We start from the raw sequence: 144,179 nt of genomic DNA on the forward strand, positions 1-144,179 counted from the left end.
TTTACTACTCTTAAAAATCGGTGGTGTGATATCATTGTTTTAAATGTGCATGCCCTAACAGAAGATAAGGTTGACGATATAAAAGACACTTTTTAAGAATAAGTATCACGGGGTATTCGACGAAGTCCCGCGATGCCATATGAAAATTCTATTTGAGGATTTCAATGCGAAGATATGGCGACATGATATTTTCAACAGGGAAAGAAAGTTTGCATAAGGAAATTAATGACAATGGCGTTAGTTTCGTGAACTTTGGAACATCAAAAAACCTTATCGTGAAGAGTACAAAATTCCCACATCGTGATGTTTATAAATACACATGGAGCTCACCAGATGGAAGAACATATAATCAAATTGCTCACCTTTTAAAGAAGAAGATAATCCAGCATAATAGGTGTTTGATCCTTCAGAGAGCAAGACTGTGACACTGATCACTATCTGGTAGCAACCATAGTAAGAGAGAGAGAGAGAGAGAGAGAGAGAGAGAGAGAGAGAGACAGGGAAATTATCGTTGAATAAAGAGAATATTCAACATCTGAAATAGAAGAGGGTTATTTTAAAGAAATTAGAGAAGAACCAGGCGAGAGGGGAATACGAGATTGAAGTGTAATAGATTCCCGTTCTTAGGTTTTGAGAGCAATAATGTTGAGGATAGCATGACAATTTCAGCGTGCACGCGGAAATATGTAGGAACAAATCATAGCTCGACCCGGAATGCACCAAACTAACAGAGAAGGGAAAATAGGCGAAACTGCGTTTTCTACAAAATCCGAACGATATAACTACACTAAATTTTGTTGATATCAAATGTGAAACTTCTAAAATGTTTAGAAGAGAGAAACGCGATTTTTTGAAAGCTGAAATTAATTAACTTGAAGATGAAGTATGAATTAATGAAGTAAAAAAAATCGAGACATGTTCAAGGGCATTAACGAATTTAAGGAAGGGTATCAACCTAGCGCGTATACTGGTATATTAAAGACAGACGACGGAACAATTCTTACTGATACAGGTAGCATCTTGAATAGATGGAAAGATGTGAGGAACGTTTTTTCAAAACTTGATAGAGCACAAAACAACTTTTTTACATGCATTGAATTTTTGTTATTATTGTACATAATCACTATCGAGTTCTGACAAAATGCTCATGATTTAGTATTCTATAAACATGTAACATTTCGAGATTTGCCAGTTCTGACTTCACAGCTCGATTGATAGCATAAATAGCATACCTATCCCATATATACATCCGTTTCTCAAAATTTGCTCTATCGAGTTTTGAAAAAACGGTTCTCATATATTTGACGATTTACTTAACACGCAAGCAAAACTAATCTTCGTGGGGAAAGGGAAATGCACAACAGAACAATAAATTTCTGAACCTACCGAACAGAAGTAGAAATTGCTATAAAGAAATTAAAGAAATACAAATTTCTGCGTGTAGACGAAATTCCGTCTGAGTTAATTTTAGCTAGAGGGGAATATTGTGGAACAAGATACTCACTCATTCTCCTTATCTGGAATAAGGATGCCACAAGAGTGGAAAGAATGAATCATTGTTCCATTTCACAAGAAAGTTAACAAAGTGGATTGTAATAATTATCGAGGCATTTGTCTTGTGTAAACATCCTATAAAACCCTCTCAAACATATTACACTAGTTAACAAAGGTTTTGTTACATCAAAGGAAATACCTGTTCTTAAAAAAACTTTTTGCGCTGAATTCGAATATGCACTCGGTTTTTCTCCATCACGTACGATTTTCCCGTAACAGAGGGATTTTCGGGAAAATCCCTCAAAAATTTCCCTTTTCGTTTATTTTACACCCCAAGATCTTGTCCCCTTGCATATACTAACATAGAAATTATACCTAAGTATACTTTGATTCATATTTAACAAACCCTCCAAGTTTCGTAATAATCGCTTTATTCTTTCTAGAGAAATAAATATGTTTGTATGTATACTGTGTGTACTGTTTATTGCACCTGATAGTAATGCTTTCAGATCTCTTAAGTTGAGGTAAAACGTTTTGCTTTATTACCACAAACACATATATAAAATATAATACAATATAATTTACAAGTGTGACAATTTACAATAAACAATAATACAAATGTACCAAAAGGTCATGAAAAGACAATCAAAACTATCACAATATATGAAACTTCCATTGGGTTACAAAAACGTACACTACTTCCTTCTTTTGTAAGAAATGTTGCATTCTCTAACAAGACCCCAACAATAGTCCCCCATCATTGAAGGATCCCATCGTCCCTGGTACCTTTTCTCCATTGCCATTATATCTTGGTGGAATCTTTCCCCCTGTTCGTCGCTGAGAGCACCTAGGTTAGCAGGAAAGAAGCTGAGGTGGGAGTGCAAAAAGTGGATTTTTAAAGACATCCTACAACCCAACTCTTTGTATTTCTGTATCATGCCCTGTACGATTTCTGTGTAACTCTCAGCTTTGTTATTGCCCAGAAAGTTGCGCACAACACACTTAAATGCTGTCCAGGCAGCTAGCTCAGCACTGTTTAACTTGCTGTCAAAGCTATCATCAAGCATTAATTTCCTAATTTGGGGACCAATAAACACTCCCGCTGAAATCTTAGCATCACTCAGGTTAGGGAACTTATCTCGCAAATACTTGAAACCTTCACCAGATTTGTCCACGGCTTTGACAAAGTTTTTCATAAGTCCTAACTTGATATGAAGTGGCGGTAGTAATACCTTATTAGGATCTACCAAAGGAGCGTATTTGACGTTGCATTCTCCAGGTACGTAATTCACTCTAGGTTCCCATTTCTTCACTTCATAATGTTTGTCATCAGCTCGGCTATCCCATAAACATAAAAAACATTGGTACTTCGTGTAACCGCACTGCAGTCCTAATAAAATACCAACTACCTTGAGATCACAACATATTTGCCAACAATGGTCCTTGTAATTTATAAGATTTAGCAAAGTTGACATGGTGTCATAGGATTCCTTAATCTTCACTGAGTGCGCAAGTGGTATAGAAGGTTTTTTATTTCCATTATGTAAAAGGACAGCTTTAAGGCTGACCTTTGACGCGTCGATAAATAACCTCCATTCTTCTGGAACGTAAGGAATTCTTAGCTCCGCCATCAACCCATTTATATCCGTACATACGCACACATTATCTTGCATTGAGAAATAGCTTGAAAATTGAACATGCCTTTTCCTGTACACTGATATGTTCGTTTCTGCATCCAATAAGTTCCACTGCTGGAGCCTTGATCCCAGAAGTTCCGCCTCTTGTTTTGTCAGGTGCAAATCACGGACTAGGTCATTAAGTTCACATTGCCGGATGAAATGTGGCTCGCGAACACAGTCAGGGATGAACGTTGGATCCTTGAATGTACATGTTGATGTCGATGGTTCATCAAGGTCATGATCATCATCAGAGTCTTTTGGCCATATCTCTTCCCAGTTGGTAGGGGGCTCGGGAAGTGGAAGTTCATCCCCGTGCGGAATAGGTCTAATTGCGGATTTAACGTTGGGATAACTTATTGTGTATTTGCTTTTTTTAGAATGTCCCTTAACTACTGTGAGACAAAAATAACAATCATCCAGATGGTTGGTGGGTTCTCTCCACACCATTGGTACAGCAAATTTCATGAACCTCCGTTTCCCTTTGGCCCATGCAAGTAAAGTGACGTAGCACGACGCACAAATTATGTTGGGTGCCCAAGTTTTGTCCTGATCTCCCACACGACATCCGAAATATATATAATATGCTAGTTTCACCGATGGCGTAATGGATCTACACTGTCCTTTAACTACAAACTGGCCACACACATAACAAAAACTATTTGGTGAGTTAACACACGAACGCCGTCCTCTTGACGCCATTGTACTGATCACAAACTAAACTTCTGGTCTTAGTTGGGTATAATGCCGTTAAGATCAAACATGAAAGCACTCTTAGCAGCAAAGACAACTTTGAAAGTGAAGTAGTGTTAAACCACACGTCAATATAAAAATGTACAAAACTCCCTCACCAGGTGTCAAGAACACAAGAAAGAAAGAAATGCGCGGGGGAGGGGGAAACGATACCGTAGTGGAAAATTCAGACTGCATTAGTTCATTGTTGTCAACAATGAGTCTGTATTCCATTCTTTCTTTCTTTTGCATTCTGTTACATTTGATAACAAATATTGATAACCATTTCATGAGCAAAACGAAAAGACTTGGAGAATTGTATATATATGTATTAAGATATACATATACTGTACGTTTAAAAAAAATATACGTTGGAAGTACATTCTATTTTTATACACGTTTCTAATTTACAGAGAGCAATACAAGTGTGTTGTTGACTATTGTAAATATTCATTTTTATGTCTGTGTTTGTAGTAATAAAGCAAATCGTTTTTACCCCAACTCAGGAGATCTGAAAGCATTACTATCAGGTGCAATAAACAGTGCACACAGTATACATACAAATATATTTATTTCTCTAGAAAGAACAAAGCGATTTTTACGAAACTTTTAGGGTTTATTAAATATAAATCAAGGTATACTTAAGTATAATTTCTATGTTACTGTATGTAAGGGGACAGGAGCTAGGGGAATAAAATATCTGAAAAAGGGAAATTTTTGAGGGAATTTCCCGAAAATCCCTCTGTTACGGGAAAACTGTACGTGATGGAGAGAAACCGAATGCATATTCGAATTCAGCGCAAAAAGTTCCTTTAAGATCAGGTGATTTTTCTCATGTAACAAACAAAAAGTTTAAATTTGTTAATTAGTGTTATTAGCAAGATTAATCCCATACGCGGATGAAATTACTGGAGATTATCAGTGTGGATTTAGACGAAATCAATCAACTATGGACCAGATATTTACCATTCGAAAAATACTCGGAAAGAAATGGGAATACAATACCCGGAAAGGCTTACGACTTGCTCAGGAGATAAATATACAACATCCTTGTAGAACTTGGAATACCGAAAAGCTAGTTAGATTAATTAAGATGTATTTAAACGAATCCCAAAGTAAAGTCCGAGTAGGAAAATTCTTGTCCACGACCTTCCTGGTCGAGAGTGCCCTGAAACAAGGATATGCGTTATCGACATTATTATTCAATTTTGTTCTCGAGTACGCTATAAGGAAAATCAAAGATAGCAAGCAGGGCCTAGAGCTGAATAGTATTCACCAGGTTATGGCGTATGCTGATAATGTAAATCTGATAGAAGAACAATAGACAGAAACTAAATACATGGAAGATCACTGAGATTGTAATATTGCAAATTACGGATGCGTTAAAGTATCAAATAACATTTGCGATAAAGTGGATACTTTCAAGTATCTAGGATCAGCATTAACAGACCAAATCATATACACGAAAAAATTAAATGTCGACTGAAAGCAAGATTAATTATTATTCAGTTCAATATTTTTTGTTGCCGCGAATTCTATCGAGGAATTTGAAGCTCAAAATATATAGAACGATAATCATGCCTGTTGTTCTGTATTGTTGCAAAACAGTCGCTTACTTTAAGGGAAGAACGCAAACTGAAAGCATTTGAGAATAAATTTGTGAGATGAATATTCGGACCCGAGAGGAACGGCAATCAGGAATGGTGGAGGCTTCATAACAAAGAACTGCATAGTTTACACCCTTTACCAAACATTTTTAGAGTCATTAAGTCTAGGAGGCTCAGGTGGGCAGATCAAGTAGCGAGAATGAAATAAAGTAGGAACGCTTTCAAAATTTTGACTGGAAATCCAATCGGAAAACGTCCATTAGGAAGACCTAGACGCAGATGGGAGGACAATATTAAGGTGAATATCGCAGAAATAGGGATACAAAGGAGAAACTGGATTCAGTTATCTGCACTGACGTAATTTGTCTCTGACGCATCCATAGCACATAGGAGAGCAACATTACTAGGTACAGTTTTCTTTTGTGGACATTCGGCTGCCCGGTGCCCTAGTTCCTTGCACTTTTTACAGGGGAACTACTTCTTTGCACGACTGAGGTCACTTTTACCGGTTTTCTTCGAGTTGTCCTTCTTAGGTCGCGCATCCATTGCATCCGTATGCGACTGCGAAAGCGAATGCGAACTGCGAATTCATGTGCCTCTACTACATCCGAAGTTTTGTGAATGCGAATCAAGTTGCAATATCTCTTTGAAACCTTCAATGTGAAATATGTTTGCTTTAAAATTCATATCTTAAAGTTTTCACAGCAATAAAAATAATAATAATAATAATAATAATAATAATAATAATAATAATAATAATAATAATAATAATAATAATAATAATAAATATCTATTAATTTCCTTTGTGTGCAAAATAGAGTGAATATTGCTTCTGTGGTAACCGCTTTTTTCACTTTAAAATAAATTAATTAAATACAATTAGAGATTGCAAAATCAACCAACTTTCTAAGAAAATTTTCTCCAGGAGTAAAAACCCTATTTTTGCTATTTCACACATATTAGTCAATAATTACATGTATTCGTAAAATCATTATTTGAGGAACAAAGAGGAAATATAAATTGAATAAAAAGTTGCGGTTTCATGTATTAATTAAATCTTCATATTTTAAAGAGAAAACAAAGAAAATTATATATACCTTCCAAACGAAGTTCTTTACTTACATCTGCCCATAATTTGTTCACGGTTTGTCGTTTGTGGTAATCTAGATGAGCTTGGATTCACAATGGAACTTTATCAAATACACAATTTATTAAAGCATCAATATCTATTTCCGTTTTTATTCTTATTTTTATCTGCGCACCTCGCTACGTCGTCTGCTTTCACGCAAAACAAACTTTCTTCCCTCACGTAGCGCTCAATTTCCCTGCAGACGACTCTCTATTCGCACGAATTCGGACGAACAATCCCAGCATGTTGGGATCGTTCGCATTCGCATCTTTTCGTCGGTTTTCGCAATTCGCAGGTCGGAACTAGTCGAGGCACTCCTATTTATTTACACGTGCTGGGAAATTCGCATTCGCATTCGGAAGCAATGGAGGTGCGACCATGGGCGGCGATTAGGGGGGGCAAGAGGGGGCAGTTGCCCCCCCACTTTTTTGAAGTGACCACATAACTCTTTTAAATTATATAATCTATTTTTCGGTGATAGACTAGAATCTTCATTATTCGATTTAAAAAAAAAGTACCAAAAAAGTTTTTAACTTCTGTTTTTTACTCAAGCCTGGAGGCATTGTAGAACACGTTACATATGTTTTCACGCCTTTCTACGTGGAGACGTAGTGCGATGACGTCATACTAAAATATTTTTTGTTATGACTTTTTATTATTTTTGCAGGGCTTACTTTTGCACCTAGAAGATTGAAATTTTGCACACATATTTAGTACACCCCTCAGTATTTTTCAGATCTCTGCGTTAAAAGAGGGGAGTACAGAGGGGCAAGAAAGTACAAAGAAGGAATATTTTTTAAACAAATGATCCATTTTTTCATGATTTTCCCAACTCAAGTACATGATAGAGACATGTGAGTGGAACCGTTTGAAAGTATGTTCTATTCTGAAGGGAATTATGTACGAACAATGATCATAGGATAAATAGGGATGTCTCGGGAAAATTTTATATTACATCCAGGTCATCTGGTGCATTGTGGGAATGTTCTTAGCTCATTGGTGGACATTTTCCCACACTTAGTTTTCAAGATAGAAGTTTGAATTTTTTTTATACACATTGAGTACACCCCTTCGTATTTTTCAGTTGATTTTGAGATCTGTGCGTTAACAAAGAGGGTCCAGAGGGGATCAAAGTTTGAAAAAATCAGAAAAAAATCCAAATTTCCCTCAAAATTTCCCGCCTTAGGGACATGATAGGAAAATGTAAATGCAACCGTATGAAAGGTTGTTCTATTCTGAAGAGAATGAGGTACTAACCATGATCATAGGATAAATAGGGGTGATGCTGTAGTTGACTGACTGAAATTCAATAATTTACCTATAAAAGACATAATTTAAAAAGGTTAATGTAGATAGTTCCATTTGGAAATGTAAAGTTTTTGCATATATTACTGGTTCATAGAAAAAAATGGTACCATATAATATTTGTCGTTGCGTAAGTGTATATTGCTTATATGTCTTCTCGTGGGGTTAAGACAGCTACAGGAATTGCGTTTTAATTGCAGTTCAAAGGAATTAGGCCTATATTTAAAAACATTCCTTAAGGCTACCTTAACTCAAGGATTCCTTGAGAAGCCTCCCTTGACTGAAATCGGTATTTATAATCCTTCCTTGATGTCAAGGAACCCTTGAGTTCAAGGAAGCCTTAATGAAAATCTCTCCTTGACTCAAGGTAGCTATCGACTAACCTTAAGCCTTCCTTGAGTTCTTTAACAGTATAGAGATTCGTTTTCTGGCATGGAAGTAAATGATTTTGTTGAATGTGTCATGTATGCGGAAGAACAAATATTAAAAAAATATTACTTTGCGATGACTAATGATGCGTCAAGACATACGAAGCACATGGAAAATCCACTTGAGCTGTATGACGATAATCAATTCCTTGGGAGATACAGGTAAGTCAACTATGCATCTTGATTTTAACTTTTATGCTAATTTTAATAACAGTAACATAGTGGCAAAAATAACAAATATTCATTCTACACACAAAGTATGAGTAGTTCCACTCATTTTCCTTTACTTTTCTGGCAGTTTTTACAGTTGTATTCTCTATGGATCGTAGATCCTATTCTCGTTGGGGACTTCTCTCTTCGGCCCTTTCGTTTTAACTATTTCGTCACATTTTTTGAACCAAGAGACATTCACTTCATGGCGTTGTATTCCATATTTAAATTGCTCTAATCATAATTTTCATTTAGCCATGTATAAAAAAATTCCAAATATAATTTATAGTTTCAAGTTTACAGCAAACTTCTTAACACAATACGTACATATTATTTTAAAAATTAACTGCAATAACAAAATAGGTTAAGATGGTTTAGGTTGGGATGATTTAATTTATTAATTTTCACAGTAGATCCTTGTAATACATCTAGTGCAAGATACAATAACATAAGAACCATACGCATGGGTGCTGCTCAAGGTTAAGACAGAAAATCATGCAACTCAGGAACCAAGGAACATGAAGAGAAAGGGAAGTAGGACCTTATATATTGCCTATTCCTACCAAAATTCATTACTTGTGTAAACAAATCTTATACTTGATACTGGTTTGTGTTTGTGTAAAATTAAATTGGCAGAAGTAAATTATTTACGTGCTCAACTTGTATCTCACCCTATCGGCACGTTCGTATCATTAGATTAAGAATGTAGTGTTTTGTTGTCTTTAGCCAAAAAGTATCATGCAATTGTGTTACAGAAGGGAAGCAGACACTAATTACATAAAATGTTTACGATTTGCTACCGAAGTAGACACAAGATTAGGTTAGGTAGGCATTAATTGTACACAATATAAAATTTTCACAATTTGGTATTATTCCAGATTAAGTATACATGTTTGAATTCATTAATTATGACTTCTTTTGGACAGGAAATGGATCTTGTAAATTGTTTCTTATGGAGGGAATTGCATTCATATGTGTAGATTAACTTTAGGGGGACTTAAACATTATATGACATACCTTGTGCAGACATGCCGTAAGGACGACAGTTCAAAAATCAAAAATCAATTTGTGCTAGATAGCCTTTAAAAAGCACGAATGCTATCTAAACGAGTCAGGGCAGGGCGTAACTAATGGCCCCGCTCTGTAGCACGGCGCTACGTCCGAAGGGAGCAGGCGCGTCAGTGACGGTTGGTAGTTTTTGAAGCTTTGGTTTTCTCCATACTCTTGTACGTCACATATACGCTGCTCGTCTTGAGTGTCATTTACCATTGTAATATTCCTCGGTTTTCATGAAATTTTCAGCAGAGATACAGGGACCTTCACAGAATACACCTGTGTAGGAGTAATGTTACGGAAATTATGAGGGGCGGACATAAAGGCCTATTCGGTTGTCCATATTTCCGCGGCTGGTTATTTCTGTAACATCTCTCCTGCCTATGTGTATTGTACAAAGGTTCATGTACTCAAAAACCGGTCTCGCTTCCATTGTTCATATATTCGCCCTGGTCATTTCTGTAGCATGACTTCTACGCAGAAGTAGAATTTCAGTTTGAAGTATGAAATAGAACTACAGTAACCTAACCTAACTACTAACACCACACTTACTTTCCTGTTGCAAACTGGTCATGGCCTGTCTTCCACCTTTAAAGTCCGCTAACACGCTCATTTGATTTTCAGGTATTAACTAGAAATGTTTAGGTTAGGTTTTATTTCTGTTGATCATAGGTTTATTATCACAAAGTGTGTCGATTTTGGTTTTAGTTTCAAAGTGTATTCATTTCCCGTTTCAGGTTTCCGTTTTAAACTGTATTCTTTTCTCGTTCCAGGTTTTCGAAAGTAATATTTCTGAGAAAAATTTTTTCATTACTGGGTGACGATTTAGAAAATATTACTTTGCGGGAACGTTCACTACCAGCAATTCTGAAAGTACTCACGGTTTTAAGATTCTAGGTAAATGGGAACTATCAGGTAGGTGGTATTTTCTCTGAAGCACATAACATATGAATTTAAAAAATGTAGTTTGCCATTTCCACTGTTTTCTTCAAAAACTAGTTTAATAGTTTATTGCTCAATATTACCAGTAGTAAAATCAGTTTGTCTTTTATTATTTTCAGACCATACTATTATATACTGGGTTACATTTCCTATAATAGAAAATATAAAACTTTGTAATCCCCAATAAAATGTTACATCACCAAACACACGATGCAATTTCGATTATTTAATGATGTTGAACATTTCACAGCAAAATTTTATTTGTCACATAAACAGTAGGTACCAGCGATTATGTGGTTATATTTTAGTGGCGAATTATACAAAAAAAAAGTTTATGTTGTTATCTTTGTCTTATCTTTCCTAATAATCCACATTTTAATCTTTGGCCTATGTTTAGCAGAAGGGGTCCAGCTCTTTTCTCTAAAAAAATGTTTTCCCGTTTCCTCCCACTTTCTTCATTCCACCACTTCACTCATTTCTCATCATCACCGTCTCCTTTAGCCTAACCGGCATAAGCGTGGGACGTAAAACTCAAAGATTCCATTTCATTTTCATTTTTCTAAAAAATGTGACAATTTAGGTAATTTCTGTTCACATTCGGTTAGTTTAGGGTAGGGTTGGTTAGTTTAAGTTCGGTTAGGCTAGTTTAGGTTATGTTAGGTTAGTTTAGTTTATGTTATATTAGTGTAGGAGTCTCGCATAATTTTCTAAAAACATGATAGATTTCGCTTATTTCCACTAATATTACATTAGTTTAGGTTAGTTCAGGTTAGCTTACTTTAGTTTATGTTAGGTTAGGTTAGATTTGGTTACGTTATGTTACGTCTAAGTACTTGCATCACTCATTTCTCCTGTAAATTTTGTGTTTTTTACTTGCTTCTGGACCCCTTGTACTAAACATACCCCTAATCTTTTCCATAATTGCTCTTTTATTTTCTTGAAAGTTTTGCAGCTGGAAATCACGATTCAGTGCTAGATATCAAAGATTATCTCTGATGAATCAACCGCATAATTCGCAATACTCTTTGTTAATATGAACATTACTTTCGTAATTAATTTATATCATACTTTTAGACAATAGCTCAGAATAAAAATAACAACAGAATCAATCAATTTATTCATGGTTCCATGATTTTCAACAAGATAAAGAACTACACAAGTTGTTAAAGAAAAGAATATACACGTAGGTATTTCTTCCTACTCTCCCATTGCATCTTCATAATTGATAATTGATAAAATTATGTAGGTGAGTCTTAGCTACAGCATTTGATGCAAAATAACATAATCTAAGAAACTTAGTTATAATTTTCATTTTCTGATTAATTTTATTTATTTTACAGATAATAAACAAAGCAAACTGTAAATTAGAGTTGTTAAACTTAACAGCAGTGAGACTGCTCCAAAAGGGATTTTATTAAAAAAATAGCTAAACTTTTACCATTTTTCATCTACTCATTCCTACAATCAAAAGTAAACACAAATGTGACTTGTCATAATTGTAGGTAAAGTAGCGTTGTTTCATACGGGAAAGGTGCATCTGAATAATTATCAGTTTAAACATCTGAATAAATTTTAAAGTTACTAAATTCGCAAAGAAAAAAAAATCCAAAAAGAATATTCCTAATTTTTTTATGTAACGTATTTCTGTGCTTGTTTTACAGATACACATTGAAGATAACCATTTCATGAGCCAGTCAAAAATTTGTCAACTTGTGAGGAAATTATCATCAGTCTTTGTTCGTCGCCTGATATACCTGATTAATTCCCCATTCCTGATTGTTTGAGGACAGTTCAAGTTCAATTTCATCAAATGGTTAGTTTTCCTAGAGTTGTAGGATATATTGACTGTAGCTATATTCCTAAAAGAAATCCTCACAGGAAAAGCACTGAAACATTTAGAATCAAGAAATGCACCTTTAGCACCTGTACAAGTGAAGAAATATTGGAAATGGTTCGCTGTTCTTGCACAGAGACCAAAACGTTTGGAACAGAGGAGCGTCCACGTGTGTGTGTCATACAAAGGCTTTTATGTTGATGCTTGTGCGTGCGTATTATGTGAAAACCAGGAACGTTCTCTGTCACCGGATCCACCTCGTGACAATGATTCTTCTAATGACTGATAATTCTGTATTGCTAATTTGATTGTAGTCCTTATTCCATCTTTATCACTGTGTATTCATACTATGATAACTATTTTGAAAGTAAGCAAAGCGCAAATATCTGTGATATTGCAGCGCCAAATATTCTAACAAACAATGTGAAGTTTTAATATCGGTTGTTGATTAGTATATTCTTAAGAAATTTACCACAATAAATAAACTTCTCTCAGTATATTTGTAACTTTGTTGTTCGAAATTTTATTTTTTATAACTTCATGCAGAGCAAACATTGTCGTACAAACGATTGCTACTCACAATGTCCAGGCTTGGTTACTCGGCGCCCATATCTTTTTTTATTTATGATTGTCAGACGTTTTCATAGGACGGTAATATTTATGTTCAATACCTTCCCAATATTGTTTTCACTGCAATCACTTGTAAAATCTATTCTTAAAAAAAATGCAAAGTATGCTTCATTGTAACCAAACATCATAAGCTTTAACATCTTGTTCTACTGTATGCGGCAAAACAAACAGTACTGAAATCACATCGTTGACATTTATTTATTTTTTGTACAACATAATGAAACATAAGAAAGGTTGGCAAATGGATGTCAACTAAATGTTATTCAACACATATTGTAAATTTACAAGGAAGCATTCTTGTAGATCATGTGTTCAAAATGTTGAACATTATGTCGCACATATTCTTCATAGCGGTCCTGTAGATCGATGAACATGTTAGTGAACACGGTTTGGTGGAATGGCAAAGCAAATAACCGACTCTTTTCTCTTAACTCCTGTATAGTGGTAGGAAGTTATCTGTTCGAAAAAAATTGCTTCCTTCAGCATACCCGTCTGTAGGCATTTGGTGTCATGAAAACAGGGGAGTGGGAAGGATATGGAAAATCCGTTCCACAGGAATTCAAGCGATGTCCAAACTCTTGTGAGCAGAAGGGTAAGTGACTCACTTGCAGTGTGGACAATAGCTTCATCTTGCTGCATCCATTGTTGTTATAACGACAGATTTTTCGTGCGGTAAAAGCCGCACAAATCATGCAAGACAGGGTCAATAATCAATTGTCGATTGATGTGGCGATCAAAGTACACATGGCTCTTCATCACTGAACCATATGTTACTGATGAAATCTTCATTTTCATATGCCATAGCTAACACTTCAGAGCAATATAGTAGACGTCCCCGCTAATCTCGTGGCAGGGAAGGAGGTCCTGTTTTGGCCCAGTTCCTGTGGCCATCCCTTCTTTAGGTACTCACTGACGTTTGCGTGTAATGTTAAGGTAGAGGCCTAACTTTTTATTCTCTCTCACAATTCTGTCCAGAAATGGCTCATGTCTTTGACAGGTAAAACGGGAACTGTAGATGTCAGTAACTGCTGCTTCTGTTGAGGCGTTAGTGCATGGGATACTCATTTATCGAGTTTTCACACGTACTTAAGGTCCTGCAGATAGCGATGAACGGTCGAAATAGGTGACATGGAGTTCCCTGCCCAGTTCTACAACAGTTTACATTGAATTTGTCTTCACTGCTGTTGGCAGGGGTTCTTGGTCAGCTGCACAGATGTCCCTTCTCGTTGCTCATCGATGAGGCTAGTATCCTCAGACTAATGTGGTACTTCCGCACATCCAAACTATCCTAACTATATACGAAATTGATGTTTCGTGTCGCTACGCTGCCTGATATCCCTAGTGTAATTCATTCAACATAATATGCCGTATGTGATCCGGTCCTCCGACGCTGCCATAATCAAACACAAGCAACAAATCGTTCTTCTTCTGGGTGCTTGCCGTCATTTCACGTGCCGTCTACTTCACTAGTCTGTCGTCAGATGGCGTTATTATAGCAGTAATCGAAAAGACGACATTATTTATGGAATAAGCCGTTGAAATAATTGTAATTCTCGTCCTTTTTACTTCTTAACCATTTACTTCCCTTCTAGGTCAAGTATCGAAAAAAAAAAAAAACGCTTAAACATGTGAGTAATTATTTTCAATGAAAAGTTCGTATGACAAATTTCATGTCACTAAACTTCAGAGATTTCTTGATATGGGGATCTTATTACAACAATTGTAATTCCTAAATCTTTTTCGTTCTCAGCACTTTATTTTCCCTTCTAGATAAAATATCAAACAAATCTGAAACACGTGTCTAATTATTTTAGATGAGAAATTCACATAGCAAATTTTATGTCTCTAACCTTCAAGTATTGCAAGATGTTTTAGTATCATTTCTTTACTCTATTTCTCCCTCTTTTCATCGAATTTTCAAAATTTTTTCCTTATCGGTACCTTATGTCACATGTCTATACACGGGCACGGTGGCTCAGATATAGAATACTCGCTTACCTCTGGTGCGTGTGGTTTCTGGTTCGACTCCCTACCAATTAAGATTGTGGCGAAAAACATCGTTTTAGTGGGTTTTCTCACGGTACTCCCGTTTCCTCCTATATTTTCATTCCACCAACTCTTCCATCATCATTCATTTGCCTTAATTATCCCTCTCCCTTAGCCTAAAGGGTATAATAGTGAAACGTTAAACTGAAAGATTTCATTTCACTGTCATTTCTATGCATTCTCAAAACTGGAAGTTTCTAGGTTAAGCGGTTTGGCCTAGGCGTTGATCAGTCAGTCTGTCGCTCAGGACTACTTGTTATACAAGGTGATACTTTATAGAGTTTAAAACTTCAATCAGTTATAATTCTGTATTGGAACCACATACAGACTTAGTTTATGTCATTATACTGCAAAACATTTCAAGTTTTTTTTTTTTTTTTTTTTTTTTTTTTAATGACAAATCCAATATGGCTCAATGTGTGCACCTGCGGTCATCCTGGACACATTGCAACAAAAGTCGATTTCCTGCTAAACAGTAACCAGCATTTCGGGGGTAACGTCCGCGATGGCTGTTGTGATGCGATTTTTCAGTTCATTAACATTATCAGGCAGGGGAGGGGTGTATATTTTATCTTTCACAAACCCCCACAAAAAGAAGTCAAGTGGCGTGTAATCTGTAGACCGTGGCGGCCAGGCAATTGATCCACTACGACCTATCCACTGATTTGGGAAACGCTGATCACGAAATTCTCTCACGTCTATCAGGTAGTGCGGCAGGGCGCCATCTTGTTGCCACCATAAGCGGCTATCGTGGTCATCATCTAACTGTGGAACAACGAAGTTCTAGAGCATATGAAGATAGGCGATGCCGGTGATGGTGCTCTCAGCAAAGAAGAATGGTCCATACACCTTTGCTCTGGAAACAGCGCAAAACACGTTCACTTTGGCCCTCAAACACGAACCAGCTCCACGTGCGCATGTGGATTTTTCGTGCCCCAAATACGACAATTGTGAGTGTTGACTCGGCCGGAAAGGTGAAAAGTTGATTCATCACTGAGTATCACATTTTTCAAGAATGACTCATCACCACTAATGCGATCCAACATGGTAACACAGAATTCATGTCGGGTATGTTTATCCGCTTCACTCAGTGCTTGAACCAAGTACAGTCTTCTTGTATGACTTCATGGACAAACGTCTACGCAATACGAGCCAAACAGTGGTCTGAGGGATACCAGTTTCTTTTAATGCACATCGTGTAGAGTTTCAAGGACTGTGGACAAAACTGTCCCTAACTGTTTCCACCACATCGTCAGTCACGGGTGAGCGCCCTGGAGCCTTTGTGTGTCGCACTGAACAACGTGTTTCAACAAATGCCTGGTGCCATTTGTACACTGTTGGTCTGCTTGGTGTTTCTTTGCTGTATTGTATGTGAAACTTACGCTGTACACTCGTTGCTGACTTCGTTCCTTCAAACCAAAACACGCACTTAGCTCACCAGCGAAAGTCTCCATTTTCAACGAGTGACCGGTGGCGCCGCGTGTGGTCACCTCCGCAACTACTCACTACGTGAGTTAAACTTGAAGTGTTTTGCAGTCTGTATAATGACATATAAACCAACTCTATATGTGGTTAAAATCAAGAATTATAACTGATTGAGTTTGTAAACCCTATAAAGAATCAGCCTTTTATATATTCAAGTAATAATGGCTATTACTTTGGCATTTGATCTGCCAAGATCTCTGGCTGCTTGAACTTAGGAAACTGGAAGGCACCATGTGTAAGATGTTTGCTATCACTTCGTCAGGGTAATTTTGATATTTTTGTTAACCTTTTATTATTGTTATTATTATTATTTCGGTAGAGAGGATTGCACTGGAAGTTCCGCCTCAAGGGATGCTGAAATAGATACTGTAGCTTTTAGGTAGAACGTCAATTTGAACTCGGCCGAAAGATCCTGCACACGTGAAACAAGCAACGGCGATTATGGTGCTCAAGTTTGTGTTTTCTTCAGAAGTTCGTTCCTCATGGTTTTTCCCGACCAAGATTAAAAAAAAAAGAAAAAAACATACCTAGGTATTGAGAGATTAGGAAGATGTACTAATAGCGTTAGTAGGTACAGCCGCAATTCAATATGAAAATTTATACCAAAAGAAAAAAGAACTGTGTTTAATGTGCATTATTATGTTCAGGAGAGGTAAAGGCACAAGAGATGCAGTTTGATTATTAAGGGTGATCGGTGAAAGATTTATACAAAAAGGGAAAGAGTTGTATGTGATATTTATTGATCTAGAAAAGGTTTCTTATCGTGTGAATTGGAAATACTGTTGTTGGAAATTCTAAAGAAAGTTGGTTGGAAAAGAAAGATTGAAGACTCATAATAAACTTATATATGAACCAACAAGTTTTAGAATACGGGAGAAAATGACAGCGGAGAGTCCAATTGGAAGGGGAGTTCGATAGGGATGCTGTTTCCCGCCTACATTATTGAATATCTATCTAGGAGAATAGTAGAAAAGAAACTACAAAATGGAGACGGCATTTCAGTAGAAGGTAGAATGATTAGGTGTATACGGTTTGCAGATGATATGACGTTTGTAAAAGAATCTTAAGAGGAAAACAATAAGATGTTAGAAAACTTGAGGAAGGGCTGTGTAGAATATGGAATGAAAATAAATGTTAGAAAGACAAATGCCATGGTGACTGGAACGAAGGGATTGGTGTCAAATATAGAAGTAGGAGGTAAGAAAATAGAACAAGTGATTAGTTTTCGATACCTAGGTAGTATTATTAATAATGATATGAAATGTGAACATAGAAAAAAAGTAAGGATAGGAATGACGAAAGAAGCATTTAGGAGGAAGGAAATACTATTTTGTGGAACCATGAATAAAGAGTTGAGAAAAAAAATCATACGCTGCTTCGTATGGAGTATTATACTGTATGGGCAGAAACATAGACTTAGGCAAAAATGATGAAAAACGACTAGAAGTTTTCGAGATATGGTTGTGGAGAAGAATGAAGAGAATTAGTTGAATCGAACGAAAAACGAATGAAAGAGTGTTAGAAATGGTAGAAGAGAAAAGAACAATTTTAGATATTATTAAGAAGAGGAAGAGAAACTGGCTGGGACATTAGGTAAGAAGGAACTGTATCATGAGGGATGTGCTAGAGGGTATGGTGGCAGGTAAGAGAGGGAGAGGGCGAATAAGATTAAAATTAATGGATGATAACAAAACAGAGAAATCGTACGTGAAGGTGAAGAGATTAGCGAAAGACCGTGGAGCATGGAAGCTTTCAGTTGCAGGAAGTGACCTGCCAATAATGGCAGAATACCTGTGATGATGATGATGATCATGTTCATTTTTATGACATTTGCAGGATTATAATAAGTATTTGTTTATATTGCCTAAATTCTTTGTGTGTGTTTATATTGACGTCATTTTCTATGGAAATCGTATTTGGTATTAAAGTATATGTCTAGTAGTACAGAGTGGCCAGAAAGTCCCGTTACCCCTTGACAAACGCTAATCTAAGTTTTCCATTACTACTTTATAAATACAAATGTAAGGTTTTCCATTGTTTCAAATTGTGTGAACGATGACTGATACTTCCAGTTAGAGTATTGAAGTATGTGTTATCGCAATTTGTTGAGTGCATGAGAGGCACTCAGGCCTCACTCCCTATGATAATGTGCTATGGGGGTTCATAAAGGGCATCGTTGCACAAAGCCGTTACGATACTACTACCGGGCTGACAGAAACTGTGAAAGAAGCTTTTGCTCAAGTTACACCTGCAATGCTCCTCAAATTGTGTCACAGAACCTGGCGGCGTATTATCCTTTGTTATGAGAATGGCGGTCGAGAGACTGATCCTTTAACTTAATGTTTCCTATCTCAGTAAAACTTCTAGAAAGCATTGTTGTTCACGTCATTCAGTTGTATCCGTGTAGCTATTTACGTAGGTTTAGTGGTTTGTTATTTTTTTTCAAGGGTAAAGGAACTTGTAGTCGCCATGTATATTTTGATAATGATTTGTTTGCAGCACGGATATATAACTTATTTATACGTGACGATTTTTATGTGTAGCTTGTCCTATCTAGTAAGCCTAACAGAACATGGGAAGTTCCTGTTTAACTATGTACTCCAGCACACAAAAATTTGATAGTTGTAATACCATATTACATACAACTGAAAACACGAAAAAACATTGAATATGGTCTTTAAAAACCTTAGAATGGAAAAGCACGGAGAACGAACCTCTGAACAACTAAACCAGATTTCAACATCAAAAAATGACGGGGTCCGCGGTGGCTCAGTGGTAAAGCTTTCACCTCTGGTGCTTGGGGTCCCGGGTTCGATCACAGCCCCCCCCCTCAATGAACTTTGTGGTGGACAAGCACCGCGTGCGTGGGTTTCCTCGGGGTTCTCCCGTTTCCTCCCACTTTCTTTATTCCACCATTTCATTCATTACTCATCATCACTGTCTCCTTTAGCCTAACCGACATAACGTGGGACGTAAAACTCAAAGATTTCATTTCAAAAAGTGACATGTTACTTCTCTTCGAGGTATTTACAAAAACTGCAAAATTTGTGGTAGTTTATTTTTGCCGGGAAAAATCTTATTAAATATGTAGCAGTCTTTGCTTTACTAGGCTTCTGCTTAAGTTATTTAAATATTAGATTGGACTGCCAAAGACTCCAATTGTAGATGCACATATTGTTAATAAGTTTTAGCTTGTTCATTCGAGCGTATCATATTGATTACTAGTGCAAGCACTGACATAATACAACAGAATATTAAACAAGAATGGAAGGTTGGAAGCAACAAATCATTGAACAATCATAGTAGTTTGAAAGGAATAATTTATAAAATGCGAATTTCGTACTTCTTTTATTTTATGAGTGCTTATTGGCTGTTGGCTATGACCTCATCACTTCTATGACGTTTACCCTTGAGTCTACCTTGAACTCAACCTTCGATAAGGAACGGCCGAGGAAGGTTCATAAATATGACTTCTTTTCAAGTAGTCCTTAAACTTCAAGGAGCACTTATCCGAGGAAGCCTTGAAGTCAAGTCAAGGAACAGTTCAAGGAGTGTTTATAAATATGGGCCTTAATATTACAATTGTGTCTTAGCATATCTTGTAGTATTTACTGTCTTTCATTTTCTAAGAGTAATAACATACATTTAATGGCAAGAGTGGAATTAAAAATGCAAATTGTTTATTAATCCCCAGTTTCAATATAACTTCTACAAAACAAACCTCATTATTCATTAGTATGATTAATAATATCCTTTCTATTTATTTGTTTTACAAATATGTTATTAAATAATCTGATCACACAATTTTCCAGACAGAATTTTAAGATGTTCATGAGCAAGGAATCAAGGGTTAGTACCTATGTGCATTGCTCTTGTCAATTTATTTAATTAAATGTGAAAGACGGTATACGGTATTTTAACTGAAAAAGATAGTATCCTATTAGTTATACAACCTTTCGTCAAACAAAGTATTAGAAACAACCAGGAACACTAACATTGATATACACATATTCAGATCTTATCTTTGCCCCCCCCCCACTTTTAACGTCCAAACGCCGCCACTGGGTGCGACCTTAGAGTTTGAGAACTTAGTTTTACCGCGTTCACTGCTCACAAAAAAAACTTTGAAATCGGTTACAGTTTGATCACTCTGCATCTCTCGTAACTCGATTGCACACAACTTTTGAATTAGCAAATTAAGTTTTTGTTCATCAGCTGAAATAGTGTCCCACAAATCTTTAAAATTGTCATATTCCTTACCCAACGTGGATAAGATCCGAGCGTTTAACATGCGTTCTGATAACGTATTCTCTCCCTGTTTTGTCAGTTCATCATTCACATCGACAAAAAGTTTTTGCAGTTTTGCCACATGCATGTTGATATCTTTGTCATCCCGCCGAACCCGAAAAAATGACTCAATCAGCATATTTAACCTTTGTGTACTAACTAACTAACTAACTAACTCTATGGCCTATGGAACCCGGAGGTTCAATGCCGCGTTCACAAAAGCTCTCCACTGACTTCTATCCTTAGCTAACTGCATCCAGTTTCTACTTTGTATTCCTATCTCTGCGAGATCCATCTTAATATTATCCTCCCATCTGCGTCTAGGTCTTCCTAATGGTCGTTTTCCTATGGGTCTTCCAGTCAAGACTTTGAAAGCGTTTCTACTTTCTTCCATTCTAGCTACATGGCCTGCCCACCTAAGCCTCCTAGACCTTTGTGTACTACTGCGCTCGAAACTGGCATACAATTTGTCCCATAGTTCTTTTGAATGATTGCACGTTAACATGAGCTCCGCGACAGGTTTACTTAACGCACTCGCGATAATGCTTGCCGCCCTTGCATCGTCCTTCTGCCACTCAGTGAACGCCAGCTTTTGTGCTTGAGTTACATCATTTGTTAATTCTGTACATTTCCTTGTGCCATGAACAATGGATTCTAGTCCGTGTGCACGTAACACCATATTCATCTGCCATTTCCACTTAGCCCAATCATCAGGTCCTTCAAATTTGTCCAAAGTTATTTTAAATTCACTCGAAGAGGCCATTTTTTCACGTTAAGAAAAGCATAAAGATGTTAACAGTTAACTATGCGCAATGTACTTTGTGGCCTGGGCCCATAACCTCTAAAAATTTATGGCAGAATACAGTCTTTGTTACATGAGTCTTTATTAACACAGGAAACCTCAGCGTGAGGTATTTTACACTAGAAATAACCACAAAAGAAATTATATGAGCAGTACTGATGCAACAAGCACACACACTTCTGTATTATTCTAACATAGCAGTTTTTTTTACTAATAGAGAGCAGCACTAACAAAAAACAATTGAGATGCGAAACGCACTTATTCAGTGTTTTACTTCCAACAGCTACTAACTACTACTACTACTACCGCTACTACTAATACTACTACTACTACTACTACTTATACTAAAGCTTCCTTACCACAAGACTTTACATCTTAAATCTTTATATCATGCGATTCAGTTTCATTATGATCTGATATGAAACGTTAGAATCACTATGATTCGTTAAAAATCACTAGGGGGAGCGGGCTAGACTCAATCCGACTTCGGAATTGGAATGATGAGAACTTTTTTCCATTCCATTGGTATGTTTGAAGTATTCCATATATGATTGTAATAATTTAATAATAGTTGAAGACCTGCCAAAAGTATTTTTTTATATTTATACCCAATTCCATGAATATTATTTATAACTATTTGTAGTTCTTTCATGTTGAAGTCTGAATCTAATTCTGTGCAAGAATTGCTATATAACTAATCTTTCACTAATAAGCGATTATTGTTTGCTGAACAAGGGGATAATATTTGGTGAAATTGTTCTATCTAGGATATATCCTGTAAGTGTAGTTGGGTATCTTGATTTAAATGATAATTTTTGAATTTCTTCCAAAAGGACCAGATTTTAGACCAAATTTTATGTATTGATGTATATTCTAATAATGAATCCCAAATGTTTGCCAGCTTTGTCGTTTAGTTTGGTTGATAATTTTTAAAATTGAGCTTTTCTCTTTTGATATTCCAAAAATAAGTTAGGTTTTCGGTTGTTAAGGAAGTTCTTGAATGCTGCGTGGCAAGCGTTAGCGCTTTGTTGACTTAAGTTATTCCACCATATGGGTTTCCTAATAGTTTGTGATTTAGGTTTAGGCTTATTGTTGTTTTCATTTTTTCTTTAGTTATTTATTAACGATTATGTGGATTTTATAATTTTAAATATATCTGATGATGATGTTTCAGTTGTAATGTATTTTCAGTTATTTTCTGATATTCCTTCTGGTTGAAATTTGAATGAGTATGCTGAAGTTTGGAAACAAGACCTTTGCCTGCCCCTTCCAATGTTCCGAACACATCCCATTATTCACGGTGCCAACTATTATTGGGAAAATGTCGCTAAATCCAACTGAAGTCACTAAAACAGATATTTGTAGAATTTAAGTCGGTAATAGTATACAACAGTTCCTCATCGTGTTCCGTACTCGAGGATAGTTCTTACTCTTGCACCATATACAGAAATGGTGGTTTTAAGTCATTACTGTTTCTCGAACCATCATAAAGTAAACATGTATAGCCTACGTAAACATATCAACAAAAGCAGAAACTACATAAAATGATTTACCTATTCGAGAGGAAGTACTATCTTCTCATTTTTGCGGCGGATTTTGAAGGCTGGAATATTAAGGTACATATTTGCTGTGAATTCACTGAATATACTTCTTCCAATTGTTTTAATGACAACCTTTAATATCATATGAATGGCTATTCTTTCCCGAGATTCTAAGCAAATATCGTACTTGCAGTATAGCCGACACAGTTTCACCCTTCAATTGTTCTCAATTTTGTATTAACAATATTCAATTGGTTGCCATCAACGTTGCCAGAATCATAAATCGCGAAAACTGTATGCAAGATAAAAATCGATCGTTTTATCCTTCATATGACAGTATACTACAACATTTCCTATGGAATCCTTTTACTTTTTAAATATACATCATCTTATTTTATTTATTTATTATTTGCGTGAATCCCGATACAGTTCCCTTAGCAATTTCCATTGTAGAACTAATCTGACGCAAACAAGAAATACGCTTTCATTCCGTGAACATTATGGAAAGGGATTTGTATGGTGTTAGTAGTGTGTTGATTTGGGCACGGATTATAGTAGTTGAAGGCCTAAACATCTTTGGTGCAGAATCTACCACTGCCAAGGGGTACAAGAACAAGGTTTTGCATGCCTGTAGGCACAGTGAACTAAAGTTTCTGCTTTTGGTTGAAAATCTCCGTTCTCATTATACTATTTAATGGACGACTACCTAGCGATGGAAGATTATCGAACACATGATGTGGCCAGCATGATCTTTCGATCCAAACATGCTTGGGATGCACTAGAAAGGTATGTAGGGGCCCAACAGCTGCTCCAAAACAGACGAAGACCTATGCACTTCTTCTCATGAGTGAAATCAGCTGCCCCAAGAGCTTCTTAACAATTTAATCTTCAAAATGGAGCGTCGGTGTGAGACATGTGGTTATTTGGGATGACCACACTCCGCATTACCCAGTTTCCGATGCCAGGAGTGTGTCTACGTGTTTTTATGGCATGTGAGTTCTGGTCCATTTTTTCCGTTTGCATTGTTTGACCTCTGCTACTATGGCTCTTACAATGTTTCCTCTTCCATGTGGGATGTGTTGGTATGTGGCTCCCTTTAGTCTAATACTACAGCACTTGCTTCGTATGTTATGATGACCTGCAACAGTCATTATGCTTAAGTTTTGGACACTAGTGTAAGTTCCGGGTTTTCAACAATACCGTTGCTGATAATTAGTCCGATTAACTATGCATATTATTGGATCATTATTCGGAGAAAGCAGTGCAAAAAATAAAGAAAAAATAGGTTTAGTGACCGGCACGTAGCGTTGCAATTCAAGGTCACTGCAAAAGCTGACGAATTCTGAACAGCGATCCTACCGTCAATCAGATTTCAATAACCGGCAATGCTGCCAGTCAAGCATCCAATAACAAGTACAATCAATCACAGAGGGATTAATAAGATTAAAAAATCCTTATAGTAGAAATACGTAATAAAAATAAATTAATAATGATGTGTGCGTGTATTTCTGTCTTAAAATTTATTTTGAGATCGAAGTGCATCATTTCATTCAAAATGATGACATTTATATTTTACAACCCATTTTTATTTTAATCTGGGAAGATGCGTAATTTTATTTAAAGTTTATTGCAACTATCCGAAAAAATAACACGATTTGAAATAAATATCACTGTATATCTTTAGTTTAACACGAACAATAGCACCAATTTGTCGTAATGAACATGTCCTTTGGGCAGAAAGTGACGAAAATTTCACGTTTCTACAATAATCAATACTGTGTAACATGAACATAATTCCAGTATGTGAGCGACAATATTTTCGCGTATTTACTAGAATATTATGTTTGTGTTTTATACACAGTCGCATACCTCATAACTCAGACATTGCAACGTACATTCTGCAGTGCAAAGTAGTTAACTATCCTGTCAACCCTGCAACAGAGCAAGGTAGAAGCTCGCCTCGGCCAGCACATCGTGACCTTCAGCAGCCATGCTACGTGCCTCTGATTGTATTTCTTGCTGAGTTGCAAACCTGCTTAGCATATCGCTAACATCTTGCCCAGGGATGTCGCAGTGACACGGGTTTTGAATTGGTGACACTCACGTATGCTCAAACTTCTCAGCCGTGGTTAACTCACTAACGGAATCTGGAGATTCTCAATTTGGAGTTTCTAGACAGAGGAATATTGATATGAATCCAAGTGGTAATGACCATGGGTTTACAACCGGGAGTACCTATATACAGTGGTGTACGCAAGGGGTTTTAATCTATTTTGGGCAAGATATGGAAAAATAAACATTTATTATATTATGATATACAAGGTGGATAATTTATCTTGATTTTTGTAATTTTAAACTAATCCACACAAGACGCTGAAATTTTGTACCATGTAAATATCAGCAGGGGGACATTTTTTGGAGTACCTGTGATACTAGAAGGTTAACAGTGTTGTCAAAAAGTAGCGGCGCTAGACTCATGTAATAGTAGGACGGCAAGAAAATTTTTGGGGAGGCGAGGCAGCCACGTTTGTTTTGCTTTGAATATTATTGTTATCGGTTGTACATATTATTATTCACCGGTTGTACATAGAAAAATGAGGGGCGTATATTAGCGTGTCGGTCGCCCTCCTCGCTTCCCTGTAGCGCCGCCACTGTCGTCAACTTACATAAAGTTACATTATTTTTAAATGGTACTACGTAAAGTTATATTTTCAAATTTGCATATAAAACGAGCACTTACAATACTACACTTGTCATACAGTGTTACACAATAAGTACCCTAAAGTATCACAAACATAGAAAAACAACCAAATTTTGGACGGTTCTACAACAGTAATGATGCAAGTGGGACGGATAGTGTAATGCACATCCTAACTACCTTAATGTTGAATAGTACACTCATCATATGACGTCTTTGGCGCGAATAGAAATAAAGTTACAATGAATTGAAAAAATGATTTTCTTCAAAGTACTTTATTTTGTAAAACCTTTTAAGGTACGTATCACATCCAATGGTTTTCAATGGACCTGAAGGTAATAATGCCGTTTATAGCAGTTTGATATCTCAAACCATTTGGGAGATATATATTTAAAAAAAATGGCAAATTTTTACTTTGGTAAAATGATACTTTGGTTGTGTAACATTATAATAATACTTTTTGATAGATATAATGACATGGAGTTTTCCAATTCAATCTCTTGTAATATTTTTCGCAGAAATTAGCTGAAGACCGTGGGTAATAGACATTTTTTAGTTGTGACAAGTGACCTATGACGATGATTGAACAAATTCTATATATAGGCAGCTAGTTCACTTACCTCTTCGTCAAAAACAAAGTTAAATTCAAGTCCTACGGTTGTGCTCTTTAGGCTAAATGGGATGGATGATTACTGAAAGCTAATTATGATTAAATTAAATTATTGTGCTCTCCCATCAGGAATCGAACCTAGGACCAAAGGCACACATGCTACCAATAGAGCAGAAGGGTGGGCTTATCTCTTCGTCTTTGACTTCAGTTTATTCCCTCCCATTATGAGAGGTTCTTGGTGTGAGTAAAAAGTCCAATACTGGTAACACTTGCTTCAGTCCTCTACATCAGCGTTTCTTCCAGACGTCCCCCCCCCCGGGAGACCAAAATAATACATTTATAATATAATAATAGAATAGTATCAGCAGTGTCCCCCGGAGCATTGTTTTTGAAAGAAACACTGCTCTACATATTTTCTCCTTTTATTTAAATTCCGTAGTAATCGGTATTGTGATGGATCAGTTTTCAGAAATCCTTCTTCCCTAACTACACAGGTACCCGTTGTCCTCAGTATCGTATAAAGATATAAATATGCAGTTTCGGACACTATCAATGTTGGGGAAAGACAGACGCCAACTGCAAGAACACCTATGAGGATGATCAATAAAATCTTTTTTTTTTTTTTTTTTTTTTCGAGAGAGAATTTGGATGGTATTTCTTTCCTTTAAGTTAATATTTTAAGGGATATTTTTTTAAATCAATGTTTTATATTTATCATAGAATTTAAATATTATATCCGTTTACTGGAAGTCTCCATTCTAACCTTCAGGTATGGGCGAGGGGGGGATTCCCTCAATGTAATAATTTCGGGGGCAATATTTCATAAAATACACACCCAAATTCGATATAAGAACCCACTCTTACTTCAAACAGTATAAACAGTGCATTCAATAGTGTAAGCAACATATTCAATATTAGTTGTAATTGACCATGTTTTTCTATACCTCCATAATGTGAAACGGTCAATTTTTTAAAATATATGTGAATTACTTTATTTATCTTCAAAACTAATAAAAATAAGCTTTATATCGTTACATTTGATAAACACTGGCGTCATTCGCTTTTAAATATTAGGGGGAGGAGGAACAAGTCACGCTACACTTCTTACGCGCAGGCTATTTAAAAATTGTACACATGGTTTGATTTGGTTTAGTTTGATAGAAAAAATAGAGATTTATCGGAAATTATGTAGTAACAACAACAAAAATCATAAGCATACAAGTACATAACGGTGAACCCAGAGGAAAGGGTTGGGAGATATTCCCTCTACCCACCGAAAGTCATTCAAAAATATATAATAATATGAAAAAAAAAAAAAAAAAAAAAAACAAACGAAAATGATATGTTCTGAAAAAGTATCCTCCCCCCAATCCAAAATCAAATCCTAGGTCCTCCCAACTCCCAAGGTCTACCACAAGAAAAATATATTATTCATTTTAAAATAATATACATCAAATACAAAAGGATCAAGTTGTCAATTCCATTTCCCAGTGCCGTAACAAAACTGTGTCCTCCTCCTCGTTTTTCGAAACAAAAACTCCAGCAACTTTTTTGTTGCCAACAGTGTCTAAAAAGTCTTAATGAATATAACAAACTGACACATGGTTTAGTCTTTTCTACATCAAAGTAGAATGTAAATATGTTTTCAAGCAGTGAAGAGCACTGAAACTTCTTTCTACTTCACAGCGTGAACTCGGTAAAACCAACAGCAGTAGAAGAAGCGTACCCACATTTGGAACTAAACTTCTTTCTTTAAGGCTTATTTCGTGGAAAACAACCATTGCGTCCTTAACATTGGTAATGTTTTCATTTTTCAGGAATAATCTCAACTCCAAATTTCACGTATCAATTTCGGGATGTAAGTTCTGATCACCGAAGTTCTTCCCCATTAGTAACACATTTTTCATCATTAGAGCTGGAGTCAATTATTTCGTAATATTCTCCTCTATAGTAGTCTTATGTAGATTTACATGAATGGACAGGTTGAAGTTTTGAAAGTCTTTTCGACGGTTTCTTCAGTTTTGGAAGGGTTACTGGAAGAAAATGAAATTAAATATTTTCTTTTCTCGTAATTCGCAAATATCGCAGAGAACTTTTCTTCGGAACGCAAGTCACTAATACCGCTTCGGATCAATTCCACAGATTTTTAAAAATCTTGAAATGTTTTATCCAGTAATTCAAGATAGGATAGAACTTCGAGAGCCATAAATCACCGAAAGTAATTGATTCCATTTTCGAAATTCTGAAGTAAACGACTGACTTTCTTGCACTTATCATCAAGCAACTCCTCAAAATTTTGCAGTATTATTTCATCTTTGTTTATAGCTTCTTCATTCTGATATTTTCTACACAGTCAATAAGTTGCACACGGAGGACGTATCTTCGAAATGTCTGTCAAAGGACTACATTGAATTTGCTCCTGAATATGATATTTAGCTTTTCCTTACGGAGACAGACTGAACATACTGCCAAGTTCATTAATCCACTACACTGAGTTTTTGAATGTGTCATGTATTAATACTATCCTTCACTAATTAAATTCACACACTGGGCATCACAGTGCACGTGACCGTTTTTCTACAATATTTTGCCCTATCGGCAAAATACTTGGCAACTGGTAACCTCAAACATGACACAGGAAATTATTGCATCGGATATGTCCCATCGCATCCCTCTAACGACATCCGTGCTAGTAAATACTAATAGCTAGGTGGGTTTGAGTCCTGTAAAGCATGGGTGGATTTTTAATTGTCCTCTAAGTTTTTGCATTTGTGTCCCTGTCGTAGTGGATTCAGTAGTAGAAACTGGAGACAAAGGTTCCTCCTGGAACAAATTCAAAAGTGATTATCGCGTGTGCCTTTAAATACCTGGTCTCGGGCTCGTTTCTCGGTCGATCTTAAAGAGTTTTTCTGGTGTTGATTCCGCACCACAGTACGACTGGGGAACTACTAAATGAATTAAATGATAGCAATCTCTGGTTAAACAAGGCAGAAATAATGGTTGTGATATACAGAATATTAATACATATATTTATTGGGAAAACCTGAAAAAAGTAAAATTTGTCAGACTGATATGGCACTGGACAATTTTTTGCTCTTAGAGCAACTGTGATGCAACGTGGAATACAGTCATAGATATCATAAACGGTAACGAGTGAAGTACCGCATTGTACCCACTGAAAACCAGAATATTGTGGTCCCAGTATTACAGAGCCGCCGCAGTGTTTCACGGTTAGGTGGAGACACTGCGGATCATACTTCTTTGGGCGTCCTTCACATATAAGGCGACCTATGATTTGAATTAAGGTGATCGATAACTCATTTGACTACATCACACGTTTGCAGTAATCAGCGGTCCATGTTTCATGTTCGTGGGATCACTGAAGTAGTACTAAAGCGTTATGGTTCTTCAGCGGTTTTGCTCATGCAACCTGACCCTATGACATTTCACGTAACTCAAGGTCGACACAGATTGTGGGAAGTGCTGTTTGAATTCATCCGCCACTTGCATCACAGTCTTACGATGGTTCTAAGTGACAATCTGCTTTAATGTTCGGCGCGACCTGTTATTGAGGGTTTCTTCCGGCCACTGTTCCTCCTCGCCAACGTGATTTTGCCGTGAGTTTTGTTAGGTCATCACCTTGGACTCTGTCCCTCGCGATACATCCAATACATTTATCACTTTCGTCACGTTCGCATCACATAACTTAGCGCCAATAATTTGCCCTCTTGAAAATAAGAGAGGTTGCCCATTTTATATTATCATCGTCTACTCAGTTCAGTGCACACTGCCGTTCTGCTGCTCCTCACGCGGTACAGAGTTTGCCACAACTCACAACTACCAATAACCCAACGCTGCACTCATCGCTTGATCGTTGCCAAGCCAGACATCTGACATGTTTTCAACTTCAGATATTTAGATTAAATTGATAAGTATTCGTATACTGTGGTTTACAATACTGATCAATCAGTGTTGTTGCAAGATGTGTGTTTTGCTTTGCCTTTACCATGTTTGTGTAGTACTCAGTTTTTACGCTTTCCCTATAAAATTCTTACTAATAAGGGGTGAACAAGAAAAATGAAAACACCATACAATGTCCAAAAAAAGAAAAGTGCTTGTACTCTAATTACCACTATTCATTAATTGCATTCTGGAAGTTCTTGATTAATGATGTCTTCCATCTTCATTATGCAATCAGTGTAGTTTAAAATCTTTTAACATTTGAAGGATAAGGGGAAAAACAAGGAATGTCCATGTGTGTGTTTTAACGGGTGCTTTGTGCTATCTGTTGGTGACTCTTGCTACTATTTGACTATATATGTCATGCATACGTAATGTAGAAATGCCCATGTAAAATGGGCAACAATTTGACTAATGCTATTCATTTTGCACGCGGTTTTCAATATTAAGTCGCCGTTTTCTCGACAATGCAGTTTTGTGACATTCCTTCTTTTTTCTCCTTCCCCTTCATTTGTATTTAATATACCGAAACAAAAGTTAATTAAACATAAATACAGCAAGAAACTGAACTGATGAAAGTAATGCTAAGCATAATATTAATACAAATTACCTCACTCTGCTACACCATAACGAACAGATAATTCGACTGTTCAAGTACAACGTAACTTGTGTTAAGTATAAAGCTCCCACAAGAAAATACAGTAGGGCAGCGCAGATTTTGTTATGCACACATTCTATTTGCAGGAAATTAAAAAGGATCACCGTCATATGCAAACAAGCTTCACACAAGAATTCAACAAACTCTTATAAAGTTGCTTTGAACAGAATTTTCTTTGAAAGAAACTCTGCATTATTTGAACGCTCACGTAATAACTTGTGAATTATTTAAGAAATTTGTTAAATAAAGAGTGCAAACTGGAAATTCTTTGATAATATTCTAATTTCGCTAAAATATAATGAAAAGAAGCAGTTGGCAATACGAAAAATATAAAATTCAGCACAAACACAAGAACTGTCAGTCAGTTGGATGGACTTGGATGATAATATGTTTCAATGATGATCACCAGCCCTGAGTGTTAGGATTTATTCAGAAAAATGTAATGTAATTTTAATTCTCTTCTTTCCTTTTTCCTTTTTGTTTGAAAATTTCAACAAAGTTCCAAAGTTTCTGAGTTGAATAGACGTATAAAACTGACGGGTAGGCACAAAACATTTTCTGTTGACTATCTAGTCAACTAAACAGTTGACTAAAGTGTTTGTAGATTAAACATTTGTTGTTTAATTTGAGAATTAATTATTACCGATTTCCTATAACTAGTATAAGCTAGACAATATTATAGTTAAATGTTTTATTTTAATTAAGAGTGATGTAAGGTGTAATAGTTTTGTACAGACTGCTTCGAAAACGCACAATTCTTGATAAAATTTATTTTTATTAAATACTAACTATGAAATAATTATTATACACTTCTATCGTTAGTGTGGAAAAATATTTCAGGAGAGAGATGGGAGAAAAGTGTCCAATTTCTGTAATTCTTACTTCCCATTATTCTTCAGCCCGATTGACCAATTCACTTTATATGAATAATAATACATAAAATTATTTATTGCCAATAAATGTTACAATTTACATCCGGAAGTGGAATGTCTCTCACAAAGCACGTTGTTCACTTCCCGCCATTTGACCTTGAGCTTTGTTTACTTCACTAATGCATGTCCACTGGCCTTCTATATTCTCCTTCCAAAGACTCACCTGTAAATGCAGATGGTAACGCTTTAGATTATATTTAATACAACTTAAGTATTTTAACTAAATGAAAAATTAAACCGTTTAGACAAAAATTAATTTTCAAATTATGAGAAGGTGTGTATGTATATCATAGTTTTTTTTTTGGTGAATACTGCAATGATGTCACCTAACGAGCGAATAGTAAATTAGACGGCACGTCTTATAGGTGTGTCATATAGAACAATTCATTATACAGCAATGCATAGGAAGGGAACGGTCTATTCCACATCTTGGAATTGTGACTTGGGTTAATCATGGCAGTGTCGAAGGACTACATACGGCATGTCATGCCGTATGAATTTCATCAGGGACATTCAGTCAACGCTGCGCATGAAATATCAATGCATTATCAGGGTACTGTAGATGTGCGGAAGTGTCACGAGATGGTTCCACAGGTTTCGGTCTCGGGATATCAGGCTTACCAATAAGCTACGAGAAAGGAGAACTGTAGAGTTGGACTACGATGTCCTGCAAGCTACAGTGGAGGCAAATCCAATCCAAATTGAAGAATTGCCAGCGAACTTCATGTCACCCATTCCACCGTTCACTATCATCTGCAGGATCTCGGGTACGTGTTGAAATTCTGTAAATACGTACCACTTGCGTTAACTTCTCTACAGCAGTAGCTGTGAGTGAACATTTGGAGTTCTCTGCTCACTCGTCAGAGTTGTTACAGAATGGTGACGGGGTGAAAACTGGGTCTTCTAGAATTAAAATTACACGCAAACGTCAGTGCGTACCTACAGGGGAAGGTGCAAGAACTGTACCTAAACAAAACTTCCAACCCTGCAAAGTGTGCTTGGTGGAATATCTGTTAGATAATTCATTTTCGGCTCTTGTTACTTACCAGATAATCAATGCAGATATCTACTGTCAGTAGCTTGAGCGCCTACAGATTACATTGTTGTAGAAACGCTCTGCTCTGGTTCATTGCAGTCTTTCAATATGAAAAATGCAAGCACAACTAATGCTTTAGCATGTTTTTACATTTACAGACAAGTGCTAATTCATTTATATTATTTCATACACATTAAGATTTCAGTCTCTAGCCAACTGTCGGGCTAGAACGAAATCAGAATTGGAATCCTCGCCATTTCAGTGGACAGATTTTTCTGTATTATTTCCTCTCAAATTTTCTTTGTTCTTTGTGTATTTGTTTTTCGAAACTTACAACTGCAATGTTTAAAAGCAAACCAACCACAGATTCAGAAAAGCTCACCTTATTGTCACCACCAGATACTGCCAAAATATTTCCAGTCAAAGCCCAGCTAACGTTCCATACGACATCATCGAAGGTATGAATTATTGTAGGGATCCATGATACAAAATTGTCACTTGTCCATACAATTACACGACGATCCTAAAACAATATCATTCAATGAATAAACACACACTATTTTAAATCATTTATAAGCACATCATTGTATTTAAAATAGTTATCAACCACAATTACATAATAAATGAATATACTGTAAATAACGTGAATTCTATTCTGTGCACTACATTATATAATGAATGAAAAATAAATCGGATTTTCGCTAATGCTGCTTTCAGCAATATCAAGTCTAACAAGTAATAAATAAGGGTAAATGAGGACAGGATAAGTGAGTGAAGATAAGTAAATGATTACTACTTGGCATGTCAAAAACAGTTTCAGTATTTTGAATTCATTTAATTTTAAGCAACAGACACATTCCGTGTGGAAAGTATTTTGGTTACAATGGTTTGGGCTACTGATGGGTCGAATGGAGACTTAGAATTGCTTTTACGTATTTAAATAGAATTCTATTGTAGCTATAGTGTACCATCGGTAACTACTATAAAAAAATTTCAATCCTAAAGGTAACAAAAAGTTTTCTCAATGTGGCGAATAATCTAAGAAACTAACACAATGTTCAGCGTTTGGAACAGACGTGGATCGATCTATAAGGAACATTTTAAAATAATTTTTTACACTGAGTTTTCTCTCTTTCTTTTCTTTTTTTGACATGCATATTATAATTTTAACGGAAATCTATTTCGAGAAGGAATCACTATGTGTGTTAACATATTTTTTCTACTGCAATATACTATAAACACACACACACAGTGTTCTTGTCAATATTTTGTTGCTTATAGTTTCAGTGATTTTCTGAACTCTCACATCAGAGCACTTAAAAGGATCGAGAAGGTATCTTCACGCTCTACAAAAGGTAAATTTATATGAACGAAAAAAAAAAAAAAAAAAAAAAGAAAGAAAAAAAATCTATTTTAATTACAAAAAAATTCTTCGTTATATTTTATGCTGGATTATTATTTGCATTATTACTCCATCTTACTTTTCTGCTTTCAACTTTTATCAGTGTTGTCAGAACTTAAATTATTGTAATTAAAGAACACAAACTGTAAGCAACGAACTATTGTGATAATTGGCACCGCATACTGTTATTGTTATGTTAATAAATTACTGTTTATTATTAAGTCCTAGTCTTAATTTATATTTTCTATCCGATTCAAAAGTTTTTCTTTTAGTATATAACGATGCTTCATGTAAGATTTGTATATCATTTATACGTGTTTTTTTGACGGAAGGTGTAAATGTTTAGATATTTAGATACGTCTAAACTTCCAGAATCTTCTTTTGATATTTAATGATCTCCTTAATTACTGCTTTGATATTGCATTTTGTCATGCAAGTATAAATTTACTTCTTAAAAGTCATATCACATTCACAGATTTTCAGTTTTTTTTTCTTTTTTAAACATTCTTTCTCTTAAATGTTAAGCAAATTTCACTTACGTCAGTCCGTCCTCCCCAAAGAAACTGGAATTTAGTTAAACAGGATATGTAGAATTTTTCTTAAATCAGTAGAAGCAGTATTAGGAAAATTATTATTCAAATGAAGAGACATTTGCAATCTACTGTACTCCTTACTAAACGATTTTTAGAACTACATCATTTTACAATTTTAAAGTACGTGACAATACAGGGAATATAACAATGTAACCTACGGCGTATCAATGAAAGACATTTTAATCACAAGCCTTAGGAATTATACTTGTACTTAATAATGTAAACAGTTTAGGTACATGCATGGACACTTGACTTGAATATAGTTACCCTACGAGATGGAAATCTAATTATTATTTCTATTTAGTCGTTTTAAGTACAATAGGGAAATATTTTATTTCTATAGAATTTTAGGAAATAGGCGAAAGATGTTTACGTCTTTACTGGATTATGTTATCATTATTTATTGTATACAACTAGAATTGCTCAAATGTGTATTTCAATCATCTACACTTTCTCGGTCTGTGCCACTTCGCTCAGCAGGATGTATAATCCTGCGAATTCTAAAAATTATGACTCTTCAGGTTACCATACGTTCTGCAATCCTGCATAATCTATCTTCAACATACCAAATATATATAACACTCTTTAAACTTTGATGTTCAGTCATACGGAAGCCAGAGTTAAAGATTTTAAGTAGTGAGGGCGGCTATCGAGAAACCATTTGATAGTCAATGTAGAAGGGTGCAGATTTAAGTATCAAAATTCTTTATTTACCACTTCCAAATAGTACTGGTCAATTTGATATTCAGACGAGGAAGCTATGCTGGAGTAATCCTAACCAATAAATAATAATAAAAAGCTGAATTAAGATTGAAATCTGGAAACTTATTGTAAGACGCTCTCTTGTTCTGAACGGGTTTCGATTATCGGATTCTTACTATAGGGTGAATTTCCTCGGAGAGAGCACAATGAGTTGACCCAAGTTTGGTAACGACACTCAACACCATAGTGAACAGAACTACGTTTATAATGATTCCAGCAACCCTCATATGAGTAATATTGGTTTAGTAATGATAATTGTACTTTCGCATTATGAAGTGAATGATGGAGTCAAAATAATTTCAGGTTTCAATCAAAAGAATGAAACTAAGTAAAAGTGAACAGTGACTGGGATTAGCCTAGATTTGATTTTCTTGGTTATCATGTTAAACCCAGTATAGGAAATAATGCTACCCATGGTTTTCTCCTTAAAATCCAATTTTACCTATGCTCGTGGATCTAACTAGCACCACGCACTACGAAGTTTGCTTATTCCATAAGTAGCAAAAAGTGCTTTCCCAAAATGGTTTACCACAGAGCTACCAGCCTGAACAAATTCACTACAAGAACTGACTCTTTTCAAAGAACCCGTAGTTCTATAGCAGAAATGCCAGAAACCCAAATATAAAACTTGTCTATATTCGATACCTGTTCAACCTTCCAACACAGCATAACGAAGATACACTCTCTATCACTCTGATAATTTCAAGTATTCCAATCTTATCACACCCTTAAAAATACCAATTGTCTAATCTACTCATGCTAAAACTCTTTAACTTTCGATTCGCATCAATAATTTCTGATACTTCTGCAGTGCTTTCCATTTGCCTGTCCCAGAGCATATAGTCCATCACATCATCATATTCTATTACAATTTCCGCCAAAGTATTCTTAAAATTCCAGTTTTCATCCTTAATTACCATTTTATTAGCGAACCCATATCCTGGTGTAAACCGTCTACAATACTTTATTTCACTATACTATTCGTCTTCTATACAGTTATTTTTAACTTTTCCATTTTTTAAAAAAAATCTTTCCTTCGGGGTAAGATATTTGTGCATATACTTAGAAGATGGAACGATAATATAAAACAAAATTTTCCGTAAATATCGAGTACCAACTCCAACTGCACTGGTTTGGTACAGATAGGATCTAGTGGTGTTTTGTTTCTGCAGCTATGAACATCCAGATTTCTTAAGGCATAGAGTTTAGTTAGTTAATTATTTTTCCTACGTACTTTTCGTTCTGTAAGTATTATCTCTCACCGTAAGTATTATCTTTTTAATTATTTATGAATTTTTCTTTGCCATTAATTTTATTTTTTCAATTCCTGTATACATATAAATTTTTACATATAAATGTTTTCTCTTTGATCAATACTTCTCTCTTTCTCCAGTGTCCTTGCTGGCAAATTTATCCTATTAGCTTTACTTTCCTCCACTAACCTCTCCCTATTTTCAACCTGGCAATACTATAACGTGACTGCATTTCAATATGGTAGCCACCTGGACACATCAGTTATTTTTCTTCTTTATTTTATCTTTTCTTCCCACTTCTTTTTCTCCCTATTTCATGAAGCATTTAGCGAAAGCGCTTATTAGGTGTACTTTTTCAGTATTGTGTAATGGGGATTTTATTATTCCAGAAAATTAGGAATATATATTAGGCAAATTTACATTAGAAGTTTTCCATTTAAAATATTCGAGTACCTGCCTAAAGAGTCCAGAATTGGTTGCTTATGAATCTTCAAAAGAGCACATTTAAATCTGCTATATATATATATATATCTTATAATGGTTATACGATGCTGTATTAGTTGTGGTGTAAGATTGCGAAACTGGGTCGCTTATTTTGAGGGTCGAACGCAGATTGAAAGTATTTGGACCAAGAGGGATGGGAATGGCGAATGGTGGAAACTTAATAATGAGGAACTGCATAACTGATAAGGTTTACCTAACATTGTTAGAATCGTTAAGTCTAGAAGACTCAGGTGGGAAGGTCATGTAGCCAGAATGAAAGTAGAAATTCTTTTAAAATTTTAACTGGAAACCCAGTCAAAAAAAATATATTAGGAAGATCTAGGCGCAAGAGAGAGCAATATTAAGACGATCTCAAAGAAACAGGAATTCAAAATAGAAACTGGATCCAGCTGACTACGGACAGAAGTCAATGGAGAGCTTTTGTGAGTGCAGCATTGAACCTTCAGGTTCCATAGGTCACAGAAATGGTTACTTATATATATATATATATATATATATATATATATATATATATATATATATATATATATAATATTTTAGTTGAGTTGAGTTGATTTTGAGTTTAACGTCCATTTCGGTAGCGAGGCTATATGAGACGGGACCTACTGATTAACGTGGAATTCGAACATGAGCTCCCGCCGGGAATCGAGCCCGGGTCTCCCACGCCAAAGGCGAATACGCTAACCGCTTAGTCACGAAGGAACTCACATCATATTTTAAGTTTCAAGTTGTTAAAGTTTAAAGTTTCAAACCTTCTTTGCTATTTGGTTTTCTACATCGTTACTATGTAGATGTTTTTACTACCTGAGAACAGCTCGCTATGTTACTTCGTGGCAATCCTATCGATGGAGACCACGCTACATCTCGGATCCAATCAGAATGGCATTCAAGTTTCGTCTCCTCTTGCCACCGATCTTCCTCTTCCCTAGAATATATAAAACGTGCAATCATTAGCGTTAAATACCAAATTTTATGAGCTAACTTTACAATTCGAACGTACTTTAGGCTAAAACTATTAACAAACTGAAGTTTGTACTAGCATCTACAAATATGTTTCATTTCCAAGGAAAAAAAATCTGAATGCGCACACCGAAATTAGAAATGGGATAGTTCCATGATACTTCTGGGTCTATGTGAATATATCGCACAGCCGGTGGAAGTGTGTTACAACTCAAGAAATGGAAATTTTAAGTTATCAGCGTTCAAAGGAGCAAAGAGAGAGAGAAAAGCAAGCTCTACCTGGTGGTATTTTCGCACAAACGTAACTAAAGAAATTAACCCCTAGATAGCAGAAATATCAGAATTCCAGGGAGCGATTTTGACAGAATAACGAACTTTAAAAGTCCTGTTCCTTCAAATGTGTATTTTCGTTTTGTAAGTCTTCCCCCGGGTGTGTGACATGTAAAGGCATTTAATCTGTCTCTGGGTAGGAAAAGTAATACGATTCAGGCTTAAAGGATCAGTAACATCAGACAAGACACTCATAATTTAGTCTGTGATGGATTTTGTTGATTTTTAAATAGCGTTCTTGGTCTCTTTCACAGCACTATTGAAAAACTAAATAAAATCTAGAAGGTAGTTACTATGAAACTGAATTAAGTATACACAAATGCTAGATACATGCATTACAATATGGAGTGAGGCTCCTATGTCAAAATGAAAGATCACTACTAATGTTACTGTAGGAATTAATTGTAGCACAGAGATACAGACGCAAATTCTAGGCCATTTTCAAGACTATGTTCATTTCGTATAGCTGTAATGTCCACAAGATGTCTGCAAAATGTAGACTTTTCCAGGTGGATCATGGATTCGTCGCCGATCGACTGGAAGGTCAGCAATGGCCATCTCAAAATATTCATTACTTAAAGATTCAGCTAATCCAGGTGTGAACAGGTCTGATCTCAGTTCCGGCATAACTGGCGCATGAGCTCAATTCAGAGCGGGTGTCACACCATAGTTAAGGTTACTATGAAATCTTGCTGTCACTCTACGTTTGCAAACATACAGCGATGTAATCAATTTTGAAGCTATACAGTGAAACTCCAATTATCAAGAAAAATTACGAGATAAAAAAAAATCTTTTAAATCCTTTCTGTTTAATAAAAACAGGCATATTGTACGTTGAAAATAAGATACCTACTACGATACCACCTTTACCTACCACCAAAATTTAAAAATAATAAAAATATATATAAATACAGAAAATTTAAATTTTAACGTTAGTTTAAATAAGAACTGCACGGAAATTATACTTGAATATGTACAATACGCATTTTTTTAAATGTAGTTTTTATTTCATGACACCGATCCGAATGACTGGAGTTCGGATAATTGGAGTCATAGTGTATATGTATACGGAGACACTGTAGTCGAGTGGTTAAAGCTTTAGATTTACGTCCGCGTGGTCCCGGGTTCGATTCCCGGTTGATGCTTCCTAATTTTCGGCGTCCACCCAGCATCGTGAGGTACTCCCATGCGCAAAAAAAAAAAAAAAAAAAAAAAAAAAAATGCGCGTATACTGTAACTCAAGATTTTTCGCATTTATTCCATTTTCCTTACGTTTATGGGTAAAATTCAGTTATTAGAATGTGGAGATAATAGAAAGCAATCCATCTAAGGAGATATTTCCAAAAAATATAATAAAATAATAAAAATATAAGGAAAAAACAAAATTATGCTCGGTTTTGTGTATACTGGCAACGATGATTTCTAGGGATTTTTTCAGTAGCAGATCACAATTGCGGAGGGAATTCAGTAGGGGAATCGAGGAGTTGGATCAAGGAACTGGATAGTGGACTAAAATGTTGCATTTATTGGTTAAAACCTAGTGTGTAGATTGCCTGCCAAATATAAATTAGCTTCTGTAACTAAGATGTCGTACGAAAATATAGAATTAAACAGAAAAACTCTTATCTTAAGGTTCGAAGCGATACGCACCATGGTTATGAAGATTATTTCTTTAAAAAAAAAGAGTCAACACAACGTAGCCTCCGTGGTTAGGTGGATAGAGTGGCGGAGTCGTAGTTACTTTATTATTTTGACACCACATCGAATCCCATCCCATCCCATTTTTTTTTTTCACAAAACATTATAGGAAGTGTATAATTTTGATGTTAATAAGAACCGAAACAATATAATAAGGAAATAATTTATTGGTAGTATCCTTTAATCGACTATTTATTCAGTATTAGAATACGTGTACTATTGGAAGCAGTTATTGTTTTCAGTTTATAGTCTTGTATGTTACTTCCCGTTCTTGAACAGCAGACAACTCACTTCGGGTTTGTGTGTCAGGAAGAACATACGCGACCTTGAAAGTCTGTCCAGTCTTACCCCTTGTTACATCGACCAGATGTCAAATGATCGTTTATGTGTGTGTGTGCTTGTTTTTTGCTTTTTAGAGTATTGACTTTCTCTTTTTTTTCATATCCACAAGTGCAAGAATGCTTTCGTTGAACGTAACTAAATTATACAGATCTATGTATACGGAACACGAATATTTCCAAATATACAATAAATATGAACGATAATCATACCATATTTCTACATTATATAGTAGCGTGAAAAACTGATATTAAAATGATATAACAAACAGGCATAAGCTTTTTTTCTAGCATGGCAACACATTAAACGTAACTCATTAAATTTTGGGAATTACAAATTATCACCTTACGTGTCGTTGTATTCCTATTCTTTTTCACGTTCAAGCGACGAAAGAAGAAATTGTAGTAATAGTGATAAAAATCGAATTCGAGATTTCAATGAATTCAAGTTTCACGCCCCCACACATCGAAAAAGTGATTTTGATGTTTGTCCATCTGTTCGTTTGTTGGTTCGTCACGCTTTTACATGCATTCAAATAGAGGCCATACTGTTCGACGTATCTGGACCTAAGTCTAGACATGAAGTTTTTATAACACTTTATCGTTTCGAATTCTATATTCTCCGACACCTAAAAATAAGGGTAGTTTACTGAAGGATGAAAATTTAAAATAAATTAATTGTTTCAAAAATAGCTGTAAAGATTTTGCTTACTTTTTTTACAAATATAGTTAGAATCATTGCTCTGAAAAAAATACATAAGGTGTAATTTACTGTATGGGATGCGTTTTTTCGAGCAATTTTCTCAATCACATTTCATAAATAATTGTATCATTAATAACCTAACAATATGACACAACTCGTTCGTCCTGTAAACATTCAGAAGAGGTAGTTTACTCTTCTCCGACGATTTTCCCATTAACGCCTGACGCAATTTTGTTCATATTTCATAAATGAATGTCACATAAATAACCTAACGATATGGTATAATTCCATCATCCTAAAAAGCTAGAAGTGGTATATTACTTTTCGGGGCAATTTTTACCCTACGATTTTGTCGAGAATGACTCTGGCAATTTTGTTCGTATTTCATAAATAGCCTAACTCGTTTGTCCTGAAAAGATACACAAGGGATATTTTATTCTTGGGGATGACTTTTTTGACGATTTCTCAGAAAATACTCAGACGCTTTTGCTCATAGTTCACATACAATTATTTCTTTAATAATTCTAATATATGGCATAAGTTATTTCTAACAGAAATATGACCAATGGGTACTTTACTTTTGGACATAAGTTGCTTCGAACAAAGTTTTCCAAAAACACATTATTTTATTCGCATTTCCCAAATAAATGTTTCAGTAATAGCTGCAGCCTACCACGAGTCAGTTTAAGAAATTCGAGCGAAAAAATTCAGTGCGTTTCATCCGTACCCATTCTTAAATATATTTTTAAATGTTACACCTAATCACAATTTTCCTAACAAAATCGAAACTTCTATTTAAATGTGCCTTGTTGTTGCCAAATGGTTCAAGTCCATTGGTTCTGGATTTGATTCCCGGTGAGAGCTAGTGTATTTTTATCCAACGTTAAGGTATAGGTAATAAGTAGGTGCAAAGAGAAAAGTGTTGAAACAAGCCTAACCAACCTAATAAATAATACAAAGAAATAATACAATATTACGAAATTATAGAAGAAACGTTGTTAATATTAGATATTTGCGTGTGAGATTGTCCAACCGATGACTGTCAACTCCAAAGGTAAGAAAGTGAAACATCCAATACCAGGTTAATCAGTGGTCTCTAGGTAAAGCTATCCTACTAGGAAGTGATTGAGATACCAAAAAATGTTGTAATCGCTGGGAGACATGTTAGGAGAATACATTGGGTGAAAGACTTTAATTCATGAATAGTCTGCACCTTCGTTGGTGTATTGAAGTGCGTAGGTGGTGTGTGTTTAGCACATCGGGTTCCTTTGTTGTTAGTCCCAGCTTTCTAGACCGGATGCAGTTATTCCCGGTAGAAAATACAAAAATACATTTCTATTACTATTAAAGTAAATAATTACACTCATTCCCTCAATGTGATACTTGTTTGTTTAATTGTATACAGAGAGCTGATTTGTGGAAGAATCGTTCATAATAATAAATAAAATAAACTCGACAAATATTATTGTAAATAATAGGTAAAAGTTGCGTCACACTGTTCATTTTGCTGGGCACGCCAGTGTGCCACGTTATCCGGTTGTGGCACACTGAAATATAGGGCATGGCTTTCTAATTTTTCCCAACTATTTTAACTGCTTCAATTGAAATGAATTTATAATAATAAGAGAGTGAATTTAGTCTTCTTACCCTTCGATTTAGAAATAAGGTCCGCTAGAATTGTATATTTAAAAAATAATAATACTCAGAATTTTATAGAGTAGTTTGTTTTATTCGAAATGACACACTTCCTGCAACTGTTTGGGTTGGAATTATTTGAAATCAAATCTAAGTTTTACGACCCACGGTTATACCGGCTAGGCTAAAGGACACGGTGATGATGAGAAATGAATGCAATGGTGGAATGAAAAAAGTGGGAGAAAACGGGAGAACCCCGAGAAAACCCATGCACATGGTGTTTCTCCACCACAAAATTCACTTGGTGCGAGCTGGGGTCGAACCAAGGATCCCATGCACCAAAGGTGAACGCTTTATCACTGAGCCACCGCGGCCCCTCTGAAATTATTTATAGGAGAGAGTGACTACTTTTATGAAAACTTGATATCGAACACATTTGTTTAAAAATACCAGCTTTTTGTGAAATATTGCTTAATATTCAAGAAAACCTAAGTCAGTAATAAAATAATAATAATAATAATAATAACTATTATTATTATCATTATTATTATCTTAAATTAAAAACTCTCTGGACCTAGTGCATTGGCACAATTCCACGAATTAAAAAGAATGTGTTTACTTATCATATAAGTGTAGAAGGACTTAATCCCTGTTGCTTTCAATATAAAAAGAAAGTGTCCAACTGTCAAATGATATGCTACATAAAATGCTCTATGCAACATAATGTAGTATAGAGTCATCATTCCAGGTTGTCTAAAAAACACTTTCGTTTTAGCAAGAAAGGAAGAAAATAGAAAATACTGAGTTTTAACCTAGTAGAAAGTTTGCAGATTTAAGAGAAATGCACAGAGTTGTTGGATATAAAATGTAGTTCGGATTAATGGAGTATGACACTGTAAATATTTTATTGTTTGAAATATATTGGGAGTGACCAAGCCATTACACATGGAAATATCGAAAGAGATACGTTAATGGTGTTATTTGCAAACTTTTTTAGAAATGAAAAAATTAAGGAAATCTCTAAAACTCTGATATCACAGATCCAAATTGACTGACTTAAGTAAAACTGCTAAATCTGAGTAAAGCAAAAAAAAAAAAAAAAAAAAAAAAAAAAAAAAAAAAAAAATTAATGACCTGTGTGTTAGTTTCAGACATATCATTCTCATATCAAAACTACGATAGAAGTAAATTATGAATAAAGGTGAATTCACAGTTCTGGAATACCAACAAATGATTTTGCTAGATGTAACTTTTCAGAAAACTTTTTTATAAGGCTTTAGATTTATTATTTTTTTTTTGTTTATTAGCTTCCCCATGCCGTAAACGTCGCCAACTCCTAGTGGCTCACTTGCCGGTAAATGGCGATGGTCGATATAGCGACGCGTCGAAGGATTGCCGCTAGCGTGCCACTAGTGGCAGGGATTCGTCGAGTCGAAGCAGATATCTAGAATCGGGGGTATTGAAGTTACCACAACGTAAAAACGAGGACTTCATTTTGGTCCGCGCTCGTTTGATTTGTCACGGAGAATCGTAAAGGGACCAACATGAACTATCGCCAGTCATGTGCATGCGGTTATTATTATATATTATTTTTCCCTGACGAATTGTTATTATAAGGACAATATTTGAGCTGCGGGGGTCAAGAGTAACTCCTGCCTTTACATCATGAAGTGAAAAATCTTGAGGTGGGTGCGTATAATTGTATGAATTTAGTTGGCAACTGTCGCCGATCACTAGCAAGTGAATATGGGAGAACTATGAAAAAAGTAAATAGACGCTTGCCATTTTGTTATAAAATTACATGACGAGTGCATTTGATTTGATTCCGAATAGTTGTCTTCAAATATACACGGTTAAAGAAGCACTCTGATTAGAAATATTAAAAAGACTTCAACGATTTATCACTCTACAAGCTGTGTCTTCATAATCGCCTCCGTGACGAATTCGGAAGAACACGCAATTAGTAACCCTAAGGTTGATGGTTCACGCCCAGCTCAGGGCACTTTCGTTTTATTTTTTTAAAAATGTTTTTAGACTCATCTTGATGCAAAGAAATTACGCATATAGGCGATTTAATGTATTTTAGGGGAATAATTTTGTGGTTCGTTGGCGTTCCGTCGCTTCTCTGCCGGTGGTGGTATAATTTTCAAAACGGAAGTGGGACCAATTTTTGGCTGCGGGACCGCCAATTCTTGGGGACATGTCACTAGTTGCCTATCGGTGGTCCACCGACGCTTACAGCATGGGATTGTCCCCTCACGAGTGAGGCAGATTGTAATCGACCAAGAGTGTTTTGGAAAAATGGGAAACATCATTCGACTTCGACTTCTGAATAATCCGTTTAGGATCAAGTCGAATCAAGGCTGCGCCACGGGAAGGTAGAACAAGTGAGGCAATCGTTCCAAGCACTACGCTCGACAGCTTCCGTCTCATTCACGACTTAGACTCTTCAGGAAAAGTAACAAGTTTATTACTTGTAATTTATTCTTTGAGTCAAAGTATTTTGCAATAAACCATAGTTTTGTAAGATATTTTTACGATTGTATACTATTCATTTCGAAAATTGTACTCATAATATAATTTCCCATCATGGATTTGAAAAAAAGTTGGAACAAAGAAAGATCTCCGATCCACATGTCTCTTCATGTTTGATATGGAAGTCTCTCTTCATTATTGACCCTTAATTTATTTTAGTCCTAGGCAACGCGAATCGACGGGATGGCTCTAAGTGAAAACATTCATTTAGATGGTTAAGTAATCAGGAAATTCCTGCTGTTATTTCACGAAACACAACAGATCTTGAGAAAAAAAAAAAAAAAATTTGCTTACCAGGGGGAGCGAGTAAATCATCTGCTTACGTTTGCTTAACTAGGAAGAAGGCAAGGGCGCCGATCCTGGGGGGCCGGGCCCGCTCAAAGCTCATGTAGGCCTCCTTTGTATTTATGAATATACAATATTTGGCATTATTTGAGTGTAATTTGTCTTAAAATCCTCATATATATATCTTCTGCATTCGAATGCACCCCCCCCCCCCTCAAATTTACAGAGAAATTGGCGTCCTTGGAAGATCTAGTGAAATGAATAAAAATATGATAACGTAATACTTGAACAACTCTATCTAATGGAGGAAAGTAAATTAGTATTCAGCACTTCTTTCAGTTTTAAGCATTTCAAAGATTATCGTAATTTAGTAGCGTCCCGGATTTGCATTTTTGAAGTACGGGAACTTTATCTCTACCTTAACGTGGGAATCGGTTTCGGACTATGTATGCACTTATGCCGCTTTGCCATAAGAGGCACAAGGAGTTTTTCTTTCGATTTCCTTAGGAATATTGCGAATGGTATAACTTTTAAAACTATGTTTAAAAAAGAATACACATTGACATAATAAGATGATAATCTGATACCTAGGAAATATATTGAATTGTTTTTAATTTGTTCTCACGCTTCCAAAACAGTACTTATGCTTTTTTTTTTTTATTCCAGCCTTTTAATATAAGCATTTCAGACTATTGTCTGTTCTAGGACGATACAATTCTAGTTCATGTATATGCTAGCTTTGGAAATACAGTAGAGTTTCGCTTATCCGACATAAACAGGCAGGCAGAACGCTGGATAATATGGATGTGTTAAGAAAAGACCTATTAAAAGTAAAACTTATGATATAATTTTACATATTACGCATCTAATAATAATGTTTTATAACAAATAACTGCACTGCACTGAATCAGGGACGTATCCAGCGCGAGGGCCTGAGAGCTGTCTCTCTCCGAAACTCAAGCACTTTTTAATAAACTTGCCTTTACCCTTTTGAGGTTCTTTTATATCAGTTTACTAGTAGTCAGTGTCCAAACTTTGGGCAATGTGCTGTTGTCTTGTTATAATTCTAAGAACATACCATAATGCCATTATACCAGGTGCAGTAGCGTATTTAGGGGGGTGGCTTCCGGGCTTAAGCCCCCCATGAAATCTTACTTAGTATAGTAAAGTAAATGAAATATCTTGCAGAATTTTCACATTTCCAGGCAAAGCCCCCCCCCGAAAGTTAGCAAAGCCCCTCCCGAAACAAAATCGTAAATACGCCACTGACCAGGTGGAATTAAAGAACAATTTTAAATAGGATTAACATTTCGTTTCCGTTCTGTTTTTAACTTTAATATATTAGAACGATACACTCCATGTCTTCTTGCTATTTTTGTTATGTGATATACGTAGCAGACAGTTTTCTTTAGTTACATTTCTCTCGAAAATATGTTTCATTTTGTTTGTGCTATAATGCAGTTTCCAAAATAAACCGCTTTATAAATGAAAAGTAGGAAAAAGTTTAAGAGAGGTACAGAACTGTTGCATTATTATTATTATTATTATTATTATTATTATTATTGATATTTAAAAACATTAGAATTACGTGCTTACGAGGATTCGTGTTGGGCCCCCTCCGAATAGAAAACCTGGATACGTGTCTGCACTGAATGATAGACGTATGAGTCAAGGTGTAGACGGGCGCGCTAGGCGATAGACTCCACAGCATGAAAAATAGATTAAGACCACAACTTGCAGATCTTCTTGCTGATTGGTGCTATTTGCAATGATATATCGGATCATATGGTAGGTGGAACAAAGGATGGTCGGATAAGCGAGACCATGGTGTATTGGTGTTTCACGCACCTAAACCTGTAAAATGTTTGTATAAACAATTATCTTTCACTCCCTAGCTAAATTTGTGGGTATGATCACACACCTTGCGTCATAAAGTATAGTCTTATAAAGAAAACATATTTTTTTTTTTAGCTAAAACCTAAAAAAAAGCCAACTTCAATTTTTTTTTTTTTTTTTTTTTTTTTTAATAATGGCAAACTAGTTCACTTCATCACGATAAATCACGTTTGGTACTAAGATGTCTTTTTCTGTCCGTATATATCCTTCACACTTCGTTGGAGACAAAATTGTTTTTCCCCCAAGAAAACAGGATGAGAGAAACTATACAACAGCATGAACAGAAAACAATAGCTATTAACAATAGTTTTCTAATCCTGGATAAATACGTCATTACAGCAAAATATCAGTAAGTTGTCCTTATTATATTGCTTCGGTTCTTATTAACATGAAAATTATAATGTTTTGTAAAAAAAAAAAAAAAAAAAAAAAAAAAAAAAAAAAAAAAAAAAAAAAAAGGATGGGATGGGATGGGATGGGACGCGATTCGATGTGGTGTCAAAATAATAAAAAAACTACGACTCCGCCACTCTACCCACCGAACCACGGAGGCTACATGGTGTTAGCTCCTTTTTTTAAAGAAATAATCTTCTTAACCATGGTGCGTATCGCTTCGAACCTTAAGATAAGAGTTTTTCTGTTTAATTCTATATTTTCGTACGACATCTTAGTTACAGAAGCTAATTTATATTTGGCAGGCAATCTACACACTAGGTTTTAACCAATAAATGCAACATTTTAGTCCACTATCCAGTTCCTTGATCCAACTCCTCGATTCCCCTACTGAATTCCCTCCGCAATTGTGATCTGCTACTGAAAAAATGCCTGGAAATCATCGTTGCCAGTATACACAAAACCGAGCATAATTTTGTTTTTTGCTTATATTTTTATTATTTTATTATATTTTTTGGAAATATTTCCTTAGATGGATTGCTTTCTATTATCTCCACATACTAATAACTGAATTTTATCCATAAACGTAAGGAAAATGGAATAAATGTGAAAAATCTTGAGTTACAGTATACGCGCAATTTTTTTTGCGCATGGGAGTACATTGGGGAATCACGTGAATAAAAGACATGACGGCCACTAGTCTAGAAAGCTTCTGATACGTCTGTTAGAGACAGGCTGACCACATGTTCGTCGGTAGGCTGGACGTAGTGCAGTCGGTCGCTAATAGATGGCGTTGGAGCGGCTGAGGCTCACAAAAAAGGGCTGTTACGCCAAACAGTTTGGTTTTGGTGTATATGTATACAGTGAGTGCTCTTTTTCAAGGAAAAAGTGCCGGTATGCAACAGGAATATATTATTCTACGTGTTTTGATTAGCTGCGATGACAAAAGTCAAAATTAATAAGTTGAAGAAATTACCTCCTGTTATTTATGACCGTATTGTTTATTTAATTTATATAATATACTATTGTCCCAGTTTTATTTCGTAAGTACGAATTTTTAAAAATGACTAGAGAAATCGCTTCTTCAGAACGAAACTGTCGGTACTCAATATCACCAGAAAACTCCTATATTACATATATACTGTATACATATACCTCATCTTTCAATGTGTACTTAAATTACTCAATTTACTTAAAGTACGTTCGGAACACTTATTTACGTTTTAACACTCAACTCCAGTTCCTTGACTACATATATTTCTGAATAATCTAAGTGGGAGCATCGAACCTGTAAGTTTGTTCTAAATTTCTTTACATTCATTTTCTTTTAAGTTTGACAGAAAGATCTGAAATGCACTAAGTAGTAGTAACATGTAAAATTATCAATGTGTTACTGCCAGAAGAACACTGATTACTTCTGAAATATAAAACAACTGATTATCCACAAATTTAATTTCTCATTGAACGCGGAGATGTATATTAAAAATATAAAATTTATTTTAATGTTCCGGTATTCTCTGTGTTTAAATTTCTTTAACTATTAATGTATGCAACAAAAATGTAAAAGAAACATATTATATATACGTATACATACACAAACTTCCATATCTTCACTAAGTTATCACATCCGCCACTAACAATCCTCTTGACAAGAGGTGGCCGCTGCGTTGATGTGGCATCAAATGAGGTATCGGAGGGAACTGCAGGGCACCAACTAACGGCATTACACCCAATCTAAAAACGGACAAGATATTAAAATTAGTATTCCAATCATCAACTACTAACAATATAGTTTCTGATTTAACGAAGTGAATTTACATATGTTCCTAAATAACTAGAAAATTTACCTGTAAATCCGAAACCAGTTTTAAGCGTGTAATTATATTAACAATATGATTTTGTCATATATATCTTAAATATTAGAGTGCTTCCAAAAGCTTACAGCAATATTAAGATTTGCGTTTCTTACTTTCACCTAAGAATTTGCTGAACTAATTTTAGTTTCAGTTTACATAAAATCCAAGGTCCTTTCTTAAATCTAACAAAAGGGTAGAAAATCATAACAATGGAATTAATGCTACAATACTATAATACACAACATACATATGAAACAATCTCTCAAATCAAATGACACAGCATTGCAGCCTATTATAAGAAATACCAACAGCCAAGTTTTGAATGTACTTACTTCCAGGATTATTCCGTTTTATTTCAGATTTTGCATTAACTAAACTAAAAAGGCTGTAGTACGAAGACACGAATTATCGTGCACACGAACTTCCGCCATCAATTTGGATATGGACCGTTAGGACAACTGCTAATATAAATGACCTTCTGCAAAGTGTCACATGAACTGCGTGTCAACGATCTGAAAGTTACAACTCAACGTAGACATCTAAACTGAATTCTTCGTACTTGCTGGAAATATAGGTACCAAAACAACACTTCAAAGAATTTTGAATGAGCAGCTATATTTTGACATTCATGAAGAGCAAACTTTCCAAGGGTTGAAGTACAGCGTGTTCAGGAAGTTACCCAACCTTATGAGGAATCTCGTAAATTGTTTTGTTTCGTTATACGTGCTGAATAACTGAGCATTCACGGACTATACATTGCAACAGCAGAACTCCATTGTGGGTGTGTGTCCTAACATCTGACAATCTCTATCTCAGTTGTGTACCCATTTGACTCCTACATGAATATGTGGTGTTGACTAATATACAATAAGATGTTTGGTCTATTTTTCTTCACGAGGACAAAATTACAAGGAAGACTCACCATGAAATGTTAGAACTGTATCTACTGTCACAGACAGAAGAGCTACAGGTACTCAACAGGGTAAGGTTGAAGAGCCTTTCATTAGTTTCATTATATTTGAAATATTCTGGATAGACATTTCTTTGGGAGATGAATAAGTCGCAGAGGACAGGTCTCCTATCTCCCCCGATTTCTTGATATCAGCTCCATTGAGGTTATGTTAAGTATGATGTCTATCAGCCGTTTGTTGAGGACGTTTTTACATCTCACTGGCTGATCATTTACGCCCATTGATATTTACATATTGCAGCATAAATGGGTGAAAGGATTATTTCCTTAGTGTGGACTTTATCCCTGATTACCATCACTCTCTTCTACTTTGCGATTGCAGACTCTCTCGACATCGCCGAGGACATTTTCAGCGATAAGCGGTTGCCAGAGGCAGTCGTACGAGAGTAGCGTAAGAACCACATCCTTCAGTCAACTGTTTAATGCTCATAAGCTCAAAGGGGGTCATTAAGCTCTGAGTACACTGGCGGTTGAGTTTTCTTACAGTGGCCTGAACGATTCTTGTGTGCATTGCGTCCTATCTCTAAAATAGCGTATCCCATCGATGAATCATTGAAATGTCACGACACACAAGAGCACCAATTCCGCGTAGAGACCACCCAGCATATCGCAGCTCTACAATATGATCACCCTTGAAGTCACTTAATTGAACAACAAGCGTTTGCTGGTGTCGTCCTGGCACTATTACTACACTCATCATGTTTTTCGATGACCATCCAACTACTAATTGAAGCACGCTTTTTAAAAAACTACTCTCTTAAAAGGTTTTTTTTTTTTTTTTTTTTTTTTTTTTTTTTTTTTTTTTTTTTACAGAAACTACTATAGGGTAAGCTCTTAAATGGGTTTCTACCAGTGCACAGACAAAGTTCATCTCAATGACATTATCACACAAGCCTATAGACAGGTTGATTCATTTATATTGAACTGAAGTCAATGTGCAACTCTATCGCGCATGCACAACCCATCGCCTTGAGATTGCCAAGAGGCAAGCAACAATACCTCGTTAGTCACGCAGTAGAACAATCTGGTCGAGCGTAGTCTGATGCCGTCGAAACTGAACACAATGAGGGAGGGGTTCACTGTGGCCCTTTCCGACGGTAAGTTCACGGCGTCGGGCATCGTAGAAATGTGTCAAGTGTTAAGTTGTGCCACTGGAATCGCACGGCACAACTTAACATTTAACGGAAAGATGCAGCACAGAGTCCTGGCCCCACCACACCGACATAAGCAGCAAGAGCGGTTTCCCAAAAGGGTTCACGATTGTGGCCAGTTTCTGGTACAGGAGCAAACTGCGTCTCCAAAAAATGGAGCGGACTCACGTCAAAATTAATGTTGCGTACTACTAGATTTATGTCCTGACTGAAATGTATTATTATTAAGTATTCTGCGTTTTTAATGTTCCTAGAATTAAAGATTTAAAAAAAAAAAAAAAAAAAAAAAAGATTTTGGTTTTTTGATGTTGACTGAAATGTACCAGTATGAAATCCCAGCATTATACGGACAAGACATGAACCAGGTTGAACTTCACCAAGACAAAACATCCAGCTACACGGCGAAAATATCGCTGGATTTCTATTGCCGTATGGAGGAAACTAGAATTTCGGCAATTTCCTTCTCTGAAATCTCTGTCAAGATTTCACATGGTAGCCCAATGGACTATTGTGCTTTCGGATTTCTCAAGTGGCGCCTATTCTATCGTCGTCGAGTGAGTACCGTCACTGGTCTCTGGAAAGCCTGTAAAGAGGAGTACTCATGGTCTACCTGCAACGCAGTCCCCTGGAATGGAAATTCCGATGCTGGGCAATAGCCAGTAGAAGTGGTCTGCAGATCGGACATAAGCAGTGGTAGAAACACGGCATTTTCTATGCCACATCTAAACTCGGCTCAATATAAATAAATCCTCTGAATTCCAACATGCCGCCCACCTAGACACTTAGCAGATATATTATCATTATTCTGTTTTCCCTTCTAGTTTAATGAACCATTCCAGGTATCCTATTCACTACCCAACGCTGCATCATTTCTGTATTTTTGACTAAATACTGAAACGAAATTTACTTCATTTTGTAAGGAATGTTATGGCATCACGACATGTGCTGGAAGTACTTATCCATTTCTGTCCTGATAACAATGAACCTGATGCATCATACATATTTTGGAACGCCCTTTTTGTTGATGTTTGCTTACAAAAGGCTTCTATGATTCGTGATTTGTTTGCATAAAATGATATCTCCTTAAACAAGAATCAGGCATTGTCACATCAGGCCAACGAAATCCTTTCGAAATGACGTGTTCACCGAAAAAAGGGCTACATTTTGGCCATGCTGGCGTGTGATATATGTAATTCTTTTGAAAATATCCAATGGAGAGTTTTCCGTCATCCAACTGATTTAAGAAGAAGTTAAAGATTTCCATTTATGCAGCTCTTGTAATGATTTATAGAGAGAAAATTGTACCAATTATGCGCCACCCGCATATTCAACACCAAACCCGATCTCGGAAATGTGTTTTAGGTTGAGATTTTCACTTACTTATATACGGAAATTTTGAGAATTAATGTATCTCAACAGACAAAGCCACACCTGTCCAAGAACCAAGTATAATCCAGAATACCAGGATTTTCCACAAAAAGAGTCTAAGAGGTACAACATTATGAGATTTAATGATAACAAAAATATCGGGTATTGAGCCTTTCGAGTTAGTGTCCAAAATCTCAGGTATATGAGTCGTAGCGGATCAGGCCCATCGTCAGTTGACAGCTGACGGTTGAAGCTAAGTATACGTACAAAAAATGTACGTAAAACATACATACAAATCAGACTAAAACATTGCGCCGTGAAGGTGAGAGTGAACTGTCCGCAAAACCGTGATTTGTTTTACATTTTGATAAAGGAGCAAATGCTACGCAGAACCATGAAGAAATGTGTGCTTTTTATAAGCAAGATACGTTATCAAAAGCAACAGCGAAAAGATGGTTCAATTAATTTCGTTCTTGAAATTCCGATATCTAAGATGCTCCCCTCACAGTAGGCTGTCACTCACAGCAAAAGTGAGTGATACTCTGGCACAAGTTGAGCAAGGCTGCCATGTAAGAAGTCATGGCATCGCCAATGACCTGAACATTAATTACCAAACTGTTAAACCACTTGAGGAAAGCTGACTACAAAAAGGAACTCCATGTTTGGGTGCCACATAATTTAACTCAAACATTTGCTCAATCAAATCTTAATCTATACAACTGTACTGAATCGTAAGAGCTTGAGCCATTTTTGATCACGAGTAATGAAAAGTGGATAGCCATTAACAACGTGCGAAAAAAAATTGTAGTCGAAGCGAGAGTACGCTCCACAATCTAATGCAAATTCAAACTAAGAAGGTTAAGCTGTGGGTAGAGATGCAAAAATGCGGTTTTTTTTTTTTTGTTTTTTTTTAAGAATGGAAGTTTTCTCCCATAAAACAAAGCTTTTTTTCTTTCAAAAAAATATTCACTTTTTTACTTTTATATTCAAGTACCACTTTTGTTTCCGTGTAGTGGATTCTACAATTAAGGAAGTGAATCTGAAACATCCAGTACTTGCTAGTCCTATGTCAGTCCTGGTATTGCTGTTTTGATTCTTTTCCCGATGGGCATTTCAGTTGTTGCCAGCATGTGTATGTTATGCAACCACCATATTCCAAATGTCGTTTTGGTTGCTTCACCATCTTATCAAGTTCCTGGAAGTTATACATTTTGATATATGTTTCATACTGGTTGGCTAAATTCAATCTGGCAAGAAAGAAAAAAGTACCATAAACGAATAAACAGGTACAAAACTTTTTATTTTTTTCCTTCTGTATAAAATCTTGTTTACATCTCGTTCTCTGTCCAGGAAATATTTTATCCTGAGATTCAAAGAGTTAAGTTTACCAAATTAAAATCACAATCGGGTATTTCGGATATGACGTTTAACATCATTTTCCACAAAATTCCTTGTCTATTTACTATATATATTGCTACAAATATTCAAGGATAGCGTTTTAAATATTCTCTCCCTCGAATTTTAGCGGCCTCATTAAACATTACATCCGGTTAAATAATAGTTTAATATATACATAAATTTTACATGAAATTGGTATTCCACGAGATCTAATAAATTTTAAGCACAATTACTGCTAACACTATTAAACTTTTTAGTAAAACATTTTTGTCGCTGAACGTTCTATAAACGATTCGTTGAAACTAGTGTCTTTCGATTTGCATTTTTTTTTTGTCCAATCGAATGACAAGAGTTTCTTGAATTTTTAAGTTATTCCACACTTTCTCCTTGGAATGCAGTAAGTAAACGTTTTTTTTTTTGTGTTCTAATAGGAAAACTAACATGTAACTATTGTTATCTTCCACTAAACTTGAAGTATTTAAAAAAGATCAAAATTTCCAAGGAAAAGCTATTTTTTTAAAATAAAAACTTTTCCCCCAAGCGTTTGCATCTCTAATTAAACGTTTGATGAGATTGGGAGGGTAACATGCATCATGAGCTGCTGTCGCCGGGTAGAACAATAGACTTGGACCTGTATTATTGAGAATTAGCGCGAGTATTTCTAACAATTCAAAGGATACGGGGAACTCCTCAATAGAAAGGTTGTCGCATACTACGCTGATAACGCCATACCACATATATCTTTAATAATCTATCGGAAATTGAGAACTTTTTTAATGCATCCACCATATAGCCAGGACTTGGCACCATCAGACTATAATTTGTTTCAGTACTAACTTGTCATTATCGCAGACAATTCCTCAATTTAAGTAATTTATTGTGTTTAATGCACAAAATTTGAAACATTGTTCAGCGAATAAATTTGGTAGTTAAATGTAAGTAGCTCACGTAACTGTTCTAACTTACATTCGAAAAATTGCTACTGGAGCGTAAGAAACACATTTGAAATTATAATAATGATAATAATAAATTACTAACCTTTCAATGGCGACCAAATTTCCTTAAAAGATCAGCATTTCAGGCACATTCCTCACGAGTATCGTTTATTGCAACACATCTACTGGATTTATAGCACTAAGCATGTGGTCAACGTATTGTTAGGACGATATAAAACTTTATTTTTTGATTTGATTTTTAGTTTAGTAACCCTTTCAACAGCAAAGCTATATAAGACGGGGACCTACAACTTAACGTGGGATCCAAACTACATGAGCTCCCGTCGGGGAAACTTGTTTTTTGAATGTTTATGCAAGATACTTGAGGAATGTTGCCCAAATATCGATTTTTTAAGGAAATCTGGTCGCTATAGGAATACGTACAAGGCTAGTATTTTTTAATTTTTTTTTTTACTATAATACATTTATAACCTTATTATGAGGGAAACGTTAATCAGACAAAAAAATCACTACAGGCTTTCATCCTATAAATATCCCACTCATTTATAAATATCACTACACATTTATTAAATAGTGTGATGGTAGTTGTGTTCCAACACCAGAATACAATTTGAAATAGAAATCGATTCTAATATCACAAGTGACTGAGCTACGTGGCAACGTAATTCTTCATAAAAGACACAACTAACACATGTTCTGATATTCGATCGTCAAGTGAAGAAGCGGTTCATTAAACCTGAAGAAACTTCCATAACAATTCAAACTTGAACTGAACTATAACGCTTGAATCATCGGGCTTAATACCGCAGGTATAGTCATACTACTGTATAAGTATTATATACATTAATATACATTAATCCATACTTACTGCATGCGCATTTGGAATCTTCTTGTGTTCCCAACTTCCTGTTTCACTATTTGTAAGAATCGATATTGAACCATCTGAACTTCCACATGCCAAAATAAGACCGAATTCATACGGTGCCCAACTAACAGAATTCACTACCAAAATAAAAAAAAAAAAAAAATGTTATATTAAGAACTGAAGAAATATGTAACTAAACTTACTTGTCTGTAGTGTTTAATCAACAACATTCATGAAGTGCTGAATAAAGAATTCTTAGCATAAATTATTCATAATAAAAATTACAATATCTAATTAAAAAATATTTCATATAAAGTTATTCTTATTACCCAATTGATTTTATTACAAAAATATATTTCTTACTATAAAATCAGTTACAAGAACCATCACTGCACTTGGTACATCTTTACATTTGTTACAGTATTACGCGAATAAACTTCTAATACACATATATCATGTCCATTTCCTATATTTCTTTCACAAATAATGAATGCAAACAGTAAAAAATACGAAATTCATTAACTATGACATTTATAGAAAGTACGTCTGTAATATCTATGTACATTATTCATGGAATTTTCCACAGTATGAGCATTATGGAACCTGTACATAATCTCATATTTATATTCAATGCATAAAGAAAAATTATAATTAACAAAAGAGAGTAAAGAACAAACAAACAAATCTTTTCTAGACTAAAGCTGAAATAAGTTACAATTCTAAAAATAGTTACCATATAGATTATTACTGTAGAATTTACACTATCATCTCCGGTAAAACTGAACTTAATTTAGCTGTATATTCTTCAAGTATTTGCTTGTAATTTTTTCTTCTTTTCTTAATTTCAATTATTTCGTATGCATTCTAAAGTAAATACTGTATAATACGATATGAGGTCATTCTCAAGTTTCAAAATACTCACACTGTGAAAATTTCCATAAAAGGGGTTCATTACAATTACATACTTGTATACTCCATTATAACCATATTTCTAGAAAATTACTTTAGGACCCTAACCTCAGCACAAATCAAATGAGGATATCCCAAAACAGAGACCCATGAAAAATAAATAAATAAATAAAATAAGGGGGTGGCTAATAAAGATAACACTTTTACATCTCAAATATAATCGGTTCAGAACCTTGATCACCATCCTATGTTCTATCTTTAGCAGAAATTCATGAACCTTACTTTTCCTACATTTACCTTATCCCTTGAAACTGAAGTTTTCACTACGCGTCCCAAAATCGTCTACCACAGACTACCCGAGTTATAAGAGATGAAACACGGAATGCTCTTATTCTCGTTTTGCACCAATGCTGAAACACTCGTACAGGCCCTTTTCCCTACTGATCATCCAAGATATAAACAAACAACTGTATTTTCTTAACTACTGTATATCTGAGGGCACCATATAGCTTAATATATTACATTCTAATTTGGAAACGAAGTTCAAAGTACGATAACTAATGTATGATTACGTAAGAACTTGATGAAATGATAACATTAAATCGTACGAAAGAAAGGAATGAACTACAACAAACATAACTTCCGCCTATTAAGTAAAAAGACTTAAGTAAAAACTTTAACAATAAAATAAGAAAAACGCGATATATCATTAAATTCTGCTTTTCATGTGACGTCGAAGAAGAAAGGAAAACGGAAGAAGAAAAAAATAACTGAAAACATCTAAATAGGTTATACATAATATTTTTCGCTAGAAGTTGCAAATAAAAAAAATAGAGTTTATTGTGTTTTGCTTTAACTTCTGACCTTTTGTCATAAAATTCTGACAATTTTAATGATGACTGATTATCATATAATAAAATAAATTACTTATCAGAAAATAAGAAACATATTTATGTAACGCTAAAGAAGCTACACATTTAAGCGTTGTCGCTTAAAAAAAAAAAAAAAAAAAAAAAAAAAAAAAAAAAAAAAAAAAAAAAAAAAAAAAAAAACTTTACCAGATTGGGAGGGGAGAAAAAAATAAAAGAACAGATAACAGCTGCGAAGAGTTCTGTTGCGCGCCCTACTGGAACGCAAAAATACATAATAAGTTTTGTCACGCTGAAAGCAGAAATAATTTCTTGCAAGGTGACAAAATAATAGGACGGGTTGGTTAGTAAGAATACAGAAGGAAGAAGGGATAGTAAATGAATAAATTTATGTGAATAATTTTGTACAATAGCAGACAAGGAATAAAAAGTTAAAAGCTGAAATATAAAATATTAGAAAATAAATTATGAATGAAAAGAAAGTAGCGATAACAATGAGACATTACAGAATGAGTATAAAATAGTTTCTCACGAAAGATAGTGAAAACTGAGGTGACAGTTATAGATGGATAAGTTTAGGGGAGCGATTTGCGCATGGAGTCTTATGTCTGTACATATCTTTTTGAGGAGGTGTGGAAAGGACCTTCAGAACACTTACGTGAAAAGGGTGGTCAAAATATGCTGTGAGTGTGTATTTGGAACAGATAGATGGTCTTTATTATCTGTAATTACGACAGCTCACTGCACTCACTTCCTTTCCCTTACACTTTTTTTTTTTTTTTTTAAATTTTCGTTTTTACAATTAGCCTTTTTTTTTTATAATTTTCTTCCTTTTCATTCAGTATTATCTCTATCATTCTTCGTTATGATTTTACTATTTATACTTCTCAAATCTTCTTTGATTGTTATTATTTTATTTATTATACATATTTGTTTCTCTTTTCATTAATTATTCCTTCTCCGTCTAGCACGCTCGCAGCAACCCATTCCAGCTCTTTTCCTCGTTTCATTTTTCTTGTCTTCCTCTCTGATGAAGGGTTATGGGGAACCACTTACAGTATAATTCTTTGGTGTGTGTTTTATGGTTTCACTATTTTGTGGTAAGTAATTCACTTCCCACTCCCCCTTTAACCATACTCTATTATAAATATTACTAAAACATGTCAGTCTGTGAGTAACGATAATTCCTAATAGTACACAAACTAACAGGTGTCGCTACCTGTAATATATGCCTACCTGATGCCCAACAGATGTCGCTAGCGTGCAGGCAATTTGCAGTTTTAAAACTGTTGCGACAATTTAATTCCAAGTTAAATGCTGGTTAGCAATTAGAATATCTCCTTATAGTAGAAGAACCGTAACCACTCTCAGATTTAACACTTTGTGTATATTTCTACAGTAATATATCGTGACAAAGGGGGATACGGTAGCTCTGTGGTAGAGTATTTTCCTGTGGTGCGGTGGGGTTCCTCGGGGTTCTCCCACTTTCTCATTCCACCAATTTTTCCATCATCATTCACTTGCCTTAATCATCGTCTCCCCTAGGCTAAAGGGTATAATCGTGGGACGTTAAACTGAAATATTTAACTTCATTTCATACTGTGACGATTTAATTGCAACTTAAACTCCATTGATTCAATTTGGTTATTTGAAAAATGAAAAATGATGGTACTGAACATGAACGTGCTTTCCTATTTAATATTAGGACAGGTAAAGAATTAGAAATTTCACTTAAGCACGATTTTAATCTATAGTGTAGAGAAAGCTCAAGGCTTGGAAGCAACAACTATATAGTAAATATAATTTGCAAGACTTACCAGAAGAATCGTGATTAGCGTACTCATAAAGTTTAATCCACTGACCAGTTTCCTTCCAGATAATAACTTTGCGATCGTACGAACAGGAAGCAAGTATGTTCCCGTACTTTGGATGTGCCCATGCAATTTGCCATACCTGCAACGTTAAAAAGTTACCTAATTACATAATGAAATTTAATTCTCAAGAACTGCATTGTCTACAAAATATGAATCTTTAATCACAGTATACTTCCTCTTATAATCACTTCTATAACATGTTCCTACGTTCTAAAATTCATCTGAACACTGTAAATTATCAATTCAAAGTAACAGTCAAAATTATACTATAACCAACATCCATACGGCCTTTTCTACCAAATTTTATATTCAGAAAATCAGTAACAGATTCAACAAAGAAATTATTTACAGAGAATGAAAAATGCACAATGTTGGTGTAGATCAAGTTTACTCACACATAAGCTTTTAATATAATTTTCATATGATCTGCAATATTATAGGCGATGACTGTCTGCACTATAACTGCAACTGTGTTTTAAGGACACCCTAATAAGTATTTACAACGCATTATGAGAACAATCAATCTAACAACAGGAGCGTAATACGTAATATGGGGTTTACACAAGAAAATAAACAAAGCTAAAAAATATTAATAACAAATAAATGAAATAAGTTAAATATGAACAGGAATGAAGTATACACATACGTATGATTATGATAGTTATTTTACGAGAATTATAAATAAATATTCTAAGATATAAAAAAAAAAATAAAATAAAATAGCATTAAAAGATAGTATAAAGCATTATTTTGAAACTATTTGCGTTATCACTAGAGCCCGGATTATATGTAATTACATATTTTTTTTTCCCCTTGCATGTAGTCTCGAAAAAGTTCAAATCTTCACGAATCACGTGAACAAGATTACTATACCTAGATTTTATTTTACATATTTTACTCAATATTATGTATTTTCAGGCACCTTACATAAAATCAAATATTTCAGCAGTTTTTTTTTAATTCCTGATTATTCCCTACTTGTGCATGTTATAAGGAATACAAAAGAACTTGCAGAAATGTTACTGAAATTTCCCAGAAATCTTCCCTGTCCTGCACTGCATTCCAAGCTTCAGGAGGGGGGGGGGGATGGAGCAGAAGGTCAAACCTAATTTTAGATGTCTGGCATTGGAGATTTCCCTCCTTGAGGCAGTTCATTCCTTCACTCTTTCAAGGAAAGTCCCCCTGCCAGTTTCATACCTTCGTGCTGTCTGACACAAAAGTAGCCGTACTGTGGAAAATTTCATACGAACAGACGTTGTCTTGTGGACGTGTTTATCGTGCATTGAGGTTTTGTGTATTGATATTTCGTCATGATACCGGTTGCATCATCATTAGCATCTAAGTTAAAATCGTGGGTTACTGTAGATGATGCTTTTACAACCTATGGTAAGGTGGTGATTTGTACAGTATGTGACAAAACGATATGCTGCTCCATGAAATCGCAATTGGAACAACATATACGAACCGTGCTCTACACGAGAAAGAAACGGGAATTTTCTCACAAACAAGTTCTTTTGACGCAGATACGACAGGGATCGTCTTCATCGGAGAATGAGTTTTTCGCGGACATGTGTGGTGCAATGGTAGCTGCAAACATTCCTTGGAACAAGCTTCAAGTGCCAGAACACAGGGATTTCTTGAAGAAGTATTTGCAAGCGAAATACCCCGGACGAATCTACACTGCGAAAAAACTACCTCAATGCTTGCTACAACAAAAGTGTCGAAGCAATTCGCGCTTAGATCGGTGATACCTATATATGGGTGGCTGCGGACGAAACCACCGACAGTTTGGAACGCTTTGTAGCGAATTTAATAGTTGGCAAGCTACACCCCAACTCGCCCTCCAAATCCTACTTAATATATTGTAAGGAGCTCGAATGTGTCAATTATTCTTCCGTGGCAAGGTTCGTAAATGATGGCCTGAAAATGCTGTGGTGTTGAAGACGAGAAAGTTCTTGTTTTCTACACCGACTCTGCAGCATACATGTTAAAGGGAGGTAACGCACTCAAAGTTTTCTACTCACACTTAGTTCACTTCACTTGTGCTGCACATGCACTTCAACGTGGCGCAAAAGAAGTAAGAAGCAACTTTCATGAAGTGAATAAACTTATTTTCAGTGGAATAAGGCGTTTTTGAAAGCTCCCCAAAGAGTCCATTGTTTCAAGAAACATCTGCCAAGTGTATCTCTCCCTCTCGAGCCGGTGTTGACAAGATGGGGTATTTGGCTAGAAGCAGTGACATTTTACAACGAACATTTTGAGGGCGTGAAATCTGTTGTAAACTCTTTCCCCGCTGACAGTGCAGTTTCCGTGCGTGAAGCACAAGCTGCGTTACTTGATCCCAAGATGTTTTCTTTGCTTGCGTACATTACAAGCAATTTTGGTTGGCTTCCGGAGAGCATCAATAATTGGTAACTTATGAACTCTTGCTTCAGGAATCCATGAGTGTCCTGGACGATGCGAGAAAGAAGTTACATGTTGTTCGAGGAGAAGCTGGTATGAATGTTGTTGCTAAGTTCCAGAGGGTGCTGGAAAGGAACCGTGGGTTCGTCATGTTTCTCAGTGTGTGTAAAATCTAAAGTGGAAAAGTTACAGAAGATCTGCAAGGTATTTCCCCCGAGAAAATTCACTTCATGAAATATGTCCCATTGACATCATGTGACGTAGAAAGGTCATTCTCTTCCTATAAAAATGTAAAGTCAGACAAGCGTCTTTCTATGTCTTTTGGAAACGTCGCAAAATATATCGTGGTGCATTGTTTTTCTGAATAAGTACCTCAGATAGTGTTTGAATTGTATCTGAATATTAGAAAAATTGTAACATTTCTTAAACTGTCATACAACAACTGTTTGTTTAGAAATAAACAACAAACTGCTTTAACTGACTGCAGTGTATATATTAGTGCTATGTTTCTAAATCCATGCAAGAAGTTTTTGAGAAAACTTTCTATTATATTTGATATGCCCTCTACTAATATTCCAGAATATATTTTTTTCCGAGTTGAATTGCGTTTTGTTTCAAGTTTAATGAATGACCTAATTATTGGAAAGCTTAGCAAATTCATTTTCAAATTTACTTAATTAAATTAAATATCACGTACAGTATACGTATACAATATGAAGTATTCAAATTGCATAAAAAAACAAGATTATATAGGAAAACATATATTTTAGCGATATTTTGATATTACATATTTCACTACATATTATTAGCTTTTTTCCTTACATATTTATGTACATATTGACAAAATGATATTGCATATAATCTGGGGTCTAGTTATCACAAATCCTTCTGCTATATACAGCGAGTGTCTAAAGATTGTTGTTATCAATTGGGAGGTGAATCTACTCATAGAAACAAAAACATCCAGTAAACATTTCCTTGGACTCGCTTTGTTTTAGAGTCCGAGGCTACTGAAAGCGTGTGAAAATGAACTTGGGAGATCTTCAAAACAACTTTTAGCCATGTAGTTGAGGCAGCGTACCATTATCTTAATATAATCTTTTCTATCTAACAATATACCATTCAGATTCTTTCAGTGGCGGCGCAAGGAATTTATCGTAGGAATTTAGGGATTCCCGATATTCCATTAGGAAAGGTCGGTCCGATTTATGACGTATGGAACGACATTTAAGTAAACAACAAGTAATTCTCTGACACCGAATTATGATGGCGAAGGATTATGGTGTGTTGTGCATGGTTGCTTAACTACAGCAAGAAATGAGGGTAGCTGGTACAATGAAATCTTTTGTTTAGCGTTCCATGATCATGTCCTGTAGGTTATAGAAGACAGGCTGATTAAAGTCAGTGATTATGGAAGAACTGGTACAATGAGATTATAGTAAGAAACGGGTATTCCTCTTTCATCTTATCCATTAAAAAACAACTATCTAGGATCAAAAATGGAGGCCCTTGCAGTAATGTGAACGCTCTACCACTGAGTCACTGTGCTCCCGTTGTAAACAAAAGATTGTCGGCAACACATGGGAGTAAACGACACATGGAAAAAACAAAACTAGTTATTGTAGAAACTGAAAACGGCTAAGTTAAGGAAGTAGACACCCCGTGAACTGCGGGTACATGAACATTAGAGGCGAATAATGGCAAAGACGATAATACTACAGGAGTGCGGCGGCCTACAGTGGGGCAAAAACTCAAAAAAAAAAAAAAAAAAATATTAAAATTCAATTTTAAAAATCTTTTTCATCCATTTAATTATCTGTCCATATATGTTGGCTACCAGCGAGGGTAATCAAGGATCTCAAGTTTCAGAAGGCTATGTTAGGAGGGAATCGTTGCGATATGGAAAAGTGAAAGAAAATTATTTAAAAGCTGTAGTAGATTATTATGTAAAACTATTGTTTCCTACTATTTTCTTGAGTTGATTATCAGTTGGAATGGCTTTATCTGGTCAACGTATAATATTAAAAGTGAGAAAAAACTTTAAACAATTAAAATAAAAAATAACCAGTTGAGAATGCTTCAAGAGCATTGCCAGAACGAACTTAAAAATAATTAATTTTTCTTATTAACTTCTACAGGCTTTATACCAATTGTTCCATGTACTTTAGTAGGTGATGTCAAAGAAGCTGCACTTGATCCCATGGAGATTGATTAGTACTAAGTATTTTAGGAGATATGTTCATATTCATTAACGGTTTTGAAAACACCGCTTTCGTTTCATAATGCAGGTATGCTGTGTAACCTTATTCTTGGGGCCCCGGTGGGCCAATGGGAGAGCTTTCACCTCTGGTGTATGGGGTCCTTGGTTCGAATCCAGGTCGCGCCAGTGAGCTATGTGGTGGAGAAACACGGTGCATAGGGTTTTCTCGGTGTTCTCCCGTTTTCTCCACATCACCGTTTCCTTCAGCCTTGCCAGCATAACTGTGTGACATAAAACTTAAAAGATTTCATTTTGTAACCTTATTTTTTTGGGGTTTTTGAACAAATACTATTTTTATGCATTCATAAATGGTGTTTCAACTTAGCACCAAGAAGTAGGTGTGTTTCATTACTTACATGAATGTGTGTTGTAATTTGTAAAAGCATTGGTTAAACATCTGTGGATAGGTATTTTTTTATATTTTGTTTAAAGTGAAGTGTAAATACAGTTTTCTTTTTAACGTAATTTTATCACTTAAGATTTAGTTTGTTACATTAACATACTCTTCTGAACAAAATTAATATATATATTGGAAGCATTACAACAAAATTGAAAATGTTAGTTTTATAATAGAACTCGATTTTCATTATTTTCCAAACCGTTGATTTACTTTCTCAACTTAATATCATCAAAATGGCTTGTCCAACTAAACTATTTACCCACTGCGTGAGACTAGCGAGTATATCAAATTTTAAGTTCTGACTCCATTTTTTCAAAAGCTATTTAGCTTTGAACAATTTTCGTGTCGTTTCTGCCTATTGTGCAAGAGGTGCCACACTAAAGAAGATACTAATTTAGACTGTTCAAATATGAAAAAAAAAAAAAGCCCCTCCCTGCATCAACGCAGCGAGGCGCTATATTAAGGGACGAACGCCTGGGATTACCTTATGTATACGTTTTTGAAGTGTATTTTGAAGTTGTTGACAAAGGGGAATTAAAAACGTTTCAGAGATGGTGTTGAAACTTTGCATTGGCTCCATTCTACAGTTGACATCGACAAATGTGACGGAAATGTGATATATTTGTTGTTAGATCAGTAGCAAGAATGAATAAAAACGTTTTACTACATGATCCATAATTTGAAAATGAGCATTATGGCATTTAACCAGTGGCGAGATATGAGGGGAGACAGGGTAGACAGTAACGTAAAACATAGGCCTAATTCTTGTTCTCATATTCATTGATAAATGACTACATAAATGTAAAAGGCAGGCCTAAAAGAATCAAAATTTACAGTTTTTAATTTTTGAAAATGTCATTGATAAATTACTGCTTTTCCTTAATAATGTGTTGTTTTTATGAACAACCGGACTTTTTTTTTTTTAAAAACTAGGCTGGATAGTCGACATTCTAATATACTTTAAAGGTAATATGAAAAGGAATTAAATCATTTACCTATATCACCAATTTTATTTCATTTTCTGTCTTCTAGCAAGCACAATATTACACATATCCGTGTGCAATCCATCATTTAGTTAAGTTGGGGAGGATGGAGGTGGAAATGCGCGTTGACTTCGTGTCTCTAAAATGAACCATATATGTTCAATCATATTGAGGTCCGGGGAATGAGCGAGTAAGAGGAAGTATCACACGTTTCCAGCTTCACTCCGATGTTCTTCGAACCATGTCACAGTTGCTCCAAATATGAATGGACGAATTCTCATCCTGGAGTATGACGTCATTGCCTGAAAACAACATCTAGACCATAGGATGCACATATGATCCCCTAAAATGACTACACAATCACGAACAGTGAACGCGACTGGTAAGCGTCAGCACAGAACCTACTGAAAACTAGAATATTGTTGCCCACAGCATCATAGAACCGCCACTATGTTCGACGGTTGGGACGAGATACTATGAATCATACGCTTCTTCGCGCGTCCACCAAAGATAATCGCGGCCCATGGTTTGAAATAAAATGAACGATGACTCATCCAACCATATCACACGTTTTCAGTCATCAGCGGTTCAAGTTACATGTTCGCGACACCACTGACACCGTGTTAAATCGGTATCATTCTTTATCAGCGTTTTCGCACGTACTACTGATCCCTTACGTTCATGTCATGCTCATGTCGGAGTACTGTGATTGTCGAAATAGGACCTAGGAGATCCATATTGAGTTCTTCCGTCACCTGCACCACACACGCATGACAGTTATGAGTGACAACCATTGTAATGGTCGGTTGAACCTGTCACGGAGGGTTTTCTATCGACCACTGTTCTTCGATGTGAATTTGTATGCCATCATCATCTGGAAGATTGTACCCCGCGAAACGCCCAACAGACGTACCACTTTCCTCACACTCGTGTCATATGACTAAGCGCCAAAGAGAGGTCCCCATTTTACAATACATTATAACAATAATTTATTTTTACAATAATTATGTGTATATGGTATTCACTTTGCATATTGACTAATAAGGAATTTGACTGTTCAGAGACAAGCGCGAGATTCTCCTTTTATAAACGAATGTCTAGAATATTGGTCATATATATAAAGGGTTTTGCAAATTGATTGTCGTATTGCAAAGCACTGTATTTTATGGAATGAAGATACATACATACACATACATGCAAAAATGTCGGTAAATTCACTAAATTCGGTTGTGAACTATTACAAATGTTCAATGTCTCTCCTTTGGCAACCCTGCTGCAGATAACTAGGCGGTAGTCCATTTCCTGCCATACAGGACTTAGAATATCAGGTGAAACAGTGTGGATAGGAAACTTCATCTTCAACGTAGACTCGAACGATAAAATGCAAGAGGAAAGGTCTGGGGAACGTGGCGGGCATAATAGAAGTTTGTCATCATTGCCCAAAACTTTTCCCGTGCACAACGCTCATCAGGTATAGCTTAGCTCACGAGTCTCTGCCGCGATTGATGCCAACGAAGAATTAAAATCGCGGCAGAGATTCGTGAGCTAAGCTATATTAACATCTCGTAACAGGTTGCATGAACTCGCTCCCCATCTCCAGACACTGAAGGTCTGCCACTGCTTTTGTCCTTGCAAATGTAACCTCTTTCCTTGAATTGTGCATGCCACCTTCCAATGGAGTTGTCAAGCCACCGTCCAATGGACTTCCACAACTTATACGAAAATGTCACAACTGTAACGGATCTCATTGCGTGATACTCAGGGACGCTAAAAAAAAACTCTTCACTAACAATACCAGTTATACTGCACAACTGCAATGCTGCTGCCAAGCGACAGAATCTGAAAACAGGAGTGTTGAAACAAATAATCGATGCGTTCCCGTTGTGTCAAACCTCCCAGATCTAATGGAACAATGAGGAAACTACACGACAATCATTTGTAAAAAAACCCTTATATATATACACACACCCAGTAAAATATTCCAGTTTAAGCTAGATTATCTTTGGTTCGAACCCAGTTCGCGAAAAGTGAGCTTTGTGGTGGACAAACATTATGTGCGTGAATTTTCTCGGGGTTCTCACGTTTCCTCCCACTTTCTTCATTCCACCATTTCATTCATTTCTCATCATCACCATTTCCTTTAGTATAGCCGGCATAACAATGGGACGTTAAACTTAAAGATTTCATTTAATTTTATTTTAAAATGTGTATCATGTGGAAGACCACCTCTCTGTCCTTGGTATCTAGACCAACGAAAAAATGAAATGAAATCTTTGAGTTTTATGTCCCACGATTATGCCGGTTAGGCTAAAGGAGACGGTGATTATGAGAAGTGAATGAAAATGGTGGAATGAAGAAAGTGGGAGGAAACGGGAGAACCCCGAGAAAACCCAAGAGCACGGTGTTTGTCCACCACAAAGTCTAGAACAACGAGGTTAAATAGTATAACGTAAGTTGCTTGAAAAGCAACATCCTCAATAAATAAAAAAAAGGCACTCTACTTAATCTTTTGCATCATGTAGTTGAGTTCAGTATTCATATCCCTTTGGTCCTAAGTGATTAGTTTCATTATAAAATTGATCAAACAAACATATCAAATGTCGAATTTTCACTAACAGCTCTCAGTATTGTTAGGGAATCGGTGAAAAGAGTTTTTAACGGGTATAAGATGGATGGGAATTAGTTACATATAAAATAACGAATTTGAAAACATTTAAATTTGTGATTGAAAGCTATTTATCACATTACAGAGAAGAGAAAGAAGAGTAACCTCTTGAGTTGAAAGAATCCAGATATTTTTCCTTCCATATACTTGTGTTGATTTTATTTATGTATTTAAGAAATTTCCATATATTGTTTGTAAGGCTGGAAAGAAAGTAAAAGTGCCATCCAGGCATTCGCCTGGTGAAACTGAGCAAAGACCTGCTTGGATGACCAGCAGCAAAATTTGAAACTTGAGTTCCTCGTTTGTAAAGAATGCTAAGTATTGAAGTATGCGTACTCGATATTTATTTTACATCCAATTCAGTTACTGATAAAAATCGAGACCCACAACGATAGCAGGTTATTATTATTATCATTAATAATTATAATCAAGGGTCACTGTGACTTAGTGGTAGATTACCCACCTCTGGCGTGTGGAAACCTGGTTCGATCCCAGTTCCCGTCAGTGGGTTTATAGTGACAAACATCCTGTGCGTAAGTTTTCCCGAGGTTCTCCCATTTCCTACTATTTTTCTCATTCCACCACTATCACTAATTTAACCATCACAGTCTCCCTTAACCTCGATGCATAACCGTCGGACGCTAATAATAATACAAAGTGTAACACCTAATGTGTTCAGGTTTTAGAAAAAAGGAAGTCTAACTGAAGACGTCATTGGCTAAAGGTAAGTAAGGTAAGGCATGAGGGAACTTTATCAGAACAGTAGTATTAAGACATGTACTTGATGCTTCACATTACGAAGGAAAGGAAATAATCTTTCTGTTGGTATAGTGGCTAGCATGTGTGCCTTTGGTGGACGAGTTCCTGGGTTCTATTCCCGGTAGGAGAACGCATTACGTGGTTTGGATTCTACCTTAAAATGTACGTCTACGTCTCTCATAGGCTCAAATGGTAAGAAACAAATTATGAGGAAATGCTTATAACCTGCTTTACTTAAAGTGTCTTCATACTAACAACCATGCCAACACTGCTTAACTCTACTTTAAATACAAACACCATATATGCTAAAATTCAATCCTGCCTTTACGGTAGTATAGCGTCAAAAATTTAAAACAGTTGGACATTGAAATGAAACGCTTTTTATTTTCATTAAGTTTTAGGACAGAAAGCATGTATCTTCCATGGCAAATTTTTAAAACTCGATTTATCTAATACGAAATGGACTTTTCGTATATTACCACATATACGTATTCTATGAATTTTATTATAAATATTCCATCTATATTCTACTTATTTACAGCGACTCATATGAATATGAAAATAAATGTCTTACAGGTCCTTCATGTCCTCTCAGATCTGCACTTAAAGTATGTGTGCCATTCTTCATTTGATAGATCTTTATAGAATAATCGGAAGAACAGGTCGCCAACTGTGTTCCATAATAATCCATTTCAGCATCGTGCTGTAAAAAGAAATAAGAATGATCATGTAAGTCATTTATTGGAAAATAAATGTGTAGTAACTGAAAAAGATTCTACAATTACAAATGAACTATAGCAATAATATGTATATACACTAAAAATATTTACAAGAGGGATTTTATGTTCAGGAAAGCTTTGTACATATACTGAAGCCTAAACCTCGAACATTAAAAACTTCCTGCTTCTTTTAACTGTTACTAATAGGATTTCTGCTTCATTATATTATTGAAGAACACAATTTCAGGTGTTAAGATAATTTTATATTGAAATATTGACAATCAAAGATGTATTAAAAAAAAATGATTGGCTGGAATTTAAAGTGAGATCAGAATCACATTAACCCACAATTGAAAGAAGATAGGGGGATTTGATAATAAAGTAACAACATGCGAAAACATCGAAAGGAGTAAATGATTTTTAATGTCTCAAATATTCAGACGAAATATGTAACGTTATGAACTAGAACATGGAGATAAGAAACAAAGAATAAGAAAACTGATGTCTTAATACAAAGTGCGCCATAATTAACGAAGGGTATGCAACAATATTTTCCATAAGAATGGGTTAATGAGAATGTTTCTTGTGATCGCCGTACAAGAAGTATGGGAGAAAATGTTCTACTATTTTCCTTTATTTTGGACTGCCTCCAGATTGCATAAAATAGACATCCAGGAAGTGCGAGATGGAAGAGAAAAATCCCAACTGCAGAGAGAACGAAAATTATTGAACTGTATTTTGCAAAACTGAGGTCAACTGTCTTAACACAAAGAGTGTATCGCCACCAGTTTCGTATCAGGGATGCATGTCCTGAATCAATGATTCGTAGTTTGATTGAAGGTTTCAGACAGCATGTTTCGGTAGCTGATTTGCCACGATCCGGGACTACGCTCGGCAAGAACACATGCAAAATGTAACGGGTTCGGAAGAGTGTCGAAGAAGCACCCGAGATTTCTATAGGATGACCTGCTGGCTACGTGAGATTGAGTCGAATGACACTACGCCCCATTCATGATTTGCATCTATATTTCTACAAAGTGCAACAACTGCAACAAACAGATTACGTACAACCCCTCAGATCTGCTATGTGCATTCACGAGTTGGTTCACGAGAACGCAATTTTCTTAACAATTTGATTGTACGTGACGATATCGGGCGATTATTCCAAGAAGTTTTGCACCCTGCAGTGGAGAACATGCCAGATATGTGGTTACAGCAAGATGGGCCATAGCGTACACATCTAGAGACACAATTACCCTTCTGCGAACCATTTTTGGGCACGGAATCATTTCATGAAATGCAGATATTCCTTAGCCACCACGATCACCAGATTTGTAGGGCACCAGATTTTTATTTTTGGGGTCACTTCGAAACCAACAATTAAGTGTTAGAATAGGGGAGGAAATGACAGAGGGGAGTGCAATTGGAAGGGGAATTCGACAGGGATGTTGTTTCTCGCCTACATTAATTAATATCTATCTAGAAGAGATAGTGAAAAAGAGATCACAAAATGAAGACGGCATTTCAGTAGGAGGCCGAATGATTAGGTGCATATGGTTTGCAGATGGTATGGCGCTTGGTGGAGAATCTGAAGAGAAAATCAATAAGATGTTAGAAAACTTGAGGAAGGACTGTGAAGAATATGGGATGAAAATAAATGGTAGAAAGACAAAAGCCTTTGTGATTGGAACGAATGGGTCGGTGTCAAATATAGAAGTAAGTGGGGGAGAAAATAGAACAAGTAACTAGTTTTCGATACCTGGGTGTATTATTAGTGATGATATGAAGTGCGAACGTAAAATAGAATCATGGATAGGAATGGCGAAAGAAAAGACTATTTTGAGGGACCTTGAATGTAGAGTTGAGAAAAAGACCCTGTACAATACAACCATTATTTTAAACGAATGAAATAGGATTTAAAAAAAAACTAATTTACGCTAGAAATTAGAATCAAATTTAGAAATTTTTAATAACTATTAAATACTGTAACACAATATTTTAAAAAATTACACTTGGTACGAGAATTAACCATTAAAGAGTTAAGACTTGAAACTAAAAACATCAGGAAGAACGTAAATAAACAAAGTAATAAGTAAAACACATACTGTCAGATCACCTGGACAAGGTCCATGCAGTGCTTATTATTTAATCTTCAAACTCTTAATCCAGTAACAGTACAATCTATTTCTACGCTTTTCAATCTTTTACAAACAGATTACTACTGCAAATACATTTTTTTTAGACCTTTACACACGATGAAAGAAATAGGACTCAAACATATACTTACGATCATGTCTTCATGACCTGTATCTACAGTCTGCATTACCGTCACCTGCGAAAAATATTGTAAGTGAGAGTTATTCATGTGATTCATATAATTACTCAAATTATATCAATTTCAATTTACTGTATATAAATTATGGGAAACTATTGGTTCCTGGGAAAATTTGAGAAGAATATTTTTCCCTACAAGTGTCATATACCTATGTACACACACAACACAAATTCAGTAACAAAACATAGTCTAATACAAGTATCTGTTAGACATGAACATCAGGGAACATACTAATATAATATCCCTTACTAGGCAATGATGTAATTACTGCCACAACGATAGCCATATAATTTACTCCTTTACGTTTTTTTTACTCTGTTTGTAATAAAGGAAAATAATGTCATAAATATGGGAATTATATCTTATTACAAACACACACATAGAAATAGCACATTATAATTCTTAGTATTCAAATCATTAACACGTGTGGTCTCGTCTTCTATCCCAGTGGGAATATCAGCCTCGAATACAACATACGTACTGGTTCAAATTCCACTTTTAACACAAAACCTCCTCGGTCCTTAATAATAATAATATTAATATTAATAATAATAATAATAATAATAATAATAATAATAATAATAATAATAATGATAATGATGATGATGTTACTAAATCAAACAGCAATGAAAGAAACTGAAAATTTTTAATTTAACGATTGTGGTTATCGTTAAAGGAGAGAAGGGTGTGGTTGTTCCGGGTAGCGTAGTTCTTAGCACACCACCACGATAAGCCAGAGACCTAGGTTCTCACTGTCTCGCACTTCGAATGATTTATAAATTACTTGACACAAAAGGTGAGATTATCTTTGCACATACACATCTTTACGTAATGCAGGGGGAAAAAGGTGGTTTAGTGGGTGAAGTTCTTGCCCCCAGTTCCTGGTGGATTCCAAGCTAAGTAAATCTATGATGTAAAATATTGCATCTGTTAGTTTCTCGAAGTTTTCATGTTTTTTCCCACTATTTTCACTCCAGTAACTCCTAAATCATTTTTCATGAGAACTGCTCGTGAACTCAGGTCGTACACCAATCCCTACGCTCGCCTCCACATCTCATTTCACTCAAGCCAAACCATTATTTCGAAGTTTCAAGTCTTCCACGTCACGCTGTTATTGAATGTTATTGACTTTGTCAGCACATCGATTACACAGGTATGTTCTAAGTGACTACAGCATGGATGAAAATATTCGAAATTACGTGGCGAGTAATTGTCATAAAAGTTTATTATACCTACTCCTATTACGTAGATCTATTGTTATTATTACTCTGTTCCATAATAGAAACTTCCATATGATATAGCATACCGTCAGTTGTAATTAAGTCGATTATTACTTTCACTTCGGCTCTTTTAGTTGCTAAAAATGCACTTACATGTACCAGTGATATCTGCAAATAATCTAAATAACATTTGACAAGCTAAGAAATACGTCGTACAGACCACCACTTACGAATTATGCCACTTCATAGAATAATTTGGATCGCTGGAGAATTGAACCCCAACCTCTCATTTGCCGATCGATTACTCAGCCAACTGACCGAACAATGAACGACACCTTCAGTTTGCTTTATTTTGGCGTTCTATTCTTCCAACCCGTACACACCAGCCATGTATTGGTTTTTTACAACAATCCGCTAGGCACAAGACTGAGTTTTTCAATCGATTTTCTGAATTTCCAACTTATCTATTTATTTTAAAGAAATAAATAAATAAATAAAAAATGAGTGCGTTAAATTATGATCCGTATCGATAAAGGTGTTCGACATGCATGACATGTAGTATATAAGGAACGCAGTGTGTTTCCACTATTTTCACTCATGCGCATATATCGTTGCTGATACACCCTCGTGAGGACCCATGGTTCATTGTACTCGTATTTGAGTTAGATACAATTCGTGCTTTTAACCGGCCACCTCGTACAGGTTGATTCGTGTTTTTTGCACTGTCATCTTCACGGTGTATGTCCGCACGCTGTATTTATACCTATAACAGCCAAGCCCGTAAGGTGAATCTGTATCCAGCAATGCAACCTTTTCTATAAGAAATTATTCATAAGGTACTACGAATGCATTTCATGATGAAATAACTACGTAAACAATGAATGCTTAAACCAGGATAGTATCCCAATACCAATGTCAGAAAGCTATTTATTTTTTTGAATTAACCGCCGCAAATGGTGGGCCCGAAATACAAAATTTACAGACAAATAACCAGAGTCAGACAAAATGTCAGCATGAGAGTAACAAGAAAGGTAAAAAAGTCTTCATTGTAGGGTGATTAACAGGAAGAAAATTAAAGTTAAACTCTGGACTACATTGGTTCGCGTTTTGATTCAATATAGGTAAACAGGCAATAGAGCATATGTCAGTATGTGAAACTCATCTGTCTTATTAACTAATCAAGAATGGGAAGGGGGGGGGGGATACAGAAATGTAGAGTGGAAACTAAGAGAAGAGAGTTGCATCTGAATTACCGTAAATGTGGTGAAATGGGGCAAACTTTCGAGTACTATTCCACCTTATGCGGGCATAAACTTGTAAAATTCATGGAAGAAATATGTTACTTGATTTCACAATAGAATTGTACAAGCAAACAAAATATATCCAGATCCTACCTTTTATATGTATAAGGTAGAAATACGAAATGGAAAGTGCTCCTTACCATGAGTGTTTCACAAGAAAAACATAGTGAAATGAAGTGCTATGTGAAGACAGTGTACAAAGTAGCCATATAGGTGTCGCAAAGCTGCGCTGCACACAAAGTATGTGATATATGCCACACAGCGTGTTTTTCCAATATCCTCGTTTATGCGTATACTCATCGTCGCTGACGCGCTTGCTCCCTACAGATGCAACTCCTTGCTAACGCTTGCTTCCCTCTCTTCCCCTGCTGTGCTCTTACGCTGACTCAAGATAGAATTCGTGCTTTATACACTGCAGTTTCATGTCATATGTACATACTCTGTCCTCCTAAAGTTAATCTCCACCCATTAATGCAAATCTCTCAACATTGGGTGATATCAATAAAAATAAGTAACTACTCCTGGAGTAATATCCTTCCTCAATTTCGTATCAATAAAACAAGCCACTACTCAGGCTGAGACTGCTCCAGATTTATGAACGTTTATTTGCATTTCCTCTGCGCGTAGCAGTGAGTCGTATCAATAAAAGCAGTGATTACTCATTTCTCCTATCTGTCGGGCGATCACTTCGTTGTGGCTAACCTACGGTGCAGTATCCTAAACGCCATGGAAGGGATAAGTAGCAACGACAGTTTCAATCAAAGTGCATTTGTGGATATTATACAAGAGTTTTCAGCAGAACTTTCAAAGTCACAGCTATCAGAAAGTAAGTTGTAAACGAGGGAAAGCCGAAGCTTTGAAAGCAATTACAGTGAAATATCAAATACACCAACGACTGGTACACAAATCCAAAAGAAAATCTTTAATATTCGCGCGAGAATAATAATAATAATAAAAAAAATAGGAAAAAAACGGGAAACAAGAATAACATTGAAATCATGGAAATGAACCTACTGGAGCTGATTCGAATCCAGCATGACAAGCGCATATCACGTGTTGTTCAAGGTCTTTGTAGATTGTTTGGCTTTAAGAATGAAATAAGATACTTGGCCCCTCTGTTTTCTTGTAAGAAAAAGTTCAGCCAGTCATGTCATAAAGCACGTCCATCTGATTGCGTTTTCCACACTATACGTGTCCCCTTCCACCCTGACATAAAAAACGTATACCCCCTTCCTATTAACGAATTCGTCTCCAAAAATACTAGGTTTTTTCACTGCCACGTGTGTACAGTTAAGTACTCCGACTGCATCCGGAAATGTATATTGTTCTTGCCACTTTGCCTTTGTTGCTTGCATATTAAACACACTAGCCGGAAACAATCCAGTTTTCAGATTTCGCAATAATCGCATTCATTACACTTGTAGTAGTCATAGACACAGTACTTTGAGCCACACCAGAATCTTCTGATACTCCGATCTGAAATCCCGAAAATACTCACATAACGCAAGAAAATTCGCATCTTTCCGCCATTACGTACTGCGCCACCCCGAGTTTCGGTTAAGTCTCCTAAAAGTGTTGTGCTAACCACTCTATTTTTTTTTAATCACCATTTGCAATATTTCTATGGAGTAAGCTATTTATTGCAGCTTTGGAAAATTCAAGATTGCTAATAAAACTCGAACTGACCAAAGCAGTATATATATTTTAAAAGTATATATACTGCTTTGGTTAGTTGGAGTTTTATTAGCATTCTATGCAATTTATAACTTTTTCTACGCTGCAAAACAATCATATACTCTGGCATGTTTCGCATGGAGTCACCTACTGATCTTGCTCCACAAATTTGGAGAAGTTACTTGCACCACAGAGCAGTCTCTGAATTTTATTGATATCAAACGGAGTAGTTACTCAGCTCGAGAATAGAGGTGTGGTTGCTCCAATGGAGAGGAACTTCTACGAGGTCAGCCAAGATGAGTAGTGCTCAGTTCTCCTTTTATTGACACCAATGCGAGTAACTACTCCAAAATTGGCAGTAAAGAGTAACTTCTCCGTTTTATTGATATCACCCATTGTAAGACAGTAAGAATAAATTTCTTGCTAAGAGAAGTTCGCATCTCATGAATATAAGTATCACTTTGTGTGGTAACCTCTAGTACACGAAATACGTATTTTTGTATGTGCTTTGTAATTTTTGATGTCCCAAGGACATGTATTTGATAGGGGGCTCGTCCTCAAAAACTTCTCTGAAAATTTTACTTAAATAATACTGTAGTAGGGCGTTGTTTATAGAGTTGATTGGAAACATGAGAAGGTAGAGATTAATTATTTTCGTTACTTCTGAATAGGCGTAATTTGCAACACTTAACAGTTGGAAAGTAGAAATTTTGTGCAGTAATACAATAGAGATGAACGGTTAACTGCTGCCGGTTAACAATAGAGATGAACGGTGGCCCTAAAGTAGAAAATTTACGGAAAAAAGGACAGAATCAGACGAAATATCAGCATGAGTAACAAAAAAGGCGATCAGTGTGGGATGATTAATTAGGGAGAAAAACACAGTTAAATTCTGGACTATATGAGTTCGCGGATTGATGCGATATGAGGTAAACATGCAATAGAGCATAATATGAAGGTGTTTCAAACCTGCTGTCTTATTAACTACGGAGCGAAATACAGAAAAGTAGAGCGGAAATTAAGAGGGGAATTGTATCTAAATTGAATGTACTGAAATGTGTAAAAAATTTGAGTACTATCCCATTTTCTGTGTGTGTGTGTCGGGGGGGGGGGGGGGAGGCAGAAATTTACAAAATCCACGGGAGAAATATATTACTTGCATAAGGAATGAAAATACATGGAGATCTTACATGTATACTAAGGTACAAATACAAAATGGAAAGTGTACTCTTTATCACATAATATTCCATCAGAAAGACTGAAGTAAAGTGCTATGTCAACGCAGTGTAGCTACAAAGTGATCATACAAATGTCGCAAAGCTGCGTAACACAGAAGGCATGTATTTTATGCCATATACAGTGCTGTTCCGAACGTTCAATAGCGTATTTACAGCCAGCATTTCTCACGTCAATTTGTACGTAGTAATGGAAGTCATTTATTGTCTGTTATGCTTAAAGAAATATACTTTTCATGAATGTAAGTATGTCCCCATAGAATGGGATATCACACAGGAAAGAAGTAGTATTTTCCATGAGTAGAAGCTTTGCTTTGTATAAAATTAAACACAAACAAACTATTTGCTGACCAAAACAATATATTCACCTTAAAAAACTACATACGTGACACTTTCGCTAAGTAACACTTTGGCTTCATCAGACACTTTATCAACAGGAAACAAGTATTTTTGTATGAGTTTTGTAGTTTTTAATTATCCAAGGGCATCTGTTTGATAGGGAGCATCACCTCAAAACCCCATCAGAAAATGTATTTATGTAATACCGTAAGGATTCACTGTCTTAGTAATTTCTGAGTAGTGATGGTTTGCAACACCTAACAATTGGAGAGTACTAATTTTGCGCTGTAATACTATAAATGCATGCGAATGTGGAAAAGAACAAAGAAAGCATGAAAATAAGAAATATTTATGATTAACAGTGAAAAGTTAGCGCTGTAAATGAAACATGAGTAACTGTACGTAAGGTATCTAAAATACGAAGATGTAAGTAGTTATACAACGATGAAAACTGGTTCATGTGTGTCTTATCTGGGACCGACATCTGCGGAAGATTAGCCAAGACGAATACGTATCTAGTGAAGAGCATACACAACGTGAAAATAAAAAATATTTGTTTTTAACAGTTACGAAAATGAACGACAGAAATGAAAGAGAAGTCATGCTAGGTAAGGTATATTAAAATAACAACTAATAAATAGCAATACAACGTTGAAATTAGGTTCATGTGAGGGTGCATAACATTCATACGAACAGACACAATAAATAGCAATACGAGCAATTACACTCTATTAATTTTAACAAAATGGATTCAAACTTACCTAACTTTAAGCTAACCCGACCCTACTCTACTTATTCCTACCTTGCGTTATGTCAACAATGTGACAAAATCGTTTGTTCTGCACAAAGCGCACTTTTGCTCATGAGGATCTAATCCGGAGCTGCTATATGAAGAAGATTAGCCAATTTTTTAAAATAAAAAGTCGAATAAATAAGCTCTTGCATAAGTGGATGCCAAAGCTGTTACTCAAGGGTGGTTTATTATTCGTCTTACTCCTTTACATGAGTTGATCTTCGGAATTTAACTAGAGATAATTTTGGAAAATGAAATGAAATCTTTGAGTTTTACGTCCCACGGTTATGCCGGTTAGGCTAAAGGAGACGGTGATGATGAGTGATGAATGAAATGGTGGAATGAAGAAAGTGGGAGGAAACGGGAGAACCCCGAGAAAACCCACGCACACGGTGTTTGTCCACCACAAAGTTCACTTGGCGGGGGCTGGGATCGAACCTGGGACCCCAAGCACCAGAGGTGAACGCTCTACCACTGAGCCACCGCGGCCCCCTAGAGATAATTTTGGATTTGGGGAGACAAAAGCAGGCGAAAACAATGCTTACAGGGGAAATGAGTTGATGTTATGAAAATGTAATTACTAAGTGAAAGTAAGTACTAAGTTAGGGTTTACTCGGGCAGACGTTCGGGTTATGTTTATCAAAAGGGGTCCAGAACCACGTAAAAAACACAAAATTTACAGGAGAAATGGATAGAAAATTTATAGGTAAAATGCAATGTGAAACATTTTTCGTGAAGGAATGACTGTGTGAATTGAAGTAATTAATGTCAGCGCATAGCATATTGAAATAAATTTTGAGTGATAGTGACAGTATTAAGTGCGCTCTGAATATGTATGTAAGTGTGCTCTTCCACTACCCTGGTGTATGCGTATAACTCCCATCGTTGACACGCCTGCTCCCTACGGACGCACCCTCTCCCTGCCGCTCGGGCTCCCTGCTGCGCTCCTGTCCTGACTCGATTAGATAGGAATCATGTTTTTAGTGGCTACCTAGCAGAAGTTGGTTTGTGTTTTATGGACTGTAGTTTTTATGCCATATATCCACACTGTATTTATACTGAGTCCTAATGAAGTCAATTGCAAGTAATATCCGCATCTCAGGAGGTTGCAAGTCTACGGAATTCGATCTTCGCGACCCTTCCAGCTGAGTTTCTCCACCCACTCCTGGCTGTGAAGATTTTTTTCAGGGTGGCCAGTCTTATATATACAAACACACGACTAACTCTATTTCTTGAAATGGAAGGGTCTTGGAGAAAACGAAGCAAAGGAAGGGCAGATAGTGTTAGGTGTATGCATTGTCCATTCTCAACATGGCACTTGACACAATCTGTTTCACATTTATCACATGGCTATTGGTTCAGATTTGTAAAGAATACTCTCATTTCACGATAATTTAGAACTCGTTTTAAGTCCTCCCAGTGAACTTTTTTAAGTGTGTATCCATTCGTGCTTCAAGATAAAGGATTTTCTTTTCACTTATTGACAATTCATCCATAGAAAGTATCCTACAATATAGAAAAAACTAAGAATACTAACTGCAACTTTTTCGTTTCATTTGGCCGAGATCCCGCCTCTATGTTGGATACCAAATGCCCAAACTCTTACTGTTTTCCTTTTTCATATCAGACAAATACTGTGACCGACACTTAGAAAAGCTTGAACCACTTTCTTCCTCATTTTATGTCATAAAATGTAAGCAGGTATTTAGACTTGAGATAAAAGTATACGTGCAAGATGCCAACAAAGGAAACAATGTGAAGTTTAGTCTAGTGGCATTTTGATGTCCAACAATCGCAAGTTTTCTCACCTTTCTACATATGAACTTATACATAAGAATATTAATTAATAATAATGTCCTCAGCTAAATCTATTATCCATAAAAGCATTATGACGCAATTGAAATAGATAAATGCAAAATATTTTCTAAGATACCCCCCCCCAAAAAAAAAGTATGTCTTGATCCCGGTCGTGTGGTCAGAAAGTTCTTTAGAGAACTCTTTTTATTGCACTTATTAGACATAGCTGTCCGTCAGATCGTTGCACGGGTTTTGCTCTATCGTAAGTTCCTCTCAGTTATTTTACACTTATCCAAGGGGGTCTAGGAGGGCCGGACCCCTAAAATGTTCACGATAGGTTTGCAAATGAACTATAATATATAGATGAATTATAATATTGTTGGATCGGGCCTCCGTAATTTCTACCGCCCTCCCCCCCTACATTTTTGGTCTGGCTACCGGCCTGGCCTTTCCCTTTAGTTATGATTTAGTCTCGAGTTGAAGAACTCTTTGGTTTTATGTGAGCCGCAAACTGAAACAACATAACCTAAAAAGATTAACTCGAAAAAGTTTTCTAATTACTTTTCGTTAATCATCAACAAAGCACCACACCATAATCGAAAAAAGTAGTGTATATTATATTTAAGATAAAGAGGCATATATTTAAGATATGATGGCTGAAATTAAAGAAAGATTTTTTTATTGCTGCGGGTGGAGTGGTTATAATGTATGTAATTGCTTGCATTGTATTCCATTCTTAATCCTTCTTTGTTCATCCTTTTAAAAGTGAGCATTTTTAAAAAGTACTCGTAATTTATTTCTTGTTTACACTTGCTTGTTATCTTTAATTAAAAAAAGTTATTAATTATATTTCTGAAATTTCCTCAAACACGATTATTTGTATTCAAAAGCATCATCAGTTAATTTATTAATCTTCCCAAGATTACTCGCAATTGACAGTGAATGAAATGCATTTATTTCTCGAAGTGTACTTGGCCTCATCAACTTTTTTTTTTTTAATCGTCTCTTTTATCGTAGTCCCTTTGTGCGCTGTATGTGCTCCTTTGAGGACACATGTCAAATTTGTGCATTTACTATCAAAAGACAAACTAAAATAAATGTTTTACTCTTCTCCACTTTTGAATTTCCAAGCCCTTTGTTTGTTCGAGTATTGTTCGTATAAGAATCTGTTCACTTTCCCAACTATATAGACGCTTAGAGACTGAGATCATAAGATTTTAATAAGATAAGTAATCACTTCCAATTTCAATCTTTGTCGCATGGAGGACGATACGATGGGTCACTGGTAGAGCGCTCATCTCTAGTGTCAGGCATCCCTGGTTTGATCCCGCCAACGCAAATTTGTGGGGGAAAACACTGTAGCCGCAGTTTTCTCGGGGCTTTTCCATTTTCAAAAACATTCTCATTCCGCCAATTCTATTATGATCATTCACTTCCATTACAGTCACCATGTTTTCTTCTCTTATCGTTACTGGAAAGTAAAAATTATCCAGAAAGCAACCAAAAGTGTTGTTGAATTAAAGCATTACTGAGAAATCGGACTATTCGATTATGCATATAACAGTGATGGAATGGGACATGGGCCACTTGGGTCTCGACTTTTGTCTGAGTCATCCGGGTCCGGGTTCGCTTCTCAGACTCGGTCTGATTCGGTGACTGAACGAACCCGGACACCAAATCATATCCGGAAACTCAGATACACCTGGTGACTGAGAAGCAACCGAAATAGCTCTGCAGAATTACTGCAAAAATTTTATTTATACTTCATTAATGATGTTCACTGCTTGAGCTAGAACATTAATTTGCCCGATTCTTGATGTGACATTTCTTAATCAATATACCATGTTTTGAATATTTCAAATATAATTTCATGTTTATTCGTCTTCAAGCATGTGGTTTTTGATTATAGCCTATAACAAAAAAAATTAACAAAAACTGATTAACCTCAGCGGTATTTTTTATGTTCTAAACAAGAAGCTTTACAGGTCGATTAAACATTAACGATCTCTCATAAGACAAACACGTGACTTATCTTTTTTTTGCGATTTTGAATGTTGGTACCCTTATAAGCGTTGTAGTTATCTTTCAGTGTAACAATAGACACAAGGAAGCAAGAAAGCTAACAATAAAATTATATTTAGTGGAAAGGCGATGAGAGAGGAGAGAATCAGGTTTGTTAGAACTGCATTAGTAGCCTCACACACTTCTCATGTATATGACGTTCCATCTCTGGGTTCTATCGAATCATCGGGTCACTCCGGATGATTGGTCGTGGTTTCTCAGTCATGGGTCTTTCTGGGTCTGATTGCAGTGTCTCTTCCGAGTCATGTTACACGAAATTCGTGACCTATTCCATCAGTGGTAGACTATCTATATGGCAACACCAAACATGTTATAAGAAAAACGAAAAACAAAAATATGGAAAGATATTGAAATACAAAAAAAAAAAAAAAAAAAAAAAAGATAACATTGATCTAATTTTAACCACTTCCGGTTTGAATAGAGAATTAACGGAGGAGATGGCAACTATCCTTAGTATTCTGAATCGATTGCAAAAATTCGCATCACGATATCTCTTGCTGTTTTTGCTCTGATACTTGTCAAGAGACCGACAGCGCCCCTTATGCACAGCATAGTTTGGAAGTCTAAAAGAGGGATCAGTGTGAAGTTGGCCAAATTAATTTTGTAAATATATATTGAATTGTTTCGAAACGAACTATTTTTTTCAAAGCTGTTAATAACAAAGGATTGATTTTGGTTTTGAATCGAAATTTAAAAAGGGAGAGGCTCCATACACATATCAAAATACCGAAATATAGTTTTTGATGCATTTATTTTTACACAGTCGTGCAACAGCATTATTATTCTGTGCATACATATATTCAAAATTGTGAGTAAAATGAAAAATTACTCCATTTTACGCAACTAGGTGAATCGTATGATGTATACCGATGCTTGAGTCAAAAGTTACTCGGAGTGGTGGATGTAGGTACATATTTTGGAAGAGGTTTCTCATAGGGTTTTTTTTTTTTTTTTTTTTTTTTTTTTTAAGGGGGCATTAATCTACGGCTTAAGTGGAATCCAAACCATATGAGCTCCCACCGGGAATCAAATTCGAGTCTCCTGCGCCGAAGACGCTTATGCTAAGCATATAAGGAATAGCTTATAGACTATTTTGTGTTTACATAGCTTAGACATATAGGGACATATGCAGAATCATTTTGACACGTGATTAGTGCTATACTAAAGAGTTCGACTAACATAAGGTTCCTGTAGTAGTCACGCCTTTAGTATGACGCTAATCATATATCGAAACGACTCTGCATAAGGCGGATTGTATCTAAATTACTACTTTGAAAAAAAATGGATACACTGTAACAGCTCTTTTCTCCATAAAAACAACACTGACGCCCACCGCTATTGCTTCATTGCATGTATTTACGTTACATGCTTTCTTAATAAACAAACAAAAAAAAAATCGAATTTACACCTTTCATCTTTTTCTGCATCTCATAATGCATAGGAAGGGAGTTCATATATAAAAATATACTCTCTAACATGTAAGAGTACAGCTTTTATATATAACAATAAACTTAGCAAGAAATCTCACTATACTTGTTTTCTTCATCCGAAGAAAAAAATAATAAAAAGTACGGGTCTCGTTCCCCTTATATTTCCTGGACGTGAGATTATGTTGGGTAATGGAATACACTGTGAGGATCGATCTTTCATGTTGATCTATGCACTAGCCCAGAATCTCAAACTTTCCGATAACGTGGACCCCCTGTTCATTCGGGAAGTGATCTGCGGACCCCCTTGTAATGCTAATTTGAAATTTCACATGCTATTAAAAATATACTAATTAGAATTATTACTGACAAGAAAAAGATTCAGAAAAATAATGCAATAAGTAATTTATTCTAAAGATACATGATTGTTTCCTAGTGAAGGAAATTTCAATTGAAAATACAGTAAGTTTCTAGACTAAAAATCATTTTTTAAAAAGGGAATTCACTTGATAAACAACGTTCTCAAATCTGTGGGATCACTAATGTGAGAAATGAAATTCTTTGTGTTTTTTCCATAATTGCATTGAAATGTGGAGTCAGTGATGAACATTTTCCGGAAAATTTATATTGTCTTCATCGCTAAATAGCGTTATGACTCCACACCGATCGTACATGAAGGTTTAAAGGAGTAACGCATTTCAAAACTCCTATGCTGGATAAAGAATTCAAATTTTTGTACTTTACCCGTTAATACATTGTACAGATCAATGGTATACGATATGAACTTGTGTGCCTGAACTCCTCTTTATAACGTTATGTATACGCCACTGGGGGTTCTTGTGTTCAATTTGAGTTGTCATTTGTGAAATCTTTGTGAAATCTTTGATTAAATCTGTGCTGAGCAAATGTATTTCATTGCAAGTCCAGTATCACGTGAAAAAAGACAAGCAATATACTGCAAATACCGAAAAAAAAAGTGTTCTCAGCAATCGGCATTTTTGCTATTCAGCGTTCTTTACCAGAAATGGAACGATTAGCTTCAAACTCCTCTTCCGTACAAGCTGCAGATTACTAGACAGTGGTCAGTGGTGTCAGGTTACTTAGAGGGATGGAAGTATCGAAAAAGAAAATTCCTACGAAGGTCGCAGACAAATGACATCCCACACCCTCTGCCCCATCCTTCACGAGGAAAAAAAAAATAAAGAAGGGGAGGTAAACTTCTAACTCAATCTTCCAAATTGGGTTCGACAACACTGCCATCTATTTTTGTAAATTTCATAAAAACTGAAAGCTATGCCCCCTGCGAACGTAAAATTGTACTTCTTTCTGACGACTTCATCCCTTTAGACTAACCTTAATATAAAAATTTCCTCAGATATCTCTATTTATTCTAAGATCATGATTTGTACATTATTCTCTTCAGAATAAAACAAATTTTCAAACAGTACCCTTCAAATGTCTCCATCATGTATCTGGGGCGGGTAAATCACGAAAAAAGAAATTTTCTGTTAAAAATGTCTTTAAAAAATACCTCTGTGGCCACCTTCCCCTGTTTTAAGGCAGAGATCTGAAACAAATCTGAAAAATACTGAGGGGTGCACTGAGTAAATGTGCAAAATTTCAATCTTACAGGTGCAAAAGTAAGCCCGTGAAAAACAATATTCCCCAAATACCCCAGATTTCCGTATATAACAGGATCTCAGGTAACAGTTTCCTGAGACATCCTTATTTATCCTAGGAGCATAGTACGTACATCATTTTCTTCAGAATAGAACAGCCTTTCAAAGGGTACCATTCATATGTCTGTATCTGAGACGGGAAAATCACGAAAAAAGCTATTTTTTGTTAAAAATATCCTTTTTTAAACATTTTTGCCCCTCTGGACCCCGCTGTTTCCACGCAGAGATCTGAAAACATCTGAAAATTATTAAGGGGTGCACTGAACGAGTGTGCAAAATTTCAGTCTTCTGAATGCAAAATATAACCCGCCAAATAATAATAATAATAATAATAATAATAATAATAATAATAATAATAATACCCATAACAAAAAATATCTTTTTAAATTTATGACATCATCACACACTATGCCTCAACGCAGAAAGGCGTGGCAGGGTAGGTAAAAACCATGGTTTTTATTGAAAAAAAAATCGTTTTTTTTTGTTTAAACCTGTTTTTTTTGGGTTTAAACCAGTTTTTTTTTTTAAAAATTAAATGATTTACTCTATGTATTTATATCACATATGAACAGAAATAAGTTTGTTTCACTTTGGTGTTATTATGCAACAACCGGGTTGTGCTGGAACGGATCACATAAGCTTAAAGCGGAGTCCAAACCGTTTCTCGTCTCTTACACCCGAAACAAACTGTCCTCCATTTGAACTTGAAAACTTGACTAATTGGCCACAAATGCGATACGTCTGCCGACTCACTCACGAAGGACTCCTGATACGTTGTACTGATCTTTACATACTTTTAATATAATTGTCTAATTGTCAAGAGCCATTTCAGAAGGACAAAAAGATAAACAGTTGCACAATTGAAACCATTATACAGAATTACATATGGACAGTTTCAAAATACTGCAGAGTACAGAACTAATTTATTCCAAATTAGTTCACTACGACTTTGATTAGTCCAAGTTAAAGAAATACAACGACGTAATTTTCATATCGGTAAGAAAAGTGAATAAAAATAAGAATTATTTGAGTCGACTTTGGCTCTGACCCATTTATACATAAATAGATACCAAAGATATTTCTGATTTCAGTAAATGCATCTCGGGGGGTTTGTATGACCCCCCTTCCCCAAAGTACGATATTTTGATGTATAACGATACAATATTTAGAATTTTCCTTTGATTGCAATTGCATAACAATAATAACAAACTATTAAAAAATGACAAAAGAAACATTCATAACCTTACAAAAAAGTTGCTTTTGTAGTATAGGGCTAATTTCTTTGAGTAATGAATGGGGAATTTAAATTTGAATATAAGAGGAATAATATGCGGAAGTGACATGCGATAACCCACTAATGTGTGTGTTGAAGATTTTACGAAAACTTACACTTTTACAAACATTTTTCGTTTTTTGCATGGTTTAAACCAGCCAACCCTGCGTGAAAGCATATGTAACGTGTTCTAAAATGCCTCCAGCCTTACAGAAAACGAAGTAAAATGCCTTATTGGTACTTTTTAAATTGAATAATGAAGATTCTACCATATCACCTAAAAATAGGTGATATAATTTAAAAGGTCAAGCATTAAGGAAAAAGTACAGCAACGTTTATCAAAAAGACACTCTTTTTTTCACAAAAGTTACTGATATTTGGCAGGGGTCTATTTTTAAAAACTCAGAACCAGCTTGTGGCATGAAATACATAAATTTCGCCTGAAGTTATAAAATTAACAAAAAAAGGGGGATAGGACCCCTCTAAATACGCTCTATTATCTGAGGACAAACAAACAGACACGCACAAAAAAGAATTTTCGTCTTAAATGTCAATGGTGATTTCCCCGTTGGAATAGTTAACTATTTTAAAGCCCAAACCCAATTTTACGAAAAGAAGAAGGAAGGATTGCTCCGTTACCTGTTCAAAACGGGATTTTCCGTAATCATCCTCTGCATGACACTTTTTTTTCATACTATACTGTACATTTGAGTCTCATTGTATTATGATTATTAACTTCCATAATCGAAATAACAGAACAGAAACGGGATTTTACTTATTTTCATTTTAAATTAATTTATTTAGGAATTCGATTTAAATCAACGATTTTTATTAAAAAAATCAAGTGATTTAAATCTTGATTTAAATCAATCCACCCTGATAAATTCAATGGTGATGCGAGGTAAATTGATTTATAATTTTATTTTCGGGTTAAATTCCAAAGTTGGGCGTCCCTTTCCAGCAAAATTTTTAAAATTTACAGGAAAAATATGGATAATTTGATCGTTCGTGTGTTTGATAATATATAAGAGTCTCCAAAAATCTGTTTATTTGTTATATATAAGCGGTTATAAACATGGGACTATACGACGAGCGGAGGGAACTACTTGGCGCAAGGTAACCGAACAGTTGCATTATGGGAAAGAAACGAGCATTTATGTTATCAACATGGCGAATGTACAAGGGCAATGAACTAACACTTTTAACATTTGTGAAGCAATACGTTGATAACGAGCAAAATCTTTTAAAAGTTTGTGAAGAGCACGGATTAATGAACCTAATAACAAATTGCAGAAAGTGTGGAAAGGAGACAACAGCGAAAAAACGTGGCGAAAGCGGACGCCCAACTTCGGAATAAATGCCTTACTTTCTGACTATAGAAGTATCGAGACTGAAAAAAGTGTCAAATAATTTGTATTTATTTTTTCAAACAATCTCTCCAGACTCTCCCTGTACTCTAATAAATTAAACTAGCGAAATGAGTAGCATATTTACTCTCAAATACAATATATTCATTGATGTTTTTCAAACGCTTTTTTTTTCCCCCCTTCATTTTAAAGACTAACAGGAAGACGGAATTTCTCTGCTCTTTAACTGCTGGCTAGCCATGTGTCAGGTGTCACTGAAGCTTGATTTACAGCATCTCCTCCCTCCAAATGATCAGAAGGGAACATTTCTTTGGATTTCTACACAAACATGGCATTCACCATATACCTGGCAACTCTGAAAAAAGTTTGCTTTTGGAGAATAATAAACTATCGTAAAACTTTTCAGAGGGCAACAGGCAACAACTATACCCTGTGCTCCCCACTTCCTCACCCCGCACTTGTATTCTCCTCTGAAGGGGACAGTAGTAACGAAGCCCCTTATTTACTACATGCTAAAAGAAATACAAAGCTCTACCCCAACCTGAAAATGTAAGAAATGTGTCATAATTTGGTAGAACCATCTGCTCAAGTAATGTCTTAGTTAACCTAACTTGAACAAACAAAAAAATAAATATGTAGGGAAAGAGCACGAATTTTAACCAAAAAGTTCTGGCTCCCCATTCCAAAAATAAGCCTTTAACCCGAAGATATATAGTTAAAAGTAGTAGTGTCGGATATAGTATACGACAGTGCCTCGTTACTTCCCGAGGACGCACGAAGTGCAGTCTTTTACAGATTATTCACTGAACATCTAGGAACTTAAAAATGGGGTAAAAAAGCGAGTGTCGTTCACTTTTGTGGTGGTACGAATATAAAGAACAACGTATGTATTTCACTATTGGGATCGTACAACTTGTTTATTTTGATGCACGGTGAACTCTCTTCAACTGTTTGAGAGTTGTATGCAGTAGTAGCAGGTCTACCGTGATTGATTACCGGTTTTTGAAGGGTTGTTTCGTGAAGGTTTGGGCTCATCCCGTAGAGGTTTTTGTGAACTCGCGTTTTTTTACTTTCGCTTATTGGTAATTTGCATTTTCGGGATTTTCTTGCGGGCCGTATAACGTCCTGCAGTTCTAGACAGAGGTTCCGCCTACATGGGGGTGCCATTTTTTTTTTGGTTCTGCCTATATTGACGGAGCTTGTGCTTTGTGGTCTGCAGGTGGCAGTACGGTAGGAAGAAGATGAAAATGGTGATATTTGTACGTGTAAGTAAGTAAAGTGCGTGGATCGTGAAGTAAATGTGCGATCTTAATATTTTTTTATATTTGTGCTTTAAAATCATGTATTGCAGATAATAAGTGATTTTTTTGTGTTGATTGATAGTTTAATGTATTAAAATTTCTGCACGTTTGCGGTAAGCACTTCTATGTTGCTTAGTAGGTCATTGTAGGCATTAACTTTTCCAGAGCTTTATATTTCGTGATTAACAATAATATAGCCCTTGTACTTCGGGCTATATGTGCGCTTTTTCGCTTGGTACTCCCTCCCTAATTTTTATTGCATTCTTAAAATGGCCCTTGTACTTACAGATGTTTTTCTAAGAATGTGTTTTTTTATATGGTATGCGAAGAATAATAATGTGCCCTTGTACATTTTGTATGAGTATATGTGGGGCATTTGAAACACATATCGCATGTCACGTGCACATGGATGCTTCTTACTGTTGCACTATGTATAAAAATGATTTTATTACATGTAGAAGTAGTAATAGAACACGCAAGAGACCCAGATCATGTTGTATTCACTCTTCATATTGGAGTGTGAATACCAGTGGCGGCTGGTACTATATGTTGCATGGTTGTGCAACCGGATATTTTTTTAAATACTAAAAATATTTTTAAGTGTTAAAGTAGTGTATCAGTAAAAAATAAACCTTTGCTCTTGAGCGCAAAACAGTATTGATGCATTTCTAAAAAAAGTCAATTAAAAAAACGGAAAGAAAGAGAGAGATTTACCTTTCCGGTGGCAGCGAACGTTGCCACTGGAAGCAGTAACATTGAGCATATGGCAGCGAGCTCCTATCTCTTAACATGGGGAAGTGGATTTATTCTTGCAACGCTCCTATCTTCAAGTATTGGTCCCTTACGGTTGCATTTTTTCCGCAACTGGTCAGCTTCTGTAATAGTTACGAATTCCTCCGCTTAGCAGCGCTTGACTCAGTTGATAGGGTGGGGAAGATACAGACGCGTGGAAGAAAGAAGTTATTCACAAAACATAAACTCGCAAAGAACAAATATAAGTCTGGTGGTAGCAGGGACGGATCCAGGCTGAAAGTTTGGGGGGCGATCGTTCGAAGTCAATAGATTTTATTTAACATTTATAATACAAAGGTGAAAATTCTTGTGATAAGATTTATTTTTTTAAAAAAATCCTATTCTGGGGGGGGGGGAGGAAGGGGGGTCAATCGAGTCTCCAAGAAGAAAATGTCTTACTACGGGTCTAATTCCTAGCTCTGTGTCCTTCGTGCACATGATTCCGTGTTCGATTTCCGGCGGAGAGCATAAATTAATATAAAATCATTCACTTCCAATACTCATCTGTCTTCTTTAGCCTAATTTGCTGAAATGTTAAACTATTTTTTTTTTAATTTTCAAAGGAAAACATCTTAGATTTCATGCTTCTTTACAGACAAAAAAAAAAAAAAAAAAAAAACGTGGTTCCTGAAAATGGACTTTTTGTTCCGTATATTTATACAAAGAAATGTTAACAAAATGCATATTGTCGGAGGAGAGAGGTGTTTCTGGACCCCAAAGAAAATAAAGCGGAAAATATTTGCGGTAGCGATGCTTTCTATTCAGAGAAACTTGGCGAGCAGCATTTCAGATTTCAATAAAGTCATAGAAAAATTTGAAGCCCGAAAGATCGAAGAAAGACCTTCTATTCTAAAATAATGCATAGTTTATATAATTAAATAATGTTGTTTAACTGCGTGCATGCAATTTTCTTGCTTTTTTCTTCTTTTCGGATTAACGCCATCATTCATGGCTTACAGCACATACTATATATTCGATTTATCTCGTGTCCAATAACATGAGTGTAGAGGTTTTGTATATAAATAGTGTATAAACGTACATTGATAGTGGTTGTTTGAAAAAAAGGAAATAGCTTATATATTAAATTAATATTCGAGAAATAATTTAATCAATAATATACAATTAGAGCTTAAAAGACTTTCCTCTTCATATTTCCTGAATATTTCTTGGATAGGACTCAAGAATGCTGGGGGAGGGGAACACTTGCGCGTACCTACATACCTTTGATATTGCAACATTGCAACCGGTGCTTGTACAGACTACGAGCCGCTACTGGTGAATACAACATGATCTGGGTCTCTTGCGTGTTCTATTACCACTTCTACATGTAATAAAATCATTTTGATACGTAGTGCAACAGTAGGAAATATGCACGTGCACTGGACATAATGAGGTCCTCTTGTATACTATTACCGTAGTGTCTTCTGAGGTCTGATTATGATGTTTCAATAAATATTTATCCTTTTGCTCTTACGTGTCTAGTGCAAGGCTATTTATTTCGATTTAAATAAATGTTATGAAATTTGATAACAGAAAATCAGCATGATATTAAATAGTGAATTAAAAAAAAAACAAAATTAAAACAAGAAATTAGTAATCTTCTGCAGAAATTAGTAATCTCTAATTCACGCTTACCATATTGCTTGTCACTACACTTGCCCTGTCAACTCCCACCAAGCAGACACCGTCGGCTACACGCACATTCTGCTAACGTGGCGCCTCCCGCATTCAGCGTTGCCAGGCAACACCATGATAATCAAAGTTGAAATTGATCCCAAGCCGTAACAGTATTCGCTTACGCAACTCAAATAATGCAATAAATATTTCTAAGTTGTGCCGGCCGGTGGTTGCTGATCTTGGATGTTGCAGTACGAACGATCGGAGACAGAAATAGAAACTGGATTCATTAACTAATCAACATAAATTTAGACATACGTACTATGTGATATGTGAAAATAAATATAATTATGAACAAAAATATTGGAACATTTTATCCAATTACTCATCTTATTAGAAAATATATTCTCCTTTTGATTGCAGCAAATTTTCTATTACAAACTCGTTAAATTCTGGTATTTCCATTATATGGTCTTTTTCGATTAATGCCAAGACTGATAACCTTTCTTGAAACATCGAATTTTTTAAAAATATTTTAATTCTATTCAATGTGCAAAAACACCTTTTCCTTCTGTTGACGTCATAGATACAGTTAATATCAATTTCATAAGCTTTGTAGATTTTCTAAATGATTTTCCTAGATTATATTGAACAATTAATTCTAGCAAATTCATATCCCTGACAGTGATCGTAGTATTATACTCTATGATTTTCCACAACCAAACAAACCGGAAGATGGATTTCCTGTGATATTAAATTGGAATGTTCTACAAAATAATCATAATTCATTGTCCTTAGTTCTATCAGTACTTTTGACACAGACTGAGAGCTACAAGACTAACAGAACTAGAAATTAGATATTTCATTCCTTTTTTCTCTTAGACTAAAAGACTTTTGCATTTTACTGAGATTGTCGCTTTTCTTTTCTTTTTTTTTTTTTTAAATATGTCCCCTATCTCGGGCTAATTCTGACTACCGGGGTTTCGAGGCAGGCCGTCGCATGGGTTACAAGTGCCTGGGGCGAAAATTCCCAGGCTCCCCTCCCAAGTGTGTTATGAGAAACAACCAGAGCAACTGACCCACCACCCACCATGACCCACTCTGACCCATGACCCACAATGACCCACCACCCACCATGACCCACTGTGACCCACTCTGACCCAACACCCACCATGACCCACCACTCAGCATGAACCACTTTCATCCACTTTGACCTACTCTGACTCACCAAAATCCATCGTCATCAACTCTGAACACGATCCACGGCCTCTTCTGAACTGACTAAAGAGTTTATACTTATATTAAAACAAGACTGGGAATTGTCACTAATCGGATTTTGGATTTCTAGTCAATCGCTCAAGCACCACTCCGTTTCAATAATGGTGGATCTGACCTTTACGATATAAAATGGTAAAGTGTTTGTCAGTGAGGAAATTGAAACAGTTCGAGGTGGGGAGAAATTAGTGTGTGCCTAAAATATACTTGTACTACTGTGTGTTTCAGATGTAAAGCATCACGGGCAATAGCCAATGGTGCGCGATATTCCGCGCGGTGTTGCCGGATCATGGACTCCCCTTTCCCTTCTCGCTCTTCCTCCAGTTGAGATTATGGCACATACATTTGAAACATTATTCGCAATGTAAATATACTATTCCAGCAAACTCAAGAATTTTGACTGTGCATCCTAGAAGTATATATAGCAATTAAATTACTTGCCTATTAACTTTTCCAGTGGATATGCTAAACACTCGTCTTCAACACTACTTTCACTATCGTCTATGTCAGTTAATATTTCGTCATTGTCTGAATCTGAGTCTTATAAATTTATTATCATGGGCTAAAAAAAAAAAAAAAAAAGTAAACACAAAAATAATTCTTCGAGCCTGATTTTGTAGCACTTTATTTTTTATTTTAATTTTTTTAAAAGAAAGCTCCGCACTTGTACTCGGTTTGCTTAAAGACATTGTCAACTATAATTTTGGAGAAGAAACGAACTAGCACGAAAGAAAGTAACCCAGACACTGATGAATTCTGTTTGTGCTAGAAGAGAAGTTACGTTCCTACACAACTAGCCCTTTGTTTCCTTCTCAGTTTTCATAGCAAATAACATTCTTGGGCTTGGTCGTCACACAAAAACAATCCGTCTGATTCCTAAGCAAGTCCATATGATCGAGTTTGTTTTGGGTTACGATAATTTACGACATCATTCAGACGCCTGGTGCTTTTGAATCCCTGCTGGAGGAGGAAAGAGGGAATAAGTGGTCGCATATATGTAAGGTACTGAAACGTGAAGGAAAAAAAAAACATACTGTGTTTTTTCTGTCGAATAAGGAATAATTTACCCCGAAGTAAATTTCAAAACAATATTACGAACTTCCCATACTTTGTTCTTACAATGTTAGGCATATTATATATATATATACACAGTGGCGTATTTAGGGGGGTGGCTTCCGGGCTTAAGCCCCTCCCGAAATCTTACTTACTATAGTAAAGTATATGACATATCTTACAGAATTTTCACATTTTCAGGCAAAGCCCCCCCCGAAAGTTAGCAAAGCCCTCCCCGAAACAAAATCGTAAATACGCCACTGTATATATATATATATATATATATATATATATATATATATATATATATATATATATATATATATATATATAAATGAATTAGATTCCAAAGGCGTGTAGCCACGGGGGGAAAGGGGGCCCTGTCTTTCCAAACTATTTCCAACTCCAAAATGAGGTTCGTGGTATGTGTTTAATAAACTTATTTAATAGTTAATGCAAATGAAGGACGTTTATAATAAAATATGAAAATTTAAAAAAAAATCAAACATCACCAATACGGTTTCTGTACCTAATTAAAACAACTAAAATTAACCATATGCTTTATATTCTCATTTCCCTAACTGGGAGCACACTGTATGAACTCTCTATTAGATTATTGCATAATAATATCTGAGTTGATATTTTTTCGAGTTTTTTTCCTTTACTATTTTAACCCATATAAATACAAAGTCAGATAAACAGACTGCTATAAACAGCATTTGTTTTCTTATGAATAGCTTATTGATTCATCTACAATCCGGTTTTTTAACTCACAATTTTTTATTTTTTTTTTAAAGAAAGCTCCGCACTTGTACTCGGTTTGCTTAAAGACATTGTCAACTATAATTTGTCAGTAGTGTCAAGATCCGTCTTTTGATAAGGTAGCATCGTGAAAATATAACATGTGTATAGTATGTATGGTGAGTTAAAATGCTTTCATATTCTGAAAGAGACCACTTGTTCTCTTTTAAATGTGTGAAAAGCTTTCCTCCCCCTGAAAGTAATGTTCCCCTAGAACAACCTGCTGGTTACACCCATGATTATTCTGTAATAAAAGTTGAGTTCTGTTTCCAAATTGAAGAAAAATCCACTGGAAATTAGACGCGGGACTCATCGCTTGTTTTACTAATTGTTTTATATGGAAACCTTTAAAAGCGTGTATCATAACAACCAGTTGACATAAAAAGATGTAGTTTTCACGTATGTGTTCTTAATTCTTTTCTCTACTTCGTAAAGTGAGCAGTTGATGTGCTAATGCAATATTTCTAATAAGCGCCTCTGGTATTGTCAAGATTCGCAGTAGCGCGAGAAGTCAGCGTGCAGGACTGCTTGTCGCGAATTGTCAACACCGCTCAAAGCCAATTGGACGCCGCGTGAAGCCAACTCAAGGCCATGCCGCTTATCATTTGAAATCTGCAATAAGAGAGTATTCTTGCAAGTGTTAATTTCTGAACGCATTCCACAAGAAACTTCTATTCGCAGGAAAATACCCCTGTACAATATGGAAAAGATTATGGTTTCTCAGTTCATAGTATTTTTCTCACAAAAGTCTTGAAAAATCAGTTGTTCATAGGGTATAAAGGTGCTCGGGTACCCTATGTGAGAGCATCTCCATAAAGTATGCTCATAATTGTAATTTGTGTAATCACTGAAACACCACGTTAAATTTAAGTTACAAATATGCATAATTGCAACTATTATGAATATTCATTCAAAGTAGTTTACCTAAAGCAAAGAGAGACTTACTAAAAATTAGGTACAAAGTTGAATAGCACAAATAAGCCATTAGTAATACAAGTATACATTTTCCGTAACTCGTAATTTTCCACCTTAAAACAAATCTGAAATCGTATTTATTTCCTGTTGGTAACTTTTTGGCCGTAAATCATCCGCAGTGGAATGATGTCCATCCTTCAGCCAAGAAATAACTAGCTCGTCTACTTTGAGCTTGTCTAGCGATGGGCCATTAACATTGGTGAGCAACAAGCTAGACAATGTTTGAGCACTTTGTCTATTTCTAATATCGGCCATCTGTAAATTCATAAGGGAAAATTCCCGTTCGCACTCTGTCATGGAAACTGATAATATTTCTACCCGATTTCTGCATCTTCTCTTCTACAATCCACTTGTTAGACTTACGTCTGATAACGATTTTTCTTGGTCAGGTTTGAAATACTCAGCAAGAAGTATCATCTCTCTATCACCATACAACATATTTTCCATATCGACCATGTCAGTTGGCAATGTCGACCCATGTAGAACAGAAACTTCATCTACCACGCCTTTGATAGGGAATCTTGTGAATAAATTATCAATTAAAGCCTGATAAACTGATGATTTCTTATTTGTTTATAAATTTAACTTTTGTAATTACACATGAAGGTTTGATAGCATTACCAAGTTCCCTCCCCCGTCTAGAAAGCGAAAGGGAACGAGGTTCCTGGAAAGTGTTCAGAGGTGAATGGGAATTTCTCTTCTTCTTCAACTTCAATTACCACACTGCTGTTTGCCATGTGCCAAATTACGATGAATTTCAATTAAATTATCATAGTACAGTATAATTATTTCCTTGTCGAATTATCAATACTTTTCAGTGGAAAAAAGGATGAAATTTGAAAGTTCCAAATCAAAGTAAGTAGACCAACGTAAAGGGGAAAAAAGTGTAAAATTTTCCATACAATTATGCGTACAATCCAAACTTAAAATTTCCGTGTAATTAAGCTTACAATACAAATTTTATGCCTATTTTTCTCACAACTTTATGGGTTGATTGCCCTGTGCTGTAAGCGCTCCATATAATAAACATAAGCTTCAGCAATTATTATAGTAGAAAGCAATGGTTATATGAAGCCAAGCACTGTATTTTTTGTTTCTGATTTTTTTCTTAAATAACATCTATCGTTTTCGATCATTTTTACAAACCAACTCACTAGCAATTTTCCATATATAGAAAGTGCCCCCCCCTCCACATAAAGGAGAATTTAGAAAATGCTAGGACACATTCTGTTTATTTTCAATAGAGTCAATACACTGAATTTCAGCTCCGTAAGTTTAACGGCTTGCGAAATACTCATTATTTTCCGCAAAAATTCGGATCCTCACTACCTCCTTAGGATATTATGCATTATAATAAAAGCAATATAACATCCCAATTTGGATTAAGGCCTAACTATATACCAAAAGTAATTTCATTTGACTTTGCAATTTGACCGGGCACACATAGTTACATTCAACTTTTTATATAATAATTTATATATTACAGTGATTCAAAAATGTATTTTTTTCCAGTAGTTAGCTCTAAAAACTCACAGGTCTCGAAAGCCAAGTAGTAGTGTAAGTCCTATTGCTATTATTACTACTAAAAATATCAATATCCAAAAGTGCTTGAAGTTCTTTTTTCACTTGATTAGATATACTCACCTCAGGTAAGTAGACAGAAACAAGTGGAAAAGGAAGGGAAATGAAGGTCTTGAAAGTAAACCGGAGACGAATTTACCAGTCTTCAGAAGATACTGTCTACAATGCAGTGAGCAGAGAGGGTCGGTAGATCATACAGAGTCGGTGGGTCGCAGTGGGTGGTGGGTCGCAGTGGGTCACGGTGGGTGGTGGGTCACAGTGGGTCACATGCTGTTGACCCACGACCCACTGACCCACTCAGAAAACTTGACCCACTGACCCACTCCATCTCTGATCTGCTACTTAGCCTCGTATATATTTCATCTATTGTACATAAATAAAAACAAAATCTAACTCAGCAGTATAAAGATTATCAACTGCATCAAATTGGCAATGAACAACACACTTTTTAACACCATAAAAATGAGTATTCCTCAATTTCCTAGAAATCTTCGCATGAGAATTTTTTTAACCTCCATCTGCTCTATCGATTGATATAGTGTCATTTTTAGACAATATCATAGTTGAATACAGGGGCGGAACCAGAACGGACTTCTGGGGAGGGGCGGTGGGTTGTAGTGCTGCTACTAAGAGCTACTTTTAAGAGCTTCAAACTCTGGGATTGGGTTTTATTTATATATAAAATAAGAAAGTTTCTTCTTCTGGAAGGGGAGGCGATCGCCTCGATCGTCCCCTGGATCCACCCCTGGTTGAACAAAAGTTAAACTATTAATCATAACTTTTAGTTATACCTCATTGGTTATACCTCATTAACCATAGTGTATACTGTTGTCTTGTTAGTGCCATAATAACTTGGTGTAGGTATATTTCAGTATCACTTCAATCTTCATAGGTGGTGTGACTACCATACAGCAATTTTTTTTAGATTTAAAGATATATATCATTGTGTTCATGGCAATGAGATCTATCAGTCTCTCCAATGAATATATTTGTAGTTGAATGCTAATAATTTTATAGAGTTTGACTAGTCTTTGGCTAGCTGGGGGCTCTGCCCCCAGACCCCCAGGTTTACTCGGCCTGCGGCATCGCAATTCTTATCTATCGCCCTTTTAATCAACAGTGAATTTCGCGAACTTACTCTTCATATTTCCTGAATCTGTCCATCCGGGGATCGCCTCCCACTCGCCCTACGGCCTCGCATCTCCGGAACCCACAGTTCAATCGTCTTTTCCTATTTCTACTATCTAAAAGATAAGATTTCGTAATACAAGAGAACACTCATTTAAATAACATGGGAATTTCTTCAACCCCCTTTAGACTCCTAAAAAATAAAAATATTCACTTTTGGCAATTTTCCTGTCCGTTAGTCCTGGAAGGCTACAATCATGCCAAGTTTCATCATCCTAATCATTCCGGAAGTGCCTAAACATTTTGAGGTGTAGAAGACGTCCCATACAAATAACATGGGAAAGATTTTTCAGTTCCTTATAAAAAACACTATAAGATTGGAAATTTTTATATCTGGTGATTCGCTTAGGTAACGCTAACCAAAACGTACAAGCATACCGAATTTCAAGTTTTTATACCAATTCTAAGTACCTAAAACATGAGATTAAAGGTAAAAAAAAAAGGCCCATTTAAATAACATGGGGAAATTATTCATCCAATCTTTAGACCTCCTAAAAAGTAAAAATATTCACTTTTGGCAATTTGCCTGTGGGTTTGTCCCGAAAAGCTATGATCATGTCAAATTTAATCATTGTAGTACTATTGAAAGTGTTCAATAATTTGGGGCTGTAAAATATGTTCCATATAAATAACATAGTAAAGAATTTTCAGTTCCCTATAAAACCACTCTAAAGTTAGAATGTTTCATTTTTACTGATTTACTTAGGTATTGCTAACGAAAAAGTACAGGCATACTGAATTTCAAGTTTTTATTCCAATTCTAAGTACCTAAAACATGATATTATAGGTTCAAAAAAGGCCCACTTAAATAACATGGGGAAATTCTTCATATCCTCTTTAGACCCCTAAAAATTAAAAATATTCACTTTTGGCTATTTTCCTGTCGGTTAGTTCCGGAAAGCTACAATCAAGCCAAATTTAAACATTGTAGACCTACAGGAAGTACTCAATAATTTGTCAGGTCATGTAGTTTTATATATAGTTAGGATTTATAGCATATTGTAATAGGTTTCATGTTAAAGCGATGTAAAGTAATAATATACTTTTTCGCAAGGATGAATAAGGTCATTTTGAAAAGCTTATTTTGAAATTTCATTATCGCCATACGTGTCTCGAAATGGTATACGTAATTTTGGCAAGACAAAGTACGATGTTACAATTTTTAAGTATAGAACGTTACAAAAATAGCCAAACTTTAAGACGCTTTAAAACTTTTAACAAAATCTGAACCGTTATAACATTGATGGAAAGTTCGAAGATTAAGAAAACAAATACATAGATAACGTCGGCACGTTCTGTACTTATATTATGAAATAAATAATGTGTGTGTTGATTGAGGGAAACCAGAGATTCCTTCCTGATAAAATTTATCCCCCACGCCTGGAGAAGAAAATTTTTTCCTTGGTAGGAATAAATTTTCCTCCTCACTAAATTTTTTCGGAAGTGTCATGAAGATACAAAGAAGGAACAATCTCTATTTTCTGTTGTCAAACTTAAAAAAATCTCTTAGTTAAAACAATTTATATGTATGAAACATTTTGCTTCTCTACCTTTCTGTAATCATTTAAAACCATACACCTTAATACACCACTTGATACTAGACCTTTTAAAACTATAAAAAAGGAAGTCATGTGGTTTATTCAGATCTCGCATTGTTATTTTCTGCGTTTGCTTATTTACATATCTTAGTTGTCAATTCATACGTGAACGAACTTTTTGATTTTTGATGATATTTCATCTTTATTTTTTCTTTTACGTATTTTATTCAAGGAGGAATGGAAAACATATTTCAAGTTCTTTAAAATAATTGGTGATCATAGGATATCTTCCGATGTCCAACATTCCTTTCTATGTATTAGGTCCGCGTTTTTTTCTGTCTGTATGTAAAAACCTTCAAAGATATTTCTTTCTGTTAGCGTTGGATAACGGCACAAAACTTTAATATCTACAATATTCTGGTTGCAATTTTGAAGATGCATAGAAAGACTATATCTAAAAATTCCAGTCAAAATGCTGTAGACATTTTCGTTCTTAATAATTTTAAACGTGTAAACACATATCTACGAAATTATGAATTTTGTAGTTTATATGATAGTTTCCTCTGCTATATGGAGAGCTCTTATGTGTTGAAATGCAATTAAAAATAATAATTTGTGTTTATAATCTAGGTAGTCGGATATATCAAACCTGCAACCCTATTCTAATTTCTTTGATTTGAATTTCCTTTCAGCTTTACAAGTAAGTTTGATAGCTCTAGTCAATGTAATCATTCTACAGTGTTTGTAAACATGATGTGCCCATGATTGCGGATCTTGGGAATTGTAAATTGATTTAAGGGTATTCTGAGAAATTTCAGCGAATCAAAAAATGTAAGAAAAATAGAAGTATGTAAAATATGCAACCTGTTACTGCCAGAAGAAGATCGATTAGTTTTGAAATATAACAGATCATTTACAAAGATCTGTCCTTAAGAACATAGAAGTGATGATTAAAAGTATGATAAAGGTGTATTCGAAATATCTGAAATATTGTCAAGTGTATTTTTTCGTTCTCGAAGATAATATTTGGTTGTGCCAAATTTCGTTGTTATACAATTCTAAGGATACCCACAATCTGAAAACTGGAAAAGTGGTTACCCAGTAAATGGGCTTTGATATTTGCAGAAAATCTAAAAGTCAAAAGAATCTGAGATTTGGTTAGTCTTGAAAATAATCTATGCCAAATTTAATCACTCAAAGATGTTTGAAAATATGAGCGTGTAGGTTTTCGTACCACATCAAAAATTTAGATTTTTAAAAATCAATAATGACAATTTTCTCCTCGTCTTCTCCATTCCTTCCTGTTCCTTTATTTTCCTCGTATTGAGCTTCTCTTATTACTAGATTACTAATAAATTTCATTCATTGTAGACCAAATTACCCTTATATTAAACTTTCCTTACATCAACAACAATTAAGAGAAAGAGAGACTGGATGAAATGTATTCCCTCTGGGAAAAATATTCAATGTACGCTAAAAATGAGCTTTTATTTTCTACAGTTAATTGTTTAGGAGGAGCTTCTCTTTAACTATGGTCATGCTAGTTTAGAGGAAGGAGTGCTCTCTTTGAGAACCGAATTTGCTATTATTCGAAATGGTTTATTAAACAGACGATATATGCTAAATTTCAAGTATACTAGCCAGTTAGGAGCGTACTTATTAAGGAAACTGTTGAGAATTACTTCATGACTTACTGATATTACTTTTCAAGAGATCCAGTCAAACTTTTTTGTCGTTTATGTATGATGTATGTATATTATCATGCAATCAAGGATTAAGCTTCAGTTTAAACTTACTTAAAAAATACGGAACTGTAAGTTCGTATTGTGATTTTTATTACTCTACAACTATAATCGAGAAAAAATGATTATCGTTCTTACTTCTCACAGCGAGACTCAAATTCGATTTCCGACAAGCACAAGTTTTCAGATCGTAGATTAAACTACACGTCCATGTATCATATTTTCATATCTCGTGGCCTTGGAGTTAAACTCTAAACTGCAAACCAGCTACTGTACAGAACACAAACTCTACCAACAACTGAACTGAATTTTTATGTATTAAAAATTGAAATCACAATTTTCCTTCCCACTTTACACAGACTTAGGACTGTCTAATGCAATTTGCGTATTTGACATATGAAAATAAAATTGCATTTGGTGTGGTTAAAAATAGTGATTTCGTTCTGAAAAAGGAAAGCTCCTAAACGTTTCAACTCAGCAAATATGTTGCTTGTCTTTCAAAAACATTTTCAAGTACTTGAGATGTTTCTGAAATACAAGAAATATAGTTGAACAACGTAAAGAACTTTCTCTTCTGCGAAATCTCTTACCTGAAAGAAAACTGAATTAATAATACGACTAATATATATATATATATATATATATATATATATATATATATATATATATATATATATATATATATATATATATATATATATATATATATATATATATATATTGATCATTTTGATCCTTGTAAAAGAAACGATGGGAATATAAATTCGCAATCCACTACTATCTTAAGTTATTATATAGTATTTAATGATATATTCAATAAGAATTTAATTTACCTCAGGTCTTCATCAGATCCTCTCATCTGGCCTGGCCGGTGAGTGTAGCTCTCTCCTCTGCTTCCCCATCAAAACCTACTAAATTGTGGGTGATCTGAAAAAACAAAAGCAAACAAACAGATTAACTTCCCATTCCCCCTACGACTTGTAGGACTCCGTCGTGGCTGTCCTCTCCTGCCTGGACGTCTCTGTGGATATTCATCAGAGATCTGAAAAGAAAGAAAGAAACAAGCAAAAAACAAAATTGGAAACTAGTTTCCCCATATCCCCACGACTCGCGATCAAGGGATCCAAGTCCTTAGTACTTATATCCGGACAAGTATTAAGTACCTAGATGTATCTCCTTACATCTAATTATTTCTACGGGACTTATATCTACTTATATTTAAAGAATTTACTTTTTGTGGCTCCCCTCTCCTGCCTGGACATCTCTGTGGATATTCATTAGGGATCTGGAAAGAAAGAAAGAAACAAGAAAAAAACTTAGAAACTAGTTTCCCCACCCCCACGACTCGCGATCAAGGGATCCAAGTCCTTAGTACTTATATCCGGACAAGTATTAAGTACCTGGATGTATCTCCTTAAATCTAATTATTTCTACGGGACTTAATTCTAAGTGGTTCGAATCCAAGTTCAGATCTTACTACTTTCCATAAATACTAGGAAAGTAATAAGACCCGAAAGTACTTACCGGTACATACTAAATTAAATTAACTTATATCTACTTATATTTAAAGAATTTACCTTTTGTGGCTCTCCTCTCCTGCCTGGACATCTCTGTGGATATTCATTAGGGATCTGGAAAGAAAGAAAGAAACAAGGAAAAAAACTTAGAAACTAGTTTCCCCACCCCCACGACTCGCGATCAAGGGATCCAAGTCCTTAGTACTTATATCCGGACAAGTATTAAGTACCTGGATGTATCTCCTTAAATCTAATTATTTCTACGGGACTTAATTCTAAGTGGTTCGAATCCAAGTTCAGATCTTACTACTTTCCATAAATACTAGGAAAGTAATAAGACCCGAAAGTACTTACATACTAAACTAAATTAACTTATATCTACTTATATTTAAAGAATTTACTTTTTGTGGCTCTCCTCTCCTGCCTGGACATCTCTGTGGATATTCATTAGGGATCTGGAAAGAAAGAAAGAAACAAGGAAAAAAACTTAGAAACTAGTTTCCCCACCCCCACGACTCGCGATCAAGAGATCCAAGTCCTTAGTACTTATATCCGGACAAGTATTAAGTACCTGGATGTATCTCCTTAAATCTAATTATTTCTACGGGACTTAATTCTAAGTGGTTCGAATCCAAGTTCAGATCTTACTACTTTCCATAAATACTAGGAAAGTAATAAGACCCGAAAGTACTTACATACTAAATTAAATTAACTTATATCTACTTATATTTAAAGAATTTACCTTTTGTGGCTCTCCTCTCCTGCCTGGACATCTCTGTGGATATTCATTAGGGATCTGGAAAGAAAGAAAGAAACAAGGAAAAAACAAACTTACAAACTAGTTTCCCCATCCCCACGACTCGCGATCAAGAGATCCAAGTCCTTAGTACTTATATCCGGACAAGTATTAAGTACCTGGATGTATCTCCTTAAATCTAATTATTTCTACGGGACTTAATTCTAAGTGGTTCGAATCCAAGTTCAGATCTTACTACTTTCCATAAAAACTAGGAAAGTAATAAGACCCGAAAGTACCTACAAACTAAATTAAATTAACTTATATCTACTTATATATAAAGAATTTACTTTTCTTGCCTGTTCTCTCCTACGTGGGCGTCTCTGTGGGTAGTCAGGGTCTTCTTTGTCCATCTGAAACGAAAAAAGGTAAGAGATCTTCACAGTTACCTAATTCTGTGAAGCCATCTAAAATATTTTATAAACTTATAAAGAAAATTCATATTACGGTTTAGAAGTTGATTTAATTTAAAGTTTAAAAAATATTGTTAATCGATCAAATTTAAAGCTTTCATCGAATAAGATTATGTAAATATTTCAGTGGTTATGCTGTGTTTGATTTTTATGCATTTTTGTACTTCTTTAAAAAATTAAATTGAATTTTATCATAAATCATAGTATCAAATATTAACTTTATAATGGAATGGAGATACTAGCGTTCACGTTGTGTATGTACTTAATCATAAGTATCTTGAAGTCACAAGAAATTTACAACCAAAAACAAGAAAGAAGAAGAATCTTCAAGATGACTAAGGAATAAGTTTTTCAAGTGATAATATGGTACTAAAACCCTCCCTATTTACAATATTATCTACTTATAACAACTATAACTACACTCAAACAATTAATTATAAACAAGTGTATTAATAATTTTAGAATTATCAATATTGAAGAATGAGAAAACATATTGTTTACAAGTGACAGATGCGGCCACCATGTCATTGAGCAAATATTATCTGTGGAACATTCAGTTAATATAGTGAACAATGAATTAATAGTTATCATATGTACCACTTTAAAAAGACAATACAATATCATTTGACAGAAATATTTGTGTAGTTGATATGGATTAACATCCGACTCTATAGGTGTCTGAGCTTGAACTCGAATTTTTATGCTATTTTTCAAATTAATGTATTCGTATTTAAAATACCTGCATTAAAGCGTGAATGGTTGAATTTTGTTGAACATACTGATATTAACTGATTTATAGTTTACGTTTTATAGTTAAGAATTTTTTGTGCATACAGTGTTCGTTGAAGTATGTTGTGTATTAATTTATTTTTATTTATCGTAATCTTGAAGTTTTCATAGTTTACTAAGTTATGAAAGATTTGTGACAGTAAAGAGGATTTCACGATACTAGGATTAGTGAAGAACCTCAGCATAAACACTAGTTCATTACGTATGCTATCATTACTGTAGTCCACGTTGTGTATTCCAAGTTGAACACTGAATCAATCTTGGGTGATTTGAAAACATATTAAAAAAAGTAAAGAAAATGAGAAACGATCTACAAACATCTTGTACATTCTCATGATAGGAGGGAACCAACATGCATACCGAAATTTTTCAAGTTCTGATATTTTTATTCATCCTATATCCAGAATGTCATTACAAGACTTGCAGATGTTGAGCCATAAATAAATATAAGAAACACATATGGAAGAAATCGGGCTGTTTTTGAAGACTAATTCCTACCAAAATCAGTGATTATGTGTGAATCTACTTTAGTGGCTAAATGCACATTCATTAATTATAATGAATAGCTCTTATAAACATTCATAGATATAAGAATCTGTATAGTATTTCTACTGTTTGTCACCATACTTTGAAATAAAGCATCTTATTCATATTTTATTCACACAAATATTCTTAATACTATTTTACTAATCGATATTGACTCAAATTCAACGGGCTATTTCATGATACTCTAAGCAAGGGGAAGGACTGCGTGGATATGAAAAGTAATTATTTATAAAGCAAAGGAAATCATAAACTAAGTAATTTTTATTAGGTCCTAGCGAATTTCATTTATTACTTTATTGTATTATTGTCTCATAAATATTATAGATTAGGATTGTATTTAATGTGATACAAAAATAGCGTAGTAATAATAAAATCTTTAATAACAAAATCTTTTAATATGTTCATTACGTATGCTATTTTACATGAAATTTAAGAATTACTATGATAGGTGTTGTCAAACAAAGCTGATTTTTTTGCCTCTTTTTTCCTATATTTATTTGTTTCATTTAACATAGGATTACAACATAATATTAAAAAATACAGAGCTTTTAGAAGCTAATATAAAATTAATTTCAATCATAATCTAATTAAATCTAAGCATAATTTAATTTTACCTCAATATCTATCTCTTTCCTTGAGTCTTTTTATGTGTCGATCCCTGAGTATGATTGCTTTCAAGAATGAAATTTTAGGATAGGATATAAAAATACAATATAAAATATGGTCGCAGAATTGGACTTTCTCTCTTCCATTTCTTAAACTAGATATCATATGATAGTTTATACCAGGGAAGCAAATAACCACTCGCCCGGAGCGAGTAGTTCATCTGTGCGGAGGAGTATTTAATATCATACCGAAGGTAAGTAAATGATTTCTATTTGGAATGTGGGCTAATAAATGATTTCTATTGTGGAATGTGGGCTATGATTTCTATTGTGATAGTAGCTTTTCTCTTGGGCTAGTAAAAGTTTGTTGCTTATTTGCATCCCTGGTTTATACTCAAATATTTATTTATGAAGTATAAATATTTTTGTAATAGGCTTTGTAGGAAGAATTCATCCGAAGACCCACTCCGAAGAATAAACTACCTTTAGCGGGTATTTTAATTGGAAATGACTGTGAGTATAGAGTTTATTGTTTGTTTCTTGAACGAAAGTATCCAATTGAATGTAGTCGCGAAACTTACCGTAGGCCGTATGACCGTCAACACCTCACTTATTGGACAAACTGTATATTTTTAACGATTTTTAATCATCATCCAAAATTAATATTTTATACATATGAACGAAAAAGTTATTTTCGTGCTTTGCTCTGAACACTTTAGAGCTGGTGAGAAACTACTTCTTTTCTCTGCACGCTGCTGTTCTCCAGACAGACTGGCGCCGTCGATAATACAAAGAAACCATTGTTCATTGAGCTAAATGTTTATTTGATTAGCAAAGTGCTTCGAAACAGCAAACGTTTTTCTTTTCTTGAGTGGAGTTACCAACTCGTGATTTTGGCTACTAAGACTATTTTATATATACTTTTCATATAAATGATTATCAACGCTTGCAAACATTTTCAGATACGAAATTGTTACATTGCAGACCGCTGCGAGTCCGATACATCGACGCTTTATTATCTCGATTACGGTGGGAACTGTGCTTGTAATCTGTGTGAGTTGCAGACAGAATTGTCAACCTCCACAATTACCAATCTATATTCCTTTTTGTTAAACTGTTTTATATTGAACTAACATGTGAGAATTCATTAGTAATAGATTAAGTTCTTAAAGTTGGTCTGCAACATTTATTTAATTGCAATCTCAAGTTCTTCGTTTTCCACGAAACTAAAAGACGTGTTGTCAGAACTACTCAATATATCATTATATTTGCATTAAGTATGAATATATAACATTGTGAATTTTCCATAGCAAATCTTAAAAGACACTGCCAACCAGAGATATTGCGACGGGATCTCCCCGGGTGTTGACAAAAGCAAGGAGTTCGCGCTTGGTGTTATTAAAATAACGCACGTAAAAGCATCCGTTGGACAAACTTATTTATATTCTAGTATGCTTATTACTTCTACTAAGTATTAAATTTTTTGTGTGATTACAACCACAACATCAACAGAGAAAGTGAACAAGTGCGTAATTCTTGAAACAACAAGACCTCGCTGGAAACTGGTGCTCTACCCAATTCCCATACTTATTGCCCCTGTTTTACAGTGAAAGCCCAATTTTGACGTAAACAATGTTTTAGTGGATATGATAAAAGGAATAACCATAAGGGCTATATTCTAAGTTCTTTTATTTGCCATACATATACCTTGTGTTTCTTTTCTTGTCATACAAAGTGTCTTATGTTTCTGAAGTGTGTGCATAGTGTTGTTCGTTCGAGCGTTCATGCTTTACCAAGGGGGAAATGTGTGTGTTAACAGTATCCTTTCTTTTGCACATACATTCCATAAATAGGAATTCATTTAAGGTAATTTTTTCTTTTTTATTTGTGTGTGTGTTAATACTTATGGAATCATCAGCTTGCCAGTCTTACATATGCATACATGTGTGCAAATGTAATGTAAAACACAGTTAAACCTGGATTTCCTAACCACTGAGGCTATCCACGTCGTATCACTTATTATTTTTATTATTGTTGCTAATTTGTACTTGAACAGGAAGTGAACTCTGAACCAGGTTATCAGCTGTTTCTTTAAGGACTATTCTAGGAGCCAGTACCCAAGGGAGACGGTAGGTAGCAGCCGTCATTGCTCATAACAATGCGAGGCCCCATCGCTATGCAGTAATTTGATGAGCATGTGATATAGATGTGGATTCGATCCTTTTATTCACCTGATCTCCAACCAAGCAACTTCAACTGTTTTGGTTCTCTAAAGCGTCAGTTAAGTAGCGAAAAGTACGCTAGCTTTGGTGAGCTGAAAGCTACTATTCAACGGATCAGTGGTTGTAATGCTACACATGGCGTTTTTCAAGATGTCATCAATCTTCCGGATTGCTGGCAGGGTGCCATTGTCAGTGATTGACACCCCTTACAAATGTACTGACATTTCAGGCTTGAACTACCGAACTTATTGCAAAACATCATCATTAGGAATAATAGACCAAAACCACACTTAGGTAAGAGTGATTGGTAAATGTTGAAGACTTATTACAAAGTATCATAGAACCATCAACTGATTGCAGAATTCATTCAGTATCAGCAATGACTTGATTCTACAATTGAATCCGATAAGGACTGCGATCCTAAACCGTAACATTTGTGGTCGGATTGGAGTTTTAGAACCCTTGATCACTACTATGAATCTGGTAGCGCAAAAGGATGGTGCCGGGGACATGAATCATGGACCACCGACATTAGGAAGAAAGTAGTATTGCTGACTGAGCTTTCTTTCTCATTTTTCCAACAACAGGTCGGTTTTATGTATGGTGAATGTTCGAAGAGGCGTATACTTTGGACTTGCTACTTCCTACCGTTGAATATAGTAGTTACTTTGTGTTTCTGTTGCAGTTTCTTTAGACTTACTTCTATTAAAAGTACGAATACTCCCAGCTTATGTATGAACATTTTATGTGACCATACCCATCCCATGTTATTCCTTAACGACCCAGTCTTCCAAGATAAGAATGTGCCTACACACAGAGTGAGACGTGCTCAGGTATGGTTGACAAACATCAAGATAAACTAAAATACCTTTCCTGTCCCACCTAATCCCGATTTAAACATTACACATCTATGGTTAGCCTTAGAGCAGCTAGTCAGGCGCAGTTTTTCTCTATTATCGTCTAGGCAATGAATGTTGGTTGTCGATAGTACATATAGCACGACTATAAAATTGTTATTGATAGTACGACTAGTATATATTGGTTATCGATACTCTTACCCCAAAATATTTTATTTTAACATTTTTAACAAGAACAACAACAGTGACGCTCGGCAAATATGGATTTAAAGATGCACTCTATTAGACAAATCTACAGAATGCCTTTTTGATTTTTTAACGCTTCATTTTAACTTTCATATCTTTGGAAAAGATGCACATTTAAATTGGCATGTCTCAAGGAAAGGAAGGTTATTGAGGTAAGATTATTTTGCATTATTTTGTATCCTAGATACAAGTTAGATGTCATATAAAGTTATATTTATTACAAGGACAATTGCAGTCTTGAAAATTGAAATACTATAATTCATATTTTTTGAAACTAAGATCATGAGATAAAAAATTAGTCGCCCCTGTACAGAAACAAAGTTGTTTCTTAATGTTTGAACAGGTGGTATTGCAGAGGAGCGGTGTTGTGAAGTGTGCCTGGATCAGTGCGGTTGATTATAGCAGTAACATCTTGTGAGGAAGACGATGTCCAGTATGGGAATATTGAGTGAAAATGGTCAAAACCAAGGATATGTCGGAGTGGAAAAAAGGGGCAATTGTGTTTGAGTGTGCACATGGTCACACAGCAAGTAAGTTGCTGAATTTGTTGATGTATTGACGCACATCGACCAACATGTCTCCAACGAATGGAGCACCACTGATGGCAATGAACAGGCCGAAACAGGCAATGAAACTGTGGCCGAAAAAATCCTCACTCAGAGGACCTGGATAGGGCTGTCTTGTCTTATGAATGAGGATCGGTTTCAAAGCAAGCAGGAATTATTGCACTCAGTGCATTCCCCACCCACCCCAATCCATATTCATGCGAACATTGCGAAGAGAACATCATGCCATGGAATATGGAATCGGGTACCTCCAAAAGGCTTTTGTACACAGCGATACATAAAGAGGCCTATTTTCAATGTACCAGACAGCAATAAATTAGATAGCGGTGGACTGGACGCATGTAGTGTTTTATGATGAATCACACAACAATGAATGTGTGCCTCTTTTCCAATGGCACAAGGCATGAAGTGCACCGACGGTCAAGTGATGTATTTCATCCTCAGTGTGTGCAAGGATGTAGTTTAGGCAAGTGGGCGTGGATCAGTCTAGGATGCTTCGAGGGTGCATTGGATCCTCTCATTCAAGTGACCATAACATGAACCACAATATTTATTTTAACATTCTGGGTGATCAAGTTCTTCCCTTCAGTCTACATCTTCGTGATGACCACACTGTTGGCACTCTTATTTTCTAAGACTAAAACTGTCTTGTTCATAGGGCAGCACGATTGTGTGAATGGCTTGATGAAAATGCAGCACCCTCTCATACCTTGCCTGTCCATCTAAATTACGTTAACCTCATTGAAACTTTAGTGATAATTTGAAGCAGCGGGTGAAATGCTGACATCAGCATTCCGGTAATTTAGTAGCCCTATGTGGCTTTCTGATCAGATAGTGATTGCAAATGGATGTGGAATACCTGCAGAACCTTATGAACTTCTTTCTTCGTCGAATCGAGGCAGTTATCAGGACCAGAAGTGTTACTTGGTATTAGTGTGATATACCCAGGAGTGACTAATTTTTTTTATCTCCTCAGCTTATTTCAATCCAAATTTACTTAGAACAACTCAAAGAAATTGTTTGCAAAAACTTACTGTAACATAATAGTTTAATCCTTGCAACTTATTCCCATCGTTTCTTATGAAAAAATATTTTACAAGTAATATAAAATAATAAAAATTTAATTAAAATTTATAATAATTACTATAGTATTGATCTTAGCAATTAAAGTACAGTACAACAAAAATGTTTTGCATTAAGCTTAATGGAAGCACTTTAGATGGAGGTACTTTAAATTACTGACAATGGGGATTTCCACTAAAATACAAATTTAAGTACCGTTTATTCTAGCTTTGGAACTGCATTGCGTTTAACAAAAATAAAAATTGACTAAAGCAAATCACTTTCAATAAATAATAGTGTTTCAGTGTCTGCAATGTATCATTGCCTTCATGAGACACTTTATCTCTATTCTTTATTAAAAGTGATTTGACTTGGTCCGATTTTATATTTATTACAGGCAAATTATCATTTAAATACCAACATAAATATGAAATAATGATATATAATGCCCTTAAAATATTTATTCAGTTTTCAATATTTTGAGATATCAGGCAGAGAAGTACTGTCAGAATTTTTCGTGAAACAAGTGTGCATTTATTGATCTACGTCACAGGTGTCAAGCGTAGACGACTTCTGTGTTTGTCCCCATACAAAATATACAAAAGAGAGCCATCCTTGTAAAATTAGGAAAGACGGATTTGTAATAATAATAATAATAATAATAATAATAATAATAATAATAATAATAATAATAATAATAATAATAATAATAATAATAATAATAATAATAATAATAAAGCGAGTTGAGGATGCTTTCAAGAATCAAATTCATGACTCATTGTAGGAGTGAAATACAAGCTCAGTGTTTCAGGACTTCAAGGCTAGTAGACCTATAGAATACGTAGCTCACCAAGTGGATGCTATAGAACTGAATGAAAAAGGAGCGCGAGGCTCGCCAGAGGAGAAGTGCGGAGATTTTGTGAAGAACGATAGTGTGCAGTGTGGTGTCACAGTGAATATGACATAACATAAAAACAGGTGGAGGACAGCGATCCGAAAAACCGACCCCAGCTAACTGGGGAGAAAAAGTCGTAGAAGAAGAAAAAGGATACTTTCATGATTTTAGAATTCTTCGCATATACTATGGATTATTGCTAACTTGCAATAAAGAAAAGACGACGATATACTGCAGTAAAGTGGAGTAGAACGTGTTTAAGAATAACTGCAAGTACATATTATTTATTTAATTACTTATTTTCGAGTCACTTTGTAGTTAAGCTTTCAAAGTTAAATCAATTTTTTGCTTGATTCACGATTTAATTTTTTAAATGATATTTTAACAAATAAAATTTTCGTGCAGAACAAGAGTACAGGGCCGCGGTAATACAACACTTTAATATCCTGGAAATAGTATTCGAATGCTTCCTCTCGGTGCATGTCCACCAACTGCGTACAAAGTTACATGCCACAAAACCACTATCTTTACCAGTGTTAGCAAGAGTGTATTTATGTATAAGGGAAGGCGAGTGCTAAAAACATGCATCAATCTATGCTCGATAGTCATTACAAGGAAGGTTTGCATTATAGTTGCATAGTAATAAACCACACTAAATAAGCCTTCGAACGAATGACTTCAACGTATAATTCTAAGCAGAATATCACTTCAGTAACGTTGATACTTTCTGACCAAGGCAGAATCAACATCTCCTTAGGCCCCGTCGAAAAGAGAAAAGTGAACCTTCTATCACATGTATTAATAATAATAATAATAATAATAATAATAATAATAATAATAATAATAATAATAATAATAATAATAATAATAATAATACTTTCAATTTTGTAGTTTGAATAATTTTGTTGCTGGATGTGAAGGCGATATTTTATATTTACACCAACCAAAAAAAGTTATCCCTTCTTTTCCGCACGCTTTCTCGTTACAAAGTGACTTGCACATTTTGATGTGACAAAGTTATATATTAGGCCATCACAGTTAATTTTTTTCTAATATTATATGTTTAATTGTCACTAAACGTGGATTAGTTGTTTAATGTGCCATGCTATTTTTTAAATTTTTTTTCTTTAGTAATCTCATTTTTGAAATTGTGTTAAAATGTGTTAATACGCAAGGGAAAGGATCTTATTTATGTAATCGCCAAGGATATAATCGATCTGTTAATATTTAACAGTCTTAATTGTTTTCCGACGATGTGGACTTAAATGATGACGATGGTAGGAAAGAACTTATAATTTTGTTAACAACTTTATATAGCTAGAGCCAAGGGAGTTATAACTACCCCGAGGGAATTATCGCCACTATGTTATTAATGTTTCTTAGAGTCCTTAGAATCAACAAATAATTGTTAATGAACACAAAGTGCAATACCCGCGTCCTTGGGCCCTTAACCCTTTAGCAGGCGTGCGTTTTTACAGATATCAATGGGATTTCATTAAATGCACGTAGCTCAGATTGTTATTTAAATACTAGAACAAAATAGTTAGTACGCTCATCTCTTGGATGCGCAAAGAGTTGTAGGTTCAATCGCCGCTCGGACCATCTGTCTTTTTCAACATTGCTGAAGTTTTGCTTGGAATCCACATTAAAAACTAGAACCTCTCTCATATAGTAACGCTATCGAATGGGAGACAAAATACCACGACGCTTGTGAACACTATAAAATACAGAACATTTTGTCTCTAGTGCTACTAGATGGATAAAGACGAAGTTCCCAGTGTACAACAGAAAATGGGACAAATAATGATTTTCTTCTAGTGTGCAATGCTCTGAAAAGTTTTTAACAAAATAATAAGATCTTTCCTAACTCTATTTTCGTTAAAAAAATGCATCGAGTAATATATTAGGACTATATAATACAGATTCCAGCAAAAAAGACCCTGGAGAGGGCGCTGTGTGAGCTGTAGTAGGCATATGGTTGCGGAAAGGGTATCCATCAATAGTGACACACACGTCATTTTCAGTAGTCGCAATGACGTGTTGCGGTGAGTATGGTGCGATTGTTGTGGAGGAGTACATATGTTCGTAATGGTGGTTCTGTGATTACTACTCAGGGGACATTTCACACTCAGTTCGTATTTGGCCGACATGATTCTGTTCCGGATAGAAAAACTATTCAAGTTTGGGTTTCAAACTTTAGAGTAACAGGTTCTGCACTGAGGAAAAATCGCCTGGGCGATTTGTTTAAGTGCTGAACGCTTTGGAGATTGCTGGATAGACGCTCTCACACGCGCTACATTTGTTGTTACGACCCGAGGGGGGTCGGCCAGGCGGTTTTTTTAGAACCCACATAGCACACTACATCCCTGGGATGTCCCATTTTGATCCCAATCATCCCATTCGGTTCCCGAGATTATCGGGACAATGAGAAGACATCCCATGGACGTCCTGCATGGGACGTCCTGAAGGATTCCCATGTAGGATGTCCACGGGACGTCCCAGATGGGACAGGAGGTCCGAGGGAAAACAAATAGACATCCCTTCGTGGTCCCGTTGAATATCCCGTATCCCGGGATAGAGGACATCTGGATCTCCCGCGGATATCCTGTGGATGTCCCGGGAGCACATTCGGATATCCCGGGATGTCCCGACGTCCGTTGCGGGCTCAGTCTCGGACATCCCGTGGACTTACTTGTGCTATGTGGGAATAAACATGCCACTTGCACATTTTCAGTAGGCATAGCTTAAAGAATTTTTCAAAGTTTAATAACTTACGGTAGTTAATATTGCGAACATAAAGGAAATAAATATACACATTAAGATTATAACCTTTTAAATTAACAAAAACAAAAGAAATAGTGGAAATCCCCATTGAAAAAAAATATTTCACATTAATTACTTATTCGTAAGTTTTTTAAGGGGCTTCTTTTGTATATTGTCGTAAGAAAACTATCATCGGCGGTCATAAATGATACATCTAACACAGTAAACATGTCGTACATTCACTCATAAATTATTCTGATATAGGAATATCTTGTATAATACGGTTAATTGGTTCTCCAAGGAACGTTCGTATTATACAAAACCATGTTGTTTGAGGTTATTTTGCAGTTAGTTTAAATTGAAGTAATTCATCACAAAAATCGAGGTTAATAAAAAGATTGAAAAACTATTACAAATATATTTATTTTATAAAGTAAATATTATAGAAAGCAGTTTCTATAATTAATTATGCGTCTCAACAATATATTCCATCTTCATTTTAATCTCTCTACTAAAACCGGAAGTAACAAAAATCAATCATTTCTTGTTTCAACATTGATTGCTATACAGTTATAATGGTAACAGACAGCAAGAAGCAGGACCGTGGTGGGTTATGGTAGGACGCTACCTCTGGTGTTTGAAATCCTTAGTTTCATCCCACACCATGTGCATTGGTTTTCTCGCGTCTCTCCCATTTTCTCCTACTTTCTTCATCCCACCATTATCATCAATAACCTCATCACATCATCATTGTCTGCCTTAGCCTCGGTGTATAGGTTTGGGACACAAAACAAAATATTGCGAGAAGTAGTCTTTTGCAATCAATTAAGAGCCTCAAGAATATACTGTCTCATTCTAATATCTATGTTAAAATCGGAAATGACAGAGAATCAGTCACTTCCGGTTTAACGGAGAAGGCTACAGAGTAAAAACGGTAATACATAGCGACAAGCGGTTTTCTGGAATTAACTAAACGTCTCAAGAATGTATTCCGTCCTCAGTCTAATCTCTCTACTAAGACCAGAAGTAGTAGAAATCTACTACCACATTCAGTTTCAATGTTAACTGAGAAAATATCACGCGATGTAAAGAAAACTCATTCCCGTGATGTACAATCAAGCTAGAAAGAATTTTACAGGGTGGTCCGGAAGTGGGCGTATCCCCTCGAAGACAATGTTAATGTACATTCTTACCTGGAGATGCTTAAGGCGTGATTGGTTCCTCAACTGAAAGAAAATAGTATCAAAGACACCGTTGTGATACAGCAGGATGGAGCACCAGCGTACTTTGCGATTCACGTGCGCTATTACCTGAATCAGACGTATCCTGGTTGCTGGATTGGAAGAGGTTGTGCATCTTCACCAGCTCCCTTTGCTTGGCCTCCAAAAGGTCCCTATCTGACGACGCCAGACAGTGCACTCTGGGGTTTCGTAAAGCAAATAAGAAACACTCGATATCACACAACGCAGGAATTACTAGCAGCTGTGGAACACGCCTTCACCCTCGTGACTCCGGAGTATCTTGTTAAACTTCTAACAAGATCCCCGAAATTATTAGACATAAAACCTTAAAATTTTGTATAAATATTGTATAAATATCCTTGTATGTATATTGTATAAATATATAATTTTGTATAAATATTCTTGCACCATAGGCTGTTAATAACATCGATTTTTTTTAAAATACAGCTGCTAAGGGATATAGGAAAGGCTTCAATGTTTTAGACTTAGGAGCTTGAAATTTCCCATAAATATTCTACTTGAACACTAGGCTTCATATAAGATCGGGCTTCACGAATGTGACTCCTAAAGTGGGTTACGAAATTTTTAACATTTTTCTTTTTCTCGTTCGCCAAATCTACCAATTTGTCAGGTTTAGAACCATGACATTTTGTATAAATGTTCTTGCATCCTAGGTTCCAGATTAGACGAGATATCATAAATGTGAACTCTTTAAAATGCGGGCGGCCCGCGGTAGCTCAGTAGTAGAGATTCATCTCTGGTGTATCGGTCCTTGGTTCGATTTCAGCTCGCGTCAACTGAACTTTATGGTGGACAAACATTGTATGCGTTGGTTTTCTCGGGGTTCTCTCGTTTCCTTCCATTTTCTTTATTCCACAATTTCATTCATTTCTCGTCATCACCGTCTCCTTTAGCCTAGCCGGCATAATAGTGGGACGTAAAACAAATATTTCATTTAATTTTCATTTCTTTTAGAATGGGAAGAGAAGGTTGTTTGTGAGTGTGTTGTGTTCACCAGATCTCCGAAACTATTGAACGCAGAAGTATTAAATTGTATTTGTGTTATTCACTTGATTCAATATCGCAGGGGAAAACGGCTGGAACTCAGACAGACGTAGAGATGAAAAATACGAAATCATATATTGTTGCTGCAATTAAAATATTAATTTTCATTCTTAGTCACAGTTTCCTAATTTTCCTTCAATATGGCGGATATTTTCCTATATTAACAGACTCTCCTTCTACTTAATCCGGATAATCGAGAGTTCATTGTAGATTTCTTCAGTGTACGTACTACACTGAATGTACGTACTACACTGCTTGACAATTTCCAGGAAAGAAACAGATGACCCATAACTGTTAGGAACATGATCCGGATACATCAGGTGACTAATACATGAGTACAGATACTAGTTTATTTTTATTATCAAGAAATAGCTTTGATTTCCAGCTTTAAAAAGAAACAGGATGTATAATAATAATAATAATAATAATAATAATAATAATAATAATAATAATAATAATAATAATAATAATAATAATAATAATAAAAGGTGCAAAGCAATTTGGAAGGAGGATGTAAAATGCACGATGGCATGAGTGCAGCGAACAACACAACAACTTTCGCATTTGTTTGACAAACTATTGACGAGAGTGTTCAAGAGAGCTGGGTACTTGTCCTCTGTTTGCTTAAGGGCAGTTTTTAGAGTCTGGGGGTCTGATGTGTGGATTATTACGTGCAACCCGTCTTCCGAGAACATCCAAAGCGTGTTCGGTGAGATTAATATCTGAAGAATATGCTCACCAATCCATACGCTTGATAACTTCTCTGTTTAAAGTCTCTGCAACCTGTATAGTTCTGTGTCTGCGCGCGTGAACATCAACAGAAAGGTAGAACTCACTGTACTACGGGAAAGACTAACACAGTCTTTCAGGATCTGGGTAAAGAATATCGTTTTCCAGTATCTTGCGTCGAGGATGTGCTTGATCCATCTCACCTAGTCCCAGTAATGTTCTCTACCTCACTGTAATCTGGCACGACAGTGTATGGAACTTACTTCATTGGTTTCCGGACATACAACCCTAGATTATTGAATCGACCTGAAATGGATCTGGGGCTACGTGGATACCAAAAATACAGGCAAACACGTACGAAATTTCGACTGGAATGACAGATCAACTCCTTTTAGACAACCGATCCTGTAGAACTGATGTACACCTTCCCTGACCACCATCACGTACACGACGAGAGAATTTCGGGACACCCTACAACAGGAATTCTAGTACCGCTTCATTGGTAGACAGATTTGGTGGCAAGCATGAAGTCGCCCCTTAAGTCTTTACAGCATCACTCCGCCAGTTAAGTAAACAACCGTTATGTTTTGAAAATAGTTTTGATTTTTCAAATAAACAATACCACACAACAAATTTCATAATCCTCATTCGTTTCAATTTTCGTGGAAGGTTTTCCTACTGTTAATATAGTATAATTTGTAAACAAGCTTTTCAACCATGAGATAATCAAAATAAACTAAACTTGGACTCTTCTCACAGATATGGAACTATCAACTATTTCGCAAGACTTTGCTAAATAACTTTTCTTCTGGCTTGTGTTAAAATAACATACACCTTTGCTTCAGGAATTCATGGTAATATTCGTATTATTTATCCAAATAAAATACACAGTTGATAGTTGGATTTTCAACTTAAAGTCTTTCCAGCCTTAGAACAAAGTAGACGTAAACAAAGCGAAATGAATTACTCTGCGGCTCACACGTTCTTCGGCAGTGAGAGACGTAAACAGCAAGATCGCCTGCTAGCTTAATGTCGTCACATAATTTCCAAACTGTAAGGCTCCGTTGATTGTTAAATAAAAACGCACTGACACTGCTATGTTGGAAATATGCATTTTCTTAAATCGTTATATAAACGAGATTGTCTGTTCCTTTTGTCCTCTTTTGTGTTTTATAGCATGAGACGAAGATGGATTATTGTCACTCATCGTCACCATGAAACTCTGTATTCTACAATTTCAAATGAGCGGAGTCGGCGCGCGAACGCATACTCATGCACAGTAAATACTATGTCCTAGTTGGATGAAGTTGAAATAAAGCTACATCTGTTGTTAAATATTACATTTGCTGCGTTTATTATCACAAAATAAAGGATAAATTCAGATATTTTTATTCAATTTAATATTTTAGTAGGGATTATATTGTGGTAGGATACTAGTGCAGTGAGACCAACAACCAATCACTAGTCATCGACAAATTGGAAGTCAGGTTGGTTTGTTTACACCTACTTTTTTTCTAAGGCTGGAAAGAGAATAGTGACTACAAATAATGATGTGGTACTTACCTTGAAATGAAGATTTAACAATTAGAATTTTTACTAGAAAGATTACCTTCTCTAGCATCGATTGACGACTATCAGGGGGGTGAACGGAGAAATCTCAACTCACATGTGTTATTCAACCTATTTGAACGAAAAGAAACACACTAATATTTTTGACACATTATGTCTATGTAAATTCTACATATTATTTTATATTATGTAGTATTCTATTAATGAGAATTAATTTTTAACTTACTAGATTCACGCAAGTTGGAGTACTAATATTGTAATGTTAATAAGTCCGTACGTCCTTTGCTCCTGACAGTAACTCTTGAACGAAAGTGAATTTTTGAATTCCCTTTCGGCAGTAAATAGCTGGAGCGATTATCTCAGCGAAGCTCGTTAACTGAGTCAATTTGCTAACAATTTAACGAGTAACAATGACTTATGTTTGTTCCTTAGTACATGACAACTCTTTAACGAAAGCAGAAGCCGCAGTCGCTCAGTGGTAGAGTGTTCATCTCTGGTGCATGGGGTCCCTGGTTCGATCCCAGCTCGTGCCAATGGAACTTTGTGGTGGACACACACCCTGTGCGTGAGTTTTCTCGGGGTTCTCCCACTTTGTGCATTCCACCATTTCCTTCATTTCTTATCATTACCGTCTCCTTTATCCTAGCCGGCATAACCGCGGAACTTAAGACTCCAAGATTTCATTTCATTTTCCTTTAAGGAAAGCCAATTTTTGAATTATATTTTCTGCAGCAGATAACTAAATCGGTGAAGCTTGTTAAGGGAGTCAGCTTGCTAAGATCTTAACGAGTAACGGTGCTTTACATTCGTTCCTTAGTTCATACGATAACTGTTGAACGAAAACGAATATTTGAATTTGATGACAAGTAAGATGATTTCAATTAGATGAATTGAAAATAAGTTATAGTACTTTTGCAAAACTACTTTTTGTAAAAGTACCATAACTTACATATATCACATTTAGATGACAGCAAATGGTTTCCAGTGGTTGCCATCTACCGGACAAAACTGAAAGTTCTAGTGCTTGATCATTTCTATCAGAGTTTATTATTATATGGTTTAGATACACTTGTGATTACAAACTAATTGGAGGTATTCGAAGGATATAATTTGACAACTTTCGATAAGTTGGTGAATGAGGTACGAATTGGAAATGTATCAGGTTTGTCACTAGTGGATCCAGAAGAACCTTTGAGTAAGGGGAGGATAACCTGATGTATCATAGACTTTGAATTGAGATACATAATGCAGGTTATACATTAAAAATGAATTAAAGTTTTACAGTCCACAGCAAAAAACCTGCAACATGAGCATGTAAGTTTATTGTGAAACGATGAAATCTTTTGCTCCGAAATAAGTGTGCAGTGGAGGACTCCGGCGTTATATCTGGTGTGATTCGTGCCACTTAGACGTTATGTGGACTCCCTGGGCTGTTAGGGGTAGTTTCACAATAAGCATACATACATGCTCATGTTGCATTTTTTTTGCTGCCGACTGTACAATAAAAGGTGAGTTGAAAAATGATAAGAACTCTGCAAGTGTGAGTCATATCTTTCCTAAACATTTAGAACAACAAATACATGGTATTTACGGGTGCACGGAAGAGACATGTATGCATGCCAGATGGGTTTGACATATTTCGAAGAAAAGCTACGGTGAAAAGAAGAGAACATTATACAAGACAAAACGTACTGTTGCAAAATGGTAAAAACGCAACTTCTAATAGTCAGTGAAATATCAATGAAGTAGCTTCATCTAAAATACCCGATCACACATGTCGTCCACCAATATTTGTAATACATTTACTGGAGTTTGATCCCACGTGACAAGGATGACATTCTGGAAATCATGAACATTATTGTACTGGACGCTATTGACGTACACTGAACAACGCAAACTACTTCATATGCTTTCATTCTGATTTATACCCTGAGAATTGACAGGGCATTCTGGGACATGTACATCTAATCCCTAAATCAATCTCTAGTGGTACTAGCAAGATGGGTGCTGGAATTATCCTGTTATAATATCCACTTTGTAGAAGCGCTTCGCAAGGCGAAGGGCAACAGAGTGTTTGTTAATACTGTTTGATGCATGGCTGCAGTCTATGTTGTATCATAGTAAGCAAAGTCCCCCACACTATTACCAACTGGCCCCGCTTATTATTGCTTGGAGAAATCTGGTTGTCTTTCCTCATGTCGTGTAAATTATGTATCGAACTATCAGGACGATTCAATTATTATTATGTTCGTTGTTGAAGATCACTCACCGTCACTCTTTCTTCCAAGTCATATATGTTTTATCCATTGCCTCATATCGCTCCTTATATTGTGTTGTATCTGTCGTTTGCGTCTCCTATATCGGAGTCAGTCACAGCATAGATTGATGCACATGAATGCAGGGGCCACATGACAACTGTGCAAGAGATATTTCATCATTAGTTTGTTTCCGAGCAACGTCTCTTTCCTGGTGCGAAATTAGGTTCTGGGACCTTCTGGGGAAAATATTCGTCCCATTTAGTACAGAAAGTCTCAGAACATTTTTTACAATACAGATAGACTTGATAATTCATTATCAAAATACCCTCTTCATATGTTAACAGGTTGACTGTCATGAGCATCATATGTGGTGCTCACCTTATTTTTCTCTGGGACCATGAACACCATATTTGATGCTCATGCTTGATATAACAAATTACTAACTTATCCAGGTTCTTGAGCATCATATATGATGCTCATTGTCACAAATTACTGTGAGACAATGAAAATTACATCAGCTGATCGGCTCCCATTGGTACACTTTCGGGAGAAACAAAATATCGCGACAAAAGTGTGATATAACTATCTATAATCGAGCCAAAGCTAAGATGAAATTTATGGCGTCCTGGGACCAGTACCCTCAAATCACCTTGGCAGTTAACCTCACCTCTTTCCGGTCTCAAATAACATTTTTCTTTTGATGAGCACTGCACAAGGACTTCCTTCACACAGAAGGACTTCCTTCACTTCCTGTTACTCTAGATAGACGCTACATGATATCTTGCAATGGCGTATAACAACTTCTAGGTAATACTTATGTGTAATTCGGCTGAATATCGCCCATTCGTATTGTTTGGCGACTATTTTTACTGTGTTTTTCTAATTTTTATGTGCTATTGCTTCTACACAATTATATATGTAATATACGTGGTAATGTTCAACGGCCATATCTCTGTGTATCACTAAATTAATATCAATTTTATTATCCTATTTCTGTCAGTTTAAACAACATGACAAAGAATTGTAAAGTTCTATAATTTTGCAACTCACTTTGATTAGGATTAGAAATTAGGAATTAAATTTCTGGGCTGTCTTCATCTAAGGTCACTTAGCCCGTCACGTATGAGGGATTACGTCCATCGGAAAGCATGCTATTCGATGAAAGGGAAGGAAGAAAGGATTGGGGAAGGAAGTAAGTGCCCTGGGACCATTCTGTTAGGTACCATCTCGGAAACCCAGGAAAAATCTCGATCAAGATGACTGGCTTGAAAAAGTTATAAGACTTTTGGACTGAGTGTCTCATCAGAGAATCGAACTCGGGACTGCTCGCACGAAGGGCGAGAGCATTAATGACTACGCTACGCGGGGCTACATAACCCACTTTGCGTTGAAGTAACCTATGCACTAATAATTTGATTAATAAGATAGATGTCAATAATCCTTTCAGGATGTTTTAATTATTAGCGTTTTTATAATAGAAGAAAAGAGGATTACCATGTAAAGTGCGTGTATGAGAATGAGACATAAAACTAATCCTTTAAATCCATATTTTACGTTTATCACGACAAAACCATTTTAAAAATTTTCTTTTTAATTAGTTACCAGAATAATTCATTTTTCATTGTCATCTTACTTGCATTAAGTATTTCCGCTAATATTTGATGTTTATTTGTTTTCGCTGGGATTCGAAGTCGTCAGCTGCATATGGAACTTACTCGTACAGTAGGGGGACGTACTGAACTGAACTCAAAGAAAAGTTTTTTACAGCCCCAAGCAGTGAGTGAATGAGGGATATAACTTGCACTGCTTTGCTCTATGTGATTAAAATATTTTATCAAAAATTAAACCCACAAGGCATATTCACGAAGCAGTGGCTTGTGAAAACTTGGAGTCATATCTGGGTAAAGGGTGGCAGAGACCATCGAAATATAGTAGTTTTCATTATGCAAGATGCTTGTTTTGGCCATAACAGCTAGTTCATCGGGAAGTGGTCTTGATCTCTGTATGCCGACGGAAAGTCATCCACGCCCCAAACCCCAAGAGACGAGAAAGATGAACTAGCTTGGCCTCATGAAGTGATTAGGATCCTCATCAGGCCAGAACTTGATGTTGAGTAACGATGGCTAATTGCTTATGGAAGAAATGTGTTGAAAGTACCTTGAAAGGCAAGCTATTGTGTGGAGAGGTCATGTAAAGATCTCCAGTAAAGGTAGTACGGATGAATAAATGGGATTTGAGGATACATTTAGTAGTAACCCTAATAACTTGGACTAAAAGCCTTATTTTGGTGGATCGGTGATTAGGAGAAAAACATCCAGGTTATTATTGCTTGTTTAGTATTATTCGTAGCCTTTGGGATAGTAGTGTAATTTTTGGGTGAGAGATCATGCTGCATTTAAGAAATTTTAAACCGGGGAGACGTCGTCTGGTTGGTTAGAGAACGCTGCTTCTTATTGGAGAGGAAAACGCTCTGTTTTTTGATTAGATGAAAGAGTGGTTCTTGAAAGGGCTAGATTCCTTGCTGAGTATATCTACCAAGGTGATTATTTAGACTTTTTTGAAGAACTGGTTGAATTAAGACCGTTGTGGTAAGTACTGTGACCACCAGGATGGCTGTCTGCCTTAACAGTAGCACAAATGCTGGAATTCACTGGATTCATGCACTGGTCCTGATGTGTGTCCTCACAGCGGCAACAGTTTCTCTTGCTTCTCCAAAAAGGCCCTCAAAAGCCGGGTTTAAACCATTTTTACAAGGGTGAGGTCTGGCTGGGTTTCTTGACGCTTCCACTGGATGATGGCAATTGGAAAGCCAAACTGCCTTCTCGATGAATTGTTGAACAACTATATTGTTGTAGGAGTAGTGCTGGAGAAAGGAAAGGGCTTTTTTGGGAGACAAGATGTGGACTGTGTTAAAGAAGTCAATGTGCTGTTTCTGGAGCTCCTGTCTAATTTTTGTCGGTTTTCACTTTCTGGTCAACACCCTTAGTCACAGAGGTAAACGTGTAATCTCACTTCTTTCTGGTTTCAGGCTTGTTACTGTTGTCTTTAGGAGTGGGAGGACAATCCAGACACTGGGTGATGCATTCACTGACTTTGTCTCCGAAATCTTATGGGCGAAGAAAGTTATGAAATTCCTGTAGTTTGGCTTCCGCGTGGAACATCGTAGTGTCCGCCCTGCTCACAGATACATAGCCAAAGAGCTCACCAAAGTAAAACAAAGGAAATAAATCTTTGAGATAGTTAAATCTAAATTTTTGAGAGAAAATAACGAAACAAGAACATAACAAACATCAATAGTTCTGTGTTGTTGGCTGACACACTACGTAAGTTAGGATAATATAAAATTAATTGCAATAGTTTTATATCACTTATGTGTGTGGAGAGAGAGAGAAAAAATATGCATTATACATTACCAGAAAGCAAACCTATACTATATCTTTCTATTTTTTCCATCATAACTTACTTACCTTATACGCATTAACTTCACATCTGCAGTTTGGTCCATTTCCAATTGATCAAGTGCGATTCATATTTCAGAAAACATATAACTTCCTTCAATATTTAATGGATTAGTTATTTTGTTAAAGATCACATGAAAACAATTATAAATAATTAATTTGTACAGTATGTAATTCAGAATTTGTATATTTGTAGCTAGATGAGATTATTAAACGGTTTAGTTAATAATTGTAAATACCTTGACAACGTACTAGATTAGTTTTATCACTAATTGTTGTGTTGCGTTTATTTTCGACTTAGATTTGTTTCAACTCTATAACATTATTTTAAAATATCTCGTAATAGGAACAAAGGAAAGAAAGAAAGAAAAAGAAATGGAGGTTCAGACAAATTAAATAAGTAAACAAATAGAATATTGGTTGATTTGGAGTTCAGCGTTTCCAGCATTAAGGTTACGTTTCATCTAATGTGGAATCTAAACCACATGAATTTCCCCATCAGAAATCGAACCCGGGTCTTCCACACAGAAGGCACGTACACTGACCATGTAACACAAGTGGCCTTTTCAAACCGAGTTAAAACTAAATTTACTACTTTCTTTTCCTGTTGACTTTACTATTACTATTACTATTATTATTATTATTATTATTATTATTATTATTATTATTATTATTATTATTATTATTATTATTATTTAAGACCTTCCGATCTCGAAGTCCAACGCAAGCCCGTAGCTAGCCCAAAAATATAGGGGCGCCCGACTGAAGTTAGGGAGACCCGATCCAACCATATTATAGTTCACCACCATATTATAGTTCATTTGCAAGCCTACCTTGAAATTTTACGAGGGGCAGCAAAAATTTAGGGGGCCCTGCCCCACTAGACTTCCCTGGATACGGGCCTGGTCCAACGAATACCAAGAAAAGTGGGAAAAGCAAAATAGTTCAAACTGGCTTCTAGCAAGGTGATAGTTATTGAATGTCATTCAGAGCCTTCAACATCTAGATCTACATCATCAGGTCTATTTGATAATACAAAATAATAGTTATGGAATCTTATGATGCGACAGCTGAAACAAGAACTATTAATGTAAGAGATTTAAAGTTACTGACAAGGAACGGACATGAACGTGTCATCCGGACATCCGAATCAAACCTAGTTCATTCGATAAATATGACAAAGATATGTTCATGCACAAAAAGTTAGGTGCCATGGACAACGGAGTAAGTCACTGGGCAAGGGCGCCCATGTTGTGGTTTCCAACGGAGGGCAAATATAAGGACATTTCAAATATAGTTTTAAATTTTGCTGCAACTAATGTAAAAATTCTATTGGGTTTTCGCTATTCCAAAGTACGATTTCTTCTGGGGGGCGAGCGCCCCACCTTACCCCCCTTGATGGGCGCCCTTGTCCTTGGGGTCCATTAATCTGTTAATATAAGGAAAATCGTAAACTCGGAATGAAATATCTATTGTATCAATACTATTCATGAGAAAGTCATGGTTTATAGTCTATTCTTTTCAGCACAAAACAAGCTTTCCAGAGGTGCTATGTATTGACGCTCATAATGTACTTGAACAGGGAAAATTGGGACAATATCGGGAAAATTTCCTCCAATAATCCTTCCCATCAATTTTGCCCCTTCTGGATTATCACACAATCTAAGTATATTTCGAAAATACTATAGGGGTTAAGAAATGAGTGCACCAAGTTTCGTTTTGATAGACGGAATAGGTATGAAGGGAAAGGTTGTATACCAATATACTCTACATACAAAACCAAACCTATGACCTGATCTATAAAGAGAACATAATATAAAAAATATAAACGCAGTACTATACATCCTCACATCAAGATTTGTACCACATTCTCTGTAGAATTAACCAAGCGTTTCTATAGTTACCACGCATATTGTTCCGTGATATGTGGAAAGGGAAATTAGGGATAAGTCGCAAAAATGTATTCCAAAATAGCTCTATAGTGAAGTTGAGCGTCCTCTGAAGCAACACTGGAACTGGTAGGAGTCAGTGTACGAATTAAAGGACATTTTGCAGGCGGTATAAAGTGTACATGCGAGAAATTTAACACGGGGCAGTTCAACACTTATGGGAGACATCCAATTCTTCAGAAGAGGAGTTCTTCCTTATCCCCTGGTAAGTCGCACACTGGTAAAAGTACACAAAATATACCTTGAAAAATACTAGGAGGTATACGGATGGGAGGTACATCCTTAAAACAAGGGAGAAGATGTAGTATGCACCGTAAAAACGGAATAGAGAACAAAAGGTCATGGGTGGGAATGATGGTAGATGACATGGGTTTATCCCAACACAACTGTAGCACAGTTGCTTTTTAAAATGTTTGCTTTATTCTACAGAGAATGTTGTAGAAATCTTGATGTCAGAATAAATGGTACAGCGTTTATATTTTTTCTATTATGTTCTCTATAGATCAGGTCATAGGTTCGGTTTCGTATTTACAATATTTTGGTGTAACACCTTTCTCCTGATACCTATTCCGTCTATAAAAAACAAACTTGGTACACACATTTCCTAATTCCTATAGTATTTTTCGAGATACATTTGGATTATATGCTTTTACTCGAGGCCCCTCCAGAGGGGGGCCAAAATTGATGGGAGGGATTCTTGGAGGGAATTTTCCCGACATTATCCCGACTATCCCTGTTTAGGCATGTTATGGGTGCCAGTACATAGCACCTCTGTAAAGTTTGTTTTCTGCTGCAGAGAATGAACTATAAACCATAACTTTTATAAATAAACAGTGTTGATGCAATAGCTATTTCACTGCGAGTCTACGATTTTCTTTATGCTAACAGGTTAATGGACCCCAGGGACTTACTCCGTCGTCCATGGCACCTCATTCTTTTTGCATGAACATATCTTTGGAATATCGAATGGAATAGTTTGATTCAGATATCCGGATGACACGTTCATGACTGTTTTTGTGAGTTATCAACCGTAAAATCTCATTTCTATAGCTTGAGAAGTCAGAAATCTGCCTCTGCTCTCGGACCGCTGAAGGGGATAGGCACTTCACTCGTTCTTAGCGTGATGGCGGAAGTAAGTAGCAGAATAAATTATTTCCACTATTGACAACTGTGAAAATGTAGTACTATTACTAGTTTACACGTTTTATGTATAAAAAGAAAAGTTGTAGTTTCTATCTTTTCGTCATGCTCTTTATAGTAAATGAAGTGGGATGATACAGAATAATTAGTACAATGATAAAGATGTAATTAGTATAGTGAGAAATGCGATTATTATATGGAGGGAACAGAAAACCCTGAGAAAAGCCATACAACAATGTTCCTCACTAACAGCGTACACAGAATTTCAGCAAGGGGAAAAAGGGTTCAAGGCCCAACCTCTCAAATTCATATCGTTTCAGGATTTTTATACGTATATCTTAATATGGTAAATTTTCATGCTTTTATAATATCTTTGAGAAATTGCGTCACGAATCCTAGAATATGTGTGTTTTATGAAACATGCACTGCTATATAAGAAAATTGTAACACCAAGAAATACACATATCTGGAATGGCATTTATACCACATTTCATCACATGATTACAACTTTAGAATATTGCACAACACCTGTAGTTTCATTCAGCCGATTTAATCCAGTTCACCCGAATCGGTTGTTTAAATTTTTCAGGTTTTTGGAATCTGCTGTTAAACTTTCTCTCTACAGAAGGTTGTTCGCTTCATATCCGACCATTTTTTGACTTCTACTCACCTTAAGAAATACCGTGCCGACAACACCAATCATGTTCTATTGAATTCCCAGCATTGTGGATTATTACATGGCTTGGTAGTTTCCATTGTAGCAACCTCCGTCGCAGGACAGGCATGGAATTTCCCCCCCACTCCTTTCTGCATGCTTTCCATAGACCATCTAAGTTGCGCTGGCGGCGATGTTGAAGAGTCATTTCAACAATCCAAATGCGCAAAATTCCATTGGACTGATATCTGGGTTTTTCACGGGAAAGTCTTCAAACCGAATGACACGAATTCCTAATTCCTCTCCCATTCCCTGATAAAACGTTCTAATGTTCTGGTGGTATTACTCGAAGCTTGTCCATATGGATCAACACCTGGTTTGCGTCCATCTCATACAATTGTGGGATGCCTCTCCAATAGAAAGGTGTCAGAATGGATTCTTGGAAGTATCTTGCATTCACCTTTACGTTTTTCTCCACGTTACATACCAGCAACTTACCTTCATATCCGAGTCCCGTAACAACCATTAAGCTCAAAGGGAAACTTTCCCTGCGCTAACGAACAAAGTTGCTGTGCCTCTTGCCGTCAGTGTGACGGTATGTGATCGCCCGAATGTGACCACCATCAGTGAGACTGACATATGATTATCCATTGTGACCACTTTCTTCTATTTGGAACCCACCAGGCACTTTTCATACAGTTTCCTGCAATTTGTCTTTGATCGGTAATGTGAGGCAGTAGCAGGTGGTGTGCACGGACCTTTCGCACACACTTCCACCTGAGGCGCTTGCGTATTGTTTTGTTGACAGTTGACGGTGCGAGATTGAATCTGTGACCCATATCACGTTCCGTCGGGAAATTTTCTTGGCATGGCCATCGACGAATTCCCCTTAGCACTAAGTGTATCTCTTTGCTTGCAGCCCTTCTTACGGTGGTTTTCGTGTGTAAATGTTTCACAAGAGGAGCCTGTTGTGTGTAACAGAACACAATAGCATTCGTAGTAGTCATCTCGTGTGTTAAATTCTCCTGACACTGTTTCACAATGCGTACGTATGAAAGTTAGTATGGAAAAGGACCATTACGTAATCCTCCCAATACCAGATACTATGCTCCCGCCAGAAAACCCATAGTTCCACCATAATAAGCCAGGTGGCAGCACTGAATCGAAAATGGTCGAATATACAGGGAACAACCTTCTGCATCTCTACGTCCAGTACTTACCAGAAGAAAATCCTTTAATACTAGTTCTGAGAATATAGTAAATTCCCTTTTCTGTTCTAAAGAAACAATTCAGAATTTCCACAGTTGAGATATAACATTTCAAGTTCTTCAGAATCTCACGAAGGGAATTGTTGACATGGTTCATTCCTTTAACATATCTTTAGTTTCCTGTCAGAATCGAAAATTCTGCTTTGCTCTCATGCAAACTGATACAAAATGAAGTCCCTGATTTTTGTATGTTTCGGCACAATAATACACACAGGCATATAATAATATAACCTTATAGCAGTAATCAGTGGCGTATTTACGATTTTGTTTCGGGAGGGGCTTTGCTAACATTCGGGGCGGCTTTGCCTGGAAATGTGAAAATTCTGCAAGATGTCATTCACTTTACTATACTAAGTAAGATTTCGGGGGGGCTTAAGCCCGGAAGCCACCCCCCTAAATACGCCACTGGCAGTAATAGTACTGGATGTTCAGAAAGTTAGTCAATCTTATGAGAAAACATTTATTATTATTATTATTATTATTATTATTATTATTATTATTATTATTATTTTATTTTTTATTTTTTTTACATTTTCTATGTTAAGTGTTGGAAGTGACTACTAAGTGTTTATTCTTCACAAGTGAATACGACGAACAATGTTTTTGAAAACCCTTTCCAATGTTATTTGTGAGATGTTCCCAACACAGCAACGAAATGTTTAATTCTAAAATGCGGATGAGTAATATAGACAAAGTTCTTACAATAACCGCACAGGAAGAAGTCTGCAGGCGACATCTGGAGATTGCGGTGAGCATAACCTCTTTGAGATTAGTCCTGGAAAACACTTTTCCAACACATTGTGTTCGCAGCTGTGTGGACTGTGCCATTGTCATGTTGAACACATTGTCACATTTCGTTCAGAAGGTACTGTTTATGCAAAGAATGTAATGAACATGTGACTACATGACATTAAACACCAAATAGCATTTCTGTGAATGCCGAGACAACTCCTTTAGCATATGCGAGTTGTCATTGACATATAGCAGGCACGTAGCCAAGGGGTGGGTCCGGGGGGCCCGGACCCCCCTTCTAATCCAAAAATGAAAAACATTAAGGAAGAATAAAACAAAAAGATCCGAGAAAAAGATGAATCAGCGTCAAAAATATAAAGCTACAGCAAGCGTTTGGTTACTCTGTTATGAGGAGCTTTGTGTGGAGGAAACGAGGGAGAGTCAAGTTGAAAAGGATATTATTGTAACGAAGCATACCGAATTCTATCTACTGTATCTCCATGGATAACATAGACTCTCAGGTAGAACTTAAGAAATGCCCAGAATCACCAATAATATGAGCCATTTTGAGTTTCACGGCAACACTAATCCATTTTATAGGATGTATTTACTCCCAAAAGAGATCTCATTGCTATCCTTGACAGCATTAAATGAAGATAAGAAAAAGAAGAAAGAAGACAAGTAGAACCGAGTTCAAATGACTTCGGAAGACTATACCTTTTCCAGTGGTCCCGCGTAGCGTAGTTGCTAACGCTCTCGCCTTTGGTGCGAGCGGTCCCGGGTTCGATTCCCGGTGAGGGAAATGAAATCCTTGAGTTTTAGTCCCACGGTTATGCCGGTTAGGCTAAAGGAGACGGTGATGATGAGTAATGAATGAAATGGTGGAATGAAGAAAGTGGGAGGAAACGGGAGAACCCCGAGAAAACCCACGCACACGGTGTTTGTCCACCACAAAGTTCACTTGGCGGGGGCTGGGATCGAACCCGGGACCCCTAGCACCAGAGGTGAATGCTCTACCACTGAGCCACCGCGGCCCCATCCCCGGTGAGGGCACTCGGTCGAAAAAGTGTAAAACGATTTTTCAGGTCAGCCATTCTGAATGAGGATTTCCTGGGTTTTCCTCATTCACACCAAGCAAATGCTGGGGTGGTACCTAACTTATAGGTCCCACGCCGCTTCCTTCCCTTTCCCCGGATTGTGTGCTTGCCGAAGGACGTTATCTCTCAAATGTGACGGGCTAAATGACCTTAGATGCTGAAACCCCAGAAATCTATATCCTAAATCCCTATATTCTTTCAATACTTTTTAATATTCTTTTACTCAAGATTTTTCCATAGCTTTTTAAAATTAAAATACTTATTAACTTATCCTCATTTTATTGTCCTAACAAACCAATATGGGTATGTTGCCAGTAAAATAGCTTAGTTTGATAGATCTCCTGGTGTGTAACCACAGTATTTCACGCCACGCCCCCTCCCATTACGAAATCCAGGCTAAACTAACGAATATATGTTGCCAGTAAAATAGTTTAGAATAATCGAGCCCCTGGTATGACCACAGTATTTCGTCACGGACCCCCCCCCCTATTCCAAAATCCTGACTACGTGCCTGCATATAGCCTACGCGAGAATTTTAGACATTAATGTATTCATCCATATGAACTATGACTCAGCAGTCCAGTACCAGTCATAGAGTTCCTTTCCTTCTGGCGTTGCAGATTCCATAAACCAACGACAATAGTCTCTTCTGGTATCCATGTCTTAGTTTAATTAGTCTGTAGCATCTCTAGTGCACTTTACTTACTGAATAACAATTGTTTATGATCTTTAACTTCTAATTTGTTCTTCCATTCAACTCTTCTTCCTTGTGTTTTCTACCACATTTACGGATGTTTCTAATAAATAATAATGAATAAGATGATTCTGTCAGCATGGACAGAAGGAATTAATAATTCGTTTTAACCTTTCAATGGCTAATTTATAATCCTAACTCATTTTGCGTTGAGATTTGGATATGTCACATAATTAGATGTACGTATATTTGACAATATCTGAAGTAGAACATCAAATTTGCCTTTGAAAGTACGTTTCAAGCATGTTTCATTAATAAAACATTGGCCTATTTCAGTATAGTTTGCATTGATCTTTTGGAAACTTCCTTAGAGCCACTATATCTATTTTATTTATTTATAACTGCGCGCGGGAATGAGATATTCTGAAAATCCTGTAATGCACAGTAATATTATATATATATACTTATGTAATTCTGGATAGAAGAAGGTATATGTATGTCATTTACATAAAAACTAAAATAACTTACGTTTTGAAAATTATGTTCTCTAAATGGCGTCCTTCTCTGAGGTAATAATCGTGAATTCGCCAATAGACGTTTCTCATTACTTGCTGGCAGTACGTCCACAGTAATGGATCGAATCTCTTCACATGTTGCAGCTTTGAGTTATCCAGTGTATGAGGACGAGTAGAAAGCACTAGATTCTTTAAATCCTATAACAAGGAAAATCACATGCGCTAGATCTGACGGTGTCGCAGGTAGGGCTGCTCCGATAATCGAGTAATCGATAACAATTCGATAAAATTTCAAAACCGTTTCGTCGATAAAGAATTTTAATTTTATCGAATTATCGAACTTTCGAGACTCTCGAATTGTTTGGGACTATCGAAATGTATGAGACTCTCAAAATGATTCAGACTCTCGAATTGTTTGAGACTCTCGAAATGTTTGAGACTATCGGAATATTTGAGACTCGTGAAATGTTTGGGACTCGCGAATTGTTTGAGACTCTCGAAATGTTTGAGAGTCAAGAAATGTTTGAGACTCTCGAATTGTTTCAGACTCAAGAAATGTTTGAGACTCTCGAATTGTTTGAGACTCTCGAATTGTTTGAGACTCTCGAAATGTATGAGACTCGAAATGATTGAGACTCTCGAATTGTTTGAAACTCAAGAAATGACTGAGACTCGCGAATTGTTTGAGACTCTCGAGATGTCTGAGACTCTCGAATGATGGAGACACTGGAAGTGTTAGAAACATACAACAAGTTTGAGAGACTCACTACTATTGTTTGAAAGCAGGAAATACTGAAAGATCTGGAAGAAACAATGCAATCTATGTTATCATAGGTGTAGGCCTATGCACTACATATACGCAGGGTGTTCATTTTAAAAGTTGTCTCCCTTGAAATGAAGTGAAAGAGGAGTTTCTACCCACATATCTTTAAGACCAATGTTTATGCATGTATATACATAGTTTCACACTCTCTTTCATATCTGATACATGTCGTTCGACAACTCGAGTGCCCCATTCGGACCCTTCTCTGGTCAGTTTAAGAAGGAAAGTAATGATGTGGTAGCTGTAATATCTAGGTCTTGACCGACTACTTAAGGAAATATAGTTCCATTTCCCGTTCTTAAAGTTGTTGGATCATCTTTCCTTATAAATATTCTTTCATCACGTAAGCTGCATTAGACGTGAACCTATTGATTAATTGGATTGGAGTTTAATATCCTTTTTCAGCACCGTTCTTATATAAGACAGGACCTACTGTTTGATATGGTATTCCAAAATTATTCGGATTTGTACTAGAGACAAATGTTCCTATCAGGAATCTAACTTGAAGGAACGCGCTCGAAACAAAAAGCACGCTTGTTATCCACTCTGTCCTGAAGAGGAACGCATGGACCTACAGTTTGATGTGGAATTAGCCACACAGACATTCTTACAGAGATTCAAACCGGTGATAAAAGAGGAAGAAACTAACCATGATACTCCTCTCACATGTATTGTTCCGTAATAACTGGACTTATTTGGTTGTGGCTGGAATATTATTAGTAAGTAAATGATAATAATTAGAATAAAAATCGCAAGGCAATTAGTATCAAATTCTTAGAGCCTTCATTTATTTGTATTTAATTTCTAAAGTAGTAACACTTTATGTTGTATAACAATTTGTCGATGTTGGTATAAGCGGTTGAGCAGTAGATAATATCAGAGAAAATTTTACATGTTCATTCCTCGTTTAAGTTAATTGATCGATTTGTATTTACGTCCTATGTTAGGAGCGAAAATACAAGGTGATTTTTTTAAACTCAAGCATTTCATTTGGGTCTAGAATTTTTAACAGAAGTCCGATTTTCATGCGGTTTGTGGCAAATGATCAAGGAAGGATGGGAAATTTATGGGACCATGTTTACTGGTTTAAATTCATTCGGGGTAATATCGGCCACGCCCCAAGAAAAACCGCAAATATTCGCCAGTGTACCTTACAATTGGAATAAAGTGCGGTGCGGTGTGAAGATTTGAGTTTTCTTCGTACATGGAAACCTCGCCAAGGTCAATAAGAATAAGAAATAGGAAATTGTTTCGTTGTATTGGGAATTGCGCTGTACAATTCTGTGCTACTGTGTGAGTATAATCAGGACACAATGAGAATAGTGTACTTTTTGGAGCAATATGAGTTTATCGTTAAAAGTGTTTGGTGAACGGAGTCTGTTGTTGCTTCGTGAAGGTGGCGATGACCAAATTTAAAAACAAATTTGCCTCACGTTCTGCTCCAGATAGTAACAATATACCTATGGTCGCTAGTGAATAAATTGGAAGAAAAAGGATCGCTTCTGAGTGAGACAGGGGAGTATCGGACCCTGTAGGCAGCTCTTGTGTAAAATGTCATTTATCGACTCCTTAGGTCGCCCAAGAAATCTCTCCGTTGTTTGTCGCAAGAAATCGGTTGTAGCTATTCAACATGGGGTCTTCGGGTGTTACCGCTAACAATTAATTTGTATTCTCACTAACACTTAATTTGTATTTCGCAATTTCGCTTAAAAAAATCCAAAACCCCATTCCTATACGACGAGATCTTGAGTTTAAAATGGAATCTCAACCACTGTGCATATGATGCTTTTTCATGAGAACTCGACACCTCGTCCACAGAAAACACGCACATTATTTATCTTTTCCCTTGATTATTCTTTAGAGAAACTAAAATACCAAATTTATAAAAGTGCTCATGCTGTTTAGTGAGACTTGAATCCACAATAGACTATATATCTCTTAGTCTGCAGCGAACGCCAGACATCACTCAGCTATGGACACCAATAGAGGGATTTCAAACTTACCATGTTAGTTGACATCAATAAATTAAACAATGCTAATGGACTTTTTCTTACTTGGGCAATTCAACGTTATCTACCATATTACGATGTCCAATAATATTGTTTCCGTCTGCAGAAAATTAAACAAAATAAAATAATTAAAACTAAAATAATATAAATACACAATTTCAATTTTTTCAAGAAACTTAAATGCAGTTGGTTTGATGAGTTAACGTTTTAGTGATTATGCCATAATTCTATTTATTTTACTTCATTGATATAGTGTTAGCCTACTTTGCGGCTCTGATACAAACTACCTACTAGTGCAGGACATATACTGAATTATTCCAACTACTTGATGGTGACATGAGCATACAATGGATAAGACGACGTTTAAGATCTTTTTAAAGATCTATTTAAGATCTTGTTTCAAGATCTCTTAAAACAGCCTTGGATGCTTGCTTTTGCGAATTAGCATATAAACAGTCATTAGTCGAGGACGATTCTGGTTATGTAAATTCTAAACTTGGGAGATGCAAAATGGCAAACATTTGTTATTTTAAAAATATATATATTACGGCTGCAAGGTTACTCGAAAAAAGCGTATTGACAGGGTATGTAGAGATTAATTTCCTACTGAAAATGGTTCCAACTTTTTTTTAATACATAACAGTTTCATAAAACAAAAAGGCTAAAATTCACATAAGTACAGTATCTACAGTGAAGACATTCAGTTCGTTGTGTCCATTTTTTCAGATTTTGTCCACGCCATTGTTCCAGTGCCACCAAACGGATCCTATTGCATGATGTTTTCAGTGCTAAATGGTGTTTCAAGTTCTCTGTGGACAAGCAAACGACACAAATAATTTTGTATGTGAATCTTGTCTCATTTGTGAAGAGCATGCGAGTCTAATTTCAACTATGCTTATTACAATGTAAAAGGAGAATTTCCATTCATTTTATCAAAGTGGAATTACACTGCTAGACGTCTGGCATAGATACAATTTGTACTGGGTCTCTTGTTTGCTGAGCAGAGGAAGCAAGTTGGTTTGAAGAAATTATCTGATTTTCATGTGCAGTTCTGCTTGGAGTTATTCTTCGGCAACAATGCAATGGTCTACAGTGAATATTTTCATTGTTTTGATATCGTCGAAAAGTCCTGGAATTATCTCTTTGTGGCATCTTGTCGAGACTTTGCTGTATTTTACCTACTCCAAGTGTCCGACAGCTCTTTCTTTTAAAAATGATTTAACTAACGTGTGTCATGTGTTTACTGTGTAGGGAACAATTTACCAAAATATTGCACATTGACCACAATGATAGTATCATACTGAATTAATCTTTCTTTTTCTGACACATTGTGCTTTATTTATCTTTCGATCAGAAGTCTGTTCGACGATGGGAACACTTTTGCCTGCGCACACAATATGGATTCATTTTTTTGATACATATAACGGGGTCAAGCAACTGTTTCTCAATAAATTTTTCAATGATGCTTAACTTTTGGACCCATATGCATTTTGTTTATAAGACATGAAAGAAAGATTGCTATGTAGGGATTTCAGTATTTCTGACTTTGCCTTATTTCAAATTTGTTGCGTAATTTATTTTATTTCGATTAATATTTTCGAATGGAAGTAGCTTCACATATTTATGTTTCGTGCAGTCAAACATATACTTTTCAAAGTGGATATCTCTAACATGTTCCATTTATTATCTATCCATAAGAACAATAGTTATACTCTACCAGTTTTCTTTCTCTTACTTGCTTTTATGTCAGCATAGACGGACATAGAAATGCATGGATAGGATTAAAACTAGAATGGATTTATTAATTAGCATTATGTCAGTCAAATATACGAAATTTAACATTGAAAGAATTTAAATCGAATGAGGATAATAAAACGGAACTTTATTTACAAAGAATACAGTATATACTCATTCACTAATACAGCAATAAACAATCTTTACAACATTTATATGTCATTAAGGATAACAAATATTCATCTATTAACAACCTTTAATTAATTAGAGAAACTAGGCACTAATTGGGACTGTAGATTTAGACACTGAAAGGTTTTATCCGTAAACCTGAATTCAATTCTATCACGTACGTAACTAATTTACTCTGAATTGTCATTATCCATTTCCCAACGATCCTGTCTTATACCCTTCCTTAAATTATTTTCTCATATTCTTCTTTGTCTTTCCAAGGTCCCAAGTACATTCCGATGCAAGCAACGTGTCACACCCATCTTATATATATATATATATATATATATATATATATATATATATATATATATATATATATATATATATATATATATATATATATATATATATATATATGTATGTATGTATGTATATCTCGATCAATTGCCCATAATATCTGATGACATGTACCTACGACGGGGCAGCCGGAAAAGTTTCTCCAGACTACTACTAACAGTGGTGTTAGTGTTTTGCGATTATAAATTCGGAAGAATACACAATTTCATGCTTAAGATGTCTTTGTCTCTTTACGCTTTTTCGTTTATTTTTCACAGCAATTTGAAGAAATGTCAAAAAAAGTTGTTCAGAATGCATCAACAGCTGTTTCAAATGACACTAATAGCTCACCACACATCTTATTTTTTATCTGCGGAAACAAAACAAATCATTAAGTGATACATCTGATGAGTACGCATATTGAGTCATTAATTGGACATTGCTACTGGACAAAAATCAACGGTTTGATGTGTTGAGTGGAAACTGATTTTGAGATAAGAAAGAATAATGCGACGATTTGGGATTGTTCTCAATGATGATCTCTGGCAAATATATTATTGTATACCAGTCAGCATTTACAGCTATTCTATATTCTCAAGCAATGGTTACCACACTCTTTTATAACGGAAGAAACAAGCAATCATTTGCTTGGTAGCACTCCTCGAATGTACTGTACAACTTTTGTTGGTTTTGGCTTACTTTAAAATGTCCAAACAGTAAATTGCTGTTTAGTTCTGGTTCATGTGAATAGACTTGTCCTTTCTAACACGAGTACACCAAATTTGCCTTACTTCGGTTGAAAAAAATGAAATGAAAACTTTCAGTTTTACGTCCCACGGTTATGTCGGTTAGGCTAAAGGAGACGGTGATGATGATTAATGAATGAAATGGTGGAATGAAGAAAGTGGGAGAACCCCGAGAAAACCCACGCACACGGTGTTTGTCCACCACAAAGTTCATTTGGCGGGGGCTGGGACCGAACCCGGGATCCCAAGCACCAGAGGTGAACGCTCTACCACTGAGCCACCGCGGCCCCCCTTACTTCGGTTGAATCGTTTGAACCTTTCTTTACACCAATCGACACGAACCTGGTTTTGAGCTTCGGGTAAGTTGTGTGGGATCTAACGTCTTGAAAACTTCCATATTTTCAAGTGACTATGCAAAATTCTTTGTACTGGTTTCATGTCAATGTGCAAGATATCTCACAGTACGTTACATCCCAGTCTGTTCAGTCATTTCTTCTTCGGTATCAATATCACTGACAACAATAAACGTGGATGGACAACCTTCACGAAATTCATAACTACGAAAAGTACGACCATGCTGGGATTCCGGAAATCAATTGTATATAATCCTACTGAATGATGCTTTATACCCAAGTGCCAAATTAAGTCTCTGGATGCGTTGCTGTGGTGTTAAACTACATTTGAAGTGATTACCCAGAAACATCCAAGAGAAATTCCCATTTCGTATTTCGTACATAAAATTACTTCTCCAAACTGCTGTGAATAATAAGCAGGCATACAGAAACAATTAAAGATAATTTAAATACAGAAAGGTCTATTTTTCTGAACTTTATATTAGTGAGAAACTAGCTTCACAGTGTGTAGTAGTTTACAGAAACTTTTTCAGCAGTCAGCGTATAAAGAATTTAGGAAAGTGAATTATTCAAATTTCCTCTTTGTTCATTTCTTCCATGAGGACTTCATCAGAGGCTACCGTAGGCTCATCGACGTACAAATAGCGTGGCCAGTATTGGACGTCAACATCACGCCGCTACACCATTACCCTATGCACTAACACCATTACACCAATTATACTCTCATAACCCTGAGCTGTTATAAATATCGCTGCTTCTCCGATATTTCTCGGTATCCATCCGCTGAAATCCCTCCACGCATTTGCTACCTGGCCGCTAGAGTACATTTGTTTTGTCTTGGTACAATTGCCGCTAGTGCACTTGGTTGGCCTTTAAAGTATTTTCTGCTGGCACTCATTTGATCGTTTTAATCCAATAGACGTCTTATTGGTTTTGTCATGTAGGTGACGTTAGTATTCTGCCAGCCGATCAAATGAGGTCATTGCTATTTGGCGGGTAGTTGAAGTGCTTAGTTGCCACGTGCTGTGTGTTACAGTGGTTTGTGGCTGGTGTGGTGTTTGGCTCTGTTTCTAGTGTTGTGCCGCAGTTGTTTATTACTGCAAAATGGAAGTTATATTTTATTATATATTCGTGGGTGTTCTAGTGCTAGCTATTATATTAGGTGGAACACTGAAACAAGGTAAACCGTTGCATGGTGATGCGCACGAAATAATTGTTAGTGTGTATAACTTATTTAAGGAAAATTTTGATGCAGCTCGAAATAATAAGCCATTTTTATCGGTAAGTCTTGTCATGAACACAACGGTTAAAGCTACTAATATTTCCAAAAGGACAGCGTATAGGATTCTCAGGAAGAAAACAAGGCATGAAGAACGTAATTTTCCATTGAGAATTCCGGGCAAACGGTGAGTGAATCGAAAAACAATAAAATATGTAGTAGATGATTTTGATAAAAGTTTTATTAGACGAACAGTTTCCGAAATGTATATGGAGAGAGCTATTTTAAGTATGGCAGAAATTTATAAATGTGTTAAGCCTCTAATTGGATTCTCTGTTTCGCTATGAAGCTTCAGGCGGATAATGAAAGAGATAGGATTTGTTTACAGGAAAAACGATTCTGGGAGAAAATTTTGATGGAGAGACGGGATATTATCGTTAATAGGAATGATTTTTTAAGAACCGTGAAACGTGTAACAACAAGTGGCCGAACTATTGTTTATCTGGATAAAACTTAGTTAATGCGCACCATACAAAAATAAAGTCTGGGTGCCCAAAGAGGGATCAGTTCCTTTGAAGCTTCCTCCAGGTAGAGGTGAAAGAACAATTGTCGTCCATGCAGGAATGTCAACAGGATTTGTCAAAAATGCGCTTTTAGTATTCCGGTCAAGATTGACGAAAGATTATGATGAAGAAATGGACAGTGACAAATTTAAAAAGTGGTTTGAAGAACAATTATTGCCAAATATTCCAGAGCATTCGGTTATAGTAATGGATAATGCATCTATTTATTCATGGCAAATAAACAAAGCACCAACTTCGAAAAGGAAGAAATCTGAGAACAAATGTGGTTACAAGAAAACAATATTTATTTCGATAATACGATGGTCAAGGAAGCACTTATTAAGTTGATTACTGAAAGCCGGGAGCGAAGACGAGAATACGAAATATATACTATAGCAAAATCTAAAGGACACACTGCTATTAGATTACCATAGTATCATTGTAAGTTTAATTCAATAGAGTTGCATGTTCGCAAGTTAAGAGTTGTCAAAGCAGAACACAACTTTTAAAATTTCTGCTGTTGAAACGCTCCTGTCGACGCTATAAGCTCAGTGACCACTGAAGAGTGGAGCAAGGGGCGGTAGAACATGTAGAACAAGGGGCGGTGAAACGCGAAGAAGAATTTTATTGGGAAAAGGACAAGCTATTGGATGAACTCGCTGATCTTCTAGTGATTAACTTGTCTTTTGACCCAGAAGATAGCCAGGACGATGACGAAGGGAAAGCAGACTCTTCGGGGATGACCTTGGTATTCGACTTTTGCCTCCCTAAAGGTAAGTGAAAACAAACTGCATCTTACTGTTTTTCCGAACAAAGGATCGCACTGGGAGCTTATGGAAATACAGTTTCCGTTAAATTGGCTGGTATTACAGTATGTTGTATATTTTGGTTCCCTGATAAAAAGTCTCAATGGGTACGAAGCTCGAAAACTACACGTTTTTGAGTATTCTCTGATTGTTATCGTCACTTAATGGCATATGCTCCCTCGTAAACTAAAAATAATGATTAGGACGACATTTTATCTATGAAGTATGAACGAGTTTCAGTAGAGTATAATAGGGTTTCTGGGGTCGCTGATTCCTAATCCGATGTCGGTTAACCTCCATCACGTCAGGTTCAAGGTCATTTGAAGGTCAAATCGAGAGAAAACGTTCCAAAAATCTTAAGAAAAAGTACACAAATGTTTTCTTTGAGTTGCTAGTTCCCATTATGTCATTTGTTTGACCCGACAAGGGCATTTCAAGGTCATTGCAGGGTCATTTCAAGGCCAAACTTTGAAAAACGTCGGAAAAGTCTGAAAGTCTAAATATGATAGTCATTTATTGGTGTTGGATAAGACCTGCACAATTGGCACACCAAAGATCGTATCGATGATGTTAATGCCATGAAAGTTAGAGTAGAAACAG

General features: G+C 35.8%; 1 protein-coding gene, 1 long non-coding RNA gene and 1 other non-coding gene across 4 annotated transcripts; 2 read left to right on the plus strand and 1 right to left on the minus strand.

Moving 5' to 3' along the window:
• Positions 1 to 7,672: 7,672 nt before the first annotated feature.
• On the plus strand, positions 7,673 to 12,907 carry LOC145691850 (uncharacterized). Of its 2 annotated transcripts, none has more exons than XR_014132571.1 (3): positions 7,673 to 8,533; positions 8,992 to 10,549; positions 12,238 to 12,907. It is a non-coding gene; the product is annotated as an uncharacterized LOC145691850 (long non-coding RNA). The 2 variants fall into 2 exon arrangements; XR_014132568.1 differs by having other exon boundaries at positions 7,684 to 8,533; positions 10,408 to 10,549.
• A 19,137-nt stretch (positions 12,908 to 32,044) lies between these two features.
• On the minus strand, positions 32,045 to 93,151 carry LOC145691864 (protein SEC13 homolog). The gene is made up of 9 exons (XM_081767177.1): positions 93,038 to 93,151; positions 73,075 to 73,119; positions 70,643 to 70,771; positions 60,542 to 60,677; positions 56,950 to 57,083; positions 49,977 to 50,116; positions 38,414 to 38,534; positions 33,478 to 33,618; positions 32,045 to 32,222 (listed from the first exon to the last, which is right to left on the minus strand). Exons 1-9 carry the CDS (start codon positions 93,038 to 93,040, stop codon positions 32,121 to 32,123), a joined length of 951 nt encoding a protein of 316 aa, XP_081623303.1. The 5' UTR covers positions 93,041 to 93,151; the 3' UTR covers positions 32,045 to 32,120.
• A 40,091-nt stretch (positions 93,152 to 133,242) lies between these two features.
• On the plus strand, positions 133,243 to 133,315 carry TRNAQ-UUG (transfer RNA glutamine (anticodon UUG)). The gene has a single exon. It is a non-coding gene; the product is annotated as a tRNA-Gln (tRNA).
• Positions 133,316 to 144,179: the final 10,864 nt, after the last annotated feature.

Source organism: Thermobia domestica, chromosome 1, assembly GCF_964235325.1.
Source record: "Thermobia domestica chromosome 1, izTheDome1.hap1.1, whole genome shotgun sequence".
NCBI lineage: Eukaryota > Metazoa > Arthropoda > Insecta > Zygentoma > Lepismatidae > Thermobia > Thermobia domestica.

Bases quoted from the DNA above. Each gene is read 5' to 3' on its own strand.
- LOC145691864 (XM_081767177.1), bottom strand. The intron at 57,084-60,541 runs GTAAGTCTTGCA...TTATTTTGGTAG, and splicing joins CGCTAATCACGATTCTTCTG to TGAATTCTGTTAGTTGGGCA. The intron at 32,223-33,477 runs GTGAGCTTTTCT...CTGCATTTACAG, and splicing joins TATCTGGTGGTGACAATAAG to GTGAGTCTTTGGAAGGAGAA.